At 42.9% G+C, this 122,618-nt stretch overlaps 1 protein-coding gene across 2 annotated transcripts; it reads left to right on the top strand.

Moving 5' to 3' along the window:
• Positions 1-64,335: 64,335 nt before the first annotated feature.
• Positions 64,336-121,367, top strand: NDRG1 (N-myc downstream regulated 1). Of its 2 annotated transcripts, XM_039525640.1 has the most exons (16): positions 64,336-64,533; positions 77,737-77,815; positions 84,805-84,840; positions 99,816-99,921; positions 102,180-102,300; positions 106,234-106,296; positions 107,962-108,022; positions 108,468-108,554; positions 111,197-111,253; positions 112,574-112,677; positions 113,034-113,090; positions 114,552-114,603; positions 115,422-115,469; positions 118,255-118,290; positions 119,729-119,780; positions 121,061-121,367. In XM_039525640.1, exons 2-16 carry the CDS (start codon positions 77,753-77,755, stop codon positions 121,324-121,326), a joined length of 1,209 nt encoding a protein of 402 aa, XP_039381574.1. In that variant the 5' UTR covers positions 64,336-64,533; positions 77,737-77,752; the 3' UTR covers positions 121,327-121,367. The 2 variants fall into 2 exon arrangements, with proteins under 2 accessions (XP_039381574.1, XP_039381575.1); XM_039525641.1 differs by lacking the exon at positions 84,805-84,840.
• Positions 121,368-122,618: the final 1,251 nt, after the last annotated feature.

The following is a 122,618-nucleotide window of genomic DNA, read 5'->3' as shown; positions in this document are numbered from 1 at the left end:
TCTGATCCTATCTACAAACTGTGGTGTGCAATGATGGCAGTCTGTCTAGGGAAAGAGAAGATCAGTATCTATCTGCCTACCTACCTAGTCATATGGCTCCTAGCACCAGAGATTCTGGACACTACCCTAGAACTAAAATGTATCTCTCTCACTTTCTTTCCAGCTTTATAGTGTAGTGTTTATGGAAGAGAGGGGGAGGAAGGCTTATGTTTTGTGTACAGTTTACTATGGAGAAGCTAAGGATGTGACCAGCGAATGGGATATATATTCAGCAGCACAGAAGTCAGGCACAGTTTTTTCAGCAGCAGAACAGTGTTCATACGAACATAAGAACGGCCATACTGAGTCAGATCAATGGTCCAGCTAGCCCAGCACCTTGTCTTCCAACAGTAGCCAATGCCAGGTTCTTCAGAGAGAATGAACAGAACAGGGCAATTAGTGAGTGGTCCATCCCCTTTCCTCCAGCCCCAGCTTCTGTCAGTCAGAGATTCAGGGATACTCAGAACATGGGGTTGCATCCCTGACCATCTTGGCTAATAGCCATTGATGGTCCTATCCTCCATGAACTTAGCTAGTTCTTCTTTTGAACCCAGTTGTATATTTTTAGTTTTCACAGTGTGTCCTGACAATGAGTTCCACACACTGACTGTGCCTTGTATGAAGAAGTAAGTCCTTATGTTTGTTTTATATCTGTTGCCTGTTAATTTCATTGGGTGACCTAGGTTCTTGTGTTCTGTGAAGAAGTAAATAACACTTTCCTATTCATTTTCTCCACACCGTTCCAAATTTTATAGATCTCTGTCATATCCCGCCTTAGCCATCTCTTTTCCAAGCTGAACAGTTTTTAATTTCTCCTCATATAGGAGCTGTTCCTTACCCCTAATCATTTTTGCTGCTCTTTTCTGAACCTTTTCCAATTCTAATATATCTTTTTTTAGACCATTTTTCACTTAAGATAGTTAAGTCCAAAGCAGACCATGAAGAATTACAAAGGGGTCTCACAAAACCGGATGACTGGGCAACAAAATGGCAGATGAAATTCAATGTTGATAAATGCAAAGTGATGCACATTGGAGAAAATAATCCTATCTATACATACAAAATGTATCTATACATACATTAGTTGTTACCAGCCAAGAAAGAGATCTTGGAGTCACTGTGGATAGTTCTCTGAAAACATCTGCACAATGTGCAGCAGAAGTCAAAAAAGGTAACAATCTTAGGAACCATTAAGAAAGGATTAGATAATAAGACATAAGCTATCAGAATAGTACTATATAAATCCATAGTACACGCACACCTTGAATACTGCATGCAGTTCTGATTGCCCCATCTCAAAAGAGAGATTCATGGAGTCTAGGTCCATCAATGGCTATTAGCCAAGATGGTCAGGGATGCAATCCCATGCTGTGGGTGTCCCTTGTCTCTGTTTGCCAGAAGCTGGGACTGGACGACAGGGGATGGATCAATAATTGCTCACTTTTGTTCATTCCCTCTGAAGCATCTGGCACTGGCCACTGTTGGAAGACATAATGTTGGGCTAGATGGACCGTTGATCTGACCCACTGTAGCTATTCTTATGTTCTGATTAGATGAAGCGACCAGAACTACACACTGTATTCAAGGTGTGGGTGTACCATGGATTTATGGTCATCAGACTGCAGCTGAATACACCAGGTCCACCTAGTTGGAACTGGCTAACATGCTGTTAAATATAATCCAGGAGACTCCTCCATTATGTTCAGGAGCAAAGCAGGTTCCCCTGGATGCCCTGCAAATGCTCAGCACCTTCCATTGGAGCCAGATCGTCAAAGGGTCTGGCCCCAGTGGAGGGTGTTGATACTCAGTCCCCATGCAGTACCTGTGGTGTGGTTGCTATACAACATGGTGCCATTGGTTGCTGCTGGGAATGCTTGGTGGGGCTGGAGATGCTTGTGCAGTCCACGGGCTGAAAGCAGCAAGTGTTGCTCAGGAATTCCAGGCCTCTGCACCTCCTGGCGGCTTCTCCAGCTGCAGCAACAGGAAAGGCAGGAGTTGGGGTGAGGTCGCAGGCTGCGGGGGAAGCTGACCAGGAGGAGGGGCTGCCTGAGCTTATGGGAGAGAGAGAGCTTATGGCTGGGGAGGAGGAGGAGGAGGGAGAGGACATTGCACCTGGCCTGAGGATGGTTGGGAGGGGCTTTCTGAATAGTAAGGGTGGGCTGGAAGTGACTGAGGTAGGAGTTCTGAGCAGGGCGGGGGGTGAGCTGGCAAGGGGGAAATGGTGGGGGTGAGGGGTATGAGTGAGGTAAATGGGTGGCAGGGGGTAGAGCTGGAGGGAGAGAGGAGGAGGAGGAGGCTGGTGTGGGAGAAAAGAAGAGATTATGACTGGGAGAAAACAGCCCAACCCCTATTCTTTCCCACCTTGCCCTGTATGGTGCCGTATCTTGGTTTTGCACGTTGAGAAGTGGTGGAAGAGGGAAGTGTTGGGCCTCCTTTTCTATCCCCTTCCCCACCAACCTCCCTTATCCCCTCACTAGATCCTTCCCTGCCTCGGTGGCTCACTTGGAACATGTAAGGTGGAGGCGAGTCGGTGGGGCAAGGAGACAGGGGGAGTGGGGCTCTGATACCTGCCACCCCATCACACATTTTTCAGCACCAGCTGTTGCTCGCTACAGGGCTATAAAACCAGCAGAAATAGGGCATGCCTGGGTTTTGGTTTGTTTTAATAACAAATACAAAAGATGAACCTTGCAGCCATGTTTTCAGGTTGATGGGACAGAATGAAACCGCAGCGTGACACCGTTAACCATAAACATTTCTAAGCAACACATCTTCCAGCCCACCAGGGCAGCCTCCAATCATTTTGCTTTTTTGCAAACACTAAAATGTGCCTGAAAAATCAACAAGTTGAGGGACAATTTTGACCAAAAAAGTGCAGAAGAACAGGGCTAATGGAAACAGTTACTTCTGCTGGTCTTTTTAGGGGTAGACCTCTGGAAACGTGGGATTCTTTTTAAGCTCTGTGACTTGCATTTCTGATAATAAAGAGCGATACAAAACCTGCAAGGCAGCAGCCGCTGAGGCATTGCCTTCTTATCTACATATTTTTTTAAAGATTCAATCAAACAATCAGGCTAGCAAGTAAATCTTGTGACTTGCTTTCACCCCCTCACTCATGCTTCCCAGACGCAACAGAGAATATAATAACATTCATTGTACTGTGTTAAAAATAACACGGGGGAAGTAATACTTCCCTTTAGCTGAATCAGCCTGAGGCAGATTTTTCTAGAGAAAGGCGAATCCTGTAACAGGACATTTCACATTTTGAAAAATGCCACTGCAGACCACAACAAAAGCTTGTGTGTGGCTCTGCTCCCCTCAGTCTCAGTCTGTGACTATCCCAGCATAGGGCTTGGGCTACTATGCAGACAGTTCAAGCTGCTGCCTAAGGCTGCAAAATATTAGGGCTGCAGAATGTTCAGTAAATATTTGCTTTCGGCAGCTACTGGCTAGTTTGCCTGGGGCAGTAGACTCTGTAGCGACAGCACTGCCCCAGTACATAATGCAGTGAAGCAGTCTGGTCTAATGAGGCTGTGTTGTCTAGTGGTTACAGCATGGGATTTATTTGGGGGTTGCTTTTGGAGTTTTTTTTTGTTTTTTTGTTTTTTTTGCATCAAGACCTGGTCTTGGGGGACTGAGAGGAAACAAGTTTGAGGGTTATTGGCTTTGTAGTGAGAAGTTGCCTTCAACCTTAATTCTAGAGACGCTACCGCTGTTCCAGAATTAATATAGAGGAGCTCACAACTTGTGGCCATCATAGAAGAGATTACATTTCAAAGGATGGACAGGGTGGCTCAGTATATGGGGCAACAGACTGGTACTTAGGATGCATGGATTCTAGTCTCAGCTCTGTTATAGACCTTGGACAAATCACTTCACCTTTCTGTACCATTTTCCCTCCCATCTTTTGGCTTTTTCATGTATTTTGACTGTAAGCATGTGTGATGTGGGAACCCCTCCCTTTGGGGAAGCTAGGCCCCCTGCCCTGCCCTGCCCTTTCTGCCCTCCCCTCGCCCGCTGGAGTCCCAGCTGAACCACCCTGAGCTCCGGCCCACTCTCTCCAGCCACCCCGAGTCCCAGCTGACCCCTGGGCTGCCGGCCAGCCCAAGCATGGACCTGACCCCCCAGCCACTGACCGGTCCAAGCATTGGCCCGCCCACCCCAACCAGCCCACCCTGGGTCATCAGTCAGCCCAAGCTGCCCATTGGCCCAAGCCGTCAACCAACCTGAGCTGCTGACCAACCTGAGCCACCAGCCGGCCAAGCCCCAAGCTCTAGGCTGCCGGCCCAGGCTGAGCCCCCGCCAGCCTTGGGGGAAATGGGGAGCAAGGGTGGGGCCTCAGGGCAGAACATGGGTGGGACCACAGCCTGGGTTTGGGGAGGCTTAGCCTCTCCTGGCCTATTATACCTGCAGCCCATGACTGTAAGGTCTTTGGGGCAGGAACTGTCTGTACAGTACCTAGCACCATGAGGCCCTTGGCTCTGTTGGGGCATCTAGGTGCTACTGTAATTTTAACGAATAATAATAATGGTTTGAATGAGCAGAGAGAGACGGCCTAGTGCAGGGGGATGGGAGGCTGTTCCTTGCACAAGGACAGCATGGAAAAAGGAACTAAGTTGCGAGTAGGAGACAGAAACAAACAGGGAGTGAAGTGGGGTAGGAAGATTCCTTAAGCAGAGGAAGAAGTGTTGTGTCTCAGAAACCTCTGTCTAGTAATGGTTGGCTAATGCTGACAGCTGTACTCTTGCCTATTTTTCACCAGCATAAATATCTATATATCCTTTTAGTGAGGAATACAAAATCTGAAGGAGCAGCATAGCTCTATGTTGGAGAAAGGGAAGTTTTTGGTAAAAATTAAGCATCTTATTCCCCAAAGTTCTAATATCTCAAATAATTAGTGTAAAGTCACGTGTTGTTCTTTTCCTTCGACCAGTTCCTCGTAATACCAACGTATGCTCCATTCTTCATATGGCTTATTCTGATGAGATTGTATTGAACTCTCTGCTTTCAACTAGTCCTAATGGTGTTTGTAGACCTCTGCTTTTATCATAAAGATGTTGATGGTTCAGGAGGTGGCGCTCTTCCCTCTTACGTACCCACCAGTGCCCCAGCATCGGGCGAGGGGGCTGCAGATGCACTGCTAGAGATGCCATCTTTGGGAGGAGATGTCAGGCCAAAGAATGTAGGATGCTATGTTTAAACTCCCATAAATCTCTGCTGAGCAGAAGGAAAAGCCGAAAGGATGATTGTTTAAGTTCCAGAGACTGGCATTGGTCCAGCCTTATCATTTTCAAGGGTTTCCAATTACCAAGGCAGGTAGGAAAATGCTTACAATGCAGAACACCTGCAGTCCCACCCCGGGGTTAGTAATCTCTTACAAGTGATAATAAGAATGTAATCAATAACTGACTTCCAGTTTGCTTTCACCAGAGATGCTGGATCACTGCTGATCTTTGGTCAAGCACATGACTGGCACCTGAGAAGCATACGAAGTTAAGTAAGTCGGAGTGCTGTATTTCATTAGGTCTCTTGAACAGTAGAACTGACAATATTTTGGCTCTTAGTGAAGGGCTTGTATAGCACGATGGAGAGCACAGCTGGGAAGATCTGAAAGTAGGATTAAAGTGGAGTTCCCCTCCCGCACAGATCTGTTTCTCGCTGAAAGGGTATATATAGATTTATGCAGGTGAAAAATAGGCATGAATACAGCAGTCAGCATTTAACCCTTCCCCTCCTGCAACGCTGAGGAAGTTCAGATCAAGGTCAAAACTTTGTGGTTGGCCTCATCTTGGCTCAGCTTTCTGCTCCGTTTGCATAGGTGCTCTTACTAAGACTGTAAAATGGCAGCCTGGGAAAGAGAGGGAGAAGAATGCTACTGGGAATCTCTTAGGATAGCCTTGCTTCTCAAGCAGAGGCGTTGTGTTCCCTTTCGACTATATGATCCTATTCGCCTGCTGAGTTAGCGTGTTAGCTGACAGGCCCAGAACAAAACCTCAAATCCCAACACCCTCAAATGTGGGTGATGTTTGCATCCACAGCTGTACATTGCAGCCTGAGCCATTTTCCCCATTCCTCCCCAGTCAAATGGACTTTCCAGGAGGATGTCTATATGGGCCTTTGCAGAGGGAGCTAACGTCCCGTATGCCCTTACAAAGGGGGGGACCTGGCAACATTTGTCATAAGACATCTTTTAACTAGCACTGCATTGCTACATGCCACCTACATGGGGGAGTGACAATGGATGTTTGCAGGGTGTTCCTCCAGCGTGTAATTTTATCTACATTGTCAAATAAGGTTTTGTTGTTGCTTTTCAACATCTCCATTAAGCTTTTGTCTGGCACACTGACTCCCATTGTGCCATCCTTTTCTCTCTTCCACAGAGGGGCTGGAGCAATGTGTATGGTGGGGGTGCTGAGAGCAATTGAACTAGACTGTAAACCCTGTATATGAGGGAAACCACTTTCAAGCCAGGGGATGCTGCAGCACCCCCCCCCCCCCCGCACCCATGGTTCCAGCGGCTTTGCTACTCCAGGTAGATATTCGAAGTAATCACACTTTCCATTCTTGGGGGTGGGCTAGACTAGAGTGGAGAGGGCACTGGAGTAGGGCTTGGAGACGTCACTGTATTCCGGGCTTGGCCACTCACCTGCTTGGTGAATTTGGCCATGCCACTTCACCTTGCTATGCCTCTTGTTTCCCCTCCCACCGCTTGTTGGTCTTGTCTCGGGTGCTGTCTCTCACTGTGTGTTTGCACAGTGCCCAGCACAGTGGAGACCCAAGGTCAGTTGGGACCTCAAGGTGCTACCTATAAATTCCATTAATACAGCCTCTTTGTCAATGCAACATTCCTAAACACTAGAACCAAGACTCCAGGAAGCCACCAATTGAAATGAATGTGGTGGCCAGTGGTAATACCTGGCTGCTAAACTTAAAACACCTCAGGGATCAGTAACTCCAGCAATGGAATCTACCATTTTGAGAGAGGGAAAACATATAGATTACAGCAGATACTGCAACCCCATGCAGTACCTTTGGAGATCACTGTATTAAATCTGTCACTGGCTTATGTCTGGCTGTGTTCTACTCCAGTGGGGGAGGGTTACTGCAGCTCCTCGGGAACTAAAAACAGATGCGGGGTGATTAAGGTAAGTCACTGAGACTAAACAACTCGAGAGAGGTACCACCCCCTGGAGAGGTTTGCTTGTACTGGTTCAGGCTGGGTTTTCCAGAGACTCAAACTACAAAAGGGCTTTTGGTATAAAAAGGCTGAGTTTCTGACCCTGAGCCTTCTTTCTGATTCAGCAAACGGGGATGGGCCCCAACCGTTGTGGAAGGGTTGGAAAGACTTTGGCCTGTTCGGGCCCCATTAGGCTGGTGGGTGACTCTCGGTGTGTTTTGTGTGTGTTTAACTTTGTTTATTGTTTTTATTGTGTTTTCTCTGTGATGCTCTTACCCAAAGAATAAATGTGCTTGCTTAGAAAGAGCTGTGTGGTAACTTGCACTGTCCATAGTCCTTGGAGAGCAAGGAAAGCACAGGCACTGGCCGTTAGGCAGACTGGCTTGCTGTGGATATCTCAGTGTATGGCAGGTGGCTGTGCAGCCTTAAAAGCCCTGGAGAGAAGGGAGTGGGGCCAGAGTCCCAACCAGGGGTGATGGAAGCTCCCTAAAAGTTGGGTGACCACCAGCACCCAAACCCTGGCTCCACCCTTCCCATGCCACCCCTTCTCTCATGCCACCCCTACCCCTTAAGCCTCCTGCTGCCCCCTTCCCCAAGGCCACTCCCCCATGCTGCCCTTTTCCCCTGATGCCCTACCCACTTCCCCCTGAGGCCCCACCCTCATGCTGACTCTTCCTCCTGAGGCCCCACCCCGTGCTCACTCCTCTCCACCCCTCACCCCCATCACTCACCCTTATAGCCAGTAAAAGGTGGGAGGGCATAGCCCATCCACTTTTAAATTGATGGTGCCATGGCCCCTGGCCTCCCCACCTCCATTCCGGCATCCCTGGTCCCCGCCCAGAGACAGGTGATGGCTGGAGACCTGAGACCTGTCTGGCCACTCCAGGAGTGGACTACATTGAGGGGGTGGGGGTGGGGGGAAGAGCAGAAATACAAGTGCAGTTACTATGAAACCAATGATGAGGAATATTGGGCCAATTCTCGCTCGCTGTACTGACATTCCATTAGGTCACAGCCGCTCAGGTGAGTGAGTGTTTTCAGCAGGGGTTGAGGTCATTACCACCTGTAATTCCAAAGGCTGACACACTTTTTCTCCCCCCCACCCCCTTCAACCCAAACAATTGCACGTTCACTTGCTATATTAAGATCCTATATAGCAAATCCTGGGGATTACGAAGCATTAGCCGAGTGCATTAACACTCCATTACTGTGTTTGTATTTCTGGCACATTTAGTCCCTGTGAACACTGAGGCTCCACCTTGAACCAGCCCAAGGATGGGCTTCCCCATGGAAGATGGTAAAGGAGGACAACATACCAGTCATGCTTTTATAGGCTGTTGGACAGCACTGACAGTCTAACCCCAGATAAGTAATGGAATGTGCTTCAGGAACATAAACAGATCCAGACGGTTACAGGATCCAAAGCAATTAATTTTAAGGCAGAGTCCCTCACACAGAGTCTTGAAGCAGCTAACCGACAATGCCCCTACCAAAAAACCTGCAACTTCATGCTTTGTTGGGGTGGGGTGGAGGGTTATTCATTGGCCAGTCAGGAGGCTCCTGTTCCTGATATAGTATTAACAGTATTGACCTGGGCTTAATTACAGTGCATGAAAACTGTAAATAAAATATATTTCTTTGAGGAGGTGAATTTGATTAAATAAATCTATCAGGAAGCGAGAGCAACCCGACCTCAAGTGCAAAAAACAAAAACAAAAACTATTCAGGCATTTACTGTAGCCTCAGGTTATCTTAATCTTCCAGTGCAATCCTGTTAACTCCCTTTTCTGTATTTTTACACAACTCAGCTAGAACTCTTCTCCAGGTTCTCATCCTTTCCTGTCTCAACGGCTGCCTTTACCTTCTTCTGGCCCCCGCTCCTGCAATCTTACCCCCTTCCTCCTCAAACGCATTCAAAACACATCTGCAGAATCACTGCCTGGCACAGCGTGGCCCTGATCTTTGACTAGGGTTCTTAGGCATGACTGCAATACAGATAATAATAATCTTCCCTGCTTATTGCTTTGACCACATTGCCCCCAGGTTTGCATCCGTCCACTGGCTCCCCCTTTCCCATTGCATTAAGCACAAACTGCTGTTCTTCACTTATAAGCCTTTAATGACTTAACCCCTGGCCGAGCCACTCATCTACAGTCAAGCCCCGCCGCCTCTGCTCTGCCAGTGATGGCAGTCTTCACTGAGCAATGAATAATGAAACTTACTGAGGAAGTTATATCCATTTTTCTGCCAATGTGCAGTACCACAGTTTGAGTGTGTGGCTTGTGAGCCTAAAATCCAAAAGCGGCCTTCGAAACAGCCCCCACGAAACTGTGCATGCACTTGCTTACATGTGAAAAAACCAGGTGCGGCTCCAGGCACCAGCACAGCAAGCACGTGCCTGGGACGGCAAGCCGCGGGGGGCAGCCTGCCGGTCTCTGAGAGGGCGACAGTCAGGCGGCCTTTGGCGGCATGCCTGCGGGAGGTCCGCCAGTCCCGTGGGTTCAGCGGCAATTTGGTGGCGGGCACGCCTAAGGAGCGGGAAACGCCGTTGAATCTGCGGGCTGCCTGACTGCTGTGCTTGGGGCGGCAAAAAACATAGAGCAACATATTACCAAAACCACATTGGAAAAACTAGAGGGAGTTGAGAGAAGAGCGATAAAAATAATCAAAAGGCCAGATGCATGTGTAGCAGAAAGATTACAGGAGCTAAATATTTACCTGGCTAAGGGCCCGATTAAACACACATTGAAATCAATGGGAATCTTTCCGTTTATTTCAGTGGAGCTGGATTGTGCTCCAAGTGACAGCCAAAGTGGACTCAGCAATAATTTACGAAGCTTTGCAGCGGAGATGGTTCCAAGTCTCAAAGTTCAAACTGCTTCAAATGTCAGAATGTTTGTTTGGGTCCAGGGTTTCAGCTCTGTTTGAAACCTCAAGGAGAGATTATTTAGGGTTCATGACATTTGGATCCAGGTTCCAGTTCAGGCCCATTTCCCATTTTAAACAGGGAGTTTTTGATTCATGTTGTCACATTTCAATCTGACTCTTTTTTTTCCCCAATGCCCTAGCAAAGTGACCATGTTTAATATGCTCGAAGTGAAGCACATTAGATAAATAAGCAAAATGTACCAGAAAAAAAAGATTAAAACTACCACACAAAAATGCCTTGCTTTCAACAAGTACTGTTTGGAGACTATTCCAAAAACACTGCTAACTGCAGTTACTTAGTTACCATTGTCTTTTTGGCTGCTCATCTTATTCAAGCTATTAAGTTGGGAAGCCACTGATTTGTTTACAAGCTGAGATAAACTATTAAGTTTTGTGTGCAACGTCTTGTTCTGATTTTGTCCAGACACATGGCAAAGACAGCAATACTGACAGACTTAAAGAATGGTTCTTCTCCTTATTAACCTTAATTTGATTTATTTCAACCTAATAAAATGTAATGGGTTTATTCCTAAACCAGAATGATCTTTGACCCAAACTTCCTCTCAAGTGCATGTGAGGTGATTCTAGATAGAGATTATAGTTGACATTCTGTCCTGTGCCTTCTAAAGTGGAGAAATTAGTCTAGAATAGAATAGTGTTCACACAGGGATTTATACTGATATAACTATAGTGGAATAATTATTTTGGTATAGCTAGGGCAGGAAATTTCCCCATGTAGACAAGCCTTAAGAGGTACAGCACAGAACTCTCAGCCCAGGGGAAAAGGGAGCTAAAATGGCACCTTTAAGCCACCTTTGTAACACTCCCCCCACCCAAATTCTAGCTGCATTTGGGTCTGGAGAGATCCCTGGCACTGATTTAAATTAAACTGAATTAAGGCCACTTTAATTCTGATTGAGAGCATCCACATTGGGGATTAATTCAGTTTAATCAATCCACTTTAAACTCACTCCTTTAGTTAAAAGAACAGGAGTACTTGTAGAAGCAGCAAAGAATCCTCTGGCACCTTTATAGACTAACAGATGTTTTGCAGCATGAGCTTTCGTGGGTGAATACCCACTTCTTCGGATGCAAGCAGTACTTGTGGCACCTTAGAGACTAACAAATTTATTTGAGCATAAGCTTTCATGGGCTAAAACCCACTTCATCGGATGCATAGAATGGAACATACAGAAAGAAGATATTTATACATACAGAGAACATGAAAAGGTGGGAGTAGCCATAGCAACTGGAAGAGGCCAATCAACTGAGATGAGCTATCATCAGCAGGAGAGAGAAAGAAACCTTTGAAGTGATAATCGAGATGACTCCTTTAGTTAATATGGATTAATTTTCCTGAGTGTCCCAGTGTGGACAAGCCCTTAGTATATAAGGAAATAGCAAAATTGAGTGTACATTAAATCCTTCCAAATGTAAGCAAACTGGAAAATAGAGAAAAAAGGTGTTTTCAGCTAGTGTTTTTCAGTTGTAGTTATTTTACGTGATTCTTTTAACAATCACAGGTACCTAGTTTGAAAATAGAAATATGCTTTGGCCTCTTTATGATGTCTGAAGAAGACTGGAAAAGTTTGGGAGCTTTTTTCTATTTGCTTTTACATTAGAAATGCAGGTCTGGTCTTGTCTGGAAGAGTCAGAGAACTCGTGGAATGATGTCACAAGAAAGTAAGTAAGCCGGCATTGGACAGTTGAGAGGGAAAGGGATTTTCAGTCAGTGTACAAAGCTCTTAGATTTTGTTTGCTTTTATTGAGGACTATTTTTTGCAGACTAATTTACATGTTTGAGCTGGGAAGTTCTTAGAGATTCAAAAGCTCCTCCCTTAGATTAAGGAGTTTCAGAACAGAAAATACCTCCCTTGAGACCTTCACTTTGAGAGGAAGGATGGTCCATTTGCCAGGATCAGGGGCGGTTCTAGGCATTTTGCCGCCCCAAGCATGGCAGGCAGGCTGCCTTCGGACCCTCCAGCAGACCCTCCGCAAGCATACCGCCGAAGGCAGCCTGCCTGCCGCCCTCGCAGTGGCCGGCAGAACGCCCCCAGTGGCTTGCCGCCCCAAGCACGCGCTTGGCGTGCTGGTGCCTGGAGCTGCCCCTGGCTACGATACTAGCTTTCATTCCCTGCTCTGCTACAGGCTTCCTGTATAACCTTGGGCAAGACACTGAGGCCCAGACTTCAATGGGAGTTAGGTGCCTAAATACTTTTGATGATCTAGGCCTTAATCTTTCTATGCCTCAGTTCCCCATTTATAAAATGGGGATTATTACACTTCCCTACCTCACACAGCTGATGTGAGAATAAACACAGACACATTCTGATGCAATGCTAATGGGGGCCGTATATGTACCTAAGATAGATTCAGCAGGTCCTTCAAAGAAGACACGAACTGATAGTCCTGATATTTTTAAGATTAAATAAATTCACCTTTCAGGACCCCATAAAGAAGAAAAAAAGGCGACAAATCAATATTTTTTGTAAATTCTTTGCAGGTTCCCTTTAAGGGCTTCTTTTTCAATGCATCTTCCTTTTCGATGTGCACCCATTTTCCAACACAACTGTTGCATTTGCAAACAGACTGAGTGGCCACAGACAAATTCCTGCATTCGCACAGATTGGGGGAGATTAGATATACATATTTTGGCCAGCAGAATGAATACTCTATGTTGAGTTTCACATTGCACTGGCTTCCAGACAGCAGATTGGGTCACATTATAAGCCTTTGTGTATCTAATTTCTGCATATCAAAGGACTGATTGCTGAAACCCCAGGAGCTTTGAAATGAGTATTAATGTTATTTCCACACAGCAAAAAACACAAACAAAGCAAATCAACTTTACTATGAGTTAAATTTGTTCCCTTTTATTAATATAGCTCATAACAAGAAGATAAAATTAAGATACATAAAAGCTTAAAAAGCTACCCCAATGATCCATTATGGTTGATATATATATATAGATATAGATATATATGTTCCATTACCCTTACAGCTGTTGCATTCAGTTAACAATATACATATGTAAAAAATTAAAATTCACTACACTTTTCAACAACATTCACTCTGACCCACAGATCTATTTGCAAGCTCTTTCATTCATCTTTGTTTTAACCCCTAACAAAGGGATTTAATCCCATTGTAACTGGAAAACTAATCACAGCCATAACTACAGAGCCACTAACAACACTTCCATAGCAAAGGACTGAGATTTTTCCTTGAAGTTACTTTGAATAGAGGCAGGGAGGGATCAGAGCCTCCCTGCCTAAACAGCCAGCCAGCTCTGACTGGTTTTAGCTGACGCAAACCTCCTGGGGGAAATTCACTCCAATGTGGAGGGCATTTGCAAGGCCCCTTTGCACCACTGACCTCTCAACACAGGGCCTAAATGGGGCTAGGGCATGGCTACACTTGCGAGTTAGAGAGCATTAAAGCAGCCCCATGCGCGCTAACTCACGACGCGGTTAGGGAAACCCATTTGTGCAAAGCCAGTCGCAATGTCCTGCACGTTACCCAGAGTCACGGTTCTTCTGAGCAGGATGTGATTAATGGCCCTGCAAACTTGCATCAACACAAGTCCAATGGTCGGCTTTCCTACTCCAAACTGGTTAGCGACCGATTGGTAGCTGTCTGGAGTTGCCAGCTTCCAGATTGCATTAGTCACCCACTTCTCCACCGGCAGGGCAGCTCTCAATCTCGTGTCCTTGTGCCACAGGATGGAGATGAGCTCCTCACACAGTCCCACGAAAGTGGCTTTTCTCATCTGAAAGTTCTGCAGCCACTGCTCGTCATCCCAGACTTCCAGTACGATGTGATCCACCACTCAGTGGCGTTCCACGGTGGTGAGCATGTCTGTGAATGCCACAAGCAATCTCGTGTCATATGCTTTACTTGAGTAGATATCATCGTCAGAGTCCTCACTGTCAGTTTGGACAGTGATTTCCCTACACCCCCCCCTGAATTTCCCCAACACCCCCTCCAGTTTTGTGAACTAGTTACATGCCAAACCTGGTGGCTGAACTTTGTGACTTTGTCCTCACCCACAACTATTTCACATTTGGGGACAATATATACCTTCAAGTCAGCAGCACTGCTATGGGTACCCGCATGGCCCATAGTATGCCAACATTTTTATGGCTGACTTAGAACAACGCTTCCTTAGCTCTCGTCTCCTAATGCCCCTACTCTACACTGATGACATCATCATCATCTGGACCCATGGAAAAGAAGCCCTTGAGGAATTCCACCATGATTTCAACAATTTCCATCCCACCATCAACCTCAGCCTAGATCAATCAACACAAGTGGTCTATTTCCTTGACACTACTGTGCTGATAAGCGATGGTTACATAAACACCACCCTATACCAGAAACTTATTGACCGCTATACTTACCTACATGCCTCCAGCTTCCATCCAGGACACACCACATGATCCATTGTCTACAGCCAAGCTCTAAGATACTACCGCATTTGCTTCAATGCCTCAGACAGAGACAAACACCTACAAGATCTCTATCAAGCATTCTTAAAACTACAATACCCACCTGCTGAAGTGAAAAAACAGATTGACAGAGCCAGAAGAGTACCCAGAAGTCACCTACTACAAGACAGGCCCAAAATAGAAAATAACAGAATGCCACTAGCCGTTACCTTCAGCTCCCAACTAAAACCTCTCCAGCGCATCATCAAAGATCTACAACCTATCCTGAAAGATGATCCCTCACTCTCACAGATCTTGGGAGACAGACCTGTCCTCGCTTACAGACAGCTCCCCCAACCTGAAGCAAATACTCACCAGCAACCACACACCACAGAACAAAAACATTAACCCAGGAACCTATCCTTGCAACAAAGCCTGATGCCAACTCTATCCACATATCTATTCAAGAGACACCATCATAGGACCTAATCACATCAGCCATGCCATCAAGGGCTCGTTCACCTGCACATCTCCCAATGTGATATGTGCCAGCAATGCCCCTCTGCTATGTACATTGGCCAAACTGGAGAGTCTCTATGCAAAAGAATAAATGGGACGCAAATCAGACGTCAAGAATTATAACATTCAAAAACCAGTAGGAGAACACTTCAACCTCTCTGGCCGTTCAGTAACAGATTTAAAGGTGGCAATTTTGCAACAGAAAAGCTTCAGAAACAGACTCCAACGAGAAACTGCTGAACTTGAATTAATATGCAAACTAGATACAATCAATTTAGGCTTAGAGACTGGGAATGGCTGAGCCATTACACACATTGAATCTATTTCACCATGTTAAGTATCCTCACACCTTCTTGTCAAACTATCTTAAATGGGTCATCTTGATTATCGCTACAAAAGTTTTTTTTCTCCTGCTGAGAATAGCTCATCTTAATTAATTACCCTCTTAGAGTTGGTTGGGCAACTCCCACCTCTTCATGTTCTCTGTATGTGTATATATATCTCCTCACTATATGTTCCATTCTATGCATCCAATGAAGTGGGCTGTAGCCCACAGAAGCTTATGCTCAAATACAGGTGTTAGTCTCTAAGGTGCCACAAGTACCCCTGTTCTTTTTGCGGATACAGACTAACACCGTTGCTACTCTGAAACATGCCAATTTAGTGATTGTTTGGAAATTTGAATTGAAATTGAAACATTAATACACACTTTAAAAGCATATACAGTGTATGATAAAATACATAGATCTGAAAAAGTATAATAGATTTAAAAAATATGAACATAGACTAGCTTCCTTATACAGCTGGTTTTTATAACAATGTCAGTGCATTCATTTCGGTGATGTTGGCCAACCTAATAATTTCAAATGATGATTTGTAAGCAAAGTCTCAATGAGCTCTCCCTGACAGCTAGTGATGAGCTGGGGCTGGGGGGAAAGGCTTCAGGACCAGACTGTATTTACATTCACACCTAATCTACCTAGGTATCCAGCAAACAGAGCTGTGTTGCCCAAGTGATAGATTTTGGCTGGGGTTGGGTTACAAATCACTTGAATGTGGGGGGTGGGAAATGAAATGTTGTTCTTATGGTATGAGCAAAGGTCAGTAGAACTGTACTTAGCCTGCGCTGATTGACCTCTATTGTATCCTCCCTTAGTCGTCTCTTTTCTAAGCTGAAAATTCCCAGTCATTTTAATTTCTCCTCCTGTTTCATACCCCTAATCATTTTAGTTGCCCATCTCTGTACCTTTTCCATTTCCAATGTATCTCTTTTGGGATGGGGTGACCAGATCTGCACACAGTATTCAAGGTGTGCACATACCATGGATTTATATAGAGGCAATATGATATTTGCTGTCTTATTATCTATCCCTTTCTTAATGATTCCCAACATGCTTTTGGCTTTTTTGGCTGCCGCTGCACATTGAGTGGATGTTTTCAGAGAACTATCCACAATGACTCCAAGATCTCTTTCTTGAGTGGTAACAGCTAATTCAGAAAAAGCAACAAAGAATCCTGTGGCACCTTATAGACTAACAGACGTTCTGCAGCATGAGCTTTCGTGGGTGAATACCCACTTCTTCAGATGCAAGTGGTGGAAATTTCCAGGGGCAGGTTTATATATGCAAGCAAGAAGCAAGCTAGAGATAACGAGGTTAGTTCAATCAGGGAGGATGAGGCCCTGTTCTAGCAGTTGAGGTGTGAAAACCAAGTGAGGAGAAACTGGTTCTGTAATTGGCAAGCCATTCACAGTCTTTGTTTAATCCTGAGCTGATGGTGTCAAATTTGCAGATGAACTGGAGCTCAGCAGTTTCTCTTTGAAGTCTGGTCCTGAAGTTTTTTTGCTGCAGGATGGCCACCTTAAGATCCGCTATTGTGTGGCCAGGGAGGTTGAAGTGTTCTCCTACAGGTTTTTGTATATTGCCATTCCTAATATCTGATTTGTGTCCATTTATCCTTTTCCTTAGAGACTGTCCAGTTTGGCCGATGTACAAAGCAGAGGGGCATTGCTGGCATATGATGGCATATATTACATTGGTGGACGTGCAGGTGAATGAACCGGTGATGGTGTGGCTGATCTGGTTAGGTCCTGTGATGGTGTCGCTGGTGTAGATATGTGGGCAGAGTTGGCATCGAGGTTTGTTGCATGGGTTGGTTCCTGAGCTACAGTTACTATGGTGCGGTGTGCAGTTACTGGTGAGAATATGCTTCAGGTTGGCAGGTTGTCTGTGGGCGAGGACTGGCCTGCCACCCAAGGCCTGTGAAAGTGTGGGATCATTCTCCAGGATGGGTTGTAGATCCCTGATGATGCGCTGGAGGGGTTTTAGCTGGGGACTGTATGTGATGGCCAGTGGAGTCCTGTTGGTTTCTTTCTTGGGTTTGTCTTGCAGTAGGAGGCTTCTGGGTACACATCTGGCTCTGTTGATCTGTTTCCTTATTTCCTCGTGTGGGTACTGTAGTTTTGAGAATGCTTGGTGGAGATTTTGTAGGTGTTGGTCTCTGTCTGTGGGGTTAGAGCAGATGAGGTTGTACCTCAGTGCTTGGCTGTAGACAATGGATCTTGTGGTGTGCCCGGGATGGAAGCTGGAGGCATGAAGGTAAGCATAGCGGTCGGTAGGTTTTCGGTATAGGGTGGTGTTAATGTGTCCATCAATTATTTGCACCGTAGTGTCTAGGAAGTGGACCTCCCGTGTAGATTGGTCCAGGCTGAGGTTGATGGTGGGGTGGAAGCTGTTGAAATCATGGTGGAATTTTTCCAGAGTCTCTTTCCCATGAGTCCAGATGATGAAGATGAAGACATCTTCATCATCTGGACCCATCTGAAAAATTCCATCCCATCCTGGAGAATGATCCCACACTTTCACAGGCCTTGGGTGGCAGGCCAGTCCTCGCCCACAGACAACCTGCCAACCTGAAGCATATTCTCACCAGTAACTGCACACCGCACCATAGTAACTGTAGCTCAGGAACCAACCCATGCAACAAACCTCGATGCCAACTCTGCCCACATATCTACACCAGCGACACCATCACAGGATCTAACCAGATCAGCCACACCATCACCGGTTCATTCACCTGCACGTCCACCAATGTAATATATGCCATCATATGCCAGCAATGCCCCTCTGCTATGTACATCGGCCAAACTGGACAGTCTCTAAGGAAAAGGATAAATGGACACAAATCAGATATTAGGAATGGCAAGATACAAAAACCTGTAGGAGAACACTTCAACCTCCCTGGCCACACAATAGCAGATCTTAAGGTGGCCATCCTGCAGCAAAAAAACTTCAGGACCAGACTTCAAAGAGAAACTGCTGAGCTCCAGTTCATCTGCAAATTTGACACCATCAGCTCAGGATTAAACAAAGACTGTGAATGGCTTGCCAATTACAGAACCAGTTTCTCCTCACTTGGTTTTCACACCTCAACTGCTAGAACAGGGCCTCATCCTCCCTGATTGAACTAACCTCGTTATCTCTAGCTTGCTTCTTGCTTGCATATATAAACCTGCCCCTGGAAATTTCCACCACTTGCATCTGAAGAAGTGGGTATTCACCCACGAAAGCTCATGCTGCAGAACGTCTGTTAGTCTATAAGGTGCCACAGGATTCTTTGTTGCTTTTACAGATCCAGACTAACACGGCTACCCCTCTGAAGCTAATTCAGACTCCTTCATTTTGTATGTATAGTTGAGATTGTTTTCCAATGTGCATTACTTTGCATTTATCGACATTGAATTTCATCTGCCATTTTGTTGCCCAGTCACCCAGTTTTGTGAGATCCTTTTGTAGCTCTTTGCAGTCTGCCTGGGACTTAACTATCTTGAGTAGTTTTGTATCATCTGAAAATTTTGTCACCTCACTGTTTACCCATTTTTCCAGATCATTTAAGAGTATGTTGAACAGTAATGGTCCCAGTACCGACCCCTCTGGGATACCACTATTTATCTCTCTCCATTCTGAAAACGGATCATTTATTCCTACCCTTTGTTTCCCATATTTTAACCAGTTACTGATCCATGAGAGGACTTCCCTCTTATCCCATGATGGCTTACTTTTCAAAAGTCAATTTAAATTAAATACATTTTTAAAAAATGTTTAATATATTTTTTAGAAATCTAGACCTATGTGTAACTTGCATTAACCTTATGTTAAATTTGCATTATCCTAACAAAACATTTACTTTTTCATATCTCTTTTATATATCTCATTTGCCCTGACACCCCCCCCCCCCGTAAATTCGAACACCCCCCCTAATTTCAATTCCTGGGGAAACTACTGAATTTGGATCTTAAGGAGTAACTTGTCTGCCAAACGTGACTTGCTGGCGAGACGAGTCCGCATATTCCTCAGCAATTCGGGCTCCATTCCCGCAGACCGAAAGGGAAGACAGAGTGTGCAGTACAAAAAACGTTGAAAGATGACGCCAAATATGGACGGAAGCACAAGGATTGCTGGGATGCAAACTGATGCATCACAGGGTGTTGGGACAGGACCCAGAATGCCCCGCACCTTCCATCCCTTCCCACAAGCCACAGTGCCAGAATGGGAAGAGGTACACTGTGGAATAGCTGTCCATAACACACTGCTTCCAATGCTGCTGCAAGTGCTGCAAATGTGGCCATGCCAGTGCGCTTGCAGCTGTCAGGGTGGACAGACTGCAGCGCTTTCCCTACTGCGCTCTCCAAAAGCTGGTTTAACTCAAAGTGCTCTACATTTGCAAGTGTAGCCATGCCCTTAGTGTTGTTCAGTGCCTTATGCAGGACCTTTGTATGGAGGTGGATTTAATCTTTGCAGGGTAACTCTCTCCACATCCCAGCAAGAGCGTTTCTGGCTTGTTGTGAGTGACTCTTCTCTGTAATGAAGGTATGATCTCAGGGTTACCTTTAATCTAGGTGATCCTCTTTGGTCTTCCCCAGAAATATCACAGGCCTGTTTCTATTGTCCTAACAAACGCAGAACTCCCATTAAAAATCAGTAGGAGTTACATTCTGTGAGGGCGATAGGGGCAGGGAGCTTTCTCAAGCACGTTCAGGAGAAAGATGCAGGATAAATACGAGCAGGATTTTTCATAAACTTTCCGATTACGCTTATCCTTGTAGTAGCTGAGCATCTGACAAACATGTAGCCTCACGACCTCCCTGGGACCAAGGGAAGTATTATTTTTCTCAGTCTGGCTTCCCTAACTCACACAAGTAGTCTATGGCGGAGATGAGACTAAAACTTAGATCTCCTGATTCCTGCGTGTGGGCCTTATATAATTAGACTTTGTCACACATTTAAAAGGCCTGTGTGACAGTTTGGTTTTAGAGGGTTGAGACTCGTGCAGTATATTGCTTTCAGGACTCTGTTTTATCAATAAACCGAACTGTCACACAGGCCTTTTAAATGTGTGACAAAGTCTAATTAAAGAGATACATGATGAAAATTGACGAGCGTACCACTTGTATTCATGCACAATTCATCTCTTAAAGGGAAGCTTGAAAAAAGATACATGTGTGGTCATGCTTTATCCCTTAATGGGATTTACTTTAAATATTTATGTAGTTTGTTTACTTTTTGCATTTCACTCAACTTGGTCATTGAAACTACACTGGTCAGATTCACTTTCCAGTTTTAATGAACCATCTGGGAAGTGCTGTAGGGGTATTTTTAAATCTGGCTTTTCACATGTTTAAATCTAAAACATCTTAAACTGTTTTTGCTCATTTATTTTAAAATCATGAAGACATAAGCCTAGATTTTGTAAAATTTCTTTATGCAAAATCTATATTTTGAACCTAAAAATGACAGTCTCTCTTTAAGGTGTATCTAAGTTACTTTTTTAATAACCTAATTTTCATTATTCAACATATCTGATTTCAATAATTTACAATAATAAAGAGTGAGAGATTACCAGGTATGTGAGGGACAGAGGTAAATTTAGGTCTAAAATATTCACTACAAGATATTCCATAATCTGTTATTCCTGATAGGCATGGTCCACCATTAAAATAAACCTTATGCAATTACATACACACAAATACATGAAAAGAACATAATTAAGCTTACAAAAATCAAGCACTCAAAATTTGGGCAATGCCAGAATTAAGGTTTTCTGTACATAGCAATTTGTGCGCAATTCCCAGGGGCGGCTCTACCTTTTTGGCCGCCCCAAGCAGTCATGCGCGGGAGGCGCCCCGGAGCCGCGGACCTCCCGCGGGCATGACTGCAGAGGGACCGCTGGTCCCGCGTGGCTTGGCTGGACCTCCCGCGGCTGCGGACGGTTCGCGGGTCCGGCGGCTCCGCTTGAGCTGCCGCAGTCGTGCCTGCGGGAGGTCCAGCCGAGCCGCGGGACGAGCGCCCCCTCCGCAGTCATGCCTGAGGCAGGTCCAGTCGTCCCGGGGCTCCGGTGGACCTCCCGCAGGCATGACTGCGGCAGGTCCGCCGGCCCAGCCAGCCGCCCCCTAGATTTTGCCGCCCTAGGCACCAGCTTGTTTTGCTAGTGCCTAGAGCCACCCCTGGCAATTCCCTAGGATTTTTTAAAAAAAAGCAAACTGAAAAGAACAGAAATTCCATCATGTGGCATCACATTGAAACCCACATGAGTCACCATCAGGGCTGGAACCTTTATCCACCGGAGAGATCTCTGCCACTTGAGATAGCAGAGAAACTGGCAGCAGTAACAGGTTGAAATCTTTGTGTGGAGCAGCACTATATAGGGACACACGGTGCTTTGCCAGTGTGTCCTAACAGATAGTTACACAGATATTTGCTGACAGCAGAGGAATGGTAAGAGTCCAGAATCTTGAGCTCCAATCCAGACTCTGCAGAGGAATGTGCTCTAGGGGGCACAGACTTTTTTGCCCATCCCTCCCCTCTGAATCTTGTCCCCTTCTGCCTCGCCCCTTCCCAGTCCTGTCTCTGTCCCACACCTGGCTCCTCATCCCAGACCCATTCTCCTCACCTAACCAGTTCATCTCCCACTCCTCAGGCTTCTCATCACAGTCTCCTTGCCCAGCAAGTTCTAGTCTCCCCCTCCATACTCATCCTGGTTCCAACCTACCCCCTTCCAACTTCCCTACCCCCACCCCCTCATACTGGCTTCTTCTATGAGCTGTCTCTCTCCAGCCCCTGGCCTTCATTGCTCCCCATCCTCTTTGCTCTCAGTCCTTGTTTCCCTCCCTGGGCTCCTTGTTTAGTATCTGTGTCCTGGTCCCCACTCTTCTTCTCCCAGACTCTTGTCCCAGCTAGTCCCTCACCCTAGCTCAGCCAGTCCCACTTCCCCCCACCTCCCAGTTTTCCTGTTTTCCCCCCTGCCATCCTCCAGTCTCAGTCCTCCTCCTGCCCCGGCCCCTTGTCCCAGTCGACTTCCCCCACCCCCAGTCCCGCTCTTGTCTCCTCTGCATTCAGATCAGGTATTTTCCTCCTCAATACTGCCTGGGCACTGCAGGGGTTCACTGAAAGCACAGGAGAGACAAGCTCCCCGCTCTCAGTTCTAGTGCCTGGGCCTGGCACAACACAGCTCCCAACAGCCCAGAACTGCAATTGCAGAGACAGTCCTGCTGAGCCCAGTCTGCGGCATGCTCGGTGAGGACAGAGTCTGCTGAGTTTTTAGCAGCAAAGCTCTAGAAAGTCTCTACTGAGCATGCACAAACTATGATTTTTTTTTTCAAAGCTTATGGTTTGGTCAAGTTTGGGCAGATTTTCACAGGGACAGCAAAAGGGACATCACCGACACAAAGGCCACGACTCCACCAAATTTTAAGTCCCTGCTTCACTAGAGCTTCTCAAAGAAAAAGCCTCAGAAATTTTTAACATGGGCAAAACAGCATATTTCCCCCCTAACTTCGTTCTCAGAAATGGCTGAACTGTTTTAGCTGAAATTTTCCAAGAAAAAAAATTTTTTTCAGCCTGAATCAGAAACCCAACATGGAAAATGTCAGGCCAAATAGTTAAAGTTTGGCAAAGTCATAAGGAACTGAAAACTGGGTCATATAATGGGAAGCTTCAGGCAACCTTCATAATAGGCAGGGCTACCAGCCACCTCTAAATGATTAGAATTCAGTGTGATTAAAATACCCCCATTTGGGTAGTGACCATACAGCACTGGCTCATTCTAATCCCCTTCATGCATCTGAAACAGAAAGCACCAGTCGATTAATGTCAGCTTCTTATCATTCTTATAGTTTGTCTTATCAGTTGCTTAGGCTGTTGCATGGACAAAAGTTTTGCCATCTGACTTTGCTGTTTGTCATGTAGATATTTATTAAACCTTCAAAGCTAATCTTCTGACCACAGGTGCCTTCATTTCTTCTCATGAGTATCCATTTTGCTAGCATTTCACGAAAAGGGCAGACTTCTGCAAAGCTCATAGAGCAGAATGAGGATTTCCACTTATGCACAGGTTACAGAACAATGCCAGCTAGATCTTGCTGAGCTTGTTTTGCATGATTTCAGGATTATTTCCACTGGGGGAAAAGAGGCATTGGCCCATTTTGTGCTGGAAAGGCAGAGCATATACTAAGGACTGCGCTAAAAAAACCTCAAGATTTTGGCTAAGAAAGGTAGCTGGGATGAATTAGCAAATTTCTCAGCCCATATGAAATGTGCCTTATAAAAACAGAGTACTCAATATTGGGTTCCATCAGCAGATGCATTGTACTCCAAAGATGTTTGCATACAGGTGGTTCTCAATTCCCAGTGATCCCTCATGGAAAATTCTGAAAAACCACCTCTCACCAGCTTCCCCTTATTTGGTTGCCATGTGTGTTGCATTATATCGAAGTCTTTCTCTGCCTGCATGCTAAGGACATCACACAGGCAAATGCTGCAGGTTCCTCAGATACTAGCAAAGCCAATTCCTGCATGTCTGCCAAACCTGCAGCCACAAAGATACTTTCACTGACTATTCCCTTTATTGCTTCCTTAAACACAAGCCAATTCTGGACATGTTCCCATTACCATATCCCACAGGACTGACTCCGCCCCCTTATCAGCTGGTGTGATATAGGATCTGGGAGAAAGTTAGGTTCCACGGTGAAACTTTGGGCATTAGTGGTTTTGCAGGGGACCCCATATTTGTTTCAATCAGCTCTGAAAGATGGGCCCTTTTATTCTAGTGCTCAGTGGATTCCTCACAGCATAACCGTTCCTAAGAAGAGCTGATTGAAAAGTTTCCATTGAAACTTTTTTTGATGATAAAAAGCCTTTTTTCTCCATATAAAAATGTTAAACATTTGCAGCATTTCAATGAAAATCCATTTTTTTTCAAACTGAAACTTGAAAAAAATCTGATTTGAAAATCCAAACAATTTTTGGTTTTCAGTTCCAGAAGCTGGAAAAAGTATTTGGATGATTTTTGGTTATGATTATCTCATGGAAAACACATATCTTCTGACCAGCTCTCATGATTGTAATATATTTTGTGGATCCAATTCTTAAGTGCCTATCTCTCCCTATGCATTGTATTGGGATTCTGGGCACCTAAGTCAGGGTTTGTGGATTCCACTGGATAAGTAGGCACCCAATTAGGCAGTGCAATGCTCAGAATTGCAACACCTAAGTCCCTTTGTAGATTTGTGCCAATGTGACAAAGAGACTGATGGAGATCACTGGGTTAGATGCCAAAGCTGTTCTGGGTAGTTAAATGTACAACTAGGAGTCTTGGACCAGCAAATAAATTGACGTGCTATCAGACTTACATGATGGATACAACAAAGATAATTAATAGCACCTGCACCCTATTACTATAAGATATTGCATGAAGGAAGGAGCAGAGTTGTGTTGGAAGTTTAAATCTGCTCTGGGCTATTTCCCAGTTGCGAAAGGGAAGTCGGCAGAGGAATTCAAAGACCACAGTGACCAACATGTTGACATGTTGTCAACAATTAATAAATAATAATACCAAACCCATTTGTGTTATCCTCAGGAGTCTGAGACCATTGTGAAAGCCACTACTGTAAATGGGACATGTGCTGCTAGATTCTGTTTATTTAGTTCTCTGAATACAAGGGAGGGAAAAATAACTGTAAGTAAAGTACAATTAGTCACCAAATAATAACTACTTTCAAACTAAAAGCCATGTAATATGCTGTTGCAAAAATGCATTGTCTGCATCCTCAATAATATCCCTTTGAGATACTCTGTGATCCCACAAGACAAACAGCCAAAGGGGAAAGTTTATAGAGCCAGAGATTTTCCAGCCAAGTTCCCTTTGATCATTGCAGGAGTGGAGAAGGCAATGGGTTAGTGTTTGTAGGCCATTACACAACAAAGGAGTCTTAAAGGAAGGATTTGAAGGAGAGGAGGGAGGAAGACTCATATCACTGATTTCTCCTGATAACAGAAACAAACTCCCAAGGCAGGCCCCAAATCCTGGCTAACTGCTGAGGCTAAAGGGGCTACAGTATTATTGTCTATTGACTCTAGGCTTTTGTACTGTTAAAATGCTGACCATAACTGCTTCATCAGTGCAACTCTGGTAGTTAAAAAGCTCCTACAGTCAACATGGGAGGCCAAGACAATGCCGAGCATTGACCAGTAGATCAGCTCCCTTTTCCCATTCAGCTGACTTGGAGACATATCGCCCACTTAAGACTATTCGTTATGCGAAGCAGCAAAATGTAATTTTGTTTCTTTTGGACTTTGCGTCCCTTATACTTGTTTATAATGAGGACTAAGAAAGGAATATCGTCTAGCAGGGCTGTGAAGAATGTGAGATGCTTATTTTTATTATGCTCTTTCTAGGGTTTGCAGCTATTTTGGCTGGCAAATTATGAAATGAAGAAAGAAAGTTATTTCTTTTAAAAAAGCCTATTGCATTTGATATTTTCTCTGCAAAGCATCAAAGCTCCCATTATCCTGATATGCTTCTTAGTTATAGGCTGAGTACCCTTGAGGAACAAGAATCACAACATATTGGGTCTCTGGTTGAATATAAGCTCTGGGGACTTTCAACATTCATGGCCCTTACACTGTTATGGATCATCCCTAACTTTGCACTGATGCAGCCTTCCTCATTAGAGGATCTCGTCGTATCTCAGAGACTCCAATGGGCAACATTAACTCTGAGCTCATACTTTTCCATGCGCAAAAAGCTCTTTATACCAGTGCATGTGTCTAGAGGGTGAAATTCACCCTGTGTATAGAAAGTCCATATCCCACTTAATCCCTATTGTGAGACGTAAGTATTGCATAGGCATTGTGAAGGCCCTTTATAAAGTGGTGAATTTCATTCGGAGGGAACAGAGGCCATTTCCTCAGCTGGTATAAATATCACCATAGTGCCATTAAAATCAGTGAAACTACACATATTTAGACCAGCTGAACTTCTGGACCTGTATTTTAATTGATTGCAGTTGGAATAAGGTAGAGTGTGATTTTTAGAGTGTGGAGGATCAAGAGGGTTTGTTGTGGGGTGGAGGAGCCTGTGAGTTTGCTTGGGTAGTGGGACAGTTGGGCATTGTGCCATGTGATTGACAGTTGCCTTAACGCGTGACTTCCTTGATTTTTGGTGGGATTGCACAGAAACAACCTTACCACTATTCTAACCGTTGTTTAGTGGGGAGTATTAACCGTAATACACTGTGCCTCTACAGCATCTTTTATCTGAGGATCTCAGTAAGTTCGACCAACCACTAATTAATTGAGCTTCACAACACACTCGGGATGTAATTATCATTAACAGATAAGTAAACTGAGGCACGGAGACATTACGTGGCTTGCCCAAGGTCAGAGAAGCTATAATAGAGCTAGAAACCAAACCCAGGAGTCCTGACACTCAGTGCTAACTCTAAACGCTAGAGTATATTCTGACAAATATTATAGAAAATAAGGAAACGGGGGGTTAAAAGGGGAGTCTGACAAAAGTTGAACAAATCAATATTATGGCAGCGTTGTCTCTAAACAATGTGGACACTCAAGTAGTAATGTCACAAAACGAGTGACTTTTGGCATTAGGATTTTTGTTGTTGCTGTGTTTGTGATTGATGGATGAAGGGGATTGCTAAGCTTTTAAAAATGTCAATAACTGCTCGAAATGACTCTCGCTGGGCCATGCTGACAGGCAGACTTACTGCAGGGGGCACAGACTGCTTTACGAAATGTAGACGTCTCTTTACAAAACAGTATGAAGAATGAACTCGGGGTAGTAGAACTCTGGTCGGGTGAACCTATTTAATAAGTAACAGCTATTAACATATGCTCAGCAAAATTCTATTTAAAGGTTTTTGATCCTGTTCCCAACAGAGTCAATGAGAGCGTTTGACTACTGACGGGTCAGATCTTTATCCCCTTATCATTGGCACAGCGTCAGTGTTTTGCAGCAAGAAGGTGAATCGAATCCCTGAGTTACTCCTCCATTGCAGCCTGATCAATTGAAATCAATGGGAATCTATTAACTTTAATGGGAGCAGAATTGGGCCTTTATGAGACGTGCATCACAGTTAACATCCAGCAGCTAGTTTAAAATAAACCCAAGGGAAGCCTTTGTTTGTTCTGGATTACAAATCTCTTCCTTCCCACAGCTGGACCACAGCACCCATCGCATACTGTGAGTTCTGCTCTGGGGACAAACCAAGGATGGCCAAACTCTGGAAGAACAAGGGATGCACCGCAAACACTTTGGGACAGGGCCTGTCTTTTTCTTCTGTGTCTGTTGAGCACCTAGGACAACGGGGGCCTGGCCCATGACTGGGGCTCCTAGGTATTAATACAATGCAAATAATAAACAAAAATAATGATCAGATTGCCCTGGGGCTGCTCCTAGTTTGCATATAGTTGTGCATAATTTTTTTAAGTGAAAAAATAATCAGAGTTAATAATAATACTCGTCTGCACCTCTATTGCCCTGGCAGAAGAGTAGAAACTGCCTATCTGAGTTTGTCAGGAATAGATCAGCTCTGCAGGGGGTATTATATATTGTCTCTTCCTGAAATTCTACTCACAAGTAAACCCTTTTCCAGTTATGACCACGCTCCATCTCCGCCTAACTAAGCAAGATCAAGTGCCTGCTTGCTCGTATCAGCTTGAAAGGGAGGAGGGTGTGGAGCTCGGCCTCCATCTGGGTGGTCTGGAGCAGTACAGAGTTGGGCAGGCACAGATTGAATTTGCAGGTGCAGAGACGCACGTCCCAGGTAATGAAAGTCCCGCCCCATTACCTCCACTCTGCTGCACTCTCAACACTCCTCCTGTCCCACCCCCAATTGTTTCTTCCTCCATATGCTCCTTAACAAGGAAATGCAAACGCTGACTGACTCACTGCTTCTGCCTGTGGGCGTATTGTCTCTTTGGTAATGACTCTTTGCGCGTGCTTGTGCCTTCTGTGATCGTCTGCACGTCCCCTGGCTGGCAGACAGCATAACTCTCTTCCAAACCAAACCTCACATGTCTAACTGCTTCCACTCTCCGCTTTTGGGATTGCATAAGAGACAATATAATAACTGGCTTCTTCCTGAAATACTCCATAAACTGGGTCATGGTCCAGCCACAAAGCACAGCGAATTTCCTCTCTTCCGTCCAGTTCCTCTGAAGTGCCGGTCCCCATACAAACCTGGACTGTGCCATGAGGGGTAGGATTCCCAGAGAGCCTTCCGGAGATGCACACCTCCTTTGCACACTCAAGGGCAGGGAGTAGTGCCAGGAGACTTGGCTGGGTGTAGGGAAGAGGGTTTGCCCCTTTTGTACAGTGGGCTATCATTTAGTTATTTAGCAAAAACAACAAGGAGTCCCTGTGGCACCTTAGAGACCAACACATTTATTTGGGCATAAGCTTTTATGGACTAGAACCCACTTCATCAGATGCATGCAGTGAAAAATACAGGAGCAGGTATAAATACATGAAAGGATGGGAGTTGCCCTACCAAGTGAGAGGTCAGTTTATGAGACAATTCACTTAACAGCAGGATACCAAGGGAGGAAAGATAACTTTTGAAGTGGTAATGAGAGTGGTCCATTTCAGACAGTTGACAAGAAGGTGTGAGTAACAGTAGGGGGAAATTAGTATTAGGGAAAATAGGTTTAGGTTTTGTAAGGCAGACTTTAATAATTGGAAAATATTCCATTTGTTGGCAGCAGATCGCTCTTCATATGGAGCTTAGAATTCTACTGTAAACTCTTCAAGGCAGGGATTGTGTCTTCCTATGTGTTTGTATGGGTCCTAGCCCAACAGGGCCTCAACCCTGGTTAAGGCCTTCCGCTACGCCAATAGTGACCAGTGGGGGAACGGCAGCACAGACAACCCATTTTAAGAGGGAATCCAGGGTGTGGTAAATGGACAAAAACCAGAATCAGTGTAGTCATCCAGTTGGAGACCCACAGTATAGATGTTGGGAGAAAGGACTAAAACAACACGACTTATTTTTCTTCCTTTTCTGAATACGTGTGTGTGTGTGTAGTGTTGTGGTGGTTGTTGTACAGTAGAACCTCAGAGTTACAAACACCAGAGTTAGGAAATGACAGGTCAACCACACACCTCATTTGGAACAGGAAGTATGCAATCAGGCAGTAGAGACAAAAAAAAAAAAAAGCTAATACGGTACAGTAGAGTAGTGTGTTAAACTACTAAAAACATAAAGGGAAAGTTTAATAAAAAGTTGACAAAGTAAGGAAACTGTCTCTGTGCTTGTTTCATTAAAATTAAGATGGTTAAAAGCAGCATTCTTCTTCTGCATAGTGAAGTTTCAAAGCTGTATTAAGTCAATGTTCAGTTGTAACCTTTTGAAAGAACAACCATCATATTTTGTTCAGAGTTACGAACATTTCAGAGTTGCGAACAACCTCAGTTCCTGAGGTGTTCGTAATGCTGAGGTTCTACTGTAGTCATGTTGGTCCCAGAATAGCAGAGAAACATGGTGGGTTGAGGTATTATTTTTTATTGTACCAATTTCTGTTGGTGAGAGGGACAAGCTTTCAAGCTACACAGAGGTCTTCTTCAGGTCTGGGAAGGGTACTCACAGTGTCACAGCTAAATATAAAATGGAACAGATTGTTTTAGCCTATGCAGTTAAGGTGAAGTGGCCTGTTAATGCCTCTGGACAAAAAATGAACTCACACAGAAAAATGATAAAAGACAAAAAGACCTTGTTGCTGTGGGTGAACACTTTTCACAAAACGATCACTCCACATCCGACCTCTCAGTCCTAGTCCTCAAAGGAAACCTGCACGCAACCTTCAAAGGACAAGCCTGGGAGCTTAAATTCATAACTTTGCTAGATACTGAAAGTCATAGTCTTAATACAGACACTGGTTTTATGGTTTATTACAACAATCTATAACCCACTGCTCCACCTTTTTTGTCCTATGACTGCAGAGGCGGTAACGGGCCACTTCACCTTGAATGGTCTCTTATGCCAATTTGTTCCACCTTGTATTTAGTTGTCACTCTGAGTACTTTTCTCAGACTGGAAGAAGAGATCTGTGTAGCTCAAATACTTTTCTCTCTCACTAACATAATTTGGCCCAATAAAAGATATTACTTGTCTGTCTCTCTTTGTGTGTGTGTGTGTGTGTGTGTGTGTGTGTTTCATGAGTTCAGTGGGTGTTTTGCCTTAAGAAGGAGCATTTAGGACAGCAGAATTCACCCCATGGCCTTCAGTGGGAATTTGTCTGAGTGAGGAGGAGTGCAGGATTGGGCCCTAGCCCCGAGGATTCTCTTCCCTACAATCACCATCCCAATCCAAGGATGTCCCCTTTGATCTAAAATTGCATACCTGACAGAGAAACATGCCTGAAGCAGGGAGGGTGGAGTCAAGTAAACAGGGTGTGCTCTGATCTGCTCTGGGCTGTTCGGAGCATTCGGACTAACAGGAGGGTGTGTGGGTTGGGAAAACAACGAAGAGTCCGGTGGCACCTTAAAGACTAACAGATTTATTTGGGCATAAGCTTCCATGGGTAAAAAGCCCACGTCTTCAGATGCATGGAGTGTGCCTGAATAAATCTGTTAGGCTTTAAGGTGCCACCGGACTCCTCATTGTTTTTGTGGATACAGACTAACACGGCCAGTTACCCCTCTGATACTGGGTTGGGAAAGATTGCCCAGGGCATATTCTGTGACTATCACCTGCAATTCATAACATAAATGTTTCCCCACAGCAACTACCTTATTACGTGCTGCTCAGTCACGTAGTCTTTTAGAGAGCGTCTTTAAACCCACCTCCCCATCATGTGATGTGAATGTTGGCACTTTAAACAAAGATTTAGGAGCGTCTTTCAATAAAGCTGAGCCAAGATGTGAGGTAATATCTTTTATTGGGCCAGCTTCTGTTGGTGAGAGAGACAAGCTTTTGAGCTTACACAGAGCTCTTCTTCAGGTATGGGAAATACTCAGGCTATGTCTATACTAACACTTTTGTCAGCAAAACTTTTGTCAGTCAGGGGTGTGAAAAAACACACCTCTGACCAACATACGTTTCCCTGACAGAAGTGCTTGTGTGAACAGCATCTCTTGCCGACATAGCTTCCCCCGCTTGTTGGTCATAGAATGGCTACCTGGGAGACCTTACAGCGGCCCAGCCAGGGCTGCCCAGAGGATTCAGGGGGCCTGGGAACTTTGGCGGCGGGGGTCCTTCCTCTCCGGGTCTTTGGGGCACTTTGACGGCAGGTCCTGGAGTGAGTGAAGGACCCGCCGCCGAACTGCCGGCGAAGACCCGGAGCAGAAGGAGCCCCTGCTGCCAAACTGCGCCAAAGACCCAGAGCGGAAGGAGCCCCGGCTGCCGAACTGCCGCCGAAGACCCGGAGCGGAAGGAGCCCCTGCTGCCAAACTGCCGCCAAAGACCCGGAGCGGAAGGAGCCCCGGCTGCCGAACTGCCGCCAAAGACCCGGAGCGGAAGGAGCCCCTGCTGCCAAACTGCCGCCAAAGACCCAGAGCGGAAGGAGCCCCGGCTGCCGAACTGCCACCGAAGACCCGGAGCGGAAGGAGCCCCGGCTGCCGAACTGCCACCGAAGACCCGGAGCGGAAGGAGCCCCCGCTGCCGAACTGCCGCCGAAGACCCAGAGCGGAAGGAGCCCCTGCTGCCGAACTGCCACCGAAGACCTGGAGCGGAAAAAGCGGGTGTGTTCGGCAGCACTGAAGGACCTGCCACTGAAGACCCGCCGAAAACTCTCGTGGGGGCCCCTGTGGGGCCTGGGGCAAATTGCCCCACTTGTCCCCTCCCCCCCCCCCCCGGGCGGTCCTGGGCCCAGCTGCAGCAGTACAGCTGTGCTGCTGTAAGGTCTCTAGTATAGACAGAGCCTCTGGCTATGTCTACACTACACAGCTTTTAGTGACATGGCTGTGTCATGCCGTGCTGCTAAAACTCATTCAGTGTAGCCGCTGCTTGTCGGCTCTCCTGCCGACAAAAAACTTCCACCCCTAACAAGCGTTTGCACGCCACACTATTCACACTGGCATGTGTTGTGGCAAAACTTTTGTCTGAGGGGGGTGGGGGGGCATTAACACCCCTGAAAGGCAAAAGTTTTGTGGTTCAATTGCCAGTGTAGACATAGGCCTGATTTACACTGGGGGAGGAGGGGGGATCGATCTAAGATACGCAACTTCAGCTACGAGAATAGCGTAGCTGAAGTCGATGTATCTTAGATCGAATTAAAATTGCTTACGTCGCGTCCTTGCGGTGCTGGATCGATGGCCGCGGCTCCCCTGTCGACTTTGCTTCCGCCTCTCGCACTGGAGTTCAGCAGTCAATGGGAGAGTGATCGGGGATCGATTTATCATGTCTCCACTACACGCGATAAATCGATCCCTGATAGATCGATCACTACCCGCCAATCCGGCGGGTAGTGTAGACGTACCCTTAGCCTCAGTGTCACACCTAATCAGAAGGTGGAACAGATTGTTTAGCATACGTAGTTAACACATATTTCAAGGGATCATTCAAGGTGAAGTTAACACCCTTCAGGTCATAGGGGAGAAAGGAAAAAAAAGCCAGCTGGAGTGTGTTGGTGGGGGATGTTGTTAGTAGCTTATATATTGGTGTAATAAGCCATAAATCCAGCATCTCCATTCAGTCCATGATTTTTAGTATCTAGCAATTATGAAGTTAAACACCCAGGCTCATCATCTGAAGGAGTTCTGCAGGTTTCCTTCGAGGATGAGGACTAAGAGGTCAGATATAGGGTGATGGTTTTGTGAAAAGGGTTCACTCATGGGTGACAAGGTGTTTTTGTCTATCATTTTCCTGTGTGAGTTCATTCAAGAGCATAGTGATCGTCTGGTTTTACCAACATGGTTGTTTATTGGGGCATTTAGTGCCCTGGCTGAGGCACATCCAGTGTTGTGATAGGCATGTGTAGGAACCATGGATCTTGAAAGGTGGATTGTGAGGGGTGTTGATCATCACAGCAGTGGAGGTAAGTCTGCAGGTTTTGCATGTATCGTTATGGCAGGGTCTGGTGCTGCTTTGAGTTGGTGTCTCCTTGGTGTCTGTGGGGAGCTTGCTTCTGACAATGAGCTTGGAGAGGCTGAGGGGTTGTTTGAAGGCCAGAACTGGATGTTCAGGAAAGATTTCTTTCAGGATGTGGTCCCTATGAGGTATGAGGTGTAATTATTTAATAATACCCCATATGGGTTCCAGTGTGGGGTAGTAGGTGACAACTAGGGGTGTGCAGTCGGAGAGGGTTTTTTTTTTCGTATTGAAACAGGGTCTCTCAGGATATTTGTGTAAGGTCAAAAGCTTGTCTCTCTCACCAACAGAAGTTGGTCCAATAAAAGAGATTACGTCACCCACCTTGTCTCTCTAATACCTGGGACCAACAGGGCTACACCACCACACAGTTCAATAAAGCTGACATTTCAGTCATTTTAGAGCCTCCTTATTCTGAAGTGTTTGTTTTAAAGTGTGTGTGTGGTGGGGCCGAGGCTGGCTTCACTTTGGGAAGATTTTTTTTCATTTGAGGCCAGGTCGTTGCTCACCTGAGTAGATCCAGTGACTTCAGGACTGGACCCTTTATGTGTGTTGGGGAGATGAGGAGGGAGAAGTTGAATGTCTTTGTTTTGTCTGGACGCTGAATGACCTTTGAAATCAATGGGTAATAAAGACACTCAGTACCTGGCAGGATCAGGCTCTTTGGTTGCGGAAGAGTGTCAGTGGGTGGTAGGATGGGAAAGATCAAAGGGGACATCCTTGGATTGGGATGGTGATTATAGGGAAGAGAATCCTCAGGGCTAGGGCCCATAGGGCTACCTTTCACCTGCTCATGCCACTTGGGCAGCAGAATTTCCTTCTTGCTATCCCCTCGTGCCCTCGTCTTCATTATTGGATTGGAGCCTGATAGTGTCTTCCTAGCACAGAGGGAACTAGAGCAGGAAGGTCCTGCAAGGAAAACCCCTAGAAACAACTAAAAGTTTTACAAAATGCAATACAAATCATCGTTTGTCCAAAAGTTTGCATTGGAAATGTCTCATTTGTTATTTGTTAGTCGACCATGCAATATGAACAGCGAAAAGCCAAAGTAATCCCTATGCTGAAAGTCACTCTGTTCAACCCAGCTATCTTGGCAATGCTTAGGAATCATCAGGACTGGATTACAAATGATTTACTGGCAGAACAAAGTGAAATACTCCCCTGTGCAGAGGGCCTGTATGAGGCACTCACTTCACTCAAGTCCTCAAAATAGGCCTTATGTGAGATTTCAGGGGTGCATAAGCCTTTTGCTGGCTGGCTGCACAGGGCTGAATGTCACCCTAAATGTGTAACTGAGTTTGACCATCTTTTCTTAAGACATCGGTAAAAGTCATAGAGCTCTCACTACAGGCGGGTGAGCAGGTTCCTTCTGAAATAATTTGAAAAGAAGTTCTTACATAGATTACACTGGGAGCCCTGTGTGACATGTGAATGAACTTGCTCTGGATGCTGTGAACTCCATACTTTAAAATGGGAGCAGAAATTGTAGCCATTTACAGCTGGATATTTCCATTTCATAGATCCCCATCTGCACATGTATTTAACTCCAGAGGCAGCCCCATCTACAGAAGCCCCATTCAGCTCTTCTGGCACATGTCTGTTATTGAACAGATGTCATTTTGTAAGTCCCCCTAAGCAGCTCCATTTTCCAATCAGAATTGTAACCAGAATTATGTATGGCAGAAAATCACAGCATTTATAAAGGAGAAGCCTAGGAGAACTGACTTTCAGCTCAGCGAATTGAGGTCACCAGTCAAGCTGCTACAGATGACCCACTTGCTTTTTCAAAAAGCCAGATGACTTCATTACGGCCAGCCTACTGAACAGATACCATTTATATTACAAGCCAGGAAGGAAAGCTAGGATATTCTTTTGACACTAACTTATTTTTTTGACCAGACAACAAATCAATGTATGCGGTATCATCAACCCCGTAACAGTCTCCTGTGTATTGTGGCAGATTATTATCATTATAATATTTTTTATCTGTTTAGCCCTCAAGCCAATTCCCTCTTCATGTTTTCAAGTGCTTGCTGTCTTCTCTATGACTGTCTTGTTCAGGCTGCAATCTCTCTGGGGCAGGGACAGTCTCTGTTCTGCAGCTTGCACGGCACTGAACATTACTGGCAGTGAAATAAAAGGCCTGATTCCGTCACCTGTGATCATTTTGCATAATGCCACTGAGGTCAAGTACTAATATGAGAAAACGTGGCAGAATCTTGCCCAATAAATAATAATTATAAGGAATCACAGAATGTTTCTTTTTCTCCTCCCCCTCCGATCGCTGTACCAAAGGTCAAACTACATTAGGATTAAATTCTCTTTAGAGATTTCTAAAGAGATATTGTCTATTAGTTTAGGCCCCTGGTTTTTAGGTAATATGGGTCAGGTTCTCAGTTAGTGTAGATCAATGTAAAACACCAGCTGAGGCTCTGACTCACTGTTTTGCAGTGTTATGTTTGAATCCAGAAATTAAATCTTTGGAAACATCATTGCTTAAATTAAAATGTGGATCTGGATAAAATCCTCAGTCCACAGTGTTAATACTAACTGTAATTGCAACACAAGAGATCTCTGTAGTAAACACCTTTATGTTAGACGGAGTGGAACTCTTTAAATAAAAACACCCCCCTCCCCATAAAATAATGCCTTGCAGAGTTAATTTCCCCCCAAATAACCATAAGATATCTCCATTCCCCCCCGCACACCCCTTAACTCCATGCTCCATTCATGATAGCTAGAGGACTGATTGCAATAAGTATCACAGTATAACAACTAGTTGTGATATTAATCACTGGATATGCTGGTGATTTGGCTCAGATCTATTGTGTTTGGGAACACTGGCAGAACCTTATGTCCACCTGGAGTCCATTGAAAGCTATGGAATTCCATTGGCAGTGCAAGGGTCTGCCCATGTAGATCCTTTTACCCAATTGGGCCTTGGCATGCAACCTTGGGCAAAACAATTAGATTGTCTGCAACTCAGTTTACCCATCTGTAAAATGGGGATAAAGATACTTACCTGCCTTTCTAAAGCACTTTGAGTTCTACAGATTCTGAGTGAAATCCTGGCCTTCTTGAAGTCAGTGGAAGTTTTGCCATTGACTTCAACGGGACCAGGATTTCATCAATGTCTGCAGAATGGGGAACGCAACCACTGTAGGCAGCAAAGGGTTAAAATGGTTGCAAAAATCTAAATTGTGAGGCAATCAAAGTTTACTAGGAAGATGAGATGATGGGTTAGTTCTGTGCCATGTATATGAAATGTCTTAATAAAGTAAGACTTTGTACATTACGTCTGAGGATGGCTACCTCCTTTATTTACCTCAGTTTAGCCTTAGATTTAAAGTTTTGGGGGTACTGTAGATCCTGATTTCTATGTGTAACAACATGGCATACCTGCTCTTTAAGGAAATAAAGTTTGATATTTGAAGTCTACAACTGAGCAAGAGGAAGTGGTCCCAGAATGACAGTTTGTGGTTTGCCAGAGAACTTAGGCTTTGAAATATATCGAGGCTTCTTTTTCTCCCAGTCAAAAAGATTCCTGATAAGTGTAGCCTCTGGGCTACTGGAATTTGTAGGCCTCCACAGCCAGGCATGCTGGAGTATGATATGAGCAGTCTTTCCTCCACATAGCAGGGAAGACCGTTGAGGCGGTCTGTTGCCTACTAATTTTGTGGACTTTGACTGCCAGATCTCTAGGGAGAGTCTGGATTCCCCATAAAAATGTCTGAGGGAAAGAAACCTCCTAGAAAGGAGCTGTTTTGTTTGCTTTGAACTTTAAAACAAGACTTTCAGTTTGTTTGAGGACTTTCCCACTGGACTTCTGAGGAGAGCCTGGGCTCTCCAGCCAATGGCCTGGGGTGGGGCTGTATTGCTTGTTTTTAAAAGAAGTCTGAGGGCATGACTTTCTGTGAATATTATCTTCCTTCCACACCCTATTTTGCAATGGCTTAAGGATAGTTAACTCTCCCCAGTACAACTTTAACTCTTAATTCCCTGGCTCTGAGGTCTGTGCAGGCGGGTAGTGTTTTTAATTACAGCATTCCATTAAGGTTTTCCCCTAAATAAGTTTAATTCCAGGTTAACACATGTTTTAGTCTTGGAATTTCCTTACTTTGGGTTCTCCCTTTAATTAAAGAGTAGCAATTAATGCATGTTAATTGCTTGGAAGCACCATGCCAGTTGGCCCATGGATTGTCATCTTTCAGAAAGGAAATAGTTTCCCCATTTTGCAGACAAGGGTCCAGTTGAGTGTGCTGATATTTCATTTATATTTTTAAAGTGACACTTACTTAATTGAGCTAATCTAAGTAACCCAGCATGCTCCTTGCTGTCATCCTCCCTCCCGTGATCCCTTATTTCTCTACTTCTTTGACCTTTTCCTTAAAATGGGCTCTTTCGCAATGCATGTTTGTACAGCGTGTAGCACAATGGGCCCTGGAGGAACAGTAAGGCCTCTGGGCACTACTGTAATGCAGCTAACAAACAACGATAACAGTAATAAAGAAGATAAAACAATGGCACAGAGTGGTTCCTAATCTTTGGCCTCTGAAACACTGGGAACCCTAATGTTCCTGGACTGGAATGCAGACCGGGGGACAATTCCCGCCTCTGCAGCTAACATACTGTGACCACTTTACCTCTACACCTTTGCTGTCCTTCCCATTCATTGACTGTATAGACTCCAAACTCCTCAGGGCAAGGCCTGTCTCTTACTATATTAGTAAGGGGGCTGGAGCACATGATTTATGAGGAGAGGCTGAGGGAACTGGGATTGTTTAGTCTGCAGAAGAGAAGAATGAGGGGGGATTTGATAGCTGCTTTCAACTACCTGAAAGCGGGTTCCAAAGAGGATGGATCCTAGACTGTTCTCAGTGGTGGCAGATGACAGAACAAGGAGTAATGGTCTCAAGTTGCAGTGTGGGAGGTCTAGGTTGGATATTAGGAAAAACTATTTCTCTAGGAGGGTAGTGAAGCACTGGAATGAGTTACCTAGGGAGGTGGTGGAATCTCTTTCCTTAAAGGTTTTTAAGGTCAGGCTTGACAAAGCCCTGGCTGGGATGATTTAGTTGGGAATTGGTCCTGCTTTGAGCAGGGGGGTTGGACTAGATGACCTCCTGAGGTCCCTTCCAACCCTGATATTCTATGATTCTATGATTCTATATTACTGTTAATCCATCTGCATTGTAGTTGCGGCTAGGCATTTTAAATGTGGATGGATGGCCCAGTGGTTAGGGCATTAGTCTGTGACTTGGGAGAACTAGGTGCAATTCTCTGTTGGGTGATCTTGAATGAATCTCTTAGCAGCTCTGTGCCTCAGTTTCCCCTCTGTAAAATGAGGCTGCTAGCACTGCCCTACCTCACAGGAGTGTTTTGCAGATAAATACATTAAAAGATTGTGAAGTGCTCAGATGCTATGGTGATGAGGGCCATATAAATACCTAAGATAAATGGGAGGTGTAGTACAAATACTGAACAAAATGCAGGTACCCCTAAAGCGGTGACAATCTAAGTGGTGTGTTTATGTGTAGTGCCTGGCAGAATGAAGCTCTGGACACTATAAAAGTTTGTAGGAACTATTGAAATACAAATAAATAATTGTTTTTTCTGACTTAAGGCCATATCCTGGTGTCATTACTCCTACCAAGTTGTACCTTATTCTAGAATAGTCCCAGTGAAGTCAGTGGAGCTACTCATGGAGTAAGATAATACTCAATACAAATAAAGAAACTAGCCCTAAACAACTAACCAAAGGCAGCCATCCATGCCAAGACCAGCAGCTTAAGTAGAAATCTGGAGATTCTAGACCAAGCCATTTTGGAGTTATACTGAACCACCAAGCATTAAATCACCTTCATTTTTAACTCAAATAGCATTCTAATGGCCTTGTTTGTTTTACCTCAGATGTCAAAGGAAAACACTGCCTTGGCTTAAGATTGTGTCTATGAAAATGGATTTGTAATGGCCTAATCTTGGCAAAGGTGGAGGGGGAAGATTTAAAAATATACAGTTATGTATCTTTCTATAGATATCACACACACACAGCAAAACGGCCTATCACTGAGTCATCCTGTTTCAGTTCAGGTTCCAGGGCCAGCTCCCCCAGCACCAGCGAAGCACGTGCCTGGGGTGGCACATGCTAAGGGGCAGCATTCCATCCATTCTTGGGGCGGCACAGTCCGGGTGGGTGTTGTGTTTTTTTTGCTTGGGATGGCAAAAATGGTAGAACTGGCCCTGTCAGGTTCATTGCGGTTGGGAGGGGATGTACTGTCTGGTATCCCTTACAGTTTTTGGTGTAAAATATGCACCCGCCTGTCTAATGCCTGGTACTGATCACGGTATACGACTAGGGGACTGGGGACTTGACCTCTTGGGGCTGTGATGTACAAACTATGGCAATGCCCTGTTTAATTGATATTCTGATTAGCATCAGATTAGCAAGTGATGTTTGGGGGTGAAAAGGGTCCCTTTGCCCCTACCCTCCAGCGTGACCGCATAGAAAAGGGTAGGATTTTGCTCACAGTATGGAATGTACAACATTACCCTTCAACATCGGAGCAATGAAATTTGCACTTCGCTCACTCAAAGTCACATACTAAGTCTAGTTTTACTGAGTTTTTTTAATGTGCTTCTGGGTTCACAGCTTCCTTGAGGAGCTAAACTGCTCTGTTTACAGCCTCAATTGCATTATATGTGGAGTTTGATACCAAGCTGTTTCCTTGCTCAGCGAAACTGGATGATCACAGATATGCTGCTGGCAAATGTTGTAAATAGCATGTTGAAACCCAGCAATGAAATGACACTATGATATTCTCTGCTAGGTGGAGCCTAATTTTAATTTTTAAAATCTGTTTAATTAGTTTTTTCCAGTTTACTCCAGAAAGAGAGACTTTTCTGTACATCATATAATAAAGCACTGCTACAATTGGAGCAATTGCATAGAATTGGCATAGATAAGCATCACTTACATTTTAAAAATTAACAGTTAAGCCCTTGCCTAATCAATTTATCCAGCGCAATCATTTGATCAATGAGAATTGATTCTAAGAGTTATACTTATTCAGTCAGGGATTTGAAAGTATCCCATGTAATCCTCTGACAGAATGTGCCCACCAACTCTAGCCAACACAACTCAAATTTTTGATACCAAATACTTCCAAACAATCTAGAGACAAATAATTATTCATAGAAACTGTTTTGTGAATAATTTCAAATAACAAATAAATTGGAAAAAAAATCACAGGCTGCTTGTGGACAACTCATGACCAGAAAAAGAGGCTGAGTTTGTCTAATAAATTGTTCTCACCGCTCTTGTACGTATTATCCGCATTTAACAGATAGGAAAGCTATAACACAAAAACGTTGAGTTACTTGCCCAAAGTCACAGAAGGCAGCAGTGGCAGATCTGTGAACAGAACCCAGATCTCCTAGTCACCTATTCTAACAACTACAATACCTCCCTTTAATTAATTATTCATTATTAAGCATTTGGAAGTAACTCGGTAGTAAGAATGTAAGAATGGCCATACTGGGTCCAACCAATGGTCCATCTAGCCCAGTATCCTGTCTTCCAACAGTGGCCAGTGCCAGGTGCTTCAGAGGGAATGAATTGAACAGGGCAACTATCAAGTGATCTATCCCCTGTCCTCCAGTCCCAGCTTTTGACTGTCAGAGATTTAGGGATACTCAGAACACGAGATTGTGTCCCTGACCATCTTGACTAATAGACATTGATGGCCCTATCCTCCATGAATTTATCTAATTCTTCTTTTTGAACCCAGTTATACTTTTGGCCTTCAAAACATCTCCTAGCAATGAGTTCCACAGGTTTACTGTGCATTTTGAATACTGTCTGGTCCTAGTGATTTATTACTGTTTAATTTATCAATTTGTTCCAACACCTCCTCTACTGATACCTCAGTCTCGGACAGTTCCTCAGATTTGTCATCTAAAAAGAATGGCTTAGGTGTGAAATCTCCCTCCCACCTTCTGCAGTAAAGACTGATGCAAAGAATCCATTTAGCTTGTCTTCCTTGAGTGTTCCTTTAGCACCTCTTTATGCTTCTGAGAGGACTTAAAAACAAAATTGCTGTTAGTTTTTGCGTCTTTTGCTAGTTGCTCTTCACATTTTTTTTTTGGCCTGCCTAATTATACTTTTACACTTGACTTACCGGAGTTTACACTCCCTTCTATTTTCTGCAGTAGGATCTGACTTCCAAGGTTTAAAGGAAGTCTTTTTGTCTCTAACCATCTCTTTTACTCTGTTGTTTAGCCATGGTGGCTTTATTTTGGTCCTCTTACTGTTTTCATTTTATTTTATTTTATTTTTTATTTGGAGGATACATATAGTTTGAGCCTCAATTATGGTATTTTTGAAAGTTTCCATGCAGCTTGCAGCCATTTCACTCTTGTGATTGTTCCTTTTAATTTCTGCTTAACTAGTCTCCTCATTTTTGCATAGTTGTTCTTTTTGAAGTTAAATGCTACTGTGGATTTCTTTGGTATTTTTCTCCATACAAGTATGTTAACTGAGCAGCTCAGCTATACTCACCTCTTGAACCAGATCCTGGGTGCCACTTAGGACTAAATCAAGAATTGCCTCTCCCCTTGTGGGTTCCAGGACTAGCTGCTCCAAGAAGCAGTCATTTAAGGTGTCAAGAAATGTTCTCTGCATCCCATCCTCAGGTGACATGTTCCCAATCAATATGGGGATAGTTGAAATCCCCCCTTTATTATTGGGTTTTCTGTTTTTGTAGCCTTTCTAATCTCCTTGAGTATTTCACAACTACTGTCACCATCCTGCATGATCTACTGTATCATTTCTATATATTTTGTCTCCTGGTATTACCATGTCCTATTGATTAGCATTGTTCCACCAAGTTTCTGTAATGCCTCTTATATCGACCTTCTCATTTAATACCAGGCACTCAAGTTCACCCATTTTAGCATTTAGACTTCTTGCATTTGTATACAAGCACTTATAAAATGTGTCAATATTTAGTTGTCTACCTTCATGTGATGTAATGGAATTGGGCTTCTTTTTGTTTGACTGGTTCTCTTCAGTTTCTATTGGTACTTTATCAGTGTGTATGCTCTCCTCTTTACTAGGATATAGAGTACCCCTTTAATAAATCCTTCCCCAAGAGAAGTGACTGTTCAAACTCTGTGCTCCTCCGTACCTGTCTGTTCACATTGAGAAAGTTAAGCTCATTACATTAAAAGACATCTCACTGGCATCTTTGCATCTGTTTGGGTCTTGAGTCAATATTATATTTTGGCACTGACCTAGTCTGCATGAAGTGAAGGAACAACTGCAGAAGGTCTCCATGAATGACAAAAGTCAACATTTGGTTTGGTTTGTGTTGTTTTTTGCAGCACATCCCATTAGTGAACAGGCTGCAGAATGTGCAATGTATAATCCTGTTTCAGTAAATGTAGCATTTTTCAGTCAGTGAGAAGTTACATCAGTCAATTCTTCACTCTATCCTTGAAGGACTTCTACTCCTACCATCCATTTCCCCTCTCCGTATCTTAAACTACCACCCTCTCTTCAAGCGTCTCTTTCTCAGCAGAGTGTTTAAAGCACTAGCTCTCTCTTTTCTCTCCCATCACAGAACTATATCCTTGACTGTTTCCCATCTGGGTTGATCTGGGCATGCTTGGAGAACATACTGCTCTGTGCCATTAGTAGCCTCCTTTCTGCTGGTGAAGGCTCTGCCTCCCACTTCATAGTACTCAACTTCAGTGCTGTCCTCAGAACTATTGAACCCCCGCAAGGCCACCCTCTTGCAGCTTTCCTCCTGTCATGGCTTGTTCTGTGGCTGTGTAGCTTCTGTCAGTGCTTCTGTTGCTGCTTTTCTGCCATAGCCCTCTAAGGCTCCCAGGTGCCACCTCCTTTCTGTCTACCTTCTGTCTTTTGGCCAGTCTTATCTCTACCCTTAAACTACCACTTTTACATTGATGAGACACTGTGAACGTCTTTTGACATTTTAGATTACATGTCTCTCTGCCTGTCTCTACCTAGCAAATGTGTGGCTTCATTTCAAATCCACAACGTTGCTTCTGCACACCACTGCCTCAGCTCCACCTCTCCTGAAATCCTCCATCTTCCCATCATCATTATTGGAACTCTCTCAACCCAGGATTGTAGAAATTAGAGGTGGGGAAACGTCGATTAGGTCATTTTGTCTACTCCACTGCATCCCTGTGCTTTCCACTAGATTCTGCACAATACTTCTGGCTGCCCAATATACACAGCCAAATGACTCCCATCCTCAAGCAACTCCAATGGGCAAAATTCAAACCTGTTTTGTTTTAAGCCCCCCTATAGACATGTTCCAGATTACTCCATGGATCTTGTCTCTCTCTCTCTCTGCTCCCATTCCCGCTTCCTTTGCTACACTCATGCCTGCCTCCTTTATCTCCCCATGTAGTTTCACCACTATAAGTGTAGGAGCCTCCTCTGCAGCTCCATCATCTGGGACAGCCTTCCTGTATCTCTCCACTTCATTGAGACTCAGTTTTCAGATGACCATCAACCACATCTTTCCCTCCTTGACTAACCCTTTTCATTTCTCCAGACAGTAACTCTTGTTCCTGCATTGTGTAACTGCAGTATTTCATACTATCAAGTGTTTTGTGGAGTTAGTCCCAATTTGCACTGGTGTTAGTGAGAAGAGAATTGGACAGATTCTTCTTTCATTTATACCAGTGTAAATTGGGGATAACTCCACTGAAGTCAATAGAGTTGTCCCAGTCTGGTGCAAAACCAGTGTGAGAAAAGAATCAGGCCTGTTGTTTATACAGAAGATACTATACAAAATGAAGGTGTGTTGCATTATGTTATTGTCATAATTATTAATTCTGACCTGTGTGTGTCATGTGATTGCCTTGTTAAATGAGCTTGAAAGGTAACACTTTATTGCCAGCCTCTTAAAAGTATGCAAGGAGCAAAGTGCCAACAATAAACTGCAGTATTAACTGCAGTCACACACTAGAATTTTAATTACTGTTTACAGACTTTCCATATAAAAGGTATTGTTGTAGCTGAAACCTGGAGTCAAACTGGCTAATCATTTGTAATGCTGTTTACTTTGTCCCAGGCTTATCTTGTAAGATATGAACCAGTTTCATAACCTCGTCTTATAAACCTAGTGTAAGTGCCCATTACTCAATCTCACTGACATGATCATGTTAACTGATTTTAATAAATTTATAACTGAGCAGCAAAACAGAATGATTAAGAGACAAACTGTACACTGTACGAGATGTATTTCTTTAAGAGGCAATAGGCCAGATTCTATTCTCCATTAGATTGATTGATTTACATTTGGAGTAGCTCCAAGGAATTAACCTGTTTTAGCCAAAAGAACTTCAGTGGTGTTACCCTGGCTTTACACCGAACCCGTATGTCTAGTGATAAGAGCAGGGGACTGTGAGAGTCAAGACTCCTGGATCCTATTCATGGCTCTGTCACTGACTCACTGGGTGACCTTGAGTAAGCCACTTAACCTTTCTATACCTGAGTTTACCCATCTGTAAATTGGATGAATAATACCATTCCTAATTCCCAAGAGCATTGTTAGTACAGCTGTACAAAGGTGGTGAAATATTTTCATGATTTTTGTCACTGGGGATCCCTGTAAGTTTGCTATTCAGCGAATCTGGGAAGACTGGTGGTTTTTCACCTCTAAGTATTCTTGGGACTTTCCTGATCCTATTGTCTTAACCACAAGCCAGTTCTTTTTAGGCACAGAGTCAGCCAAAAAGGCCAGGACCAACTGTCTTTCCCAAGGGATGTAGTTACTTGTTACCATATGTGGCTTTAATAGTATAAATGGTGTCAAATTTGGCTCTCAGTTTCAAATTAATCGTGCCACACCTCACTGATGCCAACTACTGTCTGGATTTTTGTTAATTTTTGTTTCTTTGCTTGTTTGTTTGTTTTTTATCATATGTTTTGGGGTCCAAAGTTGGAGCTACATAAGACCCTGCTACCAGGAGCTTTATGAAAAGAATCAGATTCTGCTCTAAATTACCCATTAACGTCAATAGGATTGCAGTGAGTGACCTCACCTAGCCAATAGCATCCATTTAAACTATTACCAGTTTGATAAATATGGGGAAAAGGCATTAAGGAAGGGAAGTTCCTTTTGTTAAATGTTACAAACCCATCAATTACTGAACTCTGGAGAAGTTCTGCCTGTGGGTCAGTTCGGGAAACTAAATACCAGAACACACACACACCCATGGTGGAACCTTAGGTTAGTGCTAATTGTACGTCACAGCACATAGGTTTATAAGTTAAAATATTTATGAAGAGCGGAGAGGACTTTAAATAAATGTTGGAATTTCGTATTTATTTGTGGGGAATTGTCATTTGGCAGAACTTTATTAATGGATGCCCTGAGGGTCTCTTTCTGGGTTCTGGTTCCTTGCTGACTGTTTTTACAATATCTACTGGCGATTATCTATCTTAAATATTTATATGGAACCATTCCCAACAGTAGCTGCAATATTTGTCACTTAAATACTACAGAGGAACATAGAATTCAATACCAGTGGCATGCTATAAAAAGAAGCCTGTGATCACAACTGCCATTGAAGACTGTGGGGATGCTGTGTGTACTAGGCTTGGGCTCTCATCAAAGACTATGTCCCCCAAAATATATGGTTATAAATGCCAGATACCTATATGAAAGTTAGAAACGTTCAATGCAAAGAAACTGCTTAAAAAACAAGTAGCCTGTCTAAAGGTGAAGGATTATGCATTAAACCTCTGCCTTGCACACACCCACATATTATTATACAGTCTGTGTTGCTGTAACCTCTCTAATGTAGCCACTCTACGCCAACAGGAAAGAGCTCTCCCATTGGCTTAATGACTTCAGCCCCTGCGAGCGGCAGTAGCTATGTCGGCGGGAGAAGTTCTCCCACCGACAGACCACTGTCCACACTAGCGCTTATGTCAATGTAACTTACACTCTTACATTGTGAGGATGGATAGTTCAGTGTTTTGCGCATTAGCCTGCTAAGCCCAGGGTTGTGAGTTCAATCCTTGAGGGGGGCCATTATAGGGATCTGGGGCAAAAAAGCATCTGGGGATTTATCCTGCTTTGAGCAGGGGGGTGGACTAGATGACCTCCTGAGGTCCCTTCCAACCCTGATATTCTATTATTCTAAATTATGCCAACATAAGATGTAGTGTAGACATAGCCTCAGGCTTTCACAGCACACAGAGTGTACATTGCTGCTGCTGCTGCTTGGGTGGTGGAATAGGCACAGCTGTTTAGATCATTTGGGTCCAGTTGTTATTATTTTGGCATGCTACTGACAGAATTTTCCTGAGGAACACAAGCAAGAGAAGGGATATGGTGATTCTGAACAGTTTATAACTGAACTAACCCTGAATGGAATTTCATGAGACAAAGAAGTCTAGCCCTAGAATTTTCCCCCTGCTGAATTCCAAAGGCCTGCTGCAAACAATGGACATGTCAGAGCATCTCAAAAAATAAAATAATAAAATTCTGTTTAAAAGCTTGTAACACTTTTATAATAGTGTTAGGCAATCGAAATATAGGGTTGGTTCCAGCTCCCCAGATCTGCAGAGAAAATGTCATTAAAATTCATCTTCATTAGCAAGGAGGATAGTCCCTTTTGCAATGCTGCAAAGGGGCATGTTAGCCAGGACAGCAGCATAGGGCTTGGAAATGGATCCTCAGTTGCAATGTGTTTTTACACCTTGTGGTTTCCCTTCTACAATCATTCTTTCCATTAGGATACAAAGGCCTTTGTTTGACTTCAAAAGAAAAACACAGCTCTGCAAAGTGCAAGATCAGCCAGCATTGCTCATTTTAGTACCCAAAGCAGTTCACAATCCTGGCCTTTGTGAAGATTGCAAGAAGAAGAACATATGTGAGTATTTAACTGGGAAATAAAAAGAAGTGCTGGGTCAACCACCCTGGAGCTGTGATGTTTATGGATCAATTTCCTAAGCGAGTGCAGTTGCAAGTGAGTAATCAGGGGATGATTAGCAGCAGCATACACAGTGCTCACATTTAGAAACCCTGAATGAGAAGGGCATGTCCAAGCAGAAGCAATCTAAGGGACACTGTCCAGGAGATTAAGCCCCATCTGTATCTCCTTTAGAGCATGGATGGGTTACAAAACCAAGTATAAACAGAAATATTGTTGTGCATTTTGAATAAAAAATTGTTTTCTTTAAACATTCCCCAGCAGACAGAGAGAGGTGTTGACATATGGAAGTGTGTAGGCAGATCAAACACATTAAACAGCAAAGGAGGACTATAAACTGGTGCAGATGATTGTTTCAGTCTCCCTTGGGAATGGTTTGCTTTTATAGCAGCCTCTCACCCCACTCCGAAAGGTGTTTTGCTGCCTTGGTTGTAACAAAGGGAGTTTTGGACACTGATCGTATCCTGGAGCCATGCTTTTTGCCTGGGAAGGTACAATAGTGACGATACAAATGAAAGCTAATTTTCCTACATGGGTAAATAGATCCAGTTGCTTTCCATATTCTTTCTGGTTTCCGCATAAGGCTCTTTGTGTCTGCCGGAATGTTAAAGGAGTGAACTGAGCCACTCCCTTTCTTTCCTCTCATCCAAGCACCAGCACCCATATATCCTCTCTAAGCAGTTTAATTATACCATCTCAGGGGCTGCTCCTCCCTTTCAGAGCCATTACCAAAAGGGAGGGCCAATCTCCCTGTCATTCTGATCAAATTAAGGAGCTCTGTTCCTTATCTTCCTTTGAAGCAACAGGTCTGTGTGTGCATGTGTGTGTGGGGAGAGAGATTAGATATACTTGTAGAAACTCACCATTTCACAATTGTCTTTCTTTCACAATTCTCGGCACACAGTGATTGGGTCACACAGTTAGGAGTCCTAAAGAGGTTGAATGAGAATAACCTCTCTTTCCTGTCTCTGCCCACTCAGAACTGTGCTCAGTGGTGAACGGCAACTGGTATTTTGAGAGCCTCTGTCAACTGCTGTTCCTCCCTAGGCTAATGGGTTGCCAATTAAAACATACGCCAAAGCAAAACTAAGAACAATACATGCTGTGTATGTGTATCTAGCACAGCATTTCTCAAACTGGGGGTCCTGACCCAAAAGGAGGTCACAAGCCTATTGCAGGGGGGTCGCAGTATTGTTATGCTTACTTCTGCACTGCCTTCAGAGCTGTGCAGCCAGAGAGTGGCGGCTGCTGGCCAGGTGCCCAACTCTGAAGAAGTAAGGGTGGCATGGTATGGGGGAGTTGTCACTTTTGGGGGTGTCATCACAGCCTGAAATATTTTCAAAGGTGGTCCCAGCAAAAAAAAGTATGAGAACTCCTGCACATAAGCAGAAGAAACCCCATCAACTCTGTTTGTCCCCTATCCCTTTTCTTCATTTGTGCCCAATTCCTCTTAGGGTGTGTCTACACTGCAATTAAACACTTACAGCTGGCCAATGTCTGGTGCCTTGGGCTATGGGGCTGTAAAACTGCGGTGTAGACATTCAGGTGTGGAGCTCTGGGACCACACTGTAAAGTGGTTCTCAGTGCACATTTGTGTGTCAGTCTCACCTACCCACTTTCAGATGTCACCAGCCTCTGTTCTATTGGATGTGTCTGAAGCTTTTAGATTCCAGATTACCCTAGCTACAAATCTACCCCCACTTGGACGGATGCTTCCAAAACACTTCCTCTGAAGCAGTGTTTCTTGTTAATTCCTTGGGGGTAGAATGTGGGGGGGGAGGGGCAGAGGGGTCATTTAGGTAGCAGGCAGAAAAACAAAATCTCTCATCAGATGGTTGGTTGGCTTGTCTGTTTGTTGGGCTGGACAATCTTCATGATATGGGATTTAATCTAGACATTTAAAAATGAAATACACGGGGCCATATTACATTCTCCAAGGCTGGGATCCTGTAGATTTCTGTGGCTCCCAGCTGAGAGGCTGTGAAGCAGGAGCATGGTAAAGAAAGAGATATACAAACCCTCTTCCCTACCTGTCTCACAGCAGCCCATCTGTGGGTGCACGGCACAGTTTGGCGTCTGCTATATGGGCAAATCTAGGTAGGCAAAGAAGCCACGGGGATGGCAGCTCTCTATGGCATCAGCCATCTACCACCTGTTCAGGGTATTAGCAGGGGTACTACAGACTGAATGGACATATCTGGCTCTAGATAGCGGAGAATCTTAGAGAATTCATGGGTTTAGGGGACTCACTGAACCATCAAATCTAGGGAGCTGCACAGAAGGGATTGACCTAGTGGAAGATCTGTGACTACAAATCACACAGACTTCCCAAGCTCCTTTGCAGAAATTACTAGTTTAGAGGACAATATGGCCCCTGTTTTTGATGCATGGCTCAAATCTGGGACATTGACAAAATTGTATTGAACAATATTGCCCAGTCATCTGCTCCCTTCTCCCCAGTTTGTGTGGGGAGGATACCATCCACGCATGGTTCTCCCCCTTCCACAAGGAAGAAAGGAGGTCAGGGGGAAGGTCCACTCTTTTCCAGGGCTGGCTGAAGGGATGTGCATCATCATCCTGCCAACCCTGCAGGAAATCCACTGGAAAGTCTTTCCCAGGAAGCCTACTTCATGCTGTGTGGTGAGGTCTCAGGGGCAGCAGCAGGAAGCTAAGCCTTGGTGGGATAGCTCCACTGGAAGAGCGCTGTCGGGCAGCCAGTTGTACCTGATCCAGTGTAGAGACACAGGCCCTCCAAGCAGATAGGTAGCCTTTGGCTGTGCCCCTGGCAGATCCCCTGACATCTGAGTTTCTGAGGGCAGGACCTTCAGCTAGTTCCAAGGGGTCAAACCTCAACCCAACCCCACTCCAACAACATAAGTATCTGAGGAAAACTCTCTAGCTCTTCTTTCCTACCTCTCCCATACATTCTGCCATGGCAGGCTGGTGGAGGGGGGCAATCTGGTCCAATTTATCTAGGCTTCTTCACAATTTATTGCCTGAAACTTGAACAGGAGTGTTTTAACTCAACCAAACCCAGATGTGCAAGGAAAGAGGGTAGGGTAGGGCAGGAGCAGGGAGTGGAGGTATGTCGGTTACATGCCAAGGGACAAATTCTTCCCTCTGTTACACCCATGTAACTCCACGGACTTCAGTGAGAGGGAGGGGTAACAGAATTTGACCTGAGATATTTTTACTAAGATAAAATGTATTTTGGTCGTACATTTTCCAACAACATAGCACAAACAATGCACCCTTCTACACCACTGCCTTTTCTGGACCACCGTCTGCTGGGCCAGGAGAGTTGCTTCAAATCAGGCTTGTTTACTGAACTAAAATACTATATCGGGGTGAGGTTTTTTTTTGCACTGAGAAGAGTGTTGCTAGCTGCTAAAATCTTTTTTTCTGTTATTTTGCAACTCACCAGCTTCTAGCTTCTCTGTTTGTATACTGAATGTTATTTATTGTTGCTGACTCCTCTTAATTGTGAGATAGTAGTATCTCCTCACTTCATTGACTCCTCATCCCTTATGAAGTCTAATCAGAAAACTTCTCTCTTCACCCTTACATATGTGATGTCTCTTATTCTATCTCTCTCTCTTTTGCTGTTATATATTATCAGTATAGAATTTCTTAGCCAATACTCAGTCTTAAAGGATCACCTCACAGTAATACCAAATGCCCAGAACATGTTTTTTCCCCCACAAAAGCACACCCTTTCTTGAGGAACTGATGTTTATCAGACCCTAGTGTTGCCTATTTAGATGCACAGATTCTGTGGTGAAGAATACTATAGAAATAGAAATGCCTATAACTAGGGAATTTTAAGTGCATGCATCCCTGAGCAATATTTCTGGGGTACAGCATGCACAAATGGCTAGAAAAAATAAAGGTGTATTGTAGCGAAGTGTCATTCTCCTCTACAAAGCTACAATGAACAATGGGGTCTTTTAATTCAGTAGCTCCTCAGTCGGTATATGTATTGACATGTCTGTTGAATTTAGTGATCTAAATAATTTTTTGCTACTTTTTACTCCTAGTACTCATGCAGAGTCAATTAAAAAAGAGACCGACACAATTTCTGGCTTGTGCATCATCAACCAAACTGCTAACTAATTCTAACTGCAAGGCAAATTCTGCCCAGAGTTACATCGCTGCAACTCCATTGAGCCCAACTAACTGAAGCCTTGAAACTTCCTTCTTAGTTGATAGATATTCAGTCAGGAAGTCCCCATCCCCATACCAGGATGTTTGATGGCGCACCGGTACCAGGAGCATGGCTGCTGTCTGTCGGGAGGGTCAGGGTAGAAGATGTGGCTGTGGAATGTCTAACTTTCTGTAGCCGCTGGCGAGGGACACTTCCCCTTTGAATAGGAAGTAACTTCTGCAGTTCTGCAGCTGTGGAACCCAGGAGGCGTGTGGAGCCGGCCATCACTAAAGCTTATTTTTCTTGGCTTGGGCTCTTTGAACCCAGCTGGAAGTTTAATTGTTTATGCTTGAGACAGTGGAATACAGCTCACTCCGTAGCAGTGACATTGGGTGTGTTGTACTGACAGGACATTGCCTCCAGGGGCAGAGGTGCCGATTCCAGCCCCAGAGCACCCACAGGGAAAAATTAGCAGGGATCCACACCACTGGCAGCCAAGCTCCCCACCCCCACCCCTGACCTGTCTCTTCCCCACCTCCTGCCCTGAGTGTGCCGCATCCTCCCTCCTCCCCCTCCCTCTCAGTGCTTCCCGCCCACCCTTCTGTAGGGAGGAGGGGAGGGGGGATGCGGCACGCTTGGGAAAGGAGGCAGGAAGGGCCGGGGACTTGGGGAAGGGGTGGAATGGGGGCAGAGCCAGTGCGGGAAAAGGGCTGGGGCAGGGACTTTGGGGAAGGAGGTGGAATGGGGGCGGGATGGGCACGGAGCAGGGGCGGGGTGGAGCTGGGGCTGGGGCTGTAGGAGGGGTCGAGCACCCACCAGGCAGAGGGGAAGTCGGCGCCTATGTCCAGAGGCAGTAAGCACACCAGGGAAAGGCAGGTTGTGTTCCTACTGCTGCTCTCCCTTGCGGGCTATGCCCAGGGCTAGTTCCTGCCAGGGACTCCCTAGAGCTGCTGATAGGCTGGTTCTATGTAAAGAAGAGTCCAAGTCACACCCGAGATCCTCCCACCTGTGAGGTGGGCCGTGTAAGGACCTACAGAGGCTTCTTCCACCGCAGGGAAGAGATAGTCTTTGTGGAGTAGCTCCATGGTTGCTCTGTGGCCAAGGGAGGATTTGTCCCCACTGGGAGCCCCATGTATCTGCACAGCACCCAGTCTGGCTACTCAGGCTTGGCGAGGGTTTAGGATGTGCCACTAAATGCCATTCCCCAAAATGTTTCATATCTTGAATCTGTTAGTAAGCTGTCACAAAGCGTGAAGGTTTGACACCCTAGTTCTTTCCCAGGCTAAGACCCCCGTGAGGGCTCTTGGACTAGGTAAATACATTGTGTTTAAAAACCGTTACCTAGCACATTCTTAAACAGTAATGTACACAGAGCTTCACACCTTTAAAAATGTGTTAGCTGGGGGTGGCCCATCATAGGCTCCCCCATCACATGTGCTAGTTCACACATTTTTAACCAACACCTTTTTGCTTATCTAGACATGACCTTGGAGTTTTGCCTGGCTGTGGCTCAGAAGCTCTGGTTGGACAGCTAGGTTGACGTAAACTGCCTTGCATTGATCTAACTTTGTAGTGTAGACCAAGCTTGAGCCTTTTAAGTTTACACTTGTGTACATTGGGATTTGATTGTGGCTGAGTTACTGAGCTGGTAATGGAAATGGGGGAATTTTTTATTTCGATTTGCTAACCTGGGACATGAGATCAGATGTTCTGCCAAGAACCCAAATAACTTTTGGAGGAGGGCAGATCCAAGAGGTTGATAAATATGTTTATTTGGGCCAGGTAGTCTACATGATCAGAAAGGCGAACTATTGCGCAGAAAAAAAACTGGATGGTGCACATTCAATTACATCAAGGACATCCTCCAAGGAAAGATCAGCAAAACAACTTGTGTGAATCTTTTCAACTCGACCATGCTTCCAGCGATGTTATATGGCAGCAAAACATGGTTGCTGAAAAAGATTGAAGAACATCAACTGTCTGTCCCACAGAGGGCGATGGAACAAACATTTTTGGGCATCTTGCTCCGTGATCACATCCCCAGTGAAATAATTAGGCAGCAGTCTGGAGTGCGAGACATTGTTATTGTTGAAAGCAGGCTCAGCAAAATGCAGTGGGCGGGACATGTGGCCCGACTTAGAGACAACAGATGGACCGCAGCTATATTCGAGTGGTATCTGCGAGAACAGAAACGGCCACGTGGTCGGCCTCCAAAGAGGTGGGATGATTTCCTAACAAGGAGATATGGACAAGCATGGCGAAGGATGGCCAGAGGAGAGAAAATTGGAAGACGTGTTGTGATTGGCTTAGTCTCAACTAGGGTGACCAGACGTCCTGATAAAATCGGGACTGTCCCGATTTTTAGGCATTTGTCCCACGTCCCAATCAATGTTTGGTCGGGACGCAATTTGTCTCAATATTTCTCACTCCTGTTTTTTTTGTTTTGTTTTGTTCTGTTTTGTTCTGCCGGCGGGACTCCGCTTCCCCACTTCCATCCCCCTGCCGGGGGGACTCCGGTTTTTTTCTTTCTTTTTTTTTTTCCCCTCTCTCTGCCGGCGGGACTCTGGGACGCCGCACTTTTTTTTTTGCTCTGCCGGCGGGACTCCCCCCATGTGTCCCGTTATTTTCTTCATCCCATCTTGTCACCCTAGTCTCGACTGATGAAGGACCAACAGTCTACGCAGCCTACACAACCTGGGGCAGACTCAGGATGTCCAATTTAATAGGGAATCATCTTTAAAGCTACCGGGTCAAAATCAGTGCTGATTTAGGGCCAATTGTGGATGTTATCTCCATTGTCTACAACAGGAATAAGGAGAACTCAAATGAGTAAGAGCTGCTGCAGGATTGGACCCTTACATCCTGTGTAGTGAGTCAGATTACATGGCATGTAAATCAGCACAGCAATGTCATTCCCTGTAACAACTAATGGACATCTCTCCCTTGTGTTGAAACAAGCAAACACAAACAACCCCCCAAACCCTATTTCTGCATACAGAACAAGGAATAAGCTGAAACAGGTATTTGTTTACTGGGTGTTTATATTTTGAACCCAGAATCACAAGACCATGTACTTAATTAAGGGCACATGGTTGCAGTCGCTGTTCATGTGGTCAGTTCTAGTATGCTGTGGGAACAAGTTTAATTGCTATGAGCTTGCATGAAAGTGGGTACAAAGCGGCGAGCTCAGCATTCACAACATATGACTTTAAAAAACATTCCAGGGTCATCCAACAGTTTGAAAGTGTTACACGTGATTTAGGACAGAGCTGCCTGATCCAGACTTTTTCTTTCCTTTTGATATTCATTCCACTTGCTATTGCTATGTAAATGTGCACTCAGCCTTAGAGCCCAGAAGGGTATATACCTTCAAATGCAACCAGGGGCTATACATTATTACTGCCTTCTTACTGACATTAGACAACAATTGTGCCATTTTTCTAGCCTTCCTTATCAGATCTGAGTAAAGACTGAATTTGACTTGTTTCTGAATTGTATTCAGTTGGATGTTCTCTATAACTGATAGGCACCTGCAAGCTTGTTTCACCTGATTTCAAACCCACTCAAACTTTGTGGGTTCAAAAGTTCAATGTAAAGGCTACTAGGATTCTGCTTAGGAGAGACCATGCAGGGGGAGGAGGAGGAGGAGGAGGAAGAGGGAGACATTCTGAGATATATATATATATGGGACATACATGTGCCAGCTCAGTTTTTGAGGAGAGTTCTGCAATTCTAGCTAGAGAAACATATTTTAAAATAGAATTGGAGCAGGAGAGCGAATGGTTTTGCAAAGTCAAATAACAGACTAAGTTAATCACAAAATGTCAAACTCCACTCAGTCTGTTCATCCCTTATGCCTGGTATGATTCAGGGGTGGCAAAATGTTAGCCAGAAACCAACACTGCAACCAACTATTGAGCCTTTGGCAACCATCGCTCCCAATATGGATTGCTCAGAGTGGCCTAATGTATCAGATCAAGAGGGAGCATTGCGTGCTGGGCCATGTAGTCTCCATGGGTCACACAAATGTGTTGAACAAGATGGTTGCAAACTGCTACATTTTACACAAATCAAGAAAAGCCCTCTGGCTTGTGGCAAGTTGTCTGTACAGCCCTCCGCTGAGTAAACCATGAATGCCCCTCGGACAGAGTCTGCTGTGGCAATGCTGCTCAGGAAATTCATCTCATCACCAATGATTAATGAGAATCTCGGCTTTCAAAAGTAAATGTATAGCCCTGATGGTTGCAGAGTAAAGCTTGGAAATGTAAAGCCCTGTTGCTCGGAAGCCAAATAAAGGCCTCAACATTTATTATTGTTTTAAAATCTCATGATTTTTAAGCCAATCTAATGACTTTGGGGGGCTTGCCTCATGAATTTTGAACATTTGCCATTGACAGTACTGCATCTGGTTTCCTAGGTTTGAATTTAGATGAGAGGGTCAATTTTAACAACTTTTAATATATTTAAGAAGTGGCAAAATAATAGGATTTTGTATCTTTTATAGAACCAGCTTTGAGGGACTTTAAGCTCCGTGATGGAGGGCACGCTAATGCAGGATAGGCAAGGTGGGGGAAGTAAACATGAGCTCAAGTTGCAAAGTCTGGATCATATTCAAGCATGTCCAAAGTTTGGGAGACTTTAGATCCAGGGTCTCTGCCCATTACACCACTAGAGACTGTAAGGATACACAAACCGTTTCTTTAAAAGTTTACCAGGCAGCCTAGCAGAACAGGCTGGGGAAGGTTCTACAGTGAGGTGGAAAGAGAAACGGGGTGGCTTTGGGAATAATACCCCTTTCCTCTTTCTAATAAAGTTCAATGTTAGATGAAAAGTAACTTTCTGTTATTCTTGAGCATTATCACATCACAGATACCAAGATGATGTTCAGATCTGGATCCAAAGTTTCTCAAAGTGTGTTCAGGACATGAAGCATTTGTTTCAGGCTCAATCTTAGAAGTTTAAATCACATAGATTTCATTCTCTACTTAGCAAAACTGGCTTTGAGGTAGTTCTCTTGGTAAAATGCTCAAAGACTTCCTTATTAAACTGCATCTGCCACTTCAGAAAAGAGCATATTGAGGGAGAGAATAACCTTAAAGACAAATATCTAGAAATCATAATCTCTTCCTCTACAAATGTTTCAGATTTGACCGTAAGACTCATGCTCCCAGACAGAAAGTGACCTCATCCCACGTATAAGTTCTGCTGAATTAGTCAGATAAACTGGCCAAAAGCAGTTTACAAACTGGAAGGAAATGAGTACTTTTGTGTGGATATGAGTAATGAATTAATTTCAGGCAAGCATCAGACAAATCTGTGACAGCAGCAAAGCAGCAGGGGAAGAGGAGGGCGGAGTTGATGCAGCAGGACGCAATTTGTCGTGTTATTTATTTATATTTTTAAATTGAGGTCAGCATCCTCGATCCAAAGCTGCAATGGATGATTTCTAGAAGGACAATTGATCTGTGTGGGTGCATGTCAACATCACCAAGGGATCCATAGACAGCAAGGGAAGGTTCTATTACACCGTAATTCCCAGTTGATGGGGTGTGTCTCTCGAGAGTGGAATTTCACTTCAGCATAGACCAGCGAAGCTCTAATATACTGTACATGATGTATACGTTAGCTGTTCAAAATTACAACGGCAGCACTATTAATAAGCACATGGAAACACCCAGAGTTACTCATGCAGTGACTAATCATATTACTGCTGCTTGAATGTAAAGAGTGTGTAGGGTTTGTTTGTTTTTAATTAAATGCACAATGGTCTAACTGGAAAAAATGATACTAAACGTTAACTTTTACTCAACTTTTCTTCCTTGTTTACAACTGGCAGCAGTAACACTTCCACTCCCACTTTTAACACTAGAATTGCACTGATTTATATGTCCAAAAAAAAGGAAGGATGGTCTTGTGGTTAAACTCCAGGAGACCTGGGATCAATTTTGGGCTTTGCCACAGATTTCCTGGGTGAGCTTGTGCTTCAGTTCACATCTGTAACATGGAGATAATAAGTCTACCCTTTGCTGGTCTGTCTGTATTTAGATGGGAAGTTCTCTGGGACAAGGGCCCTCTTGTTTAATGTGTTTGTTCAGCGTTTAGGGCAATGAAGCCTCAGTCCAGGTTGGGGCCTCTAGGCAATACTTAATACAAGTAATAATAATGTCCTACATTTCTGGAATTCCTGAGTCCACCTTTAGTGCTAAGCATTATTGTTAACCTGCCTGTATTTTTACGTTCCTTGCTTCAAACAGCAGCATTCTATGCACACTTATTGCCGTGTGTTAGGTGGTATTTAGACACATTTCAAATCTGCAAGGCACTACTGACACAAGAGGCAGAGTGGGCTAGTAGATTAAATAAAAATGTGGACAGTAGGAACATCTGTGTTCTAACTGTAGCGCTGACACTGATTTGGAGTCGGATACAAGTCCAAGTGCATTGAAGTCAATGGGAGTCTTACCATTGACTTTAGTGAATTTTAGATCAGGCTCTTAACCTGTTAGTGCTTCATTTCCCCCCTCCTCCATTAGTTAATGTTTGTAAAGGGCGATCTAAATACCTGCTCCAGGTCTACACTCAAAAATTAAGTTGACCCAGTTATGTCACTAAGGGGTGAGAAAAATTCACCCCCCCTGAACGAGTTACCTAAGCCGACCTTACCCCCAGTGTAGACAGCGGTAGATTGACGGAAGAATTCTTCGACAGCCTAGCAACCACCTCTCAGGGAGATGGAATAACTAGTTGATGGAAGACCCTTCAGCTGCAGTGCTGCTCCTGTAGTGTTTCAAGTGTAGATAAGGCAAGCTCTAAGTGTTATGACTTCTCGCTATCAGAACACAATAGGCAGGCAAGAGAACCTCAGCAAGGAATTGTGTACAATTTCTCTTCAGATTTAAACTCTCTCTGTACAGCTATATAGATATAGATACATAGAATCAGAGAAGTGTAGCACTGGAAGGGATCTCAATAGGTCATCTAGTCCAGTGCCCTCCACTCAAGGCAGGACTAAGGAATAACTAGACCATTCCTGACAAGTGTTTGTCTAACCTGCTCTTAAAAACCTCCATAACTGTTACCAACTTATCTTAATAAAACAAAGTTTATGACTCCTCTAACTTACTTTAAAACACTAATGATAGGATTGCCTGTTAGGCCTCCAGCTACTTGGGCAATGAAACTGACAACAACATTTGTTATATTCCAGGTTAAATACTGCCATTGCAAGTAACAGCCATACATAGGAGTGGGGGGGGCAGGATGGTACTGGGTGCACATTAGTTATAGGAAACAGACTGTTGGTGGGGGCTGGATGGATGTCACTGTGCAGCCACTGAGAGTGACCCCACCTAGGACATGTAGCACACTGCAGTATAAATACTAATTAGCTCCATAGGGATTGTGGTACACTAGTTTGTATGGCAACTTGCGTAATTCTCTAGCACTCTTCTGAGCCCGGGGTAGGCCTCTTGCTGTGAACTGGGGCAGACGCAGAAAGAGACTCCTCAAAGCCTTATCAGTGCTCCTCTGTAGCATAGGGCAGGATTTGGCCTTTTGCATAGTTTAGATATTGCATCTTCACATAGCAAATACTTCCTAATTTGGACTTCTGGAATTACAGTTTTCTCTTGCAATCCATCCTCCTGCCCAGAAAGACATCATAAACCATTATGATATTCTCAGCCTTACAATGAGTAATAAATCCCATCCTTACAATGGACAATATACCTTGGAATGTTGGCCCTTTGTGGGTTTTAATTCCCAGGGTTTCAGTTCACATAGATTTGCTCCCCTTATATTGTGGATGCATCTCTCCACCTATTTTCTGTCTGTCTCAGGTACTTCTAAAGTGCCTCTCACCATGTGTAACCTAAATTTCAAATAAACTGCAAAGCTCAAATTGAAACTCAAATGAAATGACCAAGTTTTATCTTGTTTTCATCCCAAACTCAGCAAAACTTTCAATGAGACTGGTTAGTAATAAAACCTAAAACCAAGAGAACTTTTCTTGGTTTCATTGCAAATGTTGCCAAAGCTTTGCCCAGCTCTAGTCTGACCTCCACTTTGTTCCACTGAATCTCTTCAACCTGCAGGACCCTTCCCCAGGAAGCACCGAAGCACAGCAGACTGAAGAACTCTTAAGCTCTGCATGAAGATTGGCTGAGCCACAAAGTCCAGATCCTGACCCAGACTGGAATTTTCCCCAAGTATGGGTGTTTCTGAGCTGGGGTTTTGTTTCAGGCTCATCTCTCTGAAGGATTAATCCCTTGGGGAAATAGTCCTGTCTACCTTTTCCTTCCAGTGTTCTTGTTCTTATGGCATAATTTTAAAAACTGATGAGCTATATACACATTCTGGCATGATCATAACAAATGCAGTGAGATTCAGTGGGGCAGTGCATTGGCTCACCTCTTATTTTTGAAGGTTTGGATTCAAAATAGGCTCAAGTTCCAAATGGACGGATTTTGGTGGCTTCATCAGTTTCCGGTTTTCAAAATATAAAATGAGTACAAAGATGGTAGAACTACTATGTCCAAAGTAAAAGACCATGGAAACATGCACTAAGCAAACATATCCATATTTTAAAGTCATCACCTTTGCTGTTTTTGGCCAGTGCAGGTGGAGAGGGGGAGGGGGAATGATGTGATGAGGATATGACTTTTGCATCAAATAATATTATTGTTAGGAGTACTTTTTACAAACATTAACTGATTAATATTCACAACAATTTTATACCAAAGATAAGTATTGTAATAAACCTGCATCAACCTAGCCTTGATAGTTGTCTTTATGCTGCACAACATAGTTACCTGGAACTGTTCAGTGGAAGTGGGGATAGAATTCTAGTGTTCTTGTTCCAGAAGCAAAACCCCCTTCCGTTTCAGGGACCGGAGACCTGGTAGCACCATAAAGACTATGGCCGTGTCTACATTTGTGGTGGCATGTACTACGTAGGATGTGTATAGCTACACCACAGTGAAAGGCTCTGGCAGGGGGGAAGCAGAGAGGAAAGGCTTCAGCAGAGGGGAGCTACAGAGGAGCCTTCCCCTGCTGCTTCCCCCCACCCTTCCCACCCCCGCTGGAGCCTTCCTCTGCAGAGGGGCTCCAGAAGCATTACACTACACTGCTAAATATAGCAGTGTAGATGTGGGAGGCACTACTTGGGCATATAGAGACCCATATAGGGAATATACCCTAATGTTCTGGCATGGCTTTCCTGTACTTGCCTAAGCAGTTCCTCACTGTCTACACACTTTTTCATACCTGTGTTATCAGGGCATGTAGTGTCCATATTATACATGCCGCCGCATTGTTAGATCTACCCCATGACATGCAATTGAGCAGTTCTGAATTGTGCACACACAAACACGCACACCATAGCTTGCATTATTAGCCTTATTTTACAGATCTGAAAACTGATGCCGAGAATTTAAGAGAGTCAGTTTTAAAGCTCAGTTTAGAACTCAGGAGTTCCTGGTTCTTGTTCTGCTATCACACAACTACGCACCATGAGGACACTTTATCATTATGTTAGTATTTCATAGTTCTGGCTAGTGCAGGATGCAGAATAGATACATTAAAATCAGGACTCCTCTTTGAAATAACAAACAGTATGTCTCACAGCAAACCAGAGAAACAGACTTTTCTCCGAAGTAGCTCAACCCTGTAACAATTTAAACCTACTCCATTGTGGACTTGTGTATACCATAAATCTAATACCCACAAATGTAGTATTTATTGGCAATCTTTACTCAACAGAGCCCAGGCTGTTGATTGACTTCAATGGGAGCACAAGCAGACCATGTGTTAGAGTACAGATGTGATATTTGAAATTCACAGTCTATCATACGGGTTTTGCTTTATTTTAAACTGATACATGTATATGATACTTTTTTTACTTTCTACAACAAGAGTTCACTATTATACACATTCATTTTTCAACATTTCCTAAAACTACTGAGCTTTGGACCCTTTTATAAATTGCCTCTGCACATTCAGTAGTGAACTGTGACAAAAAGGTTCTTGCTAGTACATAAAGTGTGGGGACTGAGAACTATGACTCTGGGTTTCTATTTTCAACTATTCTACTGGTTCACTATCATTTGGTCATTTCTTGGGACTTGATCCTAAAGTCCTTGCTCATGCTAATAGTCCCACTGATTTCGTTGCCAGCTTAGGCCCTTGATTGGCATTGCATCACACCTATCTACAATTGGAAGGAAATGTGGCTAGAGCACTAACCTAGGATTTAGAAGATTCGAGTTCCTCTATGGCCTTGGGCAGGTCAGTTAGGGCTGCTCTACACTGAAAATGCATAGCAGCATAGCTGCGTCTCTCAGTGATGTGAAAAATCCACGTCCCCGAGAGACCTAGCTACGCCGACCTAACCCCTGGTGTAGACAGTGCTATGTTGATGGAAGAATTCTTTTGTCAACCTAGCTACCTTTCAGAGAGGAGGATTAACTACACCAATGGGAGAACTCCTCTTATTCTTGTAGTGAGTGTCTTCACTGAAGCGCAACAACAGCTGCTGTAGTAGTTTAAGTGTAGACATAGCCTTACTCTCTGTACCTCAGTTCTCCATCTGTAAAATGGGGATAATAGTACTCCTCTACCTCACAGGGATGTTGTGAAGATAAATACATTAAAGACTGTGAAGTGCTCCAATATAAGTAAGTATATACAGTGATTTTTAAGAGTTTAAATATAATCAGCTAAATTCACATAAAATATTGTTAATCTTTGTGTCATGAGCACTGTTCTGTCTGCCAGAATGCTTCACTTCCTGTCTTAACCTGCATTATGATATCACCATGCACAGTTAAACCACTACGGGCCTGCTGGGTGGCCTTGGGCAAGTCACGTCATTTCTGTGCCTCAGTTTCCACATTTGTAAAATAGGAATAATGATACTGACCTCCTTTGTAAAATACTTTGAGACCCACTGATGAAAAGTGCTGCATAAGAGCTAGATATTTATTTTTATTATTGTTGCATTTTACCCCCAAATTGCTGCATTTCAGAGATGGGCAAAATGATCCCTGTTTCTTACTTTTATTTATGTGGAACAGCATTTCCAAATGCTTTAGGATTATTATGTATGGGGCAGCTTTAGTGTGGGTTCATTGGTTCAGTTGCACCCACAGAAACTGCACACATGCCTGTGCAGGCATTGGGAGTTGGCTTATGGGGTCACAGTACCACTCAGGTTTGGCCTGGTTTCCCCTCTCCCCTGTGGAACAGAGGTTACTGCTGTGGGGTGAATGTGGGGTCAGCTCACCCTCCAGCCCTCCCCCTCCCCCTGCGACCTCCCCTTCTCACAGGCCACGATTAGTGCTGGGGTGAAGGGAGTTACTGCGGGGGTCAGTGTCCCATGGCAGTGTAGTATAGTGCATACATTGAATCAGGATGCTACATTCAGCCCTGAATACGAATTCACACAAGAGCATTGTGCTTTGCTGCCAATCTAAAGCCAGGGTCCCCGCCCCAGGAAATTTATCGTCTAAGGAAACTTTTGAATGAAGGGTACTATAGAAATTAAACCTATTTTATTGCTACTTGATATTTTGATTTTCTCTTTGAAATGGGAGAAAAGAAGGATTTAAAAAATAAAGGTTAAAAAAACATTTTAAACATCAAGGAATATATTAGAGAACCAGAACACTGGATCTGGCTCCCTCCCCACCTGCAAACATTGAGGACATTTGCACCCTGGGCCCAAACCAGAACACTGAATCTGAACAGGGAACACCACTGAACACTGGGGTAGTCAGGATCCAAACCGTGCGCAAAGAGGACCTAGCCATCACAAACTCAACAATTAGGGCTTGTCTACATGTACAACACTGCAGTGGCACAGCTGCACCACTATAGCCCTCAGCCCTGATCTACACTACAAACTTCTATCGGGTTTCACTACGTCACTCAGGGGTGTGGAAAATCCACCGACCTAACCCCCACTGTAGACAGCACTCTGTGGACGGGAGCACTTATCCCATCGACACAGCTACCACCCTCTTGGGGAGGTGGATTAGCTATCCTGACAGGAGAAGCTTTCCCCTAGGTGTAGTTAGTGTCTTCACTAAGTGCTACAGCGGTGCCGTTATGTGTAGACAAGCCCTCAACGAAGATGCTGCCTATGCCGATGGGGAGCTTCTTCTGTTGGCGTAGGTACTCCACCCCACAGAGAGGTGGTAGCTATGTTGACGAGAGAACCCCCCCCCCCCCATTGACATAGCGCTGTCTGCACCGGGGGCTAGGTCAGATAACTGTGTCACTCACGGGGGTGGATTTTGCCATCTTTCGTGAGGGCCAGGCCTGCTAGGACAGGCTACGAGCAGCCCGTGTGCCCATCTCGCCGGTGGGGCATTGGCAAAGGCTCCCTCCAGCTGGCAGGCTGTCCATGGTGTCAGGCCAGGGGGGAGAAACACTGGGGCCTGCGGGGCTGGCAGGCTGGTAGCCAAAGGGTGGTTTTGTGACCATCCCTGGCCTGGCCTTAGGGGCCCAAAGCGGCAGGCGGGGCCCTGCTCCCTGCAGCCTCAGTCCAGCTGGGCGGGCCTGTAACGGGACGGGGCCAGCCTGGACCTGTCACGGGTCAGGGAAGCTTCCCTCAGCTTCCGCGCACAGCGCGGGCCCCGGGGCCGGGCCGGGCCGGGCGGGGCGGGGCGGGGCGGGGGCTCTGCCAGCCCAGCCGCGCGCCTCTCCCCGCCCGCGGACAGGCGGAGCCCCGCGCAACAGACGGCCGCAGGTAGCGCTCCGGCAGGGCGGGGCGGGGACTCCCCAGGGGCGGGGCCGGAGCGGTATAAATACCTCGCGAGCCGGGGCTCGGACTTAGACGGGCTCAGCTTGGCGGGAGTGTGGCATTGTGAGACTTGGCCGGAGAACGGAGTCCTGCTGCAGCGACAGACAGACAGACAGACAGAGGCGGCGGTTCCCGCGCTAGGTGAGCGGCGCTAGCCCGGCTGCTGCCCTGCTCGTCTGCGGGGTGTCGGGAAACCCCGCAAACAAGGGGCCGACCCTACCCGCCCCCCACTGCTCCCCCTAGGTCAGGGAAGGGGGGGTCCTTCGGCCGTTGCCCGCCCCCCACTGCTCCCCCTAGGTCAGGGAAGGGGGGTCCTTCGGCCGTTGCCCGCCCCCCACTGCTCCCCCTAGGTCAGGGAAGGGGGGTCCTTCGGCCGTTGCCCGACCCTCCATATTCGTTCCCCCCGGTCAGGGAAGGGGGGTCCTTCGGCCGTTGCCCGACCCTCCATATTCGCTTTTCCCCCCGCCCCCCGGTCAGGGAAGGGGGGGGGTCCTTCGGCCGTTGCTCGGCCCCTCCATATTCCCCAGGTCAGGGAAGGGGGGCGTCTTTCGGCCGTTGCCCGCCGGCCCCCCTGTTTCCCCCAGGTCAGGGAAGTGTGTGGGGGGGTTCTTTGGCCGTTGCCGGCTCCTCCATATTCTCTCCGCCCCCTACCACTCCCCCCGGTCAGGGGAGGGGGGGTCCTTCGGCCGTTGCCTGCCATATTGCCCCCTAGACGCTCCTGAGGGTAGAGAAACGGGGTTCCTTTGGCTGTGCCCCTCCTCCTCCATGTTTCTCCCCCCTCCCAGGGCAGGGAAGGGGGCCCCTCGGGCATGCTTGTCCCCCATTCTCCCCATTGAGTGCAGGGAAGAGGGGGCCTAGTGGGCTTAATTTGGTGCTGCTGTCCTGGATGCAAGTGCCCTGTCCTGCGGGGTGGGTGTGGGAGGAGAATGTTAGCCCCCTATGGGTTAGCTCCCATGGCTGTGGGGATCAAGTCTTCCCTCGCTCCCACAGGACCTAGTGGTCAGAGCTGCTGTGCTGTGGTGAGCTGCAAGGGGCTGGAAGGAGGGCTACTTAACTTCCCAAAGTGTGACTCTTCTGAGGGCTGAGCATCCCAGCCAGTCTGGCTCTGCTGCTTGGGAAGGGCTGTGCACTGAGCTCCTCTAGCTTCCCTCTCCCTGCTTCCCAGAGCTCTGCCTGGAGAACAGGCGCACCTGCCCCTCTCTCTGCTCCAATGTTCCAGCTTGGCAGGGTCCCTGCTGGCTGTGGGTGGGTATGAGGGACAGGGGAGGTGTGGAATCTGAGAGCTGCACCCTGGGGCGGGGAGGGGGGGTTAGTTCCTTGTGGTGTTTGGCTGGAATGGGTGGGAGGGGAAGGAACGGAATTGGCAGGATCAGCAGCAGTGTATTGCTAGGAGTCAAGATGGGTAAGATCTATGGTGTTCACCAGCTGTACCCTGAAGAATTGGGGGAAATCTTGGTACCTATGGACTTCTTCACTTTGGCCAGTTACTAATGTATTATCTGAACAAATTTACTAGCTGGGCTCTATATTAAGTCTGCTAGAATCTCAGGGCTTGGAAATGTCACTGGAGACTTGTGGCTAATGTGAGAGATACAAAGTACTGGCAGTTCAGGTTTCCATAGCAGATGGGTCCCAGCTCTCCTCCCTGCCCCTCTCTGAAAGCAGTGAAACAGCTGGAATCTTGTTAGATGCTGATGCTATGATTCAGCCTCTTTGTACTTACAGAATTAGGAAGGGTTTGGAACTGAAACTATTTCTTTGTGTGAAAGGCATTGCATAAGTTAGTTATTAGTGTACTTAAGCCATATCTACCGAATTTTTGAGCACAACTGTAGCCTTGACTGCAACAGATCAGTTTTCATTGTTTACTCTTCTGTGTCTCACTGTGTTTATAGCTGTAGTTTAAGTATATTGAATACTTCTGAGGCACTATTCATGTTCAAAGCATCTTGCTCTGAACATGGAATTGGGTGAAAGTGTGTGGTTAAGGATTTTTTTAGTGTTGCTGCCTTCCTTTGGAATGCTTGCAAACTGAGGTGCCCCTGTATCTTACCCATTGTTTTATACAGCCCACAAGAATTATTCCCTATGTTCCCTTCTTAAGGCTTGCAGAGGTTAATGAGTAAGATGGCAGTAAACATTGTTAGATGCCCTCAGACTTTTCAGGAGAAATTATCTAAAAATAGGTCTTGGAGGACCAAAAGAAGTAACTTAAAGGGAAGTGGTTGGTTTGTAAATAGTCAGCTTGAAATCTAGAATTTAAAAAAAAAAAACAAAAAAACAAAGGTGGTTTCAGGCCCCGTAGCTGTCCTTGAGTGTCCTTGCCAAATGCTGTGGTTAGAGAGCCATACAAGGGAAACAATGAAACTGACTTGTCATATCTTCAAAATAAATGCTAAAAATAGGGAGAAACATTATTTGTCTAATTTGCAGTTTCAACAACCAGATGTAACTTGTAACAATGGCAGCAAAAATTCAGACAAATGCATTAGAAATGATGTCACTTTAAATTTAGTGCTGGGAACAACAGGTACTTCAAGTACAGCAAGTAGACAAGTAGTCATTAATCTAAAATCCTTGTTCTAGCATAGTTTGACTCAGAATGCCTTTACTACGCAAGTAATAAAAACACATTGTGCTGTTTGTGGTGTGTTTATGCTCAAGGTACTTCCATGCACTACAAGAATCATATGATTTTACAGATCAAATAGTAAAACTGGGAAGTAAATACCCAGAATACAAGTAAATTCCTTCCATGCAAGTTTGTGCATTAGTCTGTTTAGAAAGCAAGAGTTTTCAGAAACTGTATAGTGTATCTTTTTTTATGTACACTCCTTTATGAAATACTAGTATGAGCTAGTCATAAAGGGCTCAATACAATGAAAACAGTTAATGCAGTGAAGATGAAAAATTTTGATGAATGTAAATAGGGATATTATAGAAATTTGTTTACCTAGTACTTTGCAGTACAACCTGCACAGATACTATGACATAGGGTTTATAGTGTGTAGTAGTTTCAAACGGGCTGGGTAGTCTCTTGAGATTTAAGAGTGTTGGCATTCAACTTTGAGAATTTGGGCCCAGAGTTTCTAAAATGCGCATGAGTGAGCAGAGACATGAAAACTGTCATATGGTAGGGAAACGAACACATAGGATAGTGGTTAGTCTCAGCCAAACTTGTGGTGAGCACAGCCTAGAAGTTTTTAAAGAGCTGAATGTACTGTATTGGACAATAGATATCAGAACTAGGGCAGAAAGATTCTTTGGACAGCTAAATCTATTTGAAATTGCAGTACAAAGCAGAACTCTTGTGCTACAGGTCTAAATGAAGTATTGGTGCTAGTTCACTTAAATGGGGGCTGTATTTTTGAAAACTTATTAATCTAGATGAAAATTGGAATTTCCATTTCAACATTTGTTTTGGAACAAAACATCTTAATTTTTTTCTCTGAACAGAAAGTTCTATTCAGTTTGGAAACATCACTGTTTTGTTTAGATGCTTCTGATTTGAAATGTTACAGTAGTTCTAAACTAAAATGTTTTTGTTTCTTTGAAGAAAATAAAAACACTTTGGGTCAGTAGCGATAATCTGTGTCCACCTGAGCTGCTATGGTGTCTCATGCCCCTTTTCTTTTCATAGGTTGGGTTCCCCAACTGGACTACATCTCATGATACACTGTGGTCATGGGATTTGAATGATGAACAGTGGTGGTTCAACCAGTTATGGGACCACAGTGCATCATGGGAGATGTAGTCCAGTTGGGGAGCCAGGCCTATTAAAGAGAATGAGTTCACAAGGCATTCAAACTACAACTCCCATGAGACACTGCAGCAACTGACAGATCAATGTCAGTGTTGATTTGACAAATAAGTATTTTGATTTGGATCAGCTCAAAACAATGTCATTTTGATTTTCCTGACAAATGCAAAAAACTTACCTATGATCTCTCAGAGCGGGGAACAGAATCCAAGTGGTTTGAGTCCCAATCTAGTGCCTTATCCAGTAGACTCTATTGTCTTCCAAAACTAATAAAAACTCCACTTAAGATTTACCAATCACAGACATATGCATCATGGGGGGCCTTTCTGGAAAGTTAACTGTTTGTTCTCTTTAGCTCAACATACGTCCTCTCCAGAGTCTAGAAGTGTGTTTCAGTTCTATGAAACAAATAGAAGAACCTGGGAAAGTAAATAGATGGAATTAGTTCAGACCATGCCAGCATGCAGTACTAATGAGTAAATCCTACTTGAACAACAAATAAAAATTGCGGAGTGCTTGAAGGAATATTATTGTGGTAGCAGTGAGATAACATCAAGCAGTAATTGCATGCATCAGTCATTGAAATAATGAATGACTAAATGGTGACTTACACCTCTACCTCAATATAAGGCTGGGGAGCCAAAAAATCTTACTGTTACAGGTGAAACTGTGTTATATCGAACTTGCTTTGATCCACCGGAGTGCACAGCCCCCCTCCCCCCGAGCACTGCTTTACCGCATTATAGCCAAATTTGTGTTATATTGGGTCATGTTATATCGGGGTAGAAGTGTATTTAAAAACAAAACAGGAATCATTGTAGTCATTTTCAGTTTTCTGTAGTTCAGGTCTAAGTTTCACATTCTTTTCCCTTAAATAATAAATAAAAATTCTGTTTGAACAGAAGAGTACTAAGAACAAAATGCATGCAATTATCAATAACCACATTACTTATTTCTGCCAAAACAAAATGAAATAATGTTAGAAAATCAAAATTGCATGTACAATATTAATCTTCCTCCCATCATTGCCTTATAACTAATCATATTTGGAAGTTGATTGGTGTTTGGCAAATTTGTACCATCATGTCATGCAATTATACAAGAATTTCTCAGTGAGTCTTACTGCTTTATAGCAAAAGGAGGAAGAAATAGTAAATTCCATCCTCTTAAAAGCTGTACTTGATTCACAATGTACTTCTTAGAGGTGCATTTTCTTTTAAAAAAGAAAATAGTTTCCTTGGCATTGGAAACATGTGAGGTAGCCTTAGCCTTTTATATAAGGATTGCAGTGGACAGCAACACCCTTTTCAAATATTGCTTTGGATGCCAATGAAGATGACTAAAATCTGGGTGAGGCCACTTGAAAATCAGGCTCAGTACCACTGATTACTGAACACTTCAGTAATTCTCTCAAAACATTCTCCTCCTTCTCCTTTCTGCATTATTTCTTCAAGATGAAGTGAACCGTTGGCTGGATGTAATCCCCATGGCCAATTCTGCTTGTCTGTGAGGCTTCGCAAATTAGATTTTTATAATTTTGTTGGATAATATAAATTACCTTTAAGTATTTATCATTTAAAATTGTTTGCCTATCTGTACATTTTGATTCTCAGTGGACATTTTTTTTCATGGGTTTGTGCATGGTGAAATGACCCTTACTGACACAATAAAAATCTAATCTTTCCAGCCATGCAATGATGTGTACATAGGACTGGAAGGGAGCTCCTTTGTCATGAGTCCAGTCCCTTGCATCACAAGCAACACAACATATGATTCTATTCATAAATGTATCCATCTTATTTTAAGGTATGTTAAGGAATAGCAGCAGTAAGAAACATATTCAGGAATAGTTCTGAATTGCATCACTTCAAATAGTTGTATCTGAATATAACACAACATAAGTAGTGCTTGATTTTGGTGGGTTCTCCACATTGACTTCATCAAGAGTAGCAGGTGTCCTTTGGCAGGAGAACATGGATCATATTCATCAGGCTTGGGACCTTTAGCCCCAAGAGTAGAAGCAGCCCCTACACCTTGAACTAAAGTAGTCAGTTTCCACTTACTCTTGGGTCAAGTGGGTGGTGCAGGATCAGGCCTGTTTTCTTCATACTCGCATAACAGAATGTTACTGTCTTTGGACTATCCCCAGTTCCATAGGCCAAATTTGACTTTGTATTGCATAGATATACAGTGTGTTCGCTGATTGTAAGACTGAGTAGTCTGGTGATATTTTCCACAGACATGTTTGCACAAAGCAGGATGCATGTGAATTTTACAGTTCTGATCTTAATGTGTTGCAGACAGCACTTCCTGTGTTACTTTTGTTTTGAGTTACTTCCCTTTCAGTTGTTAAAATTCTATTAAATCTTTTTCAGTTGTCAATAATTCTCTGCATAGCTGGAGACCTATCACACAGTTCCTTTCAAATAAACTACTTGTTACAAACAGAGCAGACTTCTCATACGTGAGCTTAAAAGTAATTGGTGACAGTAATAACTGATTCTCTGTGGAGTAGCCACTAGAGAGGGATGTGGCACTTTGCCAGTGGTTTGCACGACTGCCCGACAACAATGAAATGCTTAGGAATCATGACTCTAGAGTTTTCATCCTGGCTCTAGGAGTGCTCTAGTAGCCAGAACAGGTGGACAGAAGTAGGAGTCTGGAGTACTATTTGTAAATAAATAATGCTCCAAACCCTTTGATGGTTGAATAGTTGAATTTCACTGAAAGCAAAGCCAAGCATGATGATTTGGTGCATGGCAAAATGTATGAATCTGCTTATTGATTCCAATTAGTTGACCATGTGCAACTTCAGATTGATATTTGGCTGCTTGCTAGGGTAGATGGGTGGAAATTTGGGGGTATAACACAATAAAGCAGAGTCCCATCTGTGGAAAATCCAAGTCACAGCTTCCACATCAGTGCACCTTCCCTTAGGCTACAGGGTATCTTGAAGTAGAGGGTGGACAGGAAAGGAAGCAATAGGAAGGTTCAGAAAGTTAAGGAGCAAATATAGAACAACTTCTCTGAAAGTTTCCATTTGCACATGTTCAATAGAACTAACTATGCTGAGTTTGAGAGATTTATCATGGGAGAACAAAAAACAGAGTTCTCTGGGCTGGATATTATGTGCCAATGCCAGATTCTCACCTCCCAAACAAAGCCTCTGCTCTCAGCTCACCTATAGTCAGGGATCCCATGGTGGCCAGAGGAAATGCTATGAAGGTAAACTGAAAGCATATCTCAAGAAAACAGGACATCACAATCTGGGAGAAGTAAGCCACCAGCCAACCTCAGTGGTGCCCCATCCTCCATCAGGCAGTGGCCTTCTTTGAGCAGAAGTGCCTTGTCCTTGAAGCTGAAAAGAGAAGTAAGGAAAAAGGACTTTCTCCCAGCAGGCAGCTGATGTGCCAGGAAATGTCTGCACATGCTGTGCATGGATCTGTGGTTCCAGGATTGGACTCCTGAGTCATCTCAGCACCCATATCTTAATCTGTGGTAGAGATCATCCTTGAATCTAGGGATTGCTGATTATGACTTCACCATAGTACCAATAATTCAGTCAATACATAGAAAATGTGACTTCAGTGACCAGTCTTCCCACATAACACAGTGAATAGTCTAAATAGTTTGTTCACAAAGTATAGGCTGACACTTGTGCATGAACTATCTGAATACTTATTCATAATTTTTATGGCAAGATGCTTTCCAATTAGTCACAAACATTGAAAAACTGATATTTTTATAAAGAGATCTGAAAAAACCCTCTAACGAAAGCTGAACTACTTTGATGAATGAGTATAACTTAGATTTTGCAGTACTACACACTGGTGCTTCCATTGATTAAACTCCTGTCTTCTGTAGTTCAACTGAGATGGAGTTTTTCTAAAGCTCAAGGGCCCTGTGCAGTTAAGACAGTGATGGTGTTAACTCATTATTAATTAATAATAATAATAATTTGTCAGTGCCATTTGTGGGTGACTGATATACAGCATACAGCTCACATTGTTAGCAACAGGAATAGTCTAAGTGGCCCTGTAAAAGGCTGACACTGATGCCTGTTTGGACATGTACATTTTCTTTGTTTTTAGTGTCAAACGATTGGATTTTGTCACTTTCTTTCCATTGATGAACTTGCTACTAGTTTAAGGATTATCTCATCAGTTTCAGTTAACAACTTTTATGAAGTACTGAGGATGTTTGTTACATTAAGGTTCTAAATCTATCATTCTGACCCATATTGTCTCGCTGTTTACCATGTCCTCCTCTATCAGACTGTATCCATCACTCTTCTTATGCTTAGGGCTTGGCTACACTTGCAAGTTGCAGCGCTGGTAGAGGCTTTCCAGTGCTGCAATTAGTAACCGTCCACACCTGCAAAGCACATCCAGCGCTGCAACTCCCTGGCTGCAGCGCTGGCTGTATACCTGGCCAGGTTGGGGTGTAGCGATTGCAGCGCTGGTGATCCAGCACTGCTCATCAAGTGTGGACACACACCAGCGCTTTTATTGGCCTCCAGGGAATAAGGAGATATCCCAGAAAGCTTTTAACTAAATTACTCTTTGTTTTGTTATGCAGCCTCTCTTTGTTTTGTTGTGAACTCCGATCGGAGCTCAGTTGAACTGCTTATCTAGAAAACAAACACTGATCACAGCAAACAGGAGCTCTCTGTACCTGGCTCTGAACGATCAAATGAGAGGCAGGGAGTGAATGTTTGCTTGACAGAGAAACAGCGTTGGAGACAGGCTATTTGCAATTAAGACCAAGGGTTCGTGAACATTTTGTGATTTTTTTCAATCCAGGAAGCTAAACTGTTGGCTCCAAAAATCCACTCTCTCTCTCTTCCCCGCTCCCTGTCACAGTACACCACCCTCCACCCCCCTCTTTTGAAAAGCACGTTGTTGCCACTTGAATGCTGGGATAGCTGCCCATAATGCAGCACTCCCAACAGCGCTGCAAATGTTGCAAATGTGGCCACACACCAGCGCTGGTAGCTGTGAGTGTGGCCACACACCAGCGCTGCTCCTACACAGCTAGATGACCAGCGCTGCAAACCGTAAGTGTAGCCAAGCCCTTAGACTATAAACTCTTATGGGGCAGATGCTATCTTTGTTTTGCTTTTTGTGCAGCACCTAGAACAGTGGTGTTTCCAGTCCATTACTGGAGCTTCTATAGTACAAGTAGTAAACTATTTTGTAATGTATACATGACACTTAAGCACATACCATTCAAGAGTTGCAGAATTGTAAGTAGTGAATACTATTCCAACTACTCATTAGTACTGCTTGCAGTAGCAGTGCTGTCCTGCATCTTGGAACACCGTCTCACTATATATAATTTTAAGTATTATTATCTCCACTACAATCAATGTTATAGCAGCTGATAGATGGAAATTGCCTTATGAACTGGTCAGTCTTAAGTCTTTCCCATACCTTAGATTTTCATTCCCCCCCCCCCAAATATAAATCAGGTAATTGGGAAGAGAGAATGCAATTTAGGCAAGGGTAAATTCAGCTGTGTATCTGTCACACCAACTTCTTGCTTGTGTGGCCTCTGAATACTCAACTGTACTGAAGCTAAATTACACATCTTGTAGCGTATAAAATGTAGTCCATTAAAAGATTTAGAATGGGAGGGAAACCTTTGGCTGCGTCTCTTGACTTTGTCAGTGTAAACCAGGCTTCCAGCAAGGGCTCCCTTGGAGCATAGGGTCATCCATTCTGCACTTAAACAGATACAGTTGGCCAGCCTAGATAAGCTGGACCAGGGTCCATTCCTTCCCATTCCTACTATCTCTTGCTTCACTGAACTACTGGAGAATGGAATGGTAGGTCTGTTTTGGAGAATCTTGAGAGTATGGATTGTAGTCTTTTCTTTCATGAGCAATTCCTGATTTGTTATGTAGAAGATCTCTAGGTGACTGATATTAGTTCCTTGCTTCCATAGCTTTGTGTGAAGTCAAGAGTAGTGATGGTAAACTATAATTATCAATGCACCAACACAGTTGATTTGAGTTATGGATCTTTCCTGCCCATCATGGGGTTCTGTGTGGTGCTGGCAACTTTACACAAATGCTTGCAAATATAGATTGACTTTGTGTATTGAGCACTTGGGCAGGGGAAAACTATTTTGATCCAGGAAAGTTATGCCATTACATCAGCTACTAGCTACAGTGTAGTATTAGAGGGCAACACAAAGCACCTATTTTAAACATAATGAAACTTGCAGTGAACATGTGTAAAACCACTTTCCCCAAGCAACTTTCTCTTCAGACAGTAAATTGGCTCACTGAGGTCAGATACTGTTTGTGCAACTGGTTCAAAGACTGAAGCACAATACTATGCCAATTATATCAGGAATATTGGCTTTTGTTGAAAATCTTTCAAGTGCTCTTAATTGATAGAAGGAAAACATAGAAATGCCTGAGCTAATGCAGAAGCATGATTTGAAGATCCAGTAGATTTCCAAAAATCAAATCTTGTTACACACAAAGCTTTTTCTCTTTAGATCTTCACAGAAGTAGTGGAGAAGCATGTTGGTCAGCACTTCCTAGCTTTAGTTTTTTAACTAAACATAATGTAACAACTTTGAACTATTGTAAAAACAAGCATTTCAATGCCATAAGATATCTAAGGTATTCTTTCTGGCATGGCTTTTAAAATCCTTTGTTTTGTGTTCTAATGTCCTGGAAGCCTAAACCATTCCATGTAAAAACTTACAGGTATTTCTACCACAAAAATACAAGTTGTGGTGTGGTTCCCACCTAATACTGGGAAAAGGCAGTCTTGCCTTTCACAGTCCTTCATGAAGACATGCTTGCATTACTTTTATGAACTTGAACTGAAACTAATGGATTTGTAGCAAAGCATGACAGTGTTTTTGTTTTTTGCATTCTTCAGTCCATATTGTAGAATTCAGTGAAAGGTTAACTTTATTTCACAGTATCCCAGCTTTAGCTAGATTTTTTTTTTTGGCCATCAGACAAGAGAATCGTCTCTAACTTTTAAGTAGTGCATTTATTGTGAACAGTAGCCAACTGTGTGTTATGGATTGCATAGATTTCTGTTCAAGGTTTCCTAACACTTTCGCTTGCCTTCATTTGCCGTTGCTTGTAACTGACGCTACTGTCTTTTAGATGAAATTTCTTATTCCTAGTCTCTACCTCAGGTTGAAACTTTTCTGAAAAACTTAAGCAAAAATGGTAAATCCATTTTGGAGAACAAGATTGGGTGGAAAATAGTCATGCTAGTAACTTTTTTGTCTCCTGACCACTTTGAATAGCTTTAGTATGTCAGACTGTAGACTTGGTGTTGACTCACTGTCATAAACATGCCTAGGCTGTTTCCCTTTCACCATGTGTATCTTCTTTATTCCTCTGCACTTCTACACCCAGAACATAAGCATCTTGTAGCAGGAGCTTTCCATGCTGCCTTCCTCCTTAGCCCAGTTATTCTTAGCATCCTGTTTCTTCTACTTGTGTCCTCCCAATTACATCCTTAGCCCAATAATTACCACCTAGGTGTTCATAATTAAGGCGTTTTAGTCGCAGGTATTTTTAGTAAGTCATGGACAGGTCATGGGCAATAAACAAATTCATGGCTCATGACTTTTACTATATTTCCCTGACTAAAACTTGACAGGTGGGGGTGGTGGTGGTGGTGGTGCAGTGGGCTCCCTACCTGGCTCTGTGCTCCCCCCCCCTTCCCCTGCAGCAGCAGACTTTGGGTGTGGGAGGGGGCAGGGGGTTGGGGCACAGGATGGGGTGAGGTGGGCTCTAGGCAGCACTTACTGGGGGGCTCCCTGGAAGCAGTGTCGTCCCCCTTGCTCAGCTCCTAGGCAGAGGCATCGACACACAGTTTTTTGTGTGCTGCCTCCATCTGCAAGCACCATCCCTGCAGCTGCCATTGGCTGCAGTTCCCAGCCAATGGGTGCTGCAAAGCCATCGTTCTGCATGCTGCCTCTGCCCAGAACAGCTTAGTCACTTCTGTGCCTAGGAGCTGAGCGAGGGGGATGTCCACTTCTGGGGAGCCCCCCAGGTAAGCACCACCCAGAGCCTGCCTCACCCCAAACTCTGCTGCTGCTGGGAGGGAATGGGGGTCACAGTGATCCAAGACTGCCCCAGCAGCAGCTGGGGCAACTGGTGCAGGGACTGCCTGAGCTGCCCCTGAGCCAGGTGCACCAGCTGCTGCAGAAGTTGCAGAGGTCACAAAGTTAAAGAATCCATGACTTCCATGACCTCTGACAAACCCGCAGGCTTACTTCTAATCCCTGAATAGAAAATGGTTAACTTCCTCCAGCTGGGCCTGCAGTCGTCATGCTGTAGAAATGTCTGATCAGGGTGCTTGCTGCTGCTAGCACTTGATCATACTTGGATTGAAAGCTCCTTAGGGTGGGGCAGACTAGTGTATCTAGTATAGTGAGGTTTTCTCCTGCTGCTACCACAATACAAATGATGATTTAATCAGGAGTTTGGAGCAGAAAATATGGAACTGAAATTTGACAGAGGGATAGTTTTCATAGGGGATAGTAAGATTCCCCAAAGTCATCCAATTTGGATAATTATAATCCAGATTCCTAAATTCTAGAAACTTGCTGTGCATTTGCACAGCTGAACTTGTTCAACACTTGCTTCTTCATTTTCTGGAAATCCCATCACCACTGCTCAGGGTCAAGTTTAAAACTGCCTGTACCAGCCTATTTTCCCACATCAAAAAACATTAGCCTAGGTGTACTCGTCTGGGAACCAGATGACTTGAGTTCAGATTGCACCTTTACTACTGTTGTGATTACTTGGAGTCTAATGGAATAAATCCAGAATTGTATCCACTTAGCTACACTACCTTTAAGACTGTGCCAAATCCATATCCTTAGCTATGCTGTCTTCTAAGAACAGAAGTAGGAGACATTGCCTTCCCAGAACCAGGAACAGAATGCAAGTATCCTGATTCCCACCTTTCTTCTGCTGTCCAGCAAATCGCAGTGTGTTACATCCCTCTTGTGGCTGTCTGCATGGAGGAAATAAGTTTACATTTGCTACTGGTTATTCCATTAGCTAAAGTGGTAGAGTTCTGTGCTGTGAATCTGTCCAAGATTCACAAACTGCTAATGAGCAGGATGATTGCTTATACATGTACTTGATTTGGTTCCCTCCCACTCCCATAAATATAGAAAATTACATGGGGAAAGCCTAATTGGGGGGTGGGGATAGACAGATGACTAGTGTTACAAAATCAAATATTTGGATTAGGACTTATCAGAAGTAATTACCCCTGCCATGCAACCTTGATTCTGACTCCTTGTGCATATACTTAGATACACCCTGGAGTGACATGAACACATTCTATCTTTTGCTATAGAATCATTGCCTCACTTCTGTGCAGTGTTAATTGATGTTTTTAACCTTCATATTCTAACTAGGGAGGTGGGGCTTGGGGAAGGGGTGTGTGTACTTCCCAGGAGATTCACAATTTTTAATCTGAGACTCTAGGAGGTGGGAAGTGGTCCTTTCCCCTCTCTCCCCCAATCTGTTTAAAACTCCTTTGTATAAAATAACAAATATGCTGAAGCTTTCTTGGTCTTTGCAGATATCAGCTACTAACCATGTCGACAGAGCTCCAGGATGCTCACCTCGCAGAGGTGAAACCTCTGGTAGAGAAAGATGAGGTAATTTTAACTAAACAGTTACATGTTGTAATCTGGAACTTGCTTGAACTGCATTTTTTTCTTCATATGAAAAATTGTTAAATTCTTAATCCTTTCAGAAAAAAGCAAATGTTGGGTATATGGAAACACTGGGGGCTAATCTTCTGTCTGAAAATCAGAATAGGATTGGGCCTTGTTATCCAGTCCTCTAATTAAAAAACCATGTATACTCAATTTTTTTTTGCCCCTGCCTCCTTTGTTGTTGGAAATTAAAATGTCATACAAGTGATGCTATGACACACGGAGCAAGGAAGGTTGTCATTCTCTTTTCCTTTCAGCCATTCCTCATGCTTAGGGCTGGTCTGCATAATTTTTATGCTACTTTGACTATCTGTTTAGAAACTGATTACATTGGTGCAATCCTCTAATGTGGATGCAGTTATATATTTGTATATATTTACTGATAAATTTACAGAAAGAAGCTGTACTGATAGAAGCATTTTAAAACAGCGCAAAAACTGTGTAAATGCACCCTTACTCTCTGTTATACCATGGTTTCTACTTTAAGGTTAGTAGTCTTCCCCCATGTATTGGAGTATCTTTCAATTTACTCTTTTGTCCTCAGCATTTAAGTTTCATGGCCATCCTAATCATGAATAGTGCTAAAACTGTGTGCTTCAGTGGCTCTGGTTCCACATTCTATTAAATATTCTAGATCACCAGTATACTTGTCCTAGGAATACTGGTGCTTTCCATCCATCTCATCCCAGTGATCCAATGTCTCAAAGACATAGGCCAGATTGTTCTGTTAATCTGTGCCATTCTAGGCAAACAATTTTGCCTTCTCTTTTTCTGAGTGGAAAGTTGCTGTAATGGGAATACATTCTTAGCAAATAGTTTGCTATTGCCTGTGAATGGATCTCTCAAATTTGCCTTTCTTAGGGGCTTGTCTACACCATGCAGCTTTTAGCAACAAACAGCCTTGTTGCTGAAAGTCAGTGTGTAAATGCTCTTTGTCAGTACTTTGTCTGCACTTTTGCCAACAAAATACTTCCAGCCCAGTGGCATAGCCAGGTTCTAACATCAGGGGGAGCGAACACATTAAAAAAAGGTGCCACCCAACATATCAAATTAGTAATTACATACTTCTAACATACATATTTTGTATTAAAATAAAAACACAAGAATGATCCAGCCACGAAGGGTTTGCACAGCTGGCATTTCGCAGGAGAACTTTAGATTAACTTTAGATTCTAGAAGGTAAATGACAGCTTAAAGTAGTTTATAATTGTCACAGATTTAAAAAAAACTGACTTTTTTCTAGTTACTAATTTCATTTTAAAATGAATCAATGAAATGCACTTTATTTATAATAGCTTGTAATACTAAAGTCACCAAAAAGGCATGATGGATATAAGTTTTATGAGAATTGGTGATCAAAGATCTCATAGCTCTTTGGGGTTGGACAAAGTAGTAATTTCCATTAAAGTAGCTTTATTCATGGGTCTTTTTGTTTTTAAAAAACAAGACATCTGACACAAGTTGGCAGTCTAACATTTTTGGAACACTGAGTACTGAAAGTTAGGGTTGTTAACCAATTTAAGCTGTACACACGCTGCTTAATTTGTGCAAGGGTTTGCCAAGGCTGAGTCCCAGCACCTGTAGGCTTGGTAATTCATAGCCCTGGTACCTTTGGGCTTGCTGCATCAGTTATGAAAGTAAATAAATAAATAAATAAATAAATAAATTAAAATTGCTTGAGCCCTGGCACCTTTCATTACGAATTAAGCACTGATCTAGCAACATTTATTATTCTTTAGAGCCTCACCTTGTAGAGGCCTGTGAGTATGAGAATCTCAGCTATCATTAATAACAAATACAAGATACTATCCCTCATGGGAGAGGGGCAAAGCTAGAAAATGCTAGCTAAAAAACCTAAAAGCTCAAAAACCAGAAGGCAAATAAAAAGAACCCCAATTGTATTTTAAAATCTCATGGATTTTTAAGCCAATCTTGTGATATTTGGGGGCTTGCCTCATGATTTTTTTTGAATGCTTGGCATTAGCATTCCAGGATATATCCCTATGAAAAATCAAGGACACAGGTTATTGTTGGGAGACCTGGCACCATAAGACATTGTGTGGTAAGTCACAGGCACTGCTCAGAAACCAGGAAGGGTGAAATCCTGCCCCTTCCCCCATTGAAGTCAATGGCAAACCCCCCATTGATCAGCACAGACAGGCAGGCTCCCCCCAAGCGCTGGAGCTGGTCAAATGCTTGATGTGCAGCAGGGTCCTAATGCACCACCTTGGTGCGGGACTTTGGGCCCCAAAGGGCACGCCTTAATACAGGCCAGGTGACCCTTCGCACGACCCCATCAGCCCCATGCGGATCAGAACCAAGCGCTGCAGGACCTATTTCCAGTGGGGACAGGCTGGGAGAATGTGCTCAGGTGGGGGCAGGAAGGAGGCTGCGGTGCAGGACATTGGGTCAGATGGAAGAGTACTTACTTACAGAATAACCAACACCATATTCAGCAGCACCTACTGTAAGCTAGGCATTTGTTGGAGGTCTCCCCTGTAAGTCCTGAACCTGGCCAAACCATGCTAAGGTTGTGAGAGCTGACAGGATGCCAGCCAAAGGTAGTATTGTTGTAGGCAGGCCACTTCATGTTTAAAAATGTTTTCCAATTTTTTCCCCACAGTGCCCACCCTAAAAATTCCACTAAACAATTTGACTTGAGCAGAGATAACAGTGAGGTGTTCTTTGGTTCTTCGAGTCTCACTTTTCCTAGTACAGAATCCCTGCACTTTGAGTCCCTGCCAATGGTCTCTCACTACCTGCTTGGGAGTGCAATTAAAAGGAAGTTTCTTTTTAGGAAACTGTAGTATAATTTTACCACTTGACTGCTGATAAATGAATGCCCTAGGTATACATGGCAGCACATCTTTTGTGCTGCTGCACTTAGCAGTTATGGCCATGCATATCACTGATTTTTGTATCAGCAGTACAGTCAAGGAGTTACAAGATGGGACCTGTTGTGAAGGGTCTAACCATATGAGATGATTTATACATGAGTCCATTGCTTCAGAGAACTTGGGCTAGCAACACAGATTCTCTTGCGTGTGTGCTCTCTGTCCCACACTCAGATGTTGGTGACCTTATTGATTAGCATTAATTCAGACAGTCTGTATAGAGGAGTTGTTTTCCATGTCCAGGATTGGTCATGTGAGGATGTGAGTTAGAGGCAAAAAATTGGCATCAATTCCCTTCTCCCACCATGCATAATTAACTTCTGGTTCCAGGTTTTTTAATTCTCCTTGTTAATCATGTCTCTGACACTGAAAGGTAATCAATCACCTAAAAGCCTTTGAAAAACAAGGCAGACTTATGCCCAGTATCTTTAGGGTTGCCAACCCTCAAGGATTGTCCTAGAATCTCCAGGAATTAAATATTAATCTTTAATTAAAGATTGTCATGTGATAAAACCTCCAGGAATATATGCAACCAAAACCAGCATCCCTTTGCCTTAAACCTGCAAGTCCCCTATTTCTGTTTGGAGAGTGTTAAATCTATTTTTTTCTGTGCCATGTTGAAAGCTTCCCCTATTCGTATTTCCTCCTGTTCTGAAGTGATTCACAATAATAATACATTAATAACAAAGACTCTGCTTTGGCAGAGCAGAAATGGTTTAATATGTGAATCACATTGAAAGCATTTTATTTTAATTATCCTGCAGCAGACAAATGCCAAAACATGACCTGCTTAATAACAAGGGGGGAAATCGGGTCACTGTTCTGTGTGATCTGCATGTTATGTATGTTTGTGTTAAAAGCTAGAGCTGACTTACATCGTCCAGGTCAGCTATGTAAATAAGACTGCAATGGCTCCGGAAGCCAAGATACAAGCTGTGGGGGAAAAGCAAGAGCTAGTGTGGTGTGTGAGTGTCCGAAGCCCCCGCCAGGCAGAGGCTGCAGGGTGAGCAGGGGAACAGGCGGCACAGAGGCTGCAGGGCAAGGAGGAGCAGGGCAGGCAGACAGGGTGACCCTGCAGCAGCGCTGAGTTGCCTCCATGAGCCAGCTGCTACTCAGCACCCCCCACTGCCGCGCTGGGGGCCTGCGGTGCTGCCCTTTCCCCTCTTGGCAGAGCCCACCCCTGCCGGGGCTCAGCTTAGCAAGCTGGGCAGCTGCAGGCGGGCAGGAGCCGCCTCCTCCTCCAAGCCAGGCAACCAGCCGCCACTGCCTGCAGCCCAGGAGTGAGTCAAGCTGGGGATGGAGGCCACCTGGAGCCAAGAGCCAGCCGGCAGCCACATGCAAAACCCGGCTCTGGACTCCGAGTCCGGAGCCTAGTGCTGGCTGCACAGAAAGGCGCCGCTTTTTGGAAATGTCCTCAGGGGGAGCAGCTGCACCCCCTGCTTCCCCGCCCCAGCTACGCTACTGTTCCAACCCCGTGAGCGGTGTTAGCTTTGTTATCAGGAGAGTGCTCCTGCCAACAAAGCTGCATTCCCACTGCCCCTTGAGCAAAATTTTTGTTTTTCGCGGGGGGCACTTTTAAAAATACCTGTAAAAGATAAAAGTTTTGTCAACAACTTTGCAGTGTAGACATGTGGCTGTAACTCCTGGCAACAGTAAATCTTGCACAGCTTTCTGCACTATTTTCCATGCTAGAACTCTTAATTCCTATATTTTTTTACTTTCTTCCACCCACCTTCATTAAGCTTAGTTACACACCTCAAAACTTTGGAAATCCACTCACAAACCATTTTGTTTCAATTGTGTTAAAATAGTTCTCTATTCTCCTTTATTACCAAAAATGCTTGTGTGAAAACTATTTGGAATATGGGTAAGAGGAGCAGGTAATCTGTTCAGAAATAAAGATGCTCTTTTCATACTTTAAATTCCCAGTTATTTGCAAGAGGAGAAGCACTTAGCTTTAATGTCTCACCACTGAAGTCTCACCTTAAGCATGTATTATTTCTAAAAGGTGTTGACATCTCTAACAAAACACTGCAGAACTCTCTGGATCTCTGTCATGGGCAGATTGGAAATTCCTCTTATTGAGCCAAAGAGGACTATAGTACATGCTCTGACCCAAGATGCTATCTTAGTTCTAAACACAGTCTAAATAGGCTCTCCGGATGCATATTTACCTCCTTTCTAGCTCTAGAGTACCACAAAACCCTGTAGTGAATGAACGAATTAGCTATGATTTCTAACATTAACATTTCTAGAGTCATCTGACATCTGTTCCTATGTATAACACTGTTTTTGGTTATAACAAAACCCATTTCCTACAAGATAGTAGGACTTTTTTTAACAGGACCAGCTCTCAGAGGTTTCAGAAACATCTCACCCTGCAGCACTGATGCTTTTTGGGGTTACAAACTTTACATTATATTTTACTGCACAATGAGATTGCCTAGCTACCAGTATAAATACCTTGGTTCTGTAGCCCTCTTGTAATCCAGACTCAGACTTCTGATAAAGCAATCATTCCATTGAGGTCTCATTTTTATATTTCTAATAGTTTTTTATCCTGATGCTGTTGGTCAAGACCAAAATGTTAGTCACTAAAGCAAGGGTTCTCAAACTGGGGGTTGGGACCCCTCAGGGGGTCAGAGGTTATTACATGGGGAGTGGCAAGCTGTCAGCATTTATAATGTTTAATTTAACACTTTTTTTATATATTTGAGGGGGGTTGCACTCAGGCTTCTTTGAAAGGGGTCACCAGTATAAAAGTTTGAGAACCACTGCACTAAAGTATCCTGCTTTAGTCTTCTGGGGCCTCATTGCCTCCTGTGTCTCAGTTTGTTCTTTTTGCATGTGTATATTTTTCCTTTCAGCCCTTTCCCTGGTATAGCTTCATATTCATCAAGTTCTAGGTCCTGCTGTTCTTATCCATATTATCCTCAGCCGCCATCTCCTTCCTAGTTAAATTCCCTGTTCTCAAAATATATACAGCTAATATGTACACTGTTTGTTTTTTTATTGCATGTAGAAATATTTAAGATGGCATACATGTAGCTCTTTATTGTCTTAAGGAGGTTATAAAGCCTCTCAGCTTGCGGGGGGGGCGGGGTTTGGTGCCATATGTCTACTTTGTGTTGGGCGGCCTTTAATGGCTTGTTTAATGTTGGGCGGACACCAGGGTTAAGCATCACTATCCTGGTTTATGCTGAGGGTTAAGTCTCTCCTGCCTTATGCAGACAAGTAGTCCCATTGACTTCAGTGGAAATTCACAAATGAGTAACAGCTGCATAAACATGCACTAACATTTCACAGCTCGTTCAAACATGGGTTCTCAACCTTTCTCTTTTTGAGGCTCCCCAACATGCTATTAAAAACTCCATAGCCCACTTGTGCCACAACTGTTTATCTGCATATAAAGGCCAGGGCTGGTGTTAGGGGGTAGTGAGCAGCACAACTGCCTGGGACCCATGCTACATTGCTCAGGCTTTAGCTTCAGCCTTTGGTGGCAGGGATTTGGCTTTCTGCCCCAGGCCCCAGCTGGTCCTGCTTAGCAACCCCCTTAAACCTGCTTGAAGCCCCCTAGGGGGCCTCAGACCCCTGGCTGAGAACCACTCTTCTAACAGAATGTCCCTTTCCAGGGTAGGCAAGCCCTACAAGAGTGCTACCTAGCTGCTAGAACAAGGAATGGGAGTTACAATTCTTGGATTCTATTCTCGATTCTCAGTCTGACTTAATTCATTATGTTAGGTTAATGATTAGCTTCTCTGTACTTCACTATACATTCTATAAATTAAGCAAGTATATGTCTTGAAGCATAACTAGTGTCTGTAAAATACTTGGGGCTAAATTCTTCACTTGTTGAGCAAAACTCCCATTGAAGGTAATGGAAGTCTTACTGTATTTTGGTGGAGGGGGGCTATTGAATTTGGTCTCTTTTGGTAAATTTGGTAGCTTTACATAAGTGTATACTTATTTAATTCAGACTAATTTTGCAGCTGCAATGCATATCTGCATTAATATGTTACAAATCTCTGTTCACAGGCAATCACTCGCCTTCTTCCAGATTTTGATGTTCAGGCAAGTAAACACTTTTTCCACTCTCCCATTTAGAAATCAAAATGTGTGCAAAATCTGATCAAACATGTGACTTATTCAAAAACAATGGAATTACTATTCAGCTTCATGCTTTGTATCAGAATTATTTCATAATCTTGTAAAGAGGACTATCAGGAGAGGTCTTCAGAAACTGGTTCTGAGGAAGTATCCACTTAAAGGAAAAACCATTGCATTTTGCTAAAGAGGATGTGACTGGCAACCTGGTTGAAGGTGAAATCAATTGTTCTTAGACTTTTCTTACTACAGTGAAGTATGTACATTTCCTCTTGGCTGGTAGGTCTTATGTCTTCTGTTGTATATAGTTTCTAGTTTCCAAGAGATTCTTGGCACATGTTAAGCAGTAAGGAGCAGACAAAGTCCATGGTCTTTGGTTCTAAACTTGCAAATCATCCACATCCAAGTCAAAGTGATGTCTTTCCCATTAGCCACACTTCTCTTTGAAGGCCTGATAGACGTTCCGGATTCTTCAGTCTCTTTACTGCTTAAAGTTGTGGTGACTCCTATGTTTAGTAGTATCCTCTTTCGCCAAAGAGTTGATCAGACTAATCTAAACAAATGTCCAGGAACACTGCTTCCTATTCTTGCAGAGATGTAACTTTGAAACAATGGAAAATGAACATAAATGGAAAAACATTTTCATCTTACACTTGACTCAAATGGGAGTTTTTGTCTGAGTAAGGACTGTAAGATTGTTCCTCTGTTCATACATCAGAATTTGCCAGAGCCCATAGACCATTTAAAAAAACCCTAACCTTTTGGTGGTGGACCTTCCCTTATCATTCTTGTCCAAGGGATGCAGTTTCCTCAAAGAAATGAGAGGCATTAAATATGGTGTCAGACTTCTGCTGATTACTAAGTTTGGGGAAGTAGATACTGGAAAGATGTGAACTTGCAAAGTACAGTATACTTTATCTGTATCTCTTTGCATTCTCACTTGAGTACTGTGCAATTTTGCTATGAAAAATACAGCACTTAATAAACTAAACAATTTTTTTCTTGGAAACCAGAACCCCAAACTCTCAAGTGCATCTTCTCATGGGGGCTTGTTCCTGTGTTTTATCTACAGTAAATCTGTTTTATAGCACCCATGGAAGTAAGTCCTTTATGATTTTTGACATTCTCTATCTTAAATCTGATAAATGTAGTTAGCCGAAGAATTGTTGCAAAAGCAGGCTTGGTGGTTTTTGCAACAGCTGATGGAATAAACTAGTTAGCATGTGATTTCCTATTGCGTTTTTTAAGCAGCACATGGAAGATAAGCTTCCTGTTTGGGTCCAGATTGATCAATTGTTCCAAATTAATCTGAATCCCAGATTAAGTGTGCTAACTGGAATACTGCAATATTTTGATTAAATATGACTAGAAATGACCTTTTGTGTCCTATCTGTATTCTGACTACTTTAATTTCAAATTTGCTTGCTTTATAAATCAAAGTAGAGTATTAACTGCAATGAAAAACCAAAAATGAAAATTCAGATAACTACTAATCCAGATCAACAATGTCCTGACTGTATTTAGCCAACAATAACTGTCAGCTCCTGCTCTATGATCTTTCTTTGCTCTGCCTTACAAGACATTTGCCATCTTCAGTAGCAGTTATCTAATTTTCTTTTTGAAACACAATAGTCCAGTATGTTGAATTGCTACTGGTGATAAGGAAAGAGCACAGGTGCTGCTAATTAAGGTACCTAAAATGATGTATTTAAATAAGTAGCAATTTTTTTGAGGTGCTGAGCATCCACAAGTCAAATGTTAATGGGGAGCTAAGCTGATCAGCACCTCTGGGTGGGGGGAAATCACCTTATTTTTTTCATGCCTAAATATGGCTTTGGGTGCCTACCTTCAGATTCAGAAATGTTGTTCAAAATCTTATGGGGCTATCTAAAATATTTGTAAATTAGTGACTTTATTTCTTCCAGTTAATGAAAACTTCAACCTTTTTCTGAGGCCCCCCCAACATGCTATAAAAATGCCACAGTTCACCTGTGCCACAGTGCTTTTCTGCATATAAAAGCCAGGGCCGGTGGTATTGGGTAGCAAGCAGGGCAATTGCCTCGGACCCTGTGGAGCCAAGTTGCTCAAGCTTTGGCTTCAGCCCCAGGGCCCTGGGATTCAGTCCTGCAGGGATTTAGCTTTCTGCCTTGGGCCCCAGCGGGCCCAACACTGGTCCTGCTTGGTGACCCCCTGAAACCTGCTTGTGGTCCTCTAGGGGCCCCAGACTCCTGGTTGAGAACCACTGCTGTAGACTGCTTCTGCAATGACATTTGAATTTCAGGAGATGTTTTAGCTGGTAATTCAGTTTGAGATTTGGGAGTAGGCATAGTCTTTTTTTTTTTTTTTTAAAAACCCACCTGGACTATAGGACTTGAGAGAGAAATAGCCAGATTATGATAGTGGAAATTAAAACAAGGGAAAAGTTGGTCACATAATTAACTCCTAAATTTTCTTGTCTGGATCAGACATGCCCAACTTGGGGGAGGGGGAGGAACATAGAAATTGGGTTTGTTTTTAGTTTAATTGGCTTGTGAGTTGCTTGTTTTTAATCCGCTCTGGGCAAGTGGCAGGGAGGGGGAAGAGTCAGGGGTGCACAGTGGCCCACCATAGTCCCAGACTGCACACTGGGGGGATCGAGTCACATGGTGTTGGGGGTTCTTAAGGATTGGCTTGTTTTGGCCTTGTTTTTAAATGGGATTAGCTTGATTTGTCTTCCTGTGGAAAGTCAGGGTGCTTATTTACCATGTGAAAGTTGGCAAACGTCTGGATGTGTTAGTCAGTATTAGATGGGCACTTAACCTTAAAACCTGAGTTATCACTTGGAATTGTTAGACATAATTCATGAGCACTGAAAATTCTAGACATGTGGGAGCTGTTTTAACACCAATCTATGTTAAAACTGATGCAGAATAGAGCATAACTTTATGGTTTTGCATCATAAATTTAGGACCTGTCAAGCAGGTAAGGGTTGGTAGACATTATTAGTCCTAATTCTTTTCCTAACAATGATCACAGTTCAAAAGTGGGTTGTCGGCCATCAAACTTTTTATTTACCAAATAACTGAGTGCAACTGTTTCTGCTGCACTATAGTTGTAGGTGGCAGAGATGAGTTGCAATCGTTTCTTAAAACTCCATGGCTATTGGTCATCATTGTTCACTGGTAAAGTGACTGTCCGTTCATCTCTCCCTACTGCTCTGTATCTTTCTTACAAAAAGAGATGTCATAAATTGACAAGAAGAGCCGATCTTCTTCTTTTTCAGTTCTTATAGGGGCAGATTCCCCCCCCCCCCCCCAAACTGGTACAAGTAGTCATAGCTACAGTGATCAGCCCCATAGCTGTGTTCTCTCAAATGGATGGTTGAGGGGAGATGCATTGAAACACTATCTTGGCAAAATAATGTAACCCATTTGCTAATTACAATGTGAACAATCACTAGCCAGAACTAGAGGGCCTGCAGTAAGGTACCAAAATGTCATCTAGACAGTGGTAATACAGAATGTTACAAATGGCCTGACAGAGGCACTGAGTAACTACGATTGCTATGGAAGACTGTGGTGCTCAGCACCACTGAAATCAAGCTGTTTATTAAGGTGCCCAACTCTATGCAACTGAAGTAGGGAGATATGGACCACTAACTGAACACTGTCAATTTAAACTTAGGCCCCATGTTTAAACTTTGACCAAGCTTTTTACACAACTAAACATAGATAAAAAGTGGTGACCATTAAAAAATTCAGTGAACAGTTTCAGACCAACATTGCCCTGCAAGTAGAGAACCAAACATTGTGTGCTAAATTAGAAGTAAAAGTGCTTTGTACATATTTAAAAAATCAGTGAAGGAATATAATTAAATTAAACAGAGCATAAACAGTAGTTAGTAAATGGAATTTTAAATTTTCACTTACAATCATCCAAGAAGTTATAAGTAATATGGGTTTAAAACAAGCCTAAAGGGAGGATACAGTTTACACAAGTTTAGGTTAATAAGCCCCTTACTTTATATTAAAAAAAGGCTGGAAAGCTGCTTCCCTAGAATTTCTTGAAGGTGGGAGACAGTGTGCATAGAATGAGGGAATGGTACATTTTAAATAAATCCAAATAAAAGCACTTGAAAAAAAAATAGGGGATTAAGGATAAGCTTAAGCTTTCAAATAGTGTTGATGTAGCACTAGTTTCAGTTGAAACACCAAATATTTGGCTTCAAGCAAAATGCCTGCTTTATTTCTTTATTTTTAGTGTCTATGATGGTCTGAGCGCATATCCCATAGTTTAAAAAAATAAACATATCCAATTTAACCATCTTCTCAACAGTCTAAGGCTACAGCTACACTGAGGCTTTTAGTGACACGGCTGTGCCGCTACAGCAGTGCCACTAAGAGGCACACAGTGTGGCTACTGTTTGTCAGCAGGAGAGAGATCTCCTGCTGACAAAGCACTGTTTTCTTCAGTAAAAACTTTTGTCGTTCAGGGGCAGTGTTTAGCACCCTTGAACAACACAAGTTTTGCTGAGAAAGTGCTAGTGTAGACAGTCTTAGAGAAGAGAAGGAAATAAATGGGCTTCTCTGCATGAATCAATGTACAAATTACTTCACTCTAACCTTATGACTACACAATGTCACTTGACCAAAAAGTCTATTTTAAAATGATCAACTCCTTTTCAGACTCAGACGTCTTCTCTCAAATTGCTTTATATAGAATGTTCCCCTAACTTTCTGTGCAGTTTTTTTGTTTTTGGTGTTTGTTTATAGAACACTCAATAGGGATGTGCCTTTTTTAAAAGCTAGAGATACGAGAACAGATGGCACATTTGTCTTTTATCCTTCTATAGGATTAGTGTACCTTGGACTTTTTTTCCAAGACAGTGTTTTTAATACGAATTGGTCAGCGAAGAGCCTCTTAATATAACATTGACGTTGATTGGGATGTGCTGCCATCTGTTTTCGGTGCTCTACATTTTAAAACGCTCATCCCCAACATCACGTAGACAGATTTCTGGATCTGTAATGAGGATCAGTAGAGATGTGAAGTAGTTAGCTTTATATAAAGGAAACTGGTTTGATTTGGCCAGGTATATGAATTTCTGGAATTCTTAATGATTAAACTCTTGTGGGAAAATAGCCTAAGTCAGGTAAAAAAATCTATACCATAGTCTCCTAATAAAGACTGAAGAATTACACCTCCCGTTAAAAGAGCATTAGAATCTTGTCTCCCTATCCTACATGTGCCAAAAAGTTTTACACGGGGGGTTGAAGTTGAGACAAATTTTAGATTGGGCAAATTGGAATAGTGAAGGGTCAGTAGGTTGCATAGGTTAAATGTCGGTGGCTTTCTTTAGCTGAAGTCTAAAGATCTTTTCATCAAATGGATAAAATGAAGGAAAGTATTTAAATTCTAAATGTAGACTTTTTTTATAAAAGGAGTTATTCCAGGGGCAACCACTAAACTGGAGAGAATGTGTTTACAGCAGCTACCATGCAGTAGTATCTCATCTCATACCAGTTATATCTCTAGCTAGAATAAAAAATAATTGTAGGATACGTGAGATTATTGGTATTGAGGTATGAAATCCATAAATGCTATAGTTCAGGGGTCGGCAACCTTTCAGAAATGGTGTGCCGAGTCTTCATTTATTCACTCTAATTTAAGGCTTCAAGTGCCAGTAATATATTTTAATGTTTTAGAAGGTCTTTCTATAAGTCTATAATATATAACTAAACTATTGTAAATAAGGTTTTAAAAATGTTTAAGAAGCTTCATTTAAAGTTAAATTGAAATACAGAGCCCTCCGGGCCAGTGGCCAGGACCCAGGCAGTGAGTGCCACTGCAAATCAGCTTGCGTGCTCGGCACATGTGCCATAGGTTGTCTTCCCCTGCTATAGTTCATGCCTTGTTTAGAAAACAAGCCATACAAGTGCAAAGTGTCTGCATGTATAACAAAAAAAAGTAGCCCTTCTGATCATTCCTGTTGGAAGAAAAAGTGCTATTTTAAAGTCACTGTATACCTTCAGATTCTTACTAGAAGCACATTTTTTCTGAAAAATACTGAGTTTGAAGAAGCATCTAATTTTACGTGGGTGGGTGGGTGGGGGGGAATGTAGACTTTGAAATTAAAAGCTTTGAATTTTCTTGTATCCAAAATAGTTCGGTTTGGAGTTATGCTTCCACCAGCATATGTGACATTTAACAGGAATTGCATCCAAAATTATTTGACTTAGGTGTATTAAGTGTGGTTGTATCTTTTTTTGTTTTTCCCTCAGAACAGGTTGTTCAGCATTATGTACAGTGGAGAGTTGCATTTTCCCCTTTATCTGAACTGTATTGAATAGGCATGTCTTCTGGTCAAACCTGACTCCAATCCTATTTAAGAATGACGTCCTCCTAAATTAGTTTGTTTTGGTTTTATCTGTAGCATCACGGGAGCTGTGAGCTTATGCAGAATAGCAGCTTGTCTATATAACCCGGTTTTCTACAGAGTCAAACTTAAACCTGCTACTTGTTTCTGCCTGGTCACTTGTTGGATTTATATCACACTGCTGTTTCTAAAAATGGTGCTTGATGTGGAAGATACTGTTTACCTAATAAATAATGCAGTAAGTATTGAGATCTGGGTGTGTGTTAAAATACTTTTGAGACTGAATGGTGACATTGAACATAGGTCAGATAAAGTGTTATCTAAGCTCACTTGGTGTTTGTGGGTCTTGTATCTGCACCAAAAACACAACCAAAATGTGACTAAAAAGAGAAACTTAATGCTAGAATTTGTAAGATCTACTTTAGCTTTAGATGTCTAAGGTGTACTGTGTTTTTTATATTACTGAGTTGTGAATTAGATTAAAGGTGAAGGGTTTTTTATCTTATAAGTATTTGGTATTTTGGCTTTGTACTGTAAAGGTGTTTGGATGTGGATGTATATTCATTTCTCTGTGCAGTCCTTTATTTAATTTTGAGAGAAACAGTGCTACCCTGAAAGCATGCCTTAAGGCAAAACTCTTTATTTTTTTAAAAGGCAAGTTTAAAAAGAAAATGCATGCCTGGAGCTGGCAGGGTGTCAAAACACTGGTATGGAGACACCCATACAGTACAGTGATGGGATATCTAGGAATAAGGTTCTACTAAGCACTCTTGCTCTTACCTGAATTTCATTGCTTGGCTAGCCAGACTCATTACACTTGAGCATAGTCTTTTTTTGTAGTTTACCTTTCTTTGAGGTTTTTATTTCAACCATCTTTAGTACTGATTTTCACAATCCTAAAAATGTGGGGCTGGCAGGGACATTGAAGTAATCAAATCCAGCCTCCTGTGCTGAGGCAGGACCTAGTAAACCTAGACCATCTCTGGCAGGTGTTTGTCTAACCTGGTCTTAAACCTCCAATGACGGGGATTCCACAACTTCCCTTGGAAGCCTATTTCACAATTTAACTACCCTTACTACAGATTAAGCTCCTTACTTCTGGTCTTAACTCCAGTGGAGATGGAGACCCATTGATCAGTCCTCTTGATAACAGCTCTTAACATATTGGAAGACACTTAGGTCCCCTTACAGCCTTTTTTTAAAGACTAAACATGCAGTTTTTAAACCTTTCCTCATTCATCAGGTTTTCTAAACCTTTTCATCATTTTTGTTGCTCTTCTCTGGATTCTCTTCAATTTGTCCCCATCTTAAAGTGTGGCACCCAGAATTGGACACAATATTCCAGCTGATGGCTCACCAGTGCAAAGCAGAGTGGAACAATTGCTACCTGTGTCTTACACCACACTTCCGTTCGTAGAGCTCAGAATAATAGCCCTCTTCCACAACTGCATCACATTGACTCATAATCAGTTTGTGATCCATTATAGCCCCCAGGTCCTTTTCAACAGTACTACTGCCTAGCCAGTTATCCCCATTTTGTAGTTGTGCATTTGATTTTTTTCCCCCCTTTCCTAAGTGAAGCACTTTACACTTGTCTTTAATGAATTGTATCCTGTTGATTTCAGACCAGTTTGTCAATATCACTTTGAATTCTAATCCATCCTCAAAAATGCTTGCAACCCCTTCTAGCTTGGTTGGCAAATTTTATAATAGTACTCTCCATTCCATTATTCAAGTCATTAATGAAAATATTGAGTAGTACCAGACCCAGGACTGACTCCTGTGGGACACCAGTGGATATGTCCTCTGTTAGACTGGGCTCTGATATCTGTTTGACTACAGTCGTACAACTGGTTGTACATCTACCTCATAACTTCATCTAGACCCTACTTCACATATGGGCATGTTATGTGGGACTGTCAAAAGCCTTACTAAAATCAAAGTATGTCTGCTGCTTTGCCCCATCCCCATAGCCAGTAACCCTGTCAAAGAATCAAAGTAGCTTGGTTTGGCATGATTAGTTGGCTGGTCCGTAACCCTAATATCCCTCTAAGTGTTTACAAATTGATTGCTTAATAACTTGTTCCAGCATCTTTGAGTATCAAAGTTAGGCTGACTGGTCTTTAATTTCCCAGGTTCTATTTGTTCCCCTTTTTTAAAGATAGTCTTATGTTTGCCCTTCTCCAGCTCTGTGGGAACCTCACTTACCCTCATGAGTTCTTGGAGATAATTGCTAATGGTGCTGAGATTTTTTCAGCTGGTTCCTTAAAATTCATCCTAAGGTACTTATCCGGCCCTACTAACTTGACTGTATTTAACTTATCTAAATATTGGTGTAACATTCCCCTGGTGTTATCTAGTCCAGTGATCTACTAGGCCACTTTAATCCTCCATTCTGGGAGTCAGCCTTACCCTGCTCTTCTGTGAGAACCCCCACTCTCAGGCTGTTCACACACAGCCTCTAGTATAAGCTGCTCCTAGCTACGTGAGTGAGCACTTTTGTCTAGCCACTGCTTGGATTGTACAACCAAATGACATTAGCCAATATCTCCAGTCCCAGACACAACCCTAGGAACATCTGTCTTGCAGTGTCCAGTTATGCCTGCTGGATACTGTGTAAGCTTATGTCTTTGTCAATTTAATAAAGAAATTGATATGTACCAGGCTTGTTATTCCAAGGGGTGTCTCTGACACCCTTCAAACCAAGCACACTGAATAAACAAATTAACTACAAAAGAGAGATTTTAAGTGATTATAAGTGAAATCAGAAGTCAGATTTGGTCAAATGAAATAAGATCAGCTTAGAATCTGTTTTGCTTTTAACACTTTCAGTGCCCTTACAAACTTAGATGCTTCTCGCCACAGGCTGGCTGGTTGCCCTTCAGCCAGGCTCTCCCCTTTCGATCAGTGTGTCAGTCTCTTGATGGTGGCTGTAGACAGGTGGAAAAGAGCATGGCAAACATCTCTCCCTTATGTTTTTTCCCTCTTGGCTTTGCCTCTCCTCTTTCTCAGCCCCATGCCCCCCCCTCGCTTCAGAGTCAGGTGAGCATTACCTCATCATAGTCCTAAACTGACCAAGGGAAGGGGGATGACTCACTTGAGGGTATGGCTACACTTACAAATCTGCAGCGCTGGTAGTTGCAGTGCTGGTCGTCCAGCTGTGCAGGGCCAGCGCTGGTGTGTGGCCACATTTGCAGCGCTGTTGGGAGTGATGCATTATGGGCAGCTATCTCAGCGTTCAAGTGGCAGCAATGTGCTTTTCAAAAGAGGGGGGTGGGGTGGGGCATAGTGTGACAGGGAGCAGGCAAGAGAGAGAGAGTGGATTTTTGGAGCCAACACTGTTACCTTCCTGCCTTGAAAAATCAGAACATGTTTCCGATTCCTTACCCTTAACTCTTAACTGCAAACAGCCTGCAGCCAAGGGACTCCCTCTCTCCCCTCTGCCCCGTTTCTGTCAAGCAAACACTCACTCCCTGCCTGCCTCATTATCTCATTTGATTGTTCAGATTGATTACAGCAAACAGGAGCTGTTTGTAGATAAGTAGCTCCGGCCTCCGGGATCAATGGAGCTACGGAGTTCACAACAAAACAAAGAGAGGCTGCATAACAAAACAAAGAGTAATTTATAAAAGCATTCTGGGATATCTGCTAATACCCTGGAGGCCAATAACAGGACTGGTGTGTGGCCACACTTGATGACCAGTGCTGCAGGACCAGCGCTGCAATCTTTATTCCCCATGCTGAGCCAGGTGTACGGCCAGCGCCGCAGCCAGGGAGTTGCAGCGCTGGATGTGCCCTGCAGGTGTGGACACTTACTAATTGCAGCACTGGAAAGCCTCCACCAGCGCTGCAACTCGCAAGTGTAGCCATACTCTGTGTCCAACAGATCCTTTTGTTAGCCAAAAGGGCTTGTTTCCCCCTGGAGCTTACCTAATTACACCAAGGAGGCATGGAGACAGGAAGACGAGTACCACACCCTTTATTGATCGGTCAGCTGAGCGGGTGCTCCTCTCAGCTAGTGCCAGAGAAAGACACACACACCCCCCAGCCAGACGGCCCACCTTTATAGTCAGTAACAAACAACTTAGCCTACGTTCGTCTACGTCATTTGGTTGACCTGTAGAACCTGTACATGCATCTGTTAGGGGATAATTGGATACGCAGGATACATCTATCATTTTGTGGGGGCTACAAGATACATCTGTTGAGGATACATTTGTCATTCTGAAGGGGACACAAGATACATCTGTTGACCCTTTGTACTAAATACTTTGGATGCATACATGGAAAAACAGCTGCATACACTTGAGGAGCCAAAATGGCTGGTAAGCTATCCAAACAAGCTAATAAGCAATTAGCTGACATAGGTAGATGTACATCCCTTGTTCCTGTTAGGTCGATTAAAGTTTCAGGCCTACTACAGAAAAGCTTCATTGGCATTGGTTTTCAGCAACACTTTGTTGCCTAGGCCAGTGTCCTTTGTTCGTGTGAGGCTGCTCTGGGTTTGTCCAATACATGCTGAGGTGTGAACTGCCCTGCTGCTTCTGGAGGGATTTGTCTGTGCCTCTGCTCCTGGACAGTTTTTGCCTGGGCTTGTTTTAAGCCATAAAGACACATTTTCAGCCTCATAAATATATATAGTAACTCCTCACTTAAAGTTGTCCTGGTTAATGTTTTGTTAAATTGCTGATCAATTAGGGAACATGCTTGCTTAAAGTTTTGCAATGCTCCCTTAAAAACAGGCAGCTGCCATGTGACATTATGTTCCCTGCTTGCACTAAGAGCAACCTGTTGCAGCTAGCTGGTGGGGGGCTTGAAACCAGCATGAACCAGTAGCCCCCCATCAGCTCTCTGTTCCCTTAAGTTCCCTGTGAGGCAGCTGCCCAGCAGGCTCTCAGTTGCTGGCAGTTCAGCTGTCCCTCCCCCCAGTACCATGTGCTGCTCCTGTCCTCTGCCCCAGGGCATCCTGCTTGCTATCTTGCTGTGCGGAAGGGGAGGGAGAGGGAGGCTAATGTCAGGGTGTCCCCCTCCCCCTGCTCCTGCACCCCACTAACATCTTCCATAGAGCGGGGGGGGGGGGCACACAACAGGGCTCAGGATGGAAGGAGCTTCCTGGCAGCAGCTGCTGGCTCAGCTTGCTGATTAACTTAGAAAGGTAGTTTACTTAGGGCTTGGCTACACTTACAAATTTGCAGCGCTGCAGCAGGGTGTGAAAACACACCCTCTGCAGCGCTGCAAATTGCGGCGCTACAAAGCGCCAGTGTAGTCAAAGCCCCAGCGCTGGGAGCCGCGCTCCCAGCGCTGTCCGTTATTCCCCACAGGGAGCTGGAGTACGGACAGCGCTGGGAGAGTTTTCTCCCAGCGCTGGCGCTTTGACTACACTTAGCGCTTCAAAGTGCTGCCGCGGCAGCGCTTTGAAATGCAAGTGTAGCCAAAGCCTTAGAGTGGGGTCAGCAGAGCAATGCACATCTCACACCCAGGGTGTGTCTGTCTGCCACGCTGTCTCCCCTCCCTCCATGCTGCCTTGTCAAGGGGTGAGGCTACATTAACAATGAATTAATCCTTGAGGGCTCAGCCCATTGCTAGTTCATCATTTAGCAGTAAGGCTTCCCCTGGGAAATATCCCACCCTCTGACTTCACCACCTCAACCAAGCTTCACAATCATTGCTGTGTACCATATTTAATTGTTTAAAACTTATTGTGTGTGTGTGTGTGTGTGTGTGTGTGTGTGTAAAATGTCTTTTGGCTGAGAGAAATTTCCCTGGAACCTACCCCCCTATTTACATTAATTCTTCTGGGGAAATTGGATTCACTTAACAGGGTTTTGATTAAGTTGCATTTTTTAGTAACAATTGCAATGTTAAGCAAGGAGTTACTGTACATGAAATTACAACCTATAACATTACTTTAACAATGCTGAGTGCATCATGAGCCTTCCAAAGACACAGACATGACAAACTGCACTGGACACCACACAATCATTTTATAAGGATGAATGGCGGGAGGGTGCAGGGTGTTCCCCAAGGTACAGAGTGTCAACTGTTTAACTTGTTCTTTCCCTCTTTTGGCTTGCATTCCTTCCCCCTTGTAGTTAATATTAACTAGAGCTAGGGTGGAGGAGTATGCCATGGGACTGAAAACATTGACGTATATCTTCAAGTAGTGTAAGTCCATATCACTAGATAAGCATTAACTTGACCATAGTGTAGACAACTAACATCTGAATAAAATATTTCACAAACTACTGTATTCCCTACCACCGCCTCTTTTGCTACTTAAAACATAAGGAGACTTAGTTGAGCATTTAGTACTAATGGGGGGTGGGTGGGTGTGTGTAAGTGTAAGAAATTGGCTGAGAACTTCAAACTATTTTTTTTTTTTAAATCATGCAGATATTAGAGTTCAGTACAAGGTTGAACCACAACTTACAGCTGCTGCTCCTGGGGACATTCTGTAACAAAAAAATAAATTCTGCATACAATTTTAAAATTCTGCAAATTTTATTTGTCAAAATAACATTACATAATCACACTAGTTTCAATTTTGGTAATTTAATTCAAAATACCAGTCTGCAAGTATGTTGGTAACAATATCAATACACAACTCCCCCAGAAATAGTGTTAAAGAAACCCCATTCCTGTTTCTCTGCCCCCTCCCTCCCCTAGAGACCAGCTGGGGGTCAGACACCCACAACTCTCCCTCCTCCCCCCAGTCAATACACCTAAACCCAGTCACAGGGCCCCCCTAGTTCCCTTCGACCCAGACACCTGCTTCCTCCAGAGGCAGAAACAGCCTGATAGTTGGTCCCAGGCTTGCATGGAGTTTCCTGTGCATCACTGTTTCCTTTCCTCAGGGCATGCTGGGAACTGCAGCTGCCAGGAACCCTCAAGCTCCTTCCCCCAAGTAGTCTTCTGTGTGATTTGGGCTCTGTTGGATCCAGTGCACCCTAGTGGCAGCCAGCAGCACTGTAGCCTATTTCTGTGGGGAAGGAAATTCTGCACACACATTAAATTTATGCAAAATTCTGCATTGTGCTGTGGTGCAGAATACCCCCAGGCGTAAGCTGCTATCTGCTTAATGAGAAACATAGCCCCCTAACAATGGCCTTCCACAGAGTTGCTGTAAGATGTTCTAAACTTCAAACTAGTGCAGTATAAGGGTTTGTCATTTAACACTTGTAGGCATAGCGAGGGGTGGCTGTTTTTTTTATTTGTACTACTTATTTGTATTTGTTTTTAGTGTCTCTTCCTCTAGTGGAGTTAAGATTTCGGCTATCACTGGTTATAACACTCATGGAATGGCTTTATCTGATACTGACCACAGATGTATAGAGATGATGCAGTCATCCCGATAGCTGAGTGTGACACTTTTTTGTGTGGATGCTTACAGTAAAAATCAATGAGGTTAACAGGGCACTTTGCCATAGTGAAGGTTATTCTTTAAAGTAAAGGGCTATGTTGTAGTCATCACAAGCACCACAGTGTGGGAATTCTTGACACATGCTATCTTACCTCTCATATCTTGATCAACATGGCTACAACAGCACTGCATGTGACTAATTCTGATTTCTGTACATGCTGTTAATGATTATTTATTGGCCAAGTTTGCAAGGCCAAATAGTCACTTCATAGCCTTTCTCTCTTTGGATAATGTAACACTAACTTTTGAACACCATGTCCAGTCAATCCCAGAACTTCATGGAGTGTTCAAGGCATTAGAGGACAGAATGTTGTTTTTGGTGATAATTGGAAAACTGAAAGGAAGAAATAAGGTGTTAGGGGGTACATGTGTCATGTCCCCCAGCATCTGGTTAGCAGAGCTAGCAGCTTCAGCTGCCTGTTTAATTGTTTGTAGATCAAATAACCAGTTGATGGTGTCCATTAATGCATTCCAGGATAACAATACCCTTCACTTTAGGTCTGCCCCTTTCCTCAATACATTTGAGAAATGTTGGCATCCTGAAAGACCAAAGAAAGGAGAAAAAGAATGATTGGGGTAGGAAGGAGTGGCAGGCATGGAGATGCATGTAGAACCCCTGGTGCGGGTAGAATGGGGGACCCTGGTGGGAGACCCACAGATCGTCTGGCATGGATGGGGGGAATGAGGAGCGCACAACTTCTGGCATGTGGGGAATGATCAGTTCTGGTATGGGGGGGCATCCTAACCTTGGCATGAAAGAGGGTTGCATTGGGCCCCTAAAATAAAGGGGAATGGGAGGATGGCACATGGAGCTTGTGGTGGAGAATGGAGGAATACAAGGAACCCTTTGTGTGTGCAATAAGCTTGGCCTACAGAAGCAACAAAGTGTATGAGCCCCCTCCATCTCCCCAGCCCCCGTCTTATTTAGTCCAGTTTTAAAACACCTCTATAGACACCCATCCAGTGCTCTTGACATCTATCCCATAAAATAAAAATGACCATGAACTTGGTGTCTGTATTAAGAATCAGAATATTGCTGTGATGAGTTCCTTAAGGTTTTTCCTTTCACTTTGAATGATGTTCAAATTATGCTGGATGTGCATGATGCAAAAGATCTAGTAGCATCTACTGAGTGGAGCATTAAAATAAGTAATCGTTTCTTTGCAGGAGCAAGATGTTGAAACTCTGCATGGCTCTGTCCATGTTACTATGTATGGGACTCCCAAAGGAAACAGGCCTGCCATCCTAACATACCATGATATTGGACTGAATCGTAAGTGTGATCTTTCATACAACAGCATAGTGATGGCCTGCTGTAACTGATGATCACTTTGTGGTTCTTTACCTTACAGTCAGCCATGATCCTTGCAGCACATCGTTTTCAGGGGTAAAATTAGGATCCTGGTGTGGCAGCTTGCCAGTAAATTGTTTGCACAGTGCAGGTCGATCCAGATTGGCCTTTGCTGCATCCCAGACTTTGCTGTGAGCCATTGTGTGCAACAAACCAACATGGAGGTACAGATGAACAAGAGGCCCAGATTTTGTTCCTGGTAAAAATGGGCTAGCTAGCAAGTTAGGAGGAGAGAAGTGAGGCTGAATGCAGGCAAATATGAGTAGAAAGTGTTGCCCTTTGACAAGCTTTCTACTAAGATAAAGGGCATCAAAAGACTAATTGTTGGCTTGTGTGGAGCCACTCTTTCCTCTCATAGACACAACTTTCTTAATACCCTGATTTAAGGGACAAAGTGGCTTGAGTTCTGACTGGATTTTTCCCTCTTTATAAATCCTTGTACCTATAAATAAAATCTTTCTAGATGAAAGCTGAAGGACCTCTGGGTCAAAATTAGATTATATTTGGGGACCTTCTAAGCACCATGCAACAACATGTACGTGATAGGGATTTTGGAGCAGGAAAAGGGTATGCGTCACAAAATGATAAAAGGGTAGAAAGAAGCTTGTGGAAGATTCCTTTTTGAATAATTGTCCTTATACTGCTGAGAGTTTTTATGTTTTAACTATGTATGTGTCAGGATGTCTAGAACTTTGTATATAGTCAAACTAGAATAAATCAGTGGATGATGAAATGGTGTCAGCACAAAGTGTAACGTTTCTCCTCAGGCTACATGGTTTAATCTTGTATAGATGCAATCCAATGAAATGCCAATTAGACAAAGTCAATCTAATACCAAATATGTTTTGGCCACTGTCACTCCACAAGACTTGACATTTCTTTACTCAGTTATTAATGTTTACTGGTGGACCTGTGGGCACTACCACAATTAGGATTAGGGGGCCATTGTGCTGTGTAAACACACGGTCTCAGTCCCTGCTCTAAAGAGTTTACTTTTCCATCAGTAATCCTATTGTAACCCATTTCTTCATGGTGGTTTGATAGAAGCATCCCTATATTTAATTTCCTGTTTTCCATGGATTAGGGACAGGTGGCCTCTGGGCCTTAACAATTGTTGAGATTGTAAGACTTCTATCTAGGAAAGAATAAAAACCTGTCTTTATGCTATGTAAAGTTTTATTGCTCATCACATTTTATACTAAAACTACTCAATTCTTAAGTTACATGTGATGTTAAAGGGGTTGATACATTTTAATACTAACTTTGCTGTTACTTACCTTGCATTTTAACATTTTAATTTATTCATTTGTGGTGCATTGCCTAACTTCTGAATTTCTTTTAATGTTGAACAGTTTAAATAGGTTATTTCTATCTGGGTCTCACCCTAATGCAGTACAGCTGGCATTAGGTTTTAAGTTCAGGAGGAAATTTAAGAAACCTTAATATGAGAAGTTCATATTTCTAAAGAACCCTAAATTTTAGGCCTAATCTGCTTGATAGCATTCCTGTAAAAAATTTTCATCTTTAATGTATTCTGCTTGTAGCTTGGTGTAACTTGCAGTCCTTGGACATAAGGACAAGAGAATACTGAAAAAAGATGATTGACTTTGGATTCTACTTCTTTGGATTCGCTTTCTTTTTCACTCATCATTATTTATTTATTTTTATTTTATTTATTTATTATAACCCTAAGAAAGATGACTAAAGTGAAGTAAAATGGAAGTTATTTTAAAAGCCAAATCCTGGGATAAACACTTCTGCCCCACCTGACTTCTAGTTTAATTTTCATGTCCGGAATTTCTTTGAGACTTTGGTCTGCCACAAATTTTGACCACGAGTGCCAGACTTTAACCACTTACATGAAAAAGTTTCTTGGGAAACTGTTCAGCTTTCTGCCTCAAGGTGTTAACTTGCTTTATTACTTTAACACCATTTATCTTTAGAAAGGGGATTAAAAAATCCTGTTCCAACAATAAAGTGTAAGTTGAGTCAGTTGAACCATACTGCAAATTACTGAAAAATTAAATCTGCGGAGAAACTTGCAGAAACTCAGACTAAAACACTCATACAAACTCTCAAATTGTAGTTTCTTGTGATATCTGGATTAAAACTGTATAAGCCATTTTAGTCTTTCATCTTAATGCCTTACATTCTTTTTTTTTCCCCTCTGTTTCTTGAAGACAAAACTTGCTTCAACCCCCTCTTCAACTTTGAAGATATGCAGGAAATAACACAACACTTTGCAGTCTGTCATGTGGATGCACCAGGACAACAAGATGGAGCAGCATCTTTCCCAGCTGGGTGAGTTGGAGCTGGGGAAAGATCTTCTTGCTTGCAGGGTTGGCTTGTTAACTGGTGAGAAAAAATATTCTTGGTCTGCAGTTTTAATTTAAAAAGAACTTTTGTGGAAACTTCTGTATGTTCTGAACTGGTATCTGTAGAGAATCTCCACTTAAGTCAGTAGTGTGATTGCAGACCCAGATTCTGATCTCTAATTCACACTTCAATATATTTCCTTAAAACTGTAATGAGACTCTGGTCCTAGAGTGGTTCTCAAAGCAACCTGTGCTTTGATTCATAATTTAAACTGACCAACTAATTTCATCTGTAATTTCTACTATTGTGGTGGATCTGTATATGTTCCCTCATAGCTATATCTATCCAAACATAAAATGAAATCAGAGTTAAAAACAATATAGGTATTTAACACTGTCTAAAGACACCACAAAAATTGAGATAAATTACTTCTTAAAAAGAGGATAAAACAGATTTGATAAACTAAAATGCTAGTGCTACTTGGAAAATCCAATTTGCTGAATATTAACAAAAATAGTTCCTTAATAGGATGCCTTATACATCTTAGGCTGTTAACTCCTGAGCATTGTCTTGTAACCCTGCTGAAAATCCTTTGTCCTGTTCAGTGCGAATCTTTTGTACTAGTAAAGCCTGCCAACGCGTAAAAGGATTATCTTGGCCAAAGTGTGTCTGATGTTTTAGCCAAATAAGACTGGATTGCCCTAAATTAAGATGTATTTTGGATAATACTCAACATAACATAGAAGGAATTGCCAACAGGCAAAGGAAGTAAGAGTTGTGCTGTGTAAGAGCTAGATATAGTAGTACTAGTACATGAGCTTACTTTTACCCATGTTATGTGAGTTGGGCTAGATCCTTTCCTTTTAAGATGGTATGGCAGTGAGAAGTCTCGTGGGACAGATTCTCAGATGGCTTAAATTGACATAGCACCACTGATGTAAGTGAAGCTACACAGATTTTTACAACAGCTGATAATCTGGCCTTGTGTAAATTCAATGAACTTCTTGGTGCAATAGCTTTCTCTCATATCTACTCAATCTTTAGATTTTTGTGCTACAAAGCAACCTAACTACTAATGTTGCCCAACATCTCCTATAACAGACTTAATTAAAAAAAAAACACAAAAAACCACACAACCTCAGAGTTAAAGGCCTCATAGACAAAGGACTAATCTAAGCTAGATAGCTCATACCAGTTTGAGCAAAATCAGGTATACTGGCAGAAAGCAACTATAGGACAACTATATCTACACTGGGGCTTTTGCTAGTATAGAAATGTGGTCCCACAAAAAAAAAAAAATCACGCCCCTAGCCGACATTGCGAAAAGACTACATTTACCATAGCCAACAGTGTTTGTTGCTTTCACTAGTTAGGAAACAGATGCAATTTGTACAAATTGTGGAGTATCTTCTCTCTTTAGTGCTAACAATCGTTTTGACTGGCCTGTCAGGAATGTTACATCAGTCTCTGGCAGGGCCACTGGATTAGATTCTTCCCCTGTGCCAGTTTGTCTCCTGTATATATGTTCTTAAACTAGATTGGTAGAAAGTTGAAAACACTATTTGGTTTTTTTACTAACACTTTTTCTAGCCCAAAGTGGGTAGCAATAGCAGTGTGGTGTCAATTCAGATATTTCTTGCTGGTGGAGTGTGGTGGCAAGTTCTAGCCCCTGCCTCCCTGTCAGGGACCTCATTCTAATCCCTGCTCATCTCTCCTCCCAGTCTTCCTGCAGAGACCCCTGTCTCTCTCAACCAGGAAGTCTCCCCTCTTTTACTCTCAGTGCGTGAGCCAGTGCCACCAGGAGCTGAGTTCTCTGTGGACTCCCCCGTATGCTGCCGTAGAAGAACACTTTGTATGCCAGGTTGCAACAGCATTTGACCCAGCTTCCCCTTTATCTGGGGTGGTATTGCAACCCCATGAGCCAGTTTGCAATGCCACCCACTGAAATTTGGCCTGGCTGCCTCTCCTGTCTGTACAGAGAGATGGTGGGTCAAATTTCAGTGTCATTACAACCATGTGGCCAGAGTAATGCTCCAGCAGCAACTGTAATCTTTTAAGAACCCTGCTTAATCAATAATCAGGTCATGGCCTATGGAACTTTGAACAAGTGCAAAAACTGGCTGGGGGCAGAGATGATGGCATTCCCCCTTGCCCCAATTGGCATCACAGAGAGAGAGCCTCCTTTGTTCAAAACTTTTTAAATGTAGTTCTAACCTACTGTTAAATGCCAGCGTTAATTGAGGGCTTGTGGTTCAAGGGGAAGTAGGAAGCCAAATACCTTTCCTCTCTTGCCCAATATACAAAACCTCTTTCATGACCTAGTATAGCTTCACCTCAAGGAAATTGATAATGGATGAAAGTAGGAACTTCACAGGAGATAGCTGTGGTTTTCTGTCTAGTGTTTTTAAGAGAGGCTTATCAGTTATTCAACACTAGTCAGCAGCAAGGGCTTCATTTTGCTTACCCCAGTAGCATCTACTCTGGTGGGATATTTCTTGGATTCCAAAACACAATCCACTTGGGCGTCTTCTATAAAAGTCCTGTATTATTGGCCTTATAGGAGCCAGTACTTCAGGGTATTAAAATTCTGGCCAGTTAGTAATGAGTTAATTCCTAAAATTTTGCCCGGCTAGTCATTAGCTGATTCTCTTAGACTCACAATAGACAAGCTGACTGTTAATGCTAATAATGAAGCACGCTTAAGGCAAATGGGCTTATTTTAAACCCTGGAGGCAAGCTGACATAATTCGGACTTTAATAGAGCTACACCAATTTATATCTGCAATGAATTTGACCCTTAAACTTCTCCAGCCTATTCACTGCATGATGGGATTTAGGGTACAAAACTTTTTAAATGCCTTTTTTTAGGCTTGTAGGCAATAAACCATGTGGAAAAATTACACATAAATACAACTTTTTTTTTTGCTGAGATGTGCTCTAAAGGGGGAGTTTGTTTGGTCATTGAACTTAGGCAGTAAACAGTTTCCTTACTGAGGAAGCATCTAATGACCAAAGAACAAGACTGAGTCAAGAGCTCTGCATTTAATTGCTCCTGCCACAAAACTAGTGGCATTAGGCAGAGTGACTTACCTTACTAGTTGACCACCAACTCTAAAGGTAACTCACTTACCTTTAGAGTTGGTCAACTTTTTTTTTTTTTAAATTAAACTTTTTTCTACCAAACGTGGTCTGGGTTCACAAAACATTTCAGTTTCAACAGGGATCTGGGTGCAGGATGGAGAGACACTCTGCAATAGCCGGTAGTATGGTTGGCACTCACCTGGGATGTGGGAGGTCCAGGTTTTAAGTCCTGGCTCTGCTTAATTCCTGCAACCCAGATGAAGTGCCCTAATCCCCGGGCTATACAGTCAGTTTCTCTGGCCCAGTGAGCATTTAATTTCCACACAGTGGAATGGCTCCAACTGGAGAGACTGCTGCTGTAGCCTGGTGGTTAGGGCACTTGCCGGGGTTGTGACTCAGCTCCAAATCAGGCAGAGCAGGGATGTGAACCTGGGTCTCCCATGACCCGAATGAGTGCCCCAACCACCAGGTTGTTTTTACAAAAAACTCATGATGGCTTTGGTTCCATATCTGAACAAAAAGAAATATCAAAACTTTTTTTATTTTTTTCATTAAATGTAACTTTCCTTCCAGTCCTACTTACCCCCGCCGCCCCCCCCCCCCAGTGGCTCTCCTTACCCCATTTGCAAAATGATGACTACTCCATTGTACCAGTGCTGAGGCTTAATTGTTTCTAAAAGCACTTACAGATCCTTGCATGAATTGAGCCAGAAATGCAAAGTTATAGATGTAACACCTACATCTTTTTACTTTAGTCTTAAATGTCTGTCTGCTTCAGTGGATGAAACCCTCCTGGCGTGGGTAATTACCAATTTTACCAATACATTTTTCCTGTAGATACATGTATCCCTCCATGGATCAGCTGGCAGAAATGCTCCCTGGGATCCTAAAACAGTTTGGGTGAGTAGAGTTGTTTACTAATTATTCAGCCTCCATTTTTGGTCTTGAAGGAACTGTCAGAACTCCATAAGCATGTGGTATACTAAATAGATAAGCAAGTTCACCTAACTTTTGGGAGAATGTGTCCAGCTTCTAAACTCAAATGTTCATATGTGCTGTTTCTCAATTTTTGTCCCAACTCTTTATAACAAATCCTTTATAGAAAGACTGATTCACTGCTATTCTTAATTTTTAATGTCCACCTTTATTTTCTATATAATTGCACTTGTCCTTTTTTTCTAAAAGTATTTAATTTTACTGGCACTTGCCCTTGTTTTGAGAAGTCTTGTTCAGTTATTGCTTGTTTAAAATTTTTTAAACCATTTCAAATTTTGTCCATGGGTAGACTTTTTTTTTCTCATTTAGTTTAATTTAAATTGTTCATGGTGCAGACTACTTACTGCAAGAATTTGGGCAGAACTCCTTTTGTCTTACTCTTTCCCTGCCCCAACAGTGATAAAGTTGTCTTGAAAATGTAATGTGATCAAATGTATCAATATTTTAGTGTAAGACTCTGAATCACTGAAAAATTCCTAGCAATTTTCCTCTCAGACCAAGACATTCTAAGGTGGATTCAGATAAAGGTTAAACAATAAGCCTGTTTGGTATATTTTTCCACTTATTAATGTCACTGATTAGAATACACCAGTCTCATGTCAGCTTTTTATTTAAAATATTGTATGATTTGTTTTTGTGAAGGTGTTGGTCTTGTGCTGATTTTTCTCCCCTTCTACTGGTTTTCAAAGACCCCATTGCAGTAAATGCTTTAATTTGCACTGAACTGAAATTGCAGCAGAGAGTCCTGTGGCACCTTATAGACTAACAGACGTATTGGAGCATGAGCTTTCGTGGGTAAATATCCACGTACATGCATCCAACGAAGTGGGTATTTACCCACAAAAGCTCATGCTCCAATACGTCTGTTAGTCTATAAGGTGCTACAGGACTCTTTGCTGCTTTTACAGATCCAGGCTACCCCTGTGATACTGAACTGAAATTGGAACTGTTCATGCCTAACAGGTATATGCTGTTCAAGTTATTCATAAGACTAGTTTCAATTTAGTGTATTCTAATAACTTTATGTATTGTCTGATAACTGGCATAGCAGCCTTTCACTTTCACGTCTGAAGAAAAAAAAGATTGGGGTGACATTCTTCAGTAGTCATAAGAGGCTGTTAAAATAAGCCTTAAAAGTTTCAGCACTTGGAATTTTGCAAGATTTCCCTGGCAATCAGGGCAGCTGATTTCCCTTCCAGAATCAGAATAATACTATAGTTCACCTAGTATATTTCCCTAAAGAAATACTGTAACTGTCACAATACTGGAAAGCAGCTGGACAGATGTCCCATGAATAGAACTACTTAGCTGAAACCAAGAGAGCACTGAGTTACTTTGCAAACTACTAGGAGCAGATCTGTTAATAGTGTAAATTTTTGAAAACCCAATTAAGTTAATGCAGTTGTGACCATTTACACCAACTGCAGACCTGCTCTGTAATAAACATGAACTGGCATGTAGTAGTTGTGACCTAAAAGGGAGAAATTGGTTGGATGGAACTTGTTTATTTTAGTGCACTTTTACTGACACTTTCTCTTTTGTTTTATTGCACATAACTGCTCTATGTAGACTGAAAAGTGTTATTGGAATGGGAACTGGAGCTGGTGCCTACATCTTAACTAGGTTTGCTGTAAGTTTCATGGAGCTTTCTTAAAACCTTGAAGCTAATCTACATGACACCTGTAGCCTATGCTAATATTTCCTACCCTGCCATACCCACTTATTTAAGCAGTCAAGTTTTTAAGTGGAATAACATGATCTGCAGGATGCTTAATTCAAAAGATCAAATCTGTTAAACCCAGGGCTCTACCCAGTTAACTTGTGGATAGTTGTTTCTTAATGGAAATTCTCTACTTAAATTTTGGTGGAGAAGAAGTTAAATATTATCGAAGTTGTCCAGCCAAATTAATTTGAGTAAAGACACAAGCTTATTGCATATCTTTCACATGATAAAATTAGACTTCCCAATGCCCTGCCCCAAAATGATTATCCCTCTAATTTAAATTCTGTATTGTTAATCAGTTTACAACATGTATATGGCTACTTGCATGTTCACATGATTTCTTAAATTGCAGCTGAACAATCCAGAAATGGTGGAAGGACTAGTTCTCATCAATATAAACCCTTGTGCTGAAGGATGGATGGACTGGGCAGCGACTAAGGTAAAAAAAAATTGTTTAAAATATCTGTCTTGAGATTTCATGTGAAGGTTTGCGCTTGAACAATAGGCTCTTAAAATGTCGCATCAGATTTTAGCTAAGCTTTTTTCAGTGTGTATTCCCTATTAAAATTTTGGCTGAAATATTGAAGGATAATTGCTTTTGGTTCCATTCTTCAATTTTAACTAGAGTATTTCCTGTAGGGTTGATAAACTGTAGCCCAGTGGTCTCCAACTTCTTTTATGCCCAAGATCACTTTCTGAATTTAAGAGCAACCCAGGATCTACCCCATCCCCTTGCTCACATGGGTGGATAGACTCTCTGGAGCCACAGCTGAAGACAGCAAAGGCGGAAGCAAGGAAGGTAGTGATGTATGTGCAGGCTGATATGTGGCCAATGAGGGATAGGCAAGTACTGACCGGAACAGAAGGACCGCAGACCACTCAGGCCAAGTGGGCAGTCTCCCTGAACCTGCAACCCAAGTTTCTACCAGAGGTTGGTTGTTGGTTTCATCTCAACCAACCCATACTTAGCTGCTTTCTTTATGAAACTTCAGCAGAGGAGCAGCGCCTTCACTTCCTCAATGTCCACAGGACCATGGCCTTCTACAAAAGTGCAGAGGAAGAAACCAATCAGGAAATCTCTTAGACTGTTTTAATCATTTCAGCTATAGTGACAGAGACAAGCCATCTCCACACAGGATTTCTAAATGGATTTTGGGGTGCATTGCGCTTTGCTACTGGGATTGCCTCCACCCCTTGGGTTAAGAGCACATTCCACAAGAATGCAAGCATTGACTCTGGCTGCGCTGTGCAATGTGTTGCTTCCAGACATGTAGGGTAGTACATACCTTCAGAGTCTTGTGCAAAGACGTAATGACAGATGCCTCATTTGGCGTGGCTGTCCTCTGGTCCACTGTTCCATCCTCTTCCTTGCACCTTCCTCCAACTTAGGTATTGCTTGTTAGTCACCCTCTGTGGAATACAATAGGGACCATCGCTCAAAGAAGAGGTTACTTACCTGTAACTGGAGGTTCTTCAAGATGTGCGGTTGCACTTCCCACCCTTCCTCCCCTCTGCTGTGGATCGGTTTGTTTGCTGTGGAGAAGGAACTGGAGGCTCTGTCAGTCTGCTCTGCTCTTTATTACCTCAGTTGAAACCAGGAGGTAAAGCAAGGGCACATGCATGGACCAATGGACGCTAGTACTTTCAAATTTTCTGGCTCCAGATGCATGGTATTCATGTTTAAACCCTTAGTGGAATACAGATAGGGACCACACATCTCAAAGAACCTTCAGTTACAGGTAAGTAACCCCTTCTTGGCCCATAGCTTTGCCTGCCAACCAGCAATCCATAATGTGAGCTAGGGTATTGAAAATTAGGAGGGGAAGTACATGCTTCAAAAATGTTAAGGGAATCAAACAAATGCATTAAGTAACTAAAATAGCAAGGAGGGTCATGACAAAGGATTGTCAAGAATGTGCCACTACTGTTTTGGAAGAGACACCTCTGTGTCACTCAGTCTTCATCATCTGACCACATTTTAATCTGAAGTCTAAGGGATACTAACAGCAAGCTTCAAGGTCTAACATTTAAATGAATGAGAAGTAATAGGTTTAATGTTACATTTGTGTACCATATGCAAGCCTAAAAATTGTATGTCTGTACAAGCTAATACAAACATGTCCAAAAACATGCATCTTGCCCACAGCATGTTTATATTGACGTGTCTGGGCACACTTGCACCCTAGAAAACAGATGGGTGGCTCTAAATCTCTACATATAGAACATCTAATGGATAAATGCAGGAAGCTACAAAAACTCTGGTATTTCTAGGCTAAACAACTTGTCTGCCAAGTCCCAAATTGAGCAAATCAATGCACGCCTTGTAATGCCATGACAAAATGTGCTCTGGTTCCAGATATGGGGATGTAGGACAGTCTTTCTCAGAAGATTGAGAGCTATTTACCTCCTTGGTTTAACAGAAGAGGGTTTTTTGTACTTTACTGGATTAACAAACATTACTTGACCTGGGAGGGACTGAAAAACTACTTATAAAGATGGGCTAGCTGGCCTGCAAAATAGGTGATCACTTCAAATAGCCTTGGCTTATTTAAATTCTTCAGTGTCCCAATCCCAATGCTTCTCTCAACACTCATTCGGAATCACTGAGCCTAGCAGGTGGTATCATTGGATTTTGCTCCTTTCTCCTTTCAAAATGTATTTGCATTTGTTCTGGGAACTACTACTGCATGTGTCTTGGGTACCAATTTAGGAACACTATTCAGATGCAGGTTGTTTGTCCTAAGGGTAGGATTTTGTTCACAAACTGCCCATATCATGTCAGCTAGTCCAAAGTTCTAAGGAATGATTACATGAGTATGGGGCATTCTTTCCCCATCTACTGTGCGTTCATTATGTTGACGCTTGAGTAGGTAAACTCTTAAGTCCAAGAGTTCTATCCTGTGGGCACTTCTCAATTGTGCTTGTGCTACTTGCACTTGTAGTGCCTTCTGACATAACTAGTGTAAATATCTGACCAATCATGGGAGAGCAGAGAGATATTTCTAGCTGACCAATCCTCCTTTTTGATTATGCTGTTCAATGTCTCTTGTTTAACTCTTGTTTAACTCTCTCATTGTTTAGATTTCAGGATGGGCTCATGCCCTTCCAGATATGGTCATTTCACATCTTTTTGCAAAGGTAAGCTACTCTGAGGCTCCACTTGTTTAGCTCTCGTATTGTGGGGAATGCTAATGTCACCTTGATCGATAGGTCCATCAGCCCTCTCAGGGAGAGCGCCAATCACATGTCGTTCATGTTCTAGCCCTTCCTTCAGCTACCCACTGGCCAGGCTGTCAGTGGCAGCAGACACCTGATTGGCAAAGCACACTGCAGCCCAGAACTCGTGATCTGCCAGCCTCAGCCTCCCAGGTAGCTGGGAATACAGGTGCACGCCACAACACCCTGGAATGCTAATCTATCATCCCTCAAACATTGGAAACGTACCTTTGTACCATTTTAAAATACCAAAACTAAAACATAAGCTATAACTTCTGTCTCAACCACAAACTGTTCACAACATTTTAAATTCAAATGTTGCCAGACGCAACTTGCCCTATCACTGAAGTTTGATATGCAGTATATGAAAGGCTGCATATAGCCATAGTGGAGAGATTTAATTGGTTGTTTATTTAGGTAGAACTCCTCACTGGTTTCAGTGGCAATTTCTGCTCTAAACGTTGATAGTACAATACAGCTTATTGTTTTAGCTCCTGATAAGAGCTCTCCTGCTGTATTTTGGCACCGTAATAAGTCATAAATCTGGGAAAATAAGTTACTGGTATAAACTAAGCTTTTTTTGGTGCCTACCTTAATGTCAAATACTTCTATTTTCTGAGGCTTGTGTAGAGTGAGACTCTAAAGTAGTAACTTTCAAAAACAACTGTTTTAAAGACCTTGAAGCTCTGCTACTTGCTCTTGTCTTGCAAAATCGAGCTTAGTTTTGTAGAAGTTCACTAATTTTTGTCATGCTTTGAACATCTGTTTTGGTCTGAACATAATTCTTAAACATTTTTTTTTTACTTGACTTGTTTTTAAAAGTCTGGCTCTTAATCCTGAAGAGTCTCAGCAGTTTCAACTCTATTTCCTTTATACTATACATCTCTCAATGACTTTTTTTTTCTTTGCATCCTTTGGGTTGTTAGAAAGGATGTGGATTTCAGGTTGATCATCAACACTGCACAAGCAAACTGCAAACCATGCAATGTTATGAGATTATGTTGTACAGTTTTGTTAATTCAAGGAATTTATTTAAGTCTGGAACTGACTTTCAGACAACTGGCAGTACTTCAGCCCTAAAAAAAAGATATTGGTACTAATGGTTTGAGAATACTAATACCTGAAACGCTTCTTTAAAGGGGCTTGCTTCTTTTAATAAGCCTTTATTTGTAATTAAGCAGTGCTACAATGCCATTTATCATAGTAGTATCTTAATATTAAATGACACTATTTTTAATCTAGGAAGAGATTCATAACAACCATGATCTGATCCATACTTATCGCCAACATATTGTCAATGATATGAATCAAACCAATCTTCATCTCTTTGTCAACTCGTACAACAGGTAATATACTTTGTTCTCCAATTAGTCTTTACAGTGAAACATGTTAAGCAATCACTCAAGGGACCAGCAAATATCATTTATGCAGCAGAGATGCTCTCTAACGAAAAGGAAAGCAGAATTGTATTGGAAACCATAACTCCATCAAAGGGTCATCTTGAGACACTGCCTATAGTGTGTCCTTTTTTAACTTCAGGGGCTGACTAAACTAAAACTACAAATCCAAAGGAAACTCAGCTGTGTATCTCATTTGATATATACCTTTCTTTAAGTAACTTGTATATTTTCATGTTTGGAAATGTGTAGAAATTCATGTGAATCCCAATGTATCAATAAGCTTTTTGTCTCTCAATCTTCAGTCGAAGAGATCTTGAGATTGAGCGTCCTATGCCTGGAGCAAATGTTGTTACTCTACAGTAAGTATTACTGGTTCATATGAATTGGAAAAATGTTAAATCTGTGCTAGATTTGAGTAACTATCAATGGCATGGACACTGTTAGGGGACAGTCATTAGAGCAGTGATACTCAGACCTCAGTGGTTCAGGAGCCAAATTAGCAATCAGCATTACCCAAAAGAACCACGTGAGCGTGAACTCATTGTTTCATTTACTATAATACTATATATTAATATTTAAACAGTATGATGGGAAATATATTTTTATAAAATGACTGACCAAGTATTTTACCAATTACAATTGCTTAATAACATCATTAAAGCATCCTGATTGATTAACTTTGGTTAAGAAGTGTTTTAATATAATGTACTGCAAGGAGACATGTTAAAGAGCACCTTTCGAGTATCACTGGGTTAAAGGCCTTAAAGCAGTGGTATGATTGAGTGTTTTGCATATACATGTTCCAGATTTGTAATTGGAATAAAAGTGTCCAGTAGACTTAAAAAAAAAAAAAGCGCTCAGTATTGCAGATGCATGCTGCTGCTTATGGGTACAAAGGGGACTCAAAATTTGGATTTGGGGTTTAAAAACTTGCTGCACATCCTGGACTTTCTTAGGAGGAGTTTGTGCCTCCTAAAGTTGCAGTTTCACAAGTTGGGTATAAAGTGACCCTCAAACTTGAATCAGCAAAGAGATGAGTATAGTGTTTTGTTTAAAAACTTAATTAGCCTGAAGGGAGGAGCAATTGCAAGCATTTAAATCTCTTTGCATGTGTTGTCACTCTAATTCTCCTCTCTTCCCTTCCCCCCCCCCCCAAGTCTAGTTAAATTTGTCACAGGGGAAGCATGCCTGTGATGGGTAGCTCTTCAAGTGGGATTAAATAGTGGAGAAGATGGTGATGCCTGGTGGTGCTTGTACTCTTACCCATGATAGATTTACAAACCTGAGTTTAAAGTGGGTGTAATGGTTTTCTTAGGTGGGGTAAGGCTCCAAATTACCAATCACCTTGCAATTTGAACATAAATGTATGAACAATATATGACAAAGAAGCATGAGTGCTTTTACAAAACTTTTTTTATTTACTGGGGGTGGAGAAGGAATAAGAGGACAAATTTGCACGTTAGCTAGTAGAAAAAACAAGTTTCATGAAATGTAACATGTAAATAAAATTCTGTAACTAAACTCATTCCACTCTTTTAAAAATAATCATTTCCCTGATAAATGCTTAATAAATAATTTAAAAAAAAATAGAGAACAAGCCTGGCTGCTCACTAATATAGAGGATTCCAGGAATAATAATAAAACTAGTCAGTTATATCTTTAGGACAGCAGATGCTATTTCTTGCTTCTACTCACTTAACCAGGTCAGGATCCTTCCAATCATACTAAAGGACAATTTTGGGAAAAGTGAGGGCTGAGGCATAGAAAAGTTGAAATGATCCTAGAAGTAACCACTGCCTTGTGGTTTGTTTTCTTTGCAGATGCCCTTCACTGTTGGTGGTTGGTGACAGTTCTCCTGCTGTTGATGCTGTGGTATGTATAGTCAGACTTTCATAATAAAGAACATTCTTTTCCTTTGTATTAATCAGTATGCAAACCGGGAAGTTATGCTGGCATTGCAGAAATCACACCCCGTATAGGAAAGTCTCCTGCTACTGACCCAGCACAGTTAATGCTTCTGTTTCAAGACAGAGCTGTCACTGTTCCTTAGATGTCTATGCCTCTAGATACCGTTATGTAACGGCTACTGTTCTAGGACAGTTGCCACAGCAGTACTTTAGGCATATAAGGAGCTGGTTGAGAAAAATGTGATCTACAAATGCTTTTCCTTTAGAGGAGAATCTGTATCCAGTATTGTAGCATGTTCTCTGCTGTTAAATGGAGTGTTGCCCTCGGTTACTCTGAAGCAGTGTGCTGCTTTGGCTGATACAGCTAGCCTCAATGGCTGAATGACTTAAAACATTGTGCCTTAATGGGTATGTCCACTCTTTGGCCATATGACTGCTTACCATCTGGGATTCTACCACATGATCCCCAGTCACATGACAGGGTTTGTTGCCACTACAGTGTGTGAAGCACAAAACTCTCCTAATTCCTTGCTAATGGACTTGCTTGTACATGTGGGAATAGACTATTAGAGCAAAATTTGAATAATATTTTAGAAAAGCTTCAGCGGGGGAAATCTAAAATGTAATTTTTAGGATATACCAAACCCCCTTTTGGAGAACCAGGTATTAATACAATTAAGTTAAGGAAAAAGTAGTTGGATGAGAGAACCGCGAAGAACTAACTGTTTAAGAATAATGGTCTTGAAGATGAGAATAAGATGCTAATACTATTTTTCCATATAGGTAGAGTGCAACTCTAAACTGGACCCAACAAAGACCACACTCCTAAAGGTAATAGGAATAAGAACTGTAAATTACATATTTGTGTTACAATGATGCAACTCCATTGGTCTTAAACTTGTGCTGTCTCACTTGTTAGCTCAGTGTGTGCATGCCAGTACATATTGAGCATTTGTGTAAGATCAGTTTTAAGTAAACTGGGGAAAGTGTTTTCTTGAGCACAGAGCAGTCAGCACTAGTGAATGAAATCATTACTGCAGGGGAGGATGGAAAATAGGTCAGTAGTTGTAGAAACAATATTGGGGGAGAAAGCTGTTTGCATGCTTCAGACTTAGCAGGGAGGGGGAATAGCTGTGGGCTCACCCTTTTTTCACCTTTTGGTGTTTTTTTTTTTTTTTTAAATTAAAGACCATTTTAGTTATACAACATATGTACACAGTACTTTAAACTTGTGGACAAAAGTAGCTTTAACCTTCAGACTCACTATTCATGAACATGTAGCTCAGGGTTTCAACCCGAGGTTCTAAACATTCAGAGGAGGATGATATTGTCTGTATATTTAGAAACTTATCCTATAATGGATTTTAAAAACTGGCACTTAACAGGATTAGGGGGTCATTTAGTGAAGTAAAACTGTATTGTCAGTGCAAAATACTGCTGCAGAGTAAACTAGTCAGGCTTCTGCTAATAGGATATTTTTGCCTCAAAGGAATAGTCATAAATGTCTTTCCTTTTGGACTTTAGTAGCTGGACATTTTGTAGAATCTATTTATCACAAGTCATAAACAACTTTATCTTAACTGCCTTATGTCAAGACCCAGGCTAGATCAGAAGTAAAATGAAAACTATTTTAATATTTTACATATATAAAGAAACAGACTTAAATCAATAATTTTACTAAGTTTGTTAGACATGGGCTTTGACCTGTTGAATGGTCATTTTGGTGTGGCAAAATAGTTCATACAAGCCTGAAACCTCAAAAGAGGGTTTGAGGGAAGATAATAGGGATGGAGGAGCTAAACCCTAAGTAAATAATGTTAACTTTGGCTGAGGGAATGACATACTTGATTATGAGCATCGACTACATTTGTTTAAACTTAAAATTGGATTTAGTAGCTCTGTTCTGGTCCATAGTTGCACCTATGTACATTGTGCAGTCACTCCGTTCTTTATCTGAACACTTTCTGTGAGCAGACAAGGCATCCACAAACATTCTGGGCTCAAGAACACTGCAAGTAGCATAAAGTCACTGACTGCATAATGTGTCCATGATCATATCACAGGCCATTGTCTGGGGGTGGCTGGGTTGCTCCACCTAAAGAGTTGATTCTGCTTTGTTTCCTGCACAAGTTTCAAGCTATGTCTACCCTGCCCTGCGGTTTGCATTATGTGGTTGTAAATTACTGCACTCAAGGTGCTGCATTGTAATTCCCCTATGTGGAAGCTGCAGGTGCGAAATGAAAGGTACCTAGTTTGCATTAACATTACAGCCCAGATCAACAGCATAGCCATGGTAGCTCTGGAAATGACAGTGGAGGCATTACTGGTTTATACCAAGTACAAACCCACCTGCAACCAGCATTTATACTTGTGCTAGCTTGATGTGAGTTAGGGTTGGGATGCCCCTGTTTGTGTACACATACTCTCACTACCTCTTCCTGCAATAACAAAACAAGCTGTAATTACTCTGTAGAATAAATATGTAATATTCTGATTTACGTGCACTGTCATACCTGGCTGCATTTTCTGTTACTCTGGGCTACTTTCCAGCATAGCTCAGAATCGAAATGTCTTAACATTTCTCTTTGTTTGATAGTCATGGAGTGGGTGCATCTGGAGTTTGCAGTACTTAACCATTGTTAAAAGTTAATAGGAAAAAAGTGTCTCCTCAGGATTTGGAGTTCTTGCCATATTCCCTACTAGGATATAATTAAAGAAGGCAGTTAGTCAGTGCTAATGTCTAAGCAATAGACTCTCAATGTTTTTTGTTGTCTAACATTAGAGAATTTTAGCCATCCAAATCCTCTCCTGCACCCTTCACCCTGCAATCATAAACTTTCATCTCTGCCATTGTTCAGCTGGAGACCTCCTTACATGACCACTCTTTCTGAGGTTGAGATTCTGAATTATGTTAGTCCTATTTCTAGACCATTAGCAGCAGGGCATTGGAGCTGTGCTCCGGCTCCGCTCCAGCTCCAGGCAAAAGCCTGCCACTCTGCGCTCCAGCTGTAGGCTCCGCTCCAGAGCCCTGATTAGCAGGATTTGTTTTACTGCTAGCTAATCCCAAATAGGACTGCAGGCTTTCTGTAAATCATAATTTGACTGTTTGTTCATAGCTTTCAGTGGAATAGCCCTGTTCTTGTTTGAGGGGTGGACAAGCAGGAAAACTGAAGTGGTACAAAAAATGTGAAGACAGTCACACTGCCTTCACAGATCTGGCTTCCCTTAACAAATCTACCTCCTGTTGGAGTCCTCCAGCCATTGCTGCTGGCTTTTAATACCCTCGCCTATAAGGATCTTCGGTATTTTCCTTCTTCACTAGTGTGCCATCTCCCTGTTCAGAGCCAAGACCTACTGTTGAAATCCAGTAAAAAGAGCTGGATATCCAGATTTCTAGGGTAATGCATTAAGAAAGGTTTCACTTTATAAAAAGCCTTACATGTTGTCTTCTACTCAAGCTTTCCTATCTATGATGAGGATAAATGTCTGTCTCTAAAGTGATTTGACGTTCCAAATAAACAAACCTTGAATATATTTTTTTGGTATGATCTCTGAATTCAGAAAGGAACTCCTGTTCTGGCATTATGCTGACCTACCTTTGTTTACTTTCTTGTAGATGGCAGACTGTGGTGGTCTCCCTCAAGTTTCCCAGGTATGATTTGACTGACTGAAAACTTGAGAACACTTCTTACACTAGTCTGTTTTGCAAAATGTGACCAAATGGGCTCCATTTTGAAGAGTATTCATTGTTCCCAAGTGTTAAAAGTGACTGGTCATTCATGAGTAATGATGGCATTCAGTCACCTGATTGCTCTTCTCTAAAGACCAACCAAGCACAAAATTAAGGTTAGGATGGGATAATATTTCCACTAATTAAACCTTAACTGTGTAAGGGTTTGTATTGGGAATATAGAGACATTACCTTATGTTTACCTACTAAACTAACATGGATTACTGCTTCTGGATGATCATTAAGTCAAACATTTAGTTGTTTGTGCTATTTATAGTTCAGGGAGGGAGGCAGGAAATAACTAGTCTGTTCTTGCATGCACTAATCTGGTTTAGGAAAATGACGTGTTGTTGAAACATGTTTAAACATAAATTCCAAGGCTCCTACTAAAACAGGCTATGTACACTACAATTTGAACTATTTTTTTAGTGGAAAAGCTGACCTCTACATTAACTTGTAGGGTATACATTTTGTTATAGTCTGAGCCAAATGGAGGCATTCTGAAATGTAGGCCTGAATTTTTGTTACTCTGAAGAAACTGGAATTTGTAAACAACTACGATTGAAAAGGGGATGACTGCACTAGCATTGTATAGTGTGATTAGTGACAGGGAGGGGTGCAAGAAAGATACTCCATCCTTGTTGGGTTTTTTAAAAGTGGTTTAGAATGGAAAAACCTTAAGTAAGGAGCTTAAATACCAATGTAGAGCTTATTCGGCCCCTCCCATTGATGTATGTAAAGTTAGACCAAAAAGAGCCGCCATTCTCTAGATTTGGGGTGTAAAAGAAAATGTTGCCTGTACTGCAAAGTACAATCTTGCTTAAGTTCAATTACAAATATTGTCACCTCAGTTTATTTGAGTCACTGCTTTGCCTGGCAGCAGAGGGAAAACGTTCTTGTGTCAGTGCAGCAGTTCACAAGTAGTAGCAGTCTATTAAATTATGCTTGCGTAGTCTTACTCATTTTATGGAGGCAAAACTTTAACTTCAGCTAGTTGGAATTGGTCTAGAAACTGCTATGTGCTTTGTGAGACAAACTGTTCCTTTGAACCTTCTGCTTCAGTAACTGCATTAGCAAAACTTGGGCCTGGTTCAGGCTGAGGTCACTTGGAGAATTGACTGAGCTAAGATGCTACACGCTAATATTAATGTACAATAGGTATATAACTGGGTGGGTGGTGGAAGCAGGGCAGAGGAGGAGAGAACCAAAATCGGAACTGGGGAATTTTCTCAGTTGTGTATTCATTCTTACATGTGTAACACTATTGAGTAGAACCCAGGGAGAGACTAAGACAGCATATACTACAGTGTCTCTCATTTGACCATTACTGGATTCAATATGTTTCCATTTCCTTTTACAGCCTGCAAAGCTTGCAGAAGCTTTCAAATACTTCGTTCAGGGAATGGGATACAGTAAGTATTTATTAAGAAAATTACTAGCTATCGTTAAGTTGTACAGTGGGTTAATAGAGTAACCTGTTTGTGAAAATCTAGATTTCACCACAAAATTTCTGCTGTCGTCTGTGAGGGAAGGAAGAGCTTGTAGCAGAGTAGTATAAGGACTCTTAGTCCAATCAGTGATATTGGTGACCACAGATATTATATGTAGTGATATCTGAGATGCTGCAGTTCTCCTGTCTTGTCCCTGCTATCTCAGTGTGACTTGACTGTGACCATTGTATGTACTTCACTGGTAATAAATTGCCATGGTGCCAACTCAGAAGTTGTTCGGATGCATGGCTTGTAAAGATGCCCTTAAAGTGCTCCTTTCCAACTAGAAGATAGAATGAAATATTCTCATACTGCTATATCAAATCTACAGAGATGAACCTCTTTACTGCCTTTTATTCCCCTTTCTCTGTTTTTGCCTCATGGATTGGCAAAATGAATCTCTTGCACAATTTGAACCAGTATTTTCAGAGCCTGACTCAAACTGAGCATGCAACTTGGGTCATCTTGGCACACTAGCAGCTGTGCACAAACTTGCAAACATCTGACTTGGCTGTATAAAGGCCAGGTAGATAGGACACTGGCTGTCTGTGCACCCAGTTAAAAATATGTGCGAATTTTAAAAATGCATGCACAACTTGGTTGAAAAGCAGACATTTTGGTATTTGGTTTCTGTGCATATCCCCTGTATTCACCAAATACCTGGATATTTAAACTGAATTTTTAAAAATTGAGGAGAAAACTTAACCTTCCTGTAAATTATTTGTGTTAGCGTCTTCTGTATACAGCATTAGCTCTACTGTGACATGCAGAATACCTGTAGTATGAATCTAAAATTACTTAGCTTTAGAAATTACACATTCTCTTACTTTGTAATAACCAGCAGACACAGTTGACTTGAGAAGTGTGTAAATTGGAATTGAAGAATCAGTGTCATTTGTTTGGAGTAAAATTACTAGTCTGCTTTAAGGACTTAGGCATGTTTTAAAAAAAAAAAAAGACTGCCCCATAAATTGCACATCTAAGACGTTAATTAGTCCTGTTTGTTCAGTTTATACCCGAACTGTTTAACTTCATGCATCATGAACAGTGGGACTACTTACATGTGTAAAATTAAGCATGTGCAAAAGTGTGTTCAGGATCAGGGCCTTAGTCTGTCAGCTTGGGAATTCAAGACAAGGGCTTGTTTTCAAGCACACTGAATTGTTCTAAATAAATCCACTAATACAGGACTCTTCTTTCAGTGCCTTCAGCTAGTATGACCAGGCTTATGAGGTCCCGTACAGCATCTGGTTCCAGCGTCACATCTTTGGAGGGACAGAGAAGCAGATCCCACACTGGGGAAGGAACAAGAAGCAGGTCCCATACCGGTGAGGGTGACAGGAACAGATCCCATACTAGTGATGGGTCCAGGAGCCGCGCTCACACAGACACACGTGTTGAGCTCACTCCTAACTCTGCAAGCAATGCTGAACAAACAAGCCCCAAATCCATGGAAGTTTCCTGTTAAATACCTTTTTAAAAAAAAAAAAAAAAAAAAAACACCAAAAACCTGGATGTAGTTTGAAACTGTAAACCTTTTAATGGTTGCCCACTGTGTATCACAACACAAAGCTGGTATTAATCTCAAGCTTTCCTGTAAGATGAACTCTCTTCACCAGAGTTTTGAAAGGGACCAAAGAAAGCAAACATCTCAATTGCTCTATTTTTATTACTTAATACAGATGGTTGCTGCTATAGTACCCTCCTCCAACTGATGCCAAAATTTAAGGGCTGCTTGCCAAAAGTTAATATGGCTGTGAACGTTTCAAAATCAAACCGGACTTACCTAACATCCTGTTCAAACAAAGTTTCGAAACTAGGATATGCCCACTTCTTATCTCTTCTTCTTTCTTTGGCTAAATAAAGTGACCCAGTTTGTGGCACTCTTTTAAAGAAAATTTTTTTGGAGGGGGAGAAGCAGTGTTTTATGGGTGACTTAAAAAATGGTACAGCCTCATGTTGAAGCTGGAGTTAAACTCAAACTGTATATAGTTTGTTTTTTCCTACTATTTGAAATTAAACTTGTGCATTTATAGGCCTTCCAATTAGTATTTGAGCCTGTTTTACCTAAGTACAGTAATATGTTACTAAAATAGGCATCTTTTTTTTTTTATTTGATGGGGGTTTTGAGATTTGGTTCCCCCCCTTCATTCCTAAGACCTGCTTAACAAAGTGAAGACCAGGTTTAACTTTTATAAGCAGGTTAATATTTTCTCTTTGGCAGGATCTTGAACCAAAGAGCTCACAACACAGCAAAGCTTGGTGACATAGTTGACACTTAAGTAGCTGTACATGACATTGATGACTGCTCAGTGGAAGCAGTTTTACTTTCACATTTGGTGGCTTTAATCTTTGGAGTTTGAGGTTTTTTGTGTATCCAGCACAATTGTAAAACTCAGAATTCTGTAAGCCAAGCCAGATGCAGTTGTTAATTGTTGAAGAAAGATGGAAAAACTGAGGGATGGCTTGTAATTAAATACTGTACATTCAACTGTCACTAATTACTAGCTCCTAAAACCTCTGATTTTGAATTTGCTGGTGCTGAGAAATGTATTCCACAGTGGTGGGAGGGGCAACTTTGTAATTGATAAACATAATATTTAGTGACTGTAAATTTAGCAATGCGTGATTCTGCATCTCAGTGTAACCTACTGATATCTCCCAGGTTATCTTCTTTTGGAAGTAAGTGGGCATGGCACTCACAGGTTTTCATAGAGTTCTTCAGCTTTTCTTCCATACATACTGGGACAGTCTTTCACT

The sequence above is a fragment of the Mauremys reevesii genome, linkage group 2 (genome assembly GCF_016161935.1).
Source record: "Mauremys reevesii isolate NIE-2019 linkage group 2, ASM1616193v1, whole genome shotgun sequence".
In the NCBI taxonomy this organism is placed as follows: Eukaryota; Metazoa; Chordata; order Testudines; family Geoemydidae; genus Mauremys; species Mauremys reevesii.
This window is presented reverse-complemented; position numbering and strand designations above follow the sequence as displayed.

Coding starts and splice junctions, on each gene's coding strand:
- NDRG1 (XM_039525640.1), top strand. CDS start 77,753: ATGTCGACAGAGCTCCAGGATGCTCACCTCGCAGAGGTGAAACCTCTG. Junction 113,091..114,551: donor GCAAATGTTGTTACTCTACA/GTAAGTATTACT, acceptor TTTTCTTTGCAG/ATGCCCTTCACTGTTGGTGG. Junction 118,291..119,728: donor GTCTCCCTCAAGTTTCCCAG/GTATGATTTGAC, acceptor TTCCTTTTACAG/CCTGCAAAGCTTGCAGAAGC.